Source organism: Sorex fumeus, unplaced genomic scaffold (assembly GCF_029834395.1).
Source record: "Sorex fumeus unplaced genomic scaffold, SorFum_2.1 ptg000013l, whole genome shotgun sequence".
Classification (NCBI taxonomy): Eukaryota; Metazoa; Chordata; class Mammalia; order Eulipotyphla; family Soricidae; genus Sorex; species Sorex fumeus.
Genome location: NW_026606070.1, coordinates 29,649,612 through 29,793,790, shown reverse-complemented (window position 1 = coordinate 29,793,790; position 144,179 = coordinate 29,649,612). Strand labels below are relative to the sequence as shown.

The 144,179-nt window shown below is 45.6% G+C and overlaps 1 protein-coding gene across 2 annotated transcripts; it reads left to right on the top strand.

Moving 5' to 3' along the window:
- The first annotated feature begins 55,244 nt into the window (after positions 1–55,244).
- Positions 55,245–105,521, top strand: PDGFRA (platelet derived growth factor receptor alpha). Of its 2 annotated transcripts, none has more exons than XM_056111332.1 (23): positions 55,245–55,376; positions 66,107–66,166; positions 67,941–68,261; positions 70,394–70,654; positions 71,649–71,779; positions 74,801–74,972; positions 75,064–75,253; positions 77,566–77,681; positions 78,249–78,375; positions 79,574–79,767; positions 80,711–80,805; positions 80,965–81,097; positions 86,453–86,557; positions 86,964–87,074; positions 88,297–88,450; positions 90,239–90,405; positions 92,287–92,402; positions 92,774–92,896; positions 94,628–94,739; positions 96,522–96,621; positions 96,757–96,862; positions 98,516–98,775; positions 102,664–105,521. In XM_056111332.1, the coding sequence occupies exons 2-23, from the start codon at positions 66,118–66,120 to the stop codon at positions 102,809–102,811; spliced, it is 3,291 nt and encodes a 1,096-aa protein (XP_055967307.1). In that variant the 5' UTR covers positions 55,245–55,376; positions 66,107–66,117; the 3' UTR covers positions 102,812–105,521. The 2 variants fall into 2 exon arrangements, with proteins under 2 accessions (XP_055967307.1, XP_055967308.1); XM_056111333.1 differs by lacking the exon at positions 55,245–55,376 and adding an exon at positions 55,823–55,841.
- The last annotated feature ends 38,658 nt before the right edge of the window (positions 105,522–144,179 follow it).

The following is a 144,179-nucleotide window of genomic DNA, read 5'->3' as shown; positions in this document are numbered from 1 at the left end:
GGGCCATCACAGAGAAACAATATTCACAGTGTCTCACAACAGTAAGTCACTTCATTCAGAGTAAGTGAAAGGAGACTGAGCATACAGAGGGGAACAGGCAATCAACCAGGTCTAGACTGAGCTTCCCTTCAAGCTAGGATTGACTTTTTCTGAGGATTGAATGGACCCAGTACTAAATCTGCTGTTCATTTCTGTGTTTATCTTCATTATGGCATGAGTTAGAATTCTTACAAATCCTTAAGAAAGCTGCTCCTTACAATGAGTACACAGTTTAGTACATTATTGTTTAAATGTTGAAAAGGGTTTATTTTTCCCCCTCCCTCATTGCATTTTGGCTTTTCAAAGTGTGCAATTTTGCTGCATTTATAATCATTAGGTACTTTGTTTTGGGAGAATGATTTTGTCATAAAAGCTTTTTATGGGATTGGAGGGAAGATCAGCTTCACCATCTATAATAACCCAGAACAACCTGCTCCTGTCTCCCCCAGGCCCCAAGTATTTAAAATAAGTGACAAAATTCAGATATATGACAATTTTTAAAAAGCAAATGAAACCAATTTGATTCTCCTAATCGAGAAATAATTTGTGCATGACAATATTAGAATACTATAAAAAGGACTCCAAGTATTTTTCTCGCTTTGCTTTTCAGAAAGTTACCATTTAAATCTAGCTTTGTTTGTAATATAATAACAGAGCTTGTGCACAGAGTGAGACAAAACTAAGGCAAAGGCTTAGTTTGAATAGGAAAAAATGAATGTTTTTTTAATTTAAAGGAAACTGTATTTAAAATGCAATTTTTGAAAAATATAATAAAGTCAAATATAAATATTGTGAACAGATGTTTCTTAAGAATTTTCTAAAATGAATAGTCACCATCTGGAACCATTTACAATGAGAAGAAGGTAAGTAGGCACCTGTTTCTTTCTTTAAAAAGATGCAATCTCCGTACCAAATTAAAAACAAGTATGGCAGTTTCTCTAAGAATGCTATATTCAATTTGCCAAACTGTTTTGAAAAATATTGATCATAATGTAGATGGCTTAGCAAAGTGTGTTTCTAAGAGACTTAGTCTGTTTTCAGATTTTTTTTGTTGTTTACTTGTAATTTTTGGTAAAGATAAAACTGTTCAGAGTAAGTGCATGATCTACATGTTAAAAGACATGCACATAGCCTAAATGGGCACTGCCATTGACTGCTGCCACCAACATAACCCAAAAAGCCTATTTGTCATTAGCACATTTTAGATATCCCATCAAATGAAATGAGTCTAGAGTCCCTGCAGATTTGATTGATTGCGTTAGTGGTTCCGGCCAATGGTTTTCCCTTGCAGTGTGATACTGTAGTAACTTCTACCAAGATGTGGAGTCTCTTTCCTTAGCCTTTGTATTGGGGCTAAACTCATTGGGTACTCTCTTTGGTTAACAGAAAGCAGGAGACAGAACCTCGTGCCAGTTTCAAGTCTAGATCTCTGGAAGCTTTGCTCACTGCCGTTCTTTCTCATAGAACTCTTCTCTAATCATATAACTAAGCCTTTGCTAATGGTGCTGGAGGATGAGAGGCCACAGAAAGGAGAACCCACTAAGTTATCCAAGTTTTTCCCTAAAAAAGCTGTCCCAGAGCATCTTGCAGCCAACTATCAGCCTCAATATGTGAGCTAGCCATGATCAATAGTTATCAATAGGCCACAAGTCCTTATTTAAACTTTTGCCTGAAGAAGGAGGATTTTGATTCACTTATGATCAATGATTGGCAGAAGTGATACTACTTCAGATGCAAGCTGCTTAAGAATTTTGTGAACTTCTAGCTGCTATGCTTCTGTCTCCTTAGTATAGTAGAGTGGGTGGTAGGTATTGTTGCAGTTCAGAAGAGTTGATGCTGGGTTTACAGGTAAATCTCTATATGCAGATGGGAGTGAAGTAGAAATAAAGCACCCTGAATGGGCAGTAGTAATACAGTTTTTCATTGGAGAGCATAATCAGTTTTTAATCATTTTAGAACATTCAAAAATATAACTACAAATGAAGCTATTCTCTTTGTTGAAACCAATTATTCCTACAAGTGAATTCCTGTTCTAACAGTTGATTCCACATGCTATACGTTCTTTTTGCACTGTAGCACTGTCTTCCTGTTGTTCATTGATTTGCTCTAGCGGGTACCAGTAATGTCTCCATTGTGAGACTGTTTTTGGCATATCGAGTATGTCACGGTTAGCTTGCCAGGCTTTGCTGAGTGGGCTGAATACTCTTGGCAGCTTGCCGGGCAGTCCAAGAGGGGCGGAGGAATCGAACCTGGGTGGGCCGCATGCAAGGCAAATGCCTTACCTGCTGTGCTATTGCTTCAACCCATACGTTCTTTTTAAAATAATTAATTAATTAATCTATAAAGTAATTCTACTTCCTTCCTGGATAACTATTCTTAAGTAGAATAGTTTTACTGAAATTGAGTTAATTTTATTGTGTTAACTCTATTAGCAGATTTACCTGATCATTATTGAAATTGAATTTTAAAGAATTAAGTAACCTGGGGGCTGGAGCAATAGCACAGTGGGTAAGGCGTTTGCCTTGCCTGTGACCATCCTGGGTTCGATTCCCAGCATCCCATGTGGTTCCCTGAGCACTGCCAGGAGTAATTCCTGAGTGCAGAGCCAGAAGTAACCCCCGTGCATTAACGGGTGTGACCCAAAAAGAAAAAAAAAAGAATTAAGTAATCAAAGCTCATTTTTCCTATTTGTGATGATCTTTTATTTGTTACCTCTTAGTTTCCATCTTCCATATTTTTCTCTCTCCTTTCTCCAAAATTTCTTTCCCCCATTCTTAGTTCTGTGACTTGGTTTAGAATAATCTTACTCCACATTCCAGAAACTGAACTATGGTGGGTTTATGTCCCAGGATTACTATGGAGATTCTGGAGGGACTCAAACACAATAAAACCTATGCCAAGAATGTGTCAGGAGAAACTGAGCTTCTAATACAGACAAATTTGACTGTGCGCATGGTGTGAGATATAGAGTTATGTAAGTCACTTTTCTATAGGAGATATTTTGGTTACCAAAGGGCCACAAAATCAAGTTTAAGGGAGAAGCCACATCTTAGAAAACAGAAAAAAAACAGAGAGGGGTGAAAATTGGATCATTGGAAACATTATTTTAGTGGTTGGATACAAATTCTTTTAAAGTAAAAACAGATCTTATTTGGAGGTGTTTGGGAAAGGGAAGGAGGGAGGGAAAAGACAGAGTAAGATGCTCAAGAGAGAACATGGACTTCTCCAAAGATGGAGAACGCCCCAGCACCCATTCCAAGAGGGGAGGTGTGGGTGACACATGTGCTTAGTCACTTGGGCACACGCAATACATGGGCTTGAGCAGCATTAAAAAATTTTGTTTTAGCCACCGTGATTTACAGTTTTATAATTCTGTCAATGGTAGGTAGTTTTTGTTCTGATTCATTTTTTGTTTTTGGAATACACCCAGTGGTGCTCGAGGCTTACTCCTGGTTCTTGGTTCTTCACTCAGGAACCATTCCTGGCAGTGTCCTGGGAACCATATGGAGAGCTGGGGATCAAACCTGCATCCTCCCTGTGCAAGGCAAGTGCCCTTCCCACATTACTATTGCTCTGGCTCTAAACAACAGGGTTTTATGCACACTATTTTTGGAACACCAGACCTCCACTGTAGTCTGCAGTGCCTGTTTCCCGACCCCATTGCCTCAGGATCTCACCCTCCTCCATCCCCACCCCAATTCCTCAAGTCTCACATATTCTGTTGCCTTGGGCTATTTGTTGTTACCTTACTGTGGGCTTAGAGATCATTCTGTATCAGTGTCTCTGCTTCTGGTTGACTCCAATAAGCATAGTACTCTCTGATTCTATCTATGCAGTAGCAAGTTGCTGATTTCTTTTCTTACAGCTGATGGATACCTGAACTAAACATTGAGTTGCCTCTTCACTTCCAACAGAAAAATCATTAACTGATGCAAGTTTATGTCTCATGTTCTCTTTTGTTGTTGTTTTGGGACCACAACAAAATCTGTGTTCAGGGCTTATTTCTTTGCTCCGAAGTCACTTTTAGTGATGCTTAGGGGGTTATATGTGGTACCAGGGTGGAACCTAGGTCAGCGGCATGCAAGGCAAGTGCCTTACCCCTATATTATCCCTCCTATCCAGTCTTACTTTTTCTGGGTTTGTTTCAAGAATCCTAGTTCAGGACCCCATCCTCTCTCTTCCTTGCACTGATGCAATAGGCTTTTTTTTTTTTAACTGTGGTGTGGTGGGGCACAACCTGTGGTTCTGATACACAACCTGAGCACAGATATTTCTGGCTCTGTGCTCAGGAGTGACCCCAGTCATGCTTGTCGAAGCATATGTGTTGCCAAGGATTCTACTGGGATTGGTCACAAGACAGACAAAAGCTTTACCTCCTCTACTCTCTCAAGTCTTGCAGCAGTCTCTTGACTATACTCCCTATGTTGAGTCTGTTTCCTTCTGATTTATTATGCTATTATGGTGCTAAGACAGCAAACATCTCTAATCATACTCCCTTTCTCTAAAACCTTCAGATGTTTGCCAGTTCCTATTGTATTATGAACAAGCATGTCCCTTTGACATTCCAGTCCAATCTCAGGGTGCCCCAGTGATATCAGGAAGGCTGTCTGGACTTCCATTCTGTTATTGGCAAATACAGAAGATGTTGTCTCTCTTGCTTGACAATTCACTTATGGGTAATGCTGTTGATCATATTCACCTAAGACCTCCTCTTACCTTGTTTCTGGGATCAACATTCATTGTATCAATGAGTTCTCTTTCTACCCATTCTTTAAATGTTGGAATATCTTCAATAATATACTAGGGTTGTAGTTTTTCTTACACCATATATATTTGATTAGATTTAGATGATTAGAGAGATAAAAATCTAAGACTCTTTCTGGCATTTTAAAGAAATTTAAATTAAAGATTTTTATCTCTCTAGTCATTTAAATCTAATCAAATACCAAGTCTTGTTACTCTTGCTTGCTAAATAGCTCTTGATTCTTAGAGAGCTCTTCTGTCCTGATGCCACTATCTAAGACAATCCCAAGTTCCCTATCCCCTACCTCCTATAGTCTCCTATTGGCTTCCCTCATTTCTTCTGCTCTGGTCTTATTTTCTTCTTTCTACTTGAGTATGTAAAAATGAATACTTTTATAAAATATAGTCATGCCACTTTTGCATACAGTCTACCAATGAGAGATCTTTGAATCAAGTGCAAGTTCTTTATTTTATCTTAACTATATTTATTTTTTAGGAATGTATATTGAGACACTGTAATTTATAAAGTTGTTCATAATAGAGTTGTTTCAGGCTTACAACATTCCACTGCCAGTCCTGCTACCAATGTCCCCTTTCCCTCCACCAATATCCCCAGTCCCACTCCTCAGCCCTTGGCAAGGGATAACCCTTGGCAGGAAGATAACAGACTTATTTCATATCACTTGATTCAATAAAACTTAAAGAAACAGCAAATAGAATTATCAGAAAATAAATCAATAAAAGTCTATTTGTGAGGATGAATTTCTATATGTTTTTAACCTTTCTTAACCTAGTAGCATACAATCATATGCACCATTAGTAAGTGCCATACTCAGTGCCACATGGTGAGTAATTTCCCCTGTTCTTTAAAGAAGCTCTTTTAACACTTATTGAAAAATTAGCTTCAAGGCTATGAATTCCCTAAGCTATTAGCTGTTTATGAAGCTCTTTAAATCTGAATGATAATCTAGCTGGATAGAGTATTCTTGGTGAGGTGTTCATTTTGTTGAGTTTTTGTTCTATATCCTTTCATATTCTTCTGGCTCATAGAGTCTCAATTATTAGCAAATGCTATACATCTACTGTACATCTAATGAGCTTTCCGTTGTGTGTAAGTTCCTTTTTGATCTTGCTGCATTCAGTATTCTGTCTCTAGTTTTGGATTTTGTCATTTTGAGTATAACGTGTCTTGAAGTTTTCCTAATTGGGTCTATTTTCACCAGGACCCTTTGGGTCTCTTGAATCTCAGTGCCTGTAATCATATCTGGGAATTTCTTATTGCTGATTTCTTTAGCTATTGTTTCTTTTCCACATTTTCCTTCCTGTTCTTCAGGGACTCTGATTATTCTTACGTTGTTCCTCTTGAACTTGCCCCATAGTTCTCTGATATGCTGTTCATTTCTTTTAAAGCTATTTCACACCTTCATCTGTTTCCTTCAACAGTTTCCTCTTTCTCATCTTGGAACTCCTTGATCTTTTGCTCAGCTTCTGGGATTCTACTTTTCAGAGCTTCTATTGACTTTTTTTTTTTTTTTTTGCTTTTTGGGTCACACCCAGCGATAATGCACAGGGGTTACTCCTGGCTCATGCACTGAGGAATTACTCCTGGTGGTGCTCGGGGGACCATATGGGATGCTGGGAATCGAACCCGGGTCAGCCACGTGCAAGGCAAAAGTTCTACCTGCTACAGCCCCTTGACTTTTTTTTAATATCACTTAGCATGTTCTTCATTTATGTCACTTCTGACTGTAATAGTTCTTTTCATTTTGACTCTCATGCTTTCTTGTGCTTTGCTGACTACCTGTGCTATGATTTTTTTGAAGTCATTGAGCATCCTCATCAAGTGTCACTAAGGACACTAAGGATTTACTGGTGTTTCTTATGTCTTCTGTGATACTGATTTTGCTCATTGAGCTTGGTGGGTTTTATGTGTTTCCCCATTCGTTTCTAGTGTTCTCGTTGTGCTATATATGAGTGCTTGTAGTTAATGCCCTCCACCCACTGCCTCCGATAGTTTCTAAGGGATTGAGCTGGAGATTGCTCTCTGTCTCCTCTCCCTGAATTCACAGAACGACTGGAAAAACAACTGTGAGCAGCTTTTAACTTATTGTATAGCTATGTAGCTTCAGAAACTGTGTTGTGAACCCTTAATATGGCTCAGGTTGAGCGTGGAGACTGCTGGAGAGGTTCTGCCTCCCTTCTGGAAGAGACCCAGTGACAACAACTAGAGGCAAGCATCACCTGGGATGGTGGACCAGCAAACAGAAAGTCAGGTCTTAATTATATCCATTTATTTTAAATCAGAGCCACACCCAGTGGTGCTCATGGTGGTGGGGGTGGGGTAGGGGAGGGGAGATTTGATAGGTCCAGTACTTGATTTGATGGTACCCTGAGGCCACCAGAGTCATACCAGGGGGGATTGAAGGACCATATGGTACAAGGGTTTCACACGTGCTAGCCATGTGATCTACCACTTTCAGCTACAATGTTCACCCTATATTTATTTACATATTATTGAGGTTTACATGTTATTGAGACTTTACAAGCCTCTTGGAGAGCCCGGCAAGCTACTGAGAGTATCCTGCCCACATGGCAGAGCCTGGCAAGCTACCTGTAGCGTATTCAATATGCCAAAAACAGTAACAATAATGGATCTCATTCCCCTAACCCTGAAAGAGCCTCCAATACAGTCATTGGGAAAGATAAGTTAAGGAGAGGCTGCTAAAATCTCAGGGCTGGGATGGATGGAGACGTTTACTGGTGCCCGCTCAAGCAAATCAATGAACAGTGGGATGACAGAGATACAGTGATACAGTGATGTTATTGAGGTAACCTAGGTATAAAAGTATGTAAAGGTTTATATGTTTTAATGCACCATGCCCGCCACCATAATACTAACATCCCTGGACCTCTATGTGTTGAGTCCAGTCCACCCTTTCAGCCTCAGGTGCAAAGTTTTATCCTGGCTGAAGAGGTCCTGATAAACCAGCCCCTGCCTTACCTCTCCCACTTCATCGGGATTGGGGGAGGGTGGTGTGGGGCTTCACTCCTGCTTTTTGCCCTGCTCACCAGCTCATCATGCTTTTCTTTGTTCTTATAGTGCAGAGACTGTTTTCTGTTCTGAGGATTCTCTTTTGTCTCCCCCTAGGTCAAGTGCCCCAGCTTGTTAGCTAAGCTCCACTCACCTCGAACCCCACAACACCTCCCATAGTCTAGTACGCACCACAGTCAATGTCTGCCTCCTCTCTTGCACCTTAAGCCCCAAGAGAATTGGGGTGGCATTTGCCTTGTAACCTTGATCTCTGAATTTTGTTTTCCATTAGAAAAATAATTGGGAGAAAGAAAATGAAATCCAAAAAGCACCTTTTAAAAGGTGCTCACAAAGCCATAAGCATAAGTCATTTATTCTTTTAAATTTAATGTTTACATAAACATAAAGAATTGGAAATAGGTTAAAAAGGAAGGTAAATGTTTTAATTAAAATAAATGTCTTACAATATATTCCCAGCTTGTAAAATAAAGAAGTGTATACAGATGCCCTTTTTAAAAGAATATTTAAAACCCATTATTTAAATAAGTCTCTTACAAGGCAATACATTTGGGAAAGCAAAAGAAGTGAAAACTCCCAAACCTCTCAAATATATTTCTATTTTTGTACCTACCTATTTGTTACAGTGGGAGGAATCGCTGACAAAAAAAAAAAGTTAGATAAGTGGTGTAAATAGAGAGGGAATTGCTCACGACAATGTTACCAGTTACAAATTTGAATTATAAACGTCGACTAATTGTCATTACATGTGGTTTCTTTTGAGAAGATTCTTTTAAATGTAGTCTAAATTTTAGTTTAATGCACTTAAAAATAAAATTTATGCCATTTATCAAAGGAAAATGTGGGCTGATTGTTACTTTAGCTTTTGTATTTGGGGTAAATGAGTCAGAACCTTCCAGCACCTAAGCTTTTCTTAGGTGGCAGCTAAGATTCTTGGAAATCATTATTAACTCTTAATAGCCATGTAAGCGGTGCTCAAAAGTTAGCACTCGAAAACTGTGAGAAGAGAGAAGACAGAGAGGCTCAGAGCACAGCAGACTCCATTCTCCCCGCCCCTCACTGGACAGTGATTGCCCCAGTACATCGCTGATCAGAGCGTTAGGATCTACGTCAAATAGAGAAGATCAGTCGGGGTTTTTGTTTGTTTCTTTCTTTCTGTTTGGGCTGGATGGGCTGGAGTTTCTCGTGGTGTGGTGCTCGGGGTCACTCCAGGTATACTGCTCCGGGGACCATGTGCTGCTGAGGTTTTGGTCTTTGAGCTGTCTCCTCAGTCCAAAAAAAAAGGTTTCTTTGTCTTTGTCTTTTAAATTAGGACCTACAGATGCTTTTAAGACCAAAATTACACTCACAGTGAATCTAGTTTGTTTTTGATTTTTATTTTATTTTGTTTTTTGTTTTTCATTTTTAATCTAAATAATGAGAACTGAGACTATACATTATTCTCATTTAAATCTTTTTTTTTTTTTAAACAGACTTTCTTTATTTATTTATTTGGTTTTTGGGTCACACCCGGCGATGCTCAGGGGTTACTCCTGGCTCATGCACTCAGGAATTGCTCCTGGCGGTGCTCGGGGGACCATATGGGATGCTGGGAATCGAACCTGGGTCGGTCATGTTGACTGCGTGCAAGGCAAACGCCCTACCCGCTGTACTATCGCTCCAGCCCCTCTCATTTAAATCTTAAGATGATAGGTACTATTATTTTCTGGTCTCTACGGAGAAAGCATTTGAGTCTCAGAGAGGTTGAGTAATTCCTTCCTTCCTTCCTTCCTTCCTTCCTTCCTTCCTTCCTTCCTTCCTTCCTTCCTTCCTTCCTTCCTTCCTTCCTTTCTTTCTTTCTCACCTGGCGATGCACAGGAGTACTCCTGACTTTGCACTCAGGAATTACTCCTGGCGGTGCTCGGAGGACCATGTGGAATGCTGGGAACCGAACCGGCTCAGCCGTCCGCAAAAAAAAAAAAAAAAAAAAAAAAAAAAAAAAAAAATCCTACCCGGGGCAGCTCAGATAGAGAAGGAAGCAAATAAAGTGTGTTTGGAGGATCCTCCCAGGAGGGGAGATACATGTTGAAAGTAGACTATGGACTGAACATGATTGCCACTAAATGCCTCTTTTGCAGACCACAACACCCAAAAGGAGAGAGAGAACAAAAGGGAATACCCTGTCACAGAGTCAGGGTGGGATGGGGGGATGGGGGGTGGGAGGGATACTGGGAACATTGGAGGTGGAGAATGGGCACTGGTGGAGGGATAGGTACTCGATCATTGTATAATGGAAACCCAAGCACAAAAATTTGCAAATCTACAACTGTATCTCATGGTGTTTCACTAATAAAAATTTTTAAAAAAATGTCCTACCTGCTGTCCTATCACTCCAGCCCCAAGCAACCATTTTCTTCTCTTTTTCTTTTAAAATGAAAACAAAACAAAGCATTGGGCCACACCCAAAAGTGCTCAGGAGTGATCACCCCTGGTGGTGCTGACAGGGGCTGGGTGGGAGGAGCATAAGCCATGCCAGAAACCCAACCAGGGCCAGCAGATGCCTTAGCTGCCTCACTATCTTTCCAGCTCCAGTCACCATTTTTGGATAATGCAGTCATGAAAAGTGAGAATTGGTACTATAGTCAATATATCTAATTTCCTGCAACAAATCACTTTGACAAACAGCTCAACAAATGAAAACTGTGTCTTCCAATAAAATAAAGGAATGCTGATCTCAGAACAAGCAATGGACATCAACACCAATTTGGCTTTGCAAATCCTTGTATTTTGTAATTATTTAAATTCTGCCCAGGTAGATAAGCAGGGCCTGCAGCCTTAGGAGTCATGAGATAAGATTTCCAGGAAGACAGGACCTCAGTTCCTCTGAGTGAGCAGGATGAAGCACTGTAGAATTTGCCCTCGTAATAAACTTAATAGACTCTTCAACATAAGAAAATTTCTTCCCAAACTAAATGCAGTTCAGCCATAGAACTGGGAAGCCTTGGGGCTGGAGCGACAGTACAGTGGGTAGGGCATTTGCCATGCATGCGGCCGCCCCGGGTTCGATTCCCAGCATCCCATATGGTCCCCAGGGCACTGCCAGGAGTGATTCCTAAGTGCAGAGACAGGACTAACCCCTGAACTTCACTGGGTATGACACAACCACCATTCCCTCCCCCTCCTTCCCCCGGGGGAAAAAAAAAGAATTCGGAAGCCTCAAGTTCATCTCACTGCAATAATTGGGATCGAACCCAGGTCACTCTGTTTATTGTTTTTATCTTTGGGGGTGGGCTGGTTAGGGAGAAGACCACACCTAGTGGTGCTCAGGGCTTACTCCTGGCTCTGTACTCAGGAATCACTTCTAGGTGCTCAGGAACCATGTGTGGCACTATGGGATTGAACTGATGTTGACTGCATGTAAGGCAAGAGCCCAGACTATCTCCTCAGCCTTGGTTTTCATCTTTTTGCTGCTCTCACACATTGTGTGGTAGATGGAGTCTAGGTCACTCTGGAAACCTATGTGAGTCTCCCCTCTTTGCACAAAGATACATCATTCATTTCTAGAGGAGGTGCAAAAGGAAGGGCATTTGTCTTGCATGTGGCCAACCTGGGTTCGATTCCCAGCATCCCTTATGGTCCCCCAGCACCGTCAGGAGTAATTCCTGAGTGTAGAGCCAGGAGTAACCCCTGTGCATTGTCGAATGTGACCCAAAAAACAAAAAAACAAAACAAAAAAGAAAGGAGCGAGACTTGCAATTAATTACTATTATTTCAAAATAATCAGAATGTTACAGATAACTTGCAAACACAATACTTTCTTTTATTCAAATCATTTCAGAGTAAGTGATTGAAGGTGGTAGGAAGTGGTTGATGCCCCAACAACCATTCCAATATTTCAGTGTGTAATTTCCATAAACAAAAACATCTTTCTACATAGACAGAATATGATAGTCAAAAATGATGAAATTAATGTGGACATTACTACTATCTCATCTTCAGATTCCTTTCAAGTTCTGCCACTTTCAAAGGGATTTAATTCTGAATCAGAAACTGCCTTTGTTGTCATGTTTCTTTAATCTTCTCTTCTCTGGAACATTCCTCAGCCTTTGCTGACTTTCTTATATCACCCCTAATACATTTGAAGGTTGTTTGAAGGTTTCAGGTCAGTTATTTTGAAGAATGCTTTGGAGATTCTTGTTTTAAGTTGAGGTCATGTTGATTTACATGACTGAAATTGTTTCAGGGGTACCAATTGGATTTTCCTATTTCCTCATTAGGCTCACACAATGCAGATGTGGCAGAAGTATCACAAAAGTGTTGTGTTGTTCTCACTATATATCTCAGATTGTGCACAATTCAACAGGTCCCAGTCCTGATGATTCTTATTATGATCATGAGATTAGAATGCTGTCTTCCAGGTTCCTCCACTCTTGTTATCTCTTCCCCTTTATGATTAATAGCTGTTCAAATATTTACTCCTCCTCAGACTCTGTTTATTTACACTCTATTTATTTACACTTGTATGTGCTTGTATTTCCTAGTTTACTAAATAGGTTATAGTTTGTGATTATTATGTTCAAATTATTTCCATGTTGGCAAGTGGGAGCTCATTTTGGTTCCTCATTCTTCATTTCATAGACAAGTTTTTCTTCCAAGATTCTCAAATTCTGACTTGTCCACCCACTCCAAGATTTAAAATTCTCTTCTGAAAAGATATTCAACCAGGTCTTTGATGGTTCCTCTCACCTTGCCCTGAGTCTCCTTCTCCAACTGCCAGCTTTGCTTAGTGAGTTCCATGACCTGGCCCATGATTCTTGCCGCAGCTATGGGTACTAGGAAATCCTTGTAGCCCTGAATAAGTCTGCATCACTGCTGAAAAATTTCTTGGTTTCTGCCTCTTCATTTTTGGTTCTTGGTTAAACCTGGTCATGCTCAGGGGTTAATCATCCTGGTGGTGCTCGGGAGACCATATGGAATGCTGGGGAATGAAGTTGGGTTGGCAGCATGCAAGGCAAGCACCTTACCCATGTACTACCTCTCTGGCTTGTCTCTGTGTTTTGTTGGTCCCACTTTACATTAGTCACTTCACCAAAGTCCTCATTCCATTGAGTAAAGAATAGTATTAGAAATTGAGACCTGAGCATGAGCTGTGTTCTTTGTGGTTTGAGACCAGTGCTCCCAGATGACAGAGCTAGAGACTATAGACATATACAGACCACAGTTTTTTTTACCCCCGGAAATATATAATGGAAAATAATGTTTTCCATGAAAACATTTGAACCAACATATTTGTACCAAAACATCTCATTCTAGTTCAGTACAAGAAAGTCTGGGGCTGGATAAGTATCATAGTGGGTAGGGCACTTGCCCTGCACATGGCTGGTCAGATTTGATCCCCTGAACCTCATATTGTCCCCTGAGGCCCACTAGGAGTGATTGCTGAGTGCAGAGCCAGGAGTTCTTAGTAAGAACACTAAGCACAGTTCAGTGTGGATCAAAATCTTAAAAACAAAACAAAACAAAACAAAAAAACCCAAAAAACCATACACAAGAAAATCTATTTCTTAAAAAAAATGCATTTATTATTATTTAAATTTATTTATTCCTTCCGTGATGTATTCGATATGCCAAAAACAGTAACAACAAAGTCTCCAATGGAGATATTACTGGGCCCGCTTGAGCAAATCGATGAACAACGGGAGGACAGTGACAGTGATACAGTGATTTATTCCTTCCATCTGGATTTAATCTCCGGCATCCCAAGTTGTTCCCTGAGCACTGCTAAGAGTAACTCCTGAGTGAAGAGCTAGGAGTAACCCTTAAGTATCTCTGGATGTGGCCCCCCCACCAAAAAAAAAAAAGATTCTGTAATGACTGGAGGTTGCACATGCCACATGCCTGACTTTGTGCTTGCAAGACTTAGCTGTGTGCATTTGGGTCTTTTTTAATTATTACTATTTTGCTTTGTTGGTCACACCCAGTGATGCTCAGGGGTTAACTCCTGGCTCTGCACTCAGGAATCATTCCTGGCGTTGCCCAGGGGACCGACCATATGGGATGCCAGGGATCGAAGCCGGGTCGGCCATTTGCAAAGAAAGCACCCTCCCTGCTGTACTATAGCTCCGGCCCCCATTCTGAGTCTTTTTTGTTGTTTTGATTTGGGGACAAATACCTGGCGGTGCTCAGAGTTTACTCCCTACTCTGTGCTCAGGGACTATTCCTGGTGGTGTTTGGGGCGCCATATGGTAGGGATCAAGCCAGGGTTGGCTGTGTGCAAGACTCCGTAAGCCCTACTATGTTCCAGCCCTGCTGTGTGCATTCGGGAGGCTGTGCATCAGGTTGCTGTGCTTGCACATTTGGCCAAGGTTCTGAGGTTCACTTCCTTTAATAGTGGTACTTGCACATACAGTCTTGCTTTCAGAGGTGAGTCATACAGGTCACAGTTGTGGTGCTCTCTGGAGGTGTCTGTGGTGTTCACTCACATATTCAGATCACACTTCTTGGCAGCTCATCCGTTTTAGTTGTGGTCCTTGTTGGGGGTGAGTTACACCTCTTTTCTTGGTGCTGATAAATGCTTAGCTACTACATGGCTGGGAATCATTTGCAGTTCCAGAATCCACAGGCAGCAATCTGTCAGGGATATGCTCAGGACATGTGGGACACCCAGGATTTGAACATCCTTAGTTTTGTGGGTTCTCTATTTGTTTGTTTGTTTGTGGACCACACCCAGAGTTGCTCAGGCTCACTCCTGGCTGTGCACTTAGGGCTTACTCCTGGGGGCCGCAGGGGACCACATGTGATGCCAGGGATGGAACCCGGGTTCCCTATATGCAAGGCAAGTACCATACCCGTCCTACTATCTCTGAAGAGCATGACACCCAGGATTTAAACTCACAACCATGTGCTTGCAGGACAAGCATCTAAGTCCTTGTGTGTAGTCCAGTGCTCTAGTTTAGTTTTCTACAGAAACATTTTTTGGGGCTTTGGGTGATGTGCAGTGTTGCTTAGGGTTTATGCCTGGCTCTGTGCTCAGGAACCCCTCCTAGCAGGGCTCAGGGAACCACATGTGGTACTGGGGATGGAACCTGGATTGGTCACATGCAAGACAAATGCTCTACCCGGCCCCTTTATAGAAATTTTCTATACAGATCTTTCTATAAAAACCTGGTTCCAAAAGGGAATGCCCTGTCACAGAGGTAAGGTGGGATGGGGGGATAGGGGGTGGGAGGGATACTGGGACTGGTGATGGTGGAGAATGGGCACTGGTGGAGCGATGGGTATTTGATCATTGTATAACTGAAACCCAAGCACAAAATTTTGTAAGTCTACAACTGTATCTCATGGTGTTTCACTAATAAAAATTTAAGGGAAAAAAAAGAAGAAATAAAATTATAGACCTGTAACAAGTAGAAAATAAATCCAATTGTATTAAAAAATCTGCTTCCTATTACACTCATTATATGCATTTTTGACAGTTCTGAGTATGGCTTAATTCACAAATCTTCCACCATTCTTTCGACGCAAGGAGGCCTTCTCCCCAGTTCTGCCCCCAACACCCCCTACTCCTATGAACATTCCCCTGTATGCTCCAGTCACACTCTGCTTTCCCAGCTTGGGCTGTGGAGGTTCCTTCACCCCCTATCATGGAGGTCTATACCATGTTCCAGCCACTTAAACAAGAAGGGGTTAGGAGTTAAAAGTAGAGAGGAGGAAAATGCTGAATAAGAGAAAGAGGGAAGGTAAAAGGGAGAAATGCAAGGGAGAAGTGAGAGATGAAAAGCACTGCTGTCGGGAGAAACTAGCGGGGTCTGACAGATAAAATTCAAAAATAAGGCTGGGGGAACAGAGAGATAGTATAGCAAAGCAGGTCAGGCACTTTCCTTGCATGTGGCTGATCCTTATAATCCTTATAGCATCACATATGACTCCTGAGTCCTTCCAGGAACTATATGTGAGTGCAGAGTGAGGAATAAGCCCCGAGCAACACCAACTTGTCCCCCCAAAACAAATATTAGTGGCCAGGAATGTGGCTGAAGCAACAGAACACAAGTCCCAGGGTCCACCCACCACATCACATTCCCCTACCCCGGTGTCCTCTCAATAGGGACGCCACAATTAACAGAAATAAATATATGATTAATGTTATTACCAGCTTTGTAAATCACAAGGCCTAAATAAATAGTTAAGAGGTGCTAGGGAGAATAAAGAAATCTCATGCGGCAGACCCAGGTTCTATCCCTAGCACCCTCTAGGGTCCCCCAAACTTGCCAAGCGTTGATCCCTGAGCACACAGCCAGAAGTAAGCTCTGAGCAGCACTGTGTATGACCTCCGTTCCCCCCCCCCACCCCCAAACCAAAAACAACAACTACAAAATCACAGATGTTCTGGACTGTGTGAGTCTCGGAAGTGAGGCTTCCAGCTTCCTTTCTGCCTGTGTTCACACCATCCAAACATCTTCCTCCAAACACCTGGACTCCTTGGATTCTGGGGAAGTAGGTTGGCGGCCCACTGCAACCCTTCCATAGGCCAGAGCAGGCTACTGCCCTGTCAAGACAGACATCACAGGAGCAAAACTCTTCTTCATCTTCCCTAGACCAAGCCTGGCCTTTCTGAGTCAGTCGCAGAGCCTGAGCCCAGACCTGCAGGGAGGTCTCCCGATACCTCTAACAGCTCTGCCTTCTGCAAACTCCTGAGCCTGGTCTTGGTCCTCTGTGTGGAGATTCCAGGGTCCCTGAAGTTTCTGGGACCCCAGGAAACAGTCTCTGCGGAGGAGGCCAGACAGGAACATGAAGGATTATTGCAGATTGAAAAACAAAACCCAGCACAATGAAAACAAAACAAGGGTATCGCAATTTTCTCCATTGGCCCACAGGGCACGAGTCAGCAGCTCTCCACCCAGTTCGGCTGTTCAGGTCAACCAGCGAGGGCCCTCTGCGAAGCCTCAGAGGGAACAAAAGCGTTTGTGATTTTTTTTTCTTCCCAGGCGGTCATTTTGGTTTGTGCATGTACCACGGTGCACACCCTCATTCCAGGAACCTCAAAGGCTGTTTCTTTGAGTGTGAATTTCCCAGCAACATATTTACCAGACTTTCTGGTAGCACGTTTAACTTGAAATTTTCCATAATAGTTGCAAGTTAGGGGAAAAAAAAAACTCTTTAATGCAGTCATGTGGAAAATATGACTATTTCCTCTGCCAGAAAGCTTGCAGATTGCATTGTCTTAGACCATAGGTTAATGGTGCTGCTCTGCATGGCGGACAAGCCACCTTGAAAGGTAGTCCTGAGAATTTTCGGAAGGCCAAGAAAAGACCTGGGTACCATTTCCAGGTGGTCTGAGAATATGATGTTCAGAAGTCAATTCTTACCTTTCTTGGTCTGGCAGCGTTTTTCAATCTTTCAGAGCAATGTGACTGGTTCTTCTAGACTGTTTTTCCTTCCAGTGTATGAACTGGGATTTTTGGCTGCACATGCTCATTAAGAAAACCCGTGTCGCTTGTCACAAGCATAAAAATGTTTCAAATGTTCCTGGAACACTTTCAGCTGGATCCTATTCATGCATAGGCTCTCCCTACAGTTTTCCCTATTTTACCGCTTCAACATGTTGTTGAGTGGAATTATTTCTGATGCAGAATGAGTCCAATATTTTAGCCAGGCAGGCTGGCCCAGTGTAGGGAATGGGTGAGGTCATGGATGTGGATGACTTATATTGTAAAGTTTTTTAGAATGGGGCGGAGGTGGGGGGGGGTTCCTGGCCTGAGTTTCTGTTTGTGTGGCCAAGAAATGAAATATATAACCACCATCAAGGATTTAATACCCTTTTGCAGACATGCTCCCAGTAGAGTTTATTAAATACAGAACCTTATTTTAAAGCAAAGAAAAGTGATGGGTATTAAAGTAGAGGGGAGAAATACCTAGTCTTTATTTTCAAACGTTTATTAAGGTCAGGAAGGACTATTTCTAATGAAACTCTATTCAGGTGTAATTTTTCTGGTGCTGTTTGAACGTATTTATTCTAATTTCTACTTACTACAGAAAATGCCTGTTGATATCTTCCCTCATTTGTAGCCAACATGGCTATGAACACCTCTAATTGAGAACTTTGAAGCTATTCCAAGGTCTTCGGGATGTTTTCATCTGTTTCTGTCTTCCTTCTACATCTGTATGGTGAAAGAAACTCACCCTGCTATTCAAGTAAAGGCTCCATGAAATAGTAGTTCTAGAGGCTCAAGGAGTATTAACTTGATTCAAAACAAAATAACTCTTGAGGGAATGATAAGTAAGATAAGCCACACACTGGCAGAATGTTTTGCAAAAACACCCATTTGATCCACTTATATCTGAAGTATACAAAATGCTCCTAAAATTCAGTGGGAGGGGGTAAGGTGCCGCCAGCAGGTCAATCTGTACCTGTGAGGCGGGTGCATCAGCAGCCTGATGGCGCCTCCAGACTTCCAGATACCCCGAAATTGCTGCTGTGCCTTTGGCCAGACCCCAAAAACTTGGGGCCAAGTTTACCAAGAAAGTAAACGAACAAAAGTTAGGTATGTGGGAAACATACCCACAAACCACCTTTGGCTCAGCTATATAATTGGAGGCATGGCCTCTCTGGTTCCTGATCGAACTGCTTAATGGCCATGATCCCAGAGACTCAGAAACAAATCTCAAAACCCAAGGGCTTTTGGCAGAAATGCATCCGGTCCCTGCAGTAGGTTACTGGTGCTAGGCCAACCCAGGTGGGAATAGGTTTTCTGCCTTGGCCTGTTCCCCCTGGCGGCCCAGTGGCCGCCATCCTCCAGAGGCCACTGGACAGTCAGGTTTGGGCCCGCAGTGACGAGACATTTGGGGCCTCACGGGATGGGGGTGGAGCCGGTCCTGTCCTCCCCACCCCAACGAGACCCCAAGTCATCGCCCACGAACGGCCTTTCTGGCTCCTGATCAAGCTGTTTAACAGCCATGATCCCAGAGACTCAGGAGCAAATCTCGGAACCCAGCAGGTTTTGGCAGAAATCCCTCCAGATTTAAATGTTAAAATTTTGGAATTTCAAAATCACACAGCCACTACTGCAGCCACGCGACATCATATGTTATTCATAACCAGCAATAGAACACAAATTGTCTACTGTTGCCTTTTCAGCAGAACTGAGTGTTGGGGTAAAATCTCAAATAATAATGGTGGGTCTGGTGTCAAAATATTGAATGTGATAAAAAAAATAAAATAAAATTCAGTGCGAAAAAACGTCACATGTAAATTTTAAAAAAGTCAATTAAAAATGGGCACCATATCTGAGCAAACACTGTATCAATGAAGCTAGCAGATGGAGTCAGCATATGCTAGGGAGAATGTGGAGCAACAGAAATTGATGTGCATTATTGATGGGGATGCAAAAACAGTAGTCTGTTTTCATCATAAGGAAAATGATGTTTCTACTGCATCCTTCTCTGTATTGAGTCCTTGAGGGTCCTTGTCTATCCTGATCATCTCGGCACATAGTCAGTACTTCCTAAAGACTGCTGAATGAGTATGCTCAAAAATGTTTAGCCAGGGCTGGAGTAATAGCAGAGTGGGTAGGGCATTTGTCTTGCACGTGGCCAACCCGGGTTCGATTTTCAGCATCCCATATGGTCCGCTGGGCACCGCCAGGAGTAATTCCTCAGCGTAGAGCCAGGAGTAACCCCTGTGCATTGCTGGGTGTGACCCAAAAAGCCAAAAAAAAAAAAAATGTTTAGTCAGTAACCCTGCTCTTGGGACTCAGGATAGTGTTCAAAGGGCTAGACTATTGTATGCTTTGCATTCAGGAATCCCTGACACTGCCAGGAGTGACCGCAGAGCAAGGAGTAGCCTCTAAACATTGTTGAGTGGCCAAAAGGCCAAAACACTACACTACCCTGCCCAATTCTACTTTACGTCTTTATGCTCTTTTTTGAATTGATAAGCTTTGATACAGTGCAAACCACTAAAATGGTTTACTCTATTAATATATAGGGAACAGTCAACACATGCAGGCATTTCATAGACTCTTGAAATAGAGTAATTAATTTATTCCTCATAGTGGTAGCACAGCGGTGGGGTGCTTGCCTTGTGCGCAGCCAGCCCGGCTGAGCAGGGTTCGATTCCTCCGCCCCTCTCGGAGAGCCTGGCAAGCTACCGAGAGTATTCAATTGCCAAACACAGTAACAAGAAGTCTCACAATGGAGACGTTACTGGGCCCGCTCGAGCAAATCGATGAACACCGGGAGGACAGTGTGTTTGTTTTGACAGCAAACCTACAAAATAAGTACTTGTCTTTGAGAGTTAAAATAATTTGTCCAAGATTATAGGATCTATAAATATTGGATTTAGGATTTGAACCCAGAGGGGCCAGTTTCAAAAGGCACAGACTTGTGACAATCCGGCTAAAATGGGATCCATGAGACTAGATGTATAACTTCCTTCCTTTAAGATATTTCAATCTATGGGGTCATCTCGGGAGAAAGACAATGCCAGGGAATGACTTCTTTCTTTTCAAGAGTGTACTCGAGGTTAACTCCAACTGGCACAGGAAGGATCAGCACTTGTTCATCTATGGGCTGGGCCTCGTTTTCAATATGGGCACAGTCACAGTCACTAAGAGTTATTGATTCAAGAGTTACTGACATTACTTACTACTTTCTTCACAGACTGCAATCCTCTGCTCTACCAGCTGAGCTATCGAAGGGAGCACTACTTCCTACTTTCTTTCTCTGAGTTTACCTCTTGCAATCATACTCAAAACTTGAAAGAAAAAAATAACTTCTTTTAAGGACCACATTTTATTTTGTTTGAAAGATTTTATTAAAGCACTGTTACTTACAAAGTTACTCAAAGTTGAGTCTTAAGCATACAATGTTCCAGCACCAATCCCACCATCAGTGTCAACTTCCCTCCATCATTGTTTCCAGATTTCCTCCCATACTACCACCACTGCAGTCTGCCATTTTGATACATTTTGATAGTCGCCTTTTTAGGTTCAGTTGTTTAGGCTCATGATTTCATTGTTGTTGACTCTATGCTTAGGATATTTATGTCTGTCATTACTCAACACCACCAATGTTCTTGAATCTCCTTGCTCCCTGCTCCCTGGTTGCTTCTCATCCACCTCCTGTCCCACTTCCTTGAAATAACTTCTTCCTCATCTCTGTCTGAATGGTAGGTGATCACTCCATGTTTTGGAAGGATTAACTGTTGGTAGAATGCCCAATGTGAGAACAAATTTAAATCCAAATTTCAATAAAAATAGAGTTCAAAAGTTCAACACATACCGTACCTATGTGTTGGCTTACTTTTGTAGGGATTTTAAGTAGTAGAGTTTTACTTTGTTTGTATCTAACTAACTGATAGGGTATTTGATATTAACCATATCTCTGATAGTTAATGAGAGGTCAAAGTCCTGGAGTAAACCATTAACATGCCAGGAGTGAGAAGCTCATTTAGATCCCAGTGTTCATAGGTCATGTCCGGTAATGACCGGATCTAGGGAGAGGAATCAGTCATGGAAAAAAAACCAAACTTTTGCTTTTCAGCATCATCTTTTCACTGGTGATGTGACTGGAGCAGATGATTGCCTTTTCTGAGCCTTGTTTTCTTATCCTTTGAATGAAGCTAAATCTACCTGCCCAGCCAACATCACAGGGTTTTTGTATCAACCAAAACTTTGGTGAGTTTGAAATCTTGAGATCAAGGTTTGGTGAGTGATCAAAGTGTTACACAACAAAGGGGTGGAAAAGAACAGTGCTAAAATGTTTTATGATTCATATTATTACATTCTATATAAGAAACAAGTAGATCTGATAAATGCACGCATCCCCCCCGTGAAGGGGGTCAGCGCCCGTCGGCATGTATTAGCTCTAGAACTACCACAGTTATCCACTACTTCCACTACCCAGCCATCGCCACACTCCAGGACGCTTTCCGGACCCGTGCGGCAGCTCCGGCCGAGACCCACGCACGACTGAAGACCCACAGAACAAGATAAGCAGAACTCTCTGAGACCTTGGACTCCAGGCTCGGCGGACCCAGGGACAGAGCTTCTCTGCTTGCTCCCACCACCACAGGTGACAAAGGGATTCTAATCAGGAGCCCCACCCTACCCTGCCCTGTCTGCTTCCATCAACCACCCAAGGATCGAATTGCGCACAGGAGACCCACCCTACCCAGATAAATACCCCACTGGCAGACTTCCACTCTCGACACTACTTCCACTACCCAGCTGTCGCCACACTCCAGGATGCTTTCCGGACCCGCGCGGCTGCAAGCGGCCGCGCGACACATCATAAGACACTAAATACCCATCTTCTGGAATTGTCGTACCATATTTGATAGGGTTCAAATATGGTAACACCTACAAGGGTGATTAGAGGTCACCCCAATAGCCTCTATCCCTCTCGGAAAGACTGGCAAGCTACCGAGAGTATTCCGCCCGCACGGAAGAGCCTGGCAAGCTATCTGCTGCGTATTCGATATGCCAAAACCAGTAACTACAACTGGTCTCATTCACCTGACCCTGAAGGCTTCACTGACATGGCAGCACTGAGAAGGATGAGAAAGGAGAGGCCCACAAAATCTCAAGGCCGACGTAGGCTGCCACAACGAAGGAAGACAAAAATGATCGTCTGTACTTTCAAGCATCAGATGCATCCATCGAGGACCTGATGGTACAAGCGCGAATGATCAAGTACGACATCATTGGTCTGACCGAGACAAGAAGACACGAATCTCACCATGCCGTTTTCGACACTGGAGAAGAATTGTTCCTCAGAACATGAGATAAAAGAGGTGTTGGAGGCGTCAGTGTCCTTGTCAACACAAACTTGGCCAAGAGCATTGATTCATTCGAATACCTAACAACCCGAATCGGACGTTTACATTTGAATAGATGTGACTCACTGCCTGCAGTTTCTATCTTCGTTGTCTACGCACCAACATCTCAGTATGATGAAAGGGAAATCGAGAAGTTATACATGGAGCTAGAGAAGTTCTATAAAGAAGACCACACCTTCTACAAGATCATTGGGTGATTTTAATGCCAAGATAGGACCGAGAAGATCAGCTGAAGAACTTCACATCGGGACCCATGGCCTAGAATGGAACGAACAGGGTGAGAGACTGTCTGAGTTCATCATGTCGACCAAGACCATTCATAGTAACTCACAGTTCCAGAAGGCAGAATCTAAACGATGGACATGGGAGTCTCCCGGTGGACAATTCCACAACGAAATAGACCACATCATATTCAATCCATGGTTTTGCCTGACTGATGTCACTGTTGTCCCAAAATTTCGAACGGGATCAGACCACCGTCTCCTTCGTGCAAAATTCGACCTCACAGAGCGGGGAGAAAGGGCTGCAAAGTTCAAAAAGAGAACTCCCAAAATGACCACCAACTGGGAACTCTTTGGTACTATTGCGGCAACATGGGAAGATGCCATTGTTGACAACATTGACGAGGAATATGATCGACTGGTTCAGCACCTCCATGAATGTGCGAGGAACGCCAAGAGAGAGATAGCCACAAAAAATCGCCTATCTTTGAAAACTCTTGAGCTAATTCGCCAGCGTGGTTTGGCGCATGCCTCAGGCAACCGCAAGCTAACGTCCGAGCTCGCAAAGCAGTGCAGAGATGCAATCAAGGAAGACCTCAAAGAGCGAAGAGCAGAAGCACTGGTAGAAGCGGCAGAAGCCGGGAAAAGTATTTGTAACGCCCGCCTGTCCTTCGCCAACTACAAGACCAAGATGACTGCCCTCCGACGTCCTGATGGATCCATCACATCCTCCAGAATGGCAATGGAGAAGATTATCCATGACTTCTACTCAAATCTCTTCGATAGCCATGTTCACTTGCCGACATACCAAATTCCACAGGATGGATATGTTGTTCCCAACGTTCTCCCTTCCAAAATCTGACACGCCATTTCGTCGGTAAAGAAACAAACAGCACCTGGCCCAGACAAAGTCAGACCTGAACACCTGAAGAACCTGCCGTCAGTACTCATCAATACACTGGCTCGGCTCTTCACTCGCTACCTGTCTGAATGCAAGATTCCGTCCCAATGGAAAACCAGCAGGACCGTACTACTGTTCAAGAAGGGAGACATTCATGACATTGGCAACTATCGCCCGATCTGCCTATTGTCTGTCATCTACAAGTTGTTCACTCGAGTCATCCTAAATAGGATTGGCAGAACACTAGATGAAGGACAACCATGCGAGCAAGCAGGGTTCCGCAAAGGATTCAGCACCATCGACCATATCCACACGATAACCAAGCTCATTGAGGTTTCTCGGGAGTTCAAGATGCCGCTCTGTTTAACACTCATTGATTTAAAGAAGGCCTTTGATTCTGTTGAGACGGAAGCAGTCATTGAAGCCTTAGCCAATCAGGGCATTCAAGCCCAATACATCAGGATCCTCCGTGAGCTGTATTGTGGATTCACTACCAGGATCTCACCATTCTACAAAGAAGTGATCGTTGATGTCAAGAGAGGGGTGCGGCAGGGTGATACCATTTCACCAAAACTCTTCAGTGCCACCCTTGAGAACATCATGCGACAACTGGAATGGGAAGGAATGGGAGTGAAGATAGATGGTCGGCAACTACACCACCTCCGCTTTGCTGATGACATTGTTTTAATAACACCAAACATCAGCCAAGCGGCACAAATGCTGGCCGACTTTGACCGTGAGTGTGGAAAGGTAGGACTACAGCTGAATCTTACGAAGACAATGTTTATGAGAAACAGCCTCGTTCCTGACGCTCCATTCGCTCTCAATGGAACGACCATCTCCGAATGCAACAGCTATGTGTACCTAAGTCGAGAGGTCAACATGACAAATGACCTGGCACCCGAGCTGCGCAGGAGGAAGAGAGCGGCTTGGAACGCCTTCAAGAACGTCGAAGAAATAGCTAAGAGGACGAAGAACCTCCGGCTCTGGGCACATCTCTTTGATTCCACTGTTCTTCCTGCATTAATGCCTCAGAGACCTGGGCCCTACACAAACAAGATGAGAACGCTATTCAGGTCTCCCAAAGAAGAATAGAAAGAGCTATGCTTGGAATATCACGTTTCACTCAAATGAGAGAAAGAATCCGGAGTTCTGACATCCGTCGACGATCAAGAATCAGGGACGCTGTCTCATTTGCCAAGGTGTCAAAAATCAGATGGGCTGGTCACGTAATGAGATTTAAAGATGACTGCTGGACTAGAGCTGTTACCGACTGGATTCCACGGGATGTCAAAAGACCGCATGGCCGCCCGTCTTCCAGATGGTCAGACTTCTTCGTCAAGATCATGAACGATCAGTTTGAGGCCCTTCATGTTCCCGGAGCGAACAGATGCCATTGGGCTACACTAGCACGCGACAGGGACAAATGGAGACATTACTGGCGCCCGCTCGAGCAAATCGACGACTAACAGGAAGTTAAGTGATTAAGTGAAGTGATATAAGAAACACTGGAAACTAAGGCTGCATAAAAACCAATTTTGTTTTGCTGTTTTAGAACATCTAAGATGGGGCCCCAGTGATAATACAGCGGGTAGGGCGTTTGCCTTGCATGAGGCCGACGTGAGTTCCCAGCACCCCATATGATCCTCCAAGCACTGCCATGGGTGATTCCTGAGTGCAGAGCCAGAAGGAACCCCTGAGCATGACAAGGTGTGACCCAAAAAGCCAAAACAAATAAACAAACAAAACAATAGAACATCTAAGAGATTCTAGAACAGGGTTTGTCATCTGGGTCAATCACTGTTAAAGAACACCAAGTGATTAAATGGCTTCTTTTCTTTCTTTGCAACATTTCCTCTAATGTGCTCAGGTAGCCTTATCATTGAACTGTAGTGCATTGCACTACTGTGATGAGAACTGGGGCATGCTGGTAGCTAGCAGAAATTATTGCAATAGCAGGGCTCCTACTGGGAGAAAATATTTAAATTACAGCTGAGCCATCATTCCAACTTTCCTATCCGCTGATCAGTGGCCAAATCAATATCAACCACAAGTAAGTGTTGATGTCACTCACATTCTATTTCATATTTGTTGATGACCCCTTAGAGCCCTTCACAGTCATTGGGAGGTAGCAGAAACAATTACCAGCTTATGCAAAGAGATTTTTTCCATGGAAGCTCAAAGCCTCTCTCAGAATTTTAATGATTTGCCACAATTGCATCACCATTGCCCTCCTACTTTTAGATTCAGAACAAAACTAATAATGAGATGAAATCAGAATCAGTAGAATCAGACTTAGAAACAGATTAAAAGGAAATAGAGAATGCTAGATCTGGGATAAGTCAGGAAGTATGAAAAATGATTGAAGCAAGGAGATGACCTCCCCAACCATGCTGGTCCTCTCAGTAGTACAAAGGCAGTAGGGCAGAAATCCTATTCATTGGTACAACCAGACACTTCTTCTTCCCCCTGCCCCCAAGTTTTTTAGGGGGATAGGAGAGACATTTGGGCCATGCCTGGAAGTGCTCTGGGCTCTCTGTCCAGGGATCACTCCTGGCTGTGCTCTAGAGATCAGGGATCAAACTAGAGTCAGCTGCGTGCAAAGCAAGCACCTTAACCTCTGTCCTATCCTTCCAGCTCTATGACATTCCTTCTTTTCTTGGGAAGTGATGACAAAGAGCAGTCTTGGCAGAAGCAACATAGCGCCAGCAGCACATAGATTGTTGAGAGCCCCAGGCATCTGAAAGACTTGAGACTTTCCTTGACTTTCTCCCTGGGAGGGGGGGCACCAGAGGAGAAGGAAGCTTCCTAATTAGGAGTCATTCCAATAGACTCACTGTCATAGCATATTTTGGAGCTGAGATCAAGGTGGAAATTGACTCTGTGTGTGTGTGTGTGTGTGTGTGTGTGTGTGTGTGTGTGTGTGTGTGTGTGTGGTGTGCGCACGTGCACGCGATCTATGAAAGAGAAATTTCAAAGAAAGACTGAACAATTTCAAGGTGCCCTTTGGTCCCTTGAAGACGGTTTGTTAGAAATAATATCATTGTCTGAGCAAATGGATTCAGAATGAGATATGAGAAGTAGGAAGATAGGAGGTGAGGAGACAATGACTGGGAGGAAGAGTGTGCTCTTGAGATGTTACAACGGCCTGAATCCACACTGACACAGCCTTGGAGGTCATTTGGCAACCAGAACTGTGGGAAAGGAATGCAAGGACAGACAGACAGACAATAAAACAGACAGTACCCAGGTCAGCTGCTGGCAAAGGATGTTATGTCCAGGACCAAATTCCAGGGCTTTCACCCTGATAGAGTATGATGAGAATTGGATCGGCATCTCTTTTTGAGTCTTTGAACTTTCTCTCCTCAGCCTCAGCAGATAGTTGAGGGTGAGGGACAGGGGGCCCTGGGAAGATGTAGGAGACATAGACTATTAGAGAGTAAGTTATTTAATCTCAGCAGGAAGATATAAACAGTAGTACTACTTAATTATGTTGGAGAGAATAGTGGGGAGTGAAACAACTTGTGTAAGACTTCTGGTACCCTGTGTCACATGTAGGAAGAGTTCTAGAACCCTGACTGTCAGTTTCATGCGATACTGACATTAGAGTACTTGCCTATGGACAAGTCACCCCCATTTAATTATAAGTCCCTTGGGGTTAGATGCTGAGTACTTTTATCTTGGCCTTTATTTTAGGACTTGAGAATTCTTTGAAGGTAGGACCCTTTTCTTATTTTTCTAAATCTTTGCTCATAGTCAAGGCCTGACACCTGGCAAACGAAGTAGAAACTGTTGATAGGATATGTGAGCAAATGAATTAATGAATACATGGAAACCACACTAAAGTGAAGAGAATGAAAATCTGAGAACCGAGTGATTCCAAGTGACTGTTATTTCTGCCTGAAATTAATTCTCAGATCTTCTCTGCTGGGATCTTGGCTGACATACATTTGCTGGGGTTGACTGGATTATATAATTGCTGTTTTCTGTCTTGAACGACTGTGATTATGACTCAAGTAGTGGATACATTTATGGTGCTGCATAAATAATAATTATTTTAATTACGGTTTGACCTGTACAAATATATTCTAACAACAGAGCTGACTGTGCGTTTGTGTACATACACCCTCAAGAGTGGTGGAGAAATCTCCTATTATGATGGTACAAAGGAATCTCCCCTCTAAGCATGTGGTAATTTTAGAATTATAACATGGAGAAGTACAATGCCTCTGTAATTATAGCAAGTTTGCAGAAAGAAATGGCTTTGAAATGGTATATAATCTAAGTGTGCTGTATTTAAAGAGTATAAAATTTTATTTTATTGATAATATTTTATTTTGGTGCCAAGAAAAATGGAAAAGGGCAATTTCTCTAAGAAGATGAGTGGCTTATAAATACTAGTGTGATTTAAGCAACATCATTTGCGTTAGCATGTTTAGCCCAGAGCCCAGCATATAGTAGGTGCTCAATAAATAGTAGATATCATTTAACAACATGTATCTAAGCAAATATTCAATGTAAATTATCTGCTATATGTCTTTCTAAATCACCGCCACAAAAAACTCCACCCAAAACCATCAAAGATCCACGTGGTGCCTTAGATCTTTATCAGTTACAGTGAACATTAATTTTTGCATTGAAGATATACAGTGGGTTGCTGGAGAGGTTAAGGTGTCTGCCTTCCATGTGGCTAACCCTATTCAATCCTTGGTACTGCATGTGTTCCCTCAGCCATGGTCAGAAGTGATCCCTGAGTGCAGATCCAGGAGTAACTCCTGAACCTTGTGAGATGTAGACCCACTTCACCCCAAATGCATGGATCATTAATTGGACATAGGAGAGGTGTCTAAGGGTAGTTGAAGGGACCATTTTCAACAATGAAGGGAAATAATGACTGGGACTTCTGGGTAGGACACAGAGATGAATAGCAGCCCTACCCTAAGGAACTTACCCTGAAATGAAAGACCAGACAGTCCAGAAGAGAAAACTCTTTTGAGGACCTGCTGTGGGGCAGGCACTCTTCTGAGTGCTTTACGCATGCTGACCTATTTCATCTTAGCACTGAGGGGAAACTGAAACTGAGGCACAGGGTCGTGTCACAGCTAGTAACAGGCAGTGCCATCCAGAGTCTGAACTCCTGGCCACTATGTTAAATCACCCCCCAACAAAGGAATGTTGATAGTAAGAATATACAACCTGCAAAGGAGTAAGAAAAGTTACCATACAAACATCCCAGCGAAGAAGATGGATATTTGGGGCTGGAAAGGTAGTACAGTGGGTAGAACGCTTGCCTTGCACACTGCTGGCCTGGGTTCATTACCCGGAACCCTGAATGGTCCCTGGAACACCACCAGGAGTTACCCCTGACGCCAGGAGTAAGCCTTGAGCTCCGTTGAGTGTGGCTTAAAAACAAAACAAAAAAAGGTGGATATTTCTAAAACAGATGTGGATGTGAGTTTTGTTTTTGTTTTGGAGGGGGAAGAAAGAGAGGGCCACACCTGGCTCTGCTCAGGGCTCCTCCTGGTTTTGTGCCTAGGTATTACTCCTGAGAGGTATTTGGGGGACCCGAAGTGGTACCAGGCATCAAATCCAGGTTAGTTGTGTGCAGGGCAAGTGCCATAATCCTTGTACTATTCTCTCTGGCCCCTCAGTGGGGGTGAATTTTGAAAGACTGGGGACAAAGCATGTCAATCAAGAGAGAACAGCTGGCTGAAAGATTTAACTACACCCCTACCAACCCCAGCAAGTCTGGGGCAACCCCTCCTCAAGGTGCTAATGTCCCCATAGTTCCCTGTTGTAACCCTTAGTACCTTCCTCCGTATCTGATGATTATCTGTCTTTTTCTGTGACACATACACAAGTTCTGTGATGGCAGAGGCCTCTGGAGAGCCTCTTAAAAACCTGAAAAAACCTGAGCATCATAGAAGACCCTCAAGAGTTTATGGATATGATATACCACCAAACATTTTTCCCTGGGATTAGCTCTTTTATCCCCCAAAAATGACTACATTTAATTTAAAATACCATATGCCCTACAGAAATTCACATTTATACAGTGCTAAGCTATGTTGAACGTGCAGCTCATTATTTGAAACATACTTTTGTGGCGAAATCAGTAGGCATATTGGAGCCAAAGTAAACCTTTTAAATGCATATGCCACAGAGGATGAATGCCTTCCAATTATCTGGAAAGTTAATATGGCATTTTAAATGAAAATGACAATAAATCCTGCTCTTGTTCTCATTTGAATACTCTGTACTTTCCTATTCTGCTCACACACGGAGAACGTTGAGCCTCACTCGTCCAGTAGGAAAGATACAGCAGTGGTTGTCAGCTGGGCGCTATTTGATGGGATAGACAATAGAGGGAAATCAGGTTAGCATAAGAGAGGCTGAACATGTTTCATAAATGTACAAAATTACCAATTTATAATAATTAATGTATTCGCAAAATTCTCCCCAGGAGCGCTGTTTTGCTCACGATCCAGTTCTGTCCCCATTGTTATTGAAATGTTAGACAATTTGAAGCATATTATTTTTCACATAGAAGTTACTCACTTTGGGATCCAAGCCAGCTGATCTGATCCCTAAAGGCTTAAATCACTGGCTAGGAATAATTTAGACCTTAAAAAAGGCATCCTTTCGGGAAGGCATCGGGGTGAGTCCTGGGGGATGTAGAGGATAATTTGTTGTGGTTTTTTTTTTCAGTGTGTGTGTGTGTGTGTATGTGTGTGTGTGTGGGAGGGGGGTGTTGTTTTGTTTCTGGACCATACTGGAAATGCTCAGGGCTTATTCCTGGTTCTACACTCAGGAATTACTCTTGGTGGTGCCCAGGGAATCATATGATATACTGGGCACCAAAAGGTAAAAGCCCTACCCACTGGCCTGTCGCTCTGGTATGAAGGAAGGAGGGAAGGAAGGAAGGAAGGAAGCAAGGGAGGGAGGGAGGGAGGGAGGGAGGAAGGAAGGAAGGAAGGAAAGGAGGAAGGAAGGAAGGAAGGAAGGAAGGAAGGAAGGAAGGAAGGAAGGAAGGAAGGAAGGAAGACCCGGAATACACAAACTCTCCCCTCAGGGACATTGTCACTCTCCCTATTTTATTTATGGGTCACACCCAGTGGTGCTTAGGGCCTACTCCCAGTAGTATTTCTGAGAGGCGGGGGCTGTGTTCCTGCCTGGGAATGGAACCCAGGACTTCTGCATGCAAAGCCTGTGCTCAGTGGATCAAGCTATCTCTCTGGCAGTCTAAGGATTTATTCCAATTCTGTTTTTTCCTTCTTTTTTTTTGGAGGGGTGGTGGTGCTTAAAACTATCTCCTGCCTCCATACTCAGCATGGAAACCTGGTGGTTCTCAGGGAACCATGTGTGTGCCACGGATTAAAGCTGGGTTTGCATGTGCCAGGCCACACCCATGTGCAAGCACATACTGTGCTAGGTCTGCGATCCCACTCTTTCTCCTTGGAGCCTCCTCACTCACGGATAAGCTCTGAGTTGCGTGTCTGAGTGCCGCCACTACAGACTCCAGGGTCATTCCATGGCCACACTGGACCCTGTTTTATCCATGCAGCCAGTTAAAGGCGCCTTCCTTCAATGACCAAAACTCCGCACTCACAGAACATAGCCAACCTATTTTGTTTGTCTGATATAGAACGATCCCTTCCTGCTTCACTCCACACATCTGATGAGCAAGCAAGCTCAATCATCCGTGAATCGGGGCTGGAATGGTTCAGGAAGCAGCCAGGCCTCCTGTCTTTAAGGATTTTACACCTAAGCAGGGGCAGCGGGTTAAAGAGAGCAGGAAAGGGAGCACCAGCAGTGACACAGGTTCTAGGACTAGTTTGGTGAAGAGAGGAACAGAAGTGGGTGGTCAGGGGACTCCACAACATCACATTTTAAATTAGTTCTTAATTAACAGCACCCACTGTGCTCAGAGGCAGTTCCTAGCTCTGTGTTCAGTCCCTGGCGTGCTCTGTGGCCCGCAGGTGGTATAGGCGGGGCATTTGCTCCAGGTTTGGTGAGATGCAAGGCAAGTACTTGACCCCTGTGCTATTTCTCTGGCCCCTAAACACAGACTTCAGAAAGAAAATTTTGGGGGGAGGGGGATAAGAAACAGGATTTACTTGGGTGGGATTGGATGAGGCAGGGTGTGTGGGGAGCGGACACTCGGGAAAGCAGCTCTGAGTGTCTCAGGGAAGCAGTGCCCGCAGGTGGCAGAGGTCCAGGTGAGCTGTGGGTCTCATCTGCCGCAGTCTCTCCTAACCCAGCTGCATCTTTCTTTTTTTTAATTGAATCACTGTGAGATACAGTTTCAAAACTTTTATGTTTGAGTTTCAGTCATACAGCGATCAAACACCCATCCCTCTACCAGTGCACATTCTCCACCACCAATGTCCCCAGTATCCCTTCCACTTTTCAACCCTCCCCCTGCCTCTATGGCAGACAATTTCCCCCATACTCTCACTCTACTTTTGGGTATTATGGTTTGCCAGCTGCATCTTTTTTTTTTTACTTAAAAAAATTTTATTTTATAAGGTAGTTCACAATATTTGATTACATTTAATATTCAAACACCAATCCCACCACCATTACGCCTTCTCACTGCCATATTTGGGATGTTTCCAACCCAGGTCCCAATCTCTGTCGCAAAGCATAACCGAAATAATGTATTTTGTATTGTTCATTAAGAAAAAATGCTAAGGGGGCTGGAGAGATAGCACAGCGGGTAGGGCGTTTGCCTTGCACGCAGTCGACCTGGATTCGATTCCCAGCATCCCATATGGTTCCCTGAGCACTGCCAGGAGTAATTCCTGAGTGCATGAGCCAGGAGTAACCCCTGTGCATCTCCGGGTGTGACCCAAAAACCAAAAAATAAATAAAGGAAAAAGAAAAAAAAAGAAAAACTTCTGAAAACGCTACCAAAAAGTATCCACAGAGGAAATAGTGTGGAGATTGTTCTATTTTGGCATTGGCCATTAAGACATTCGTTAGGATATCACAAACGTGTTGTTAAAGGTTGAGTGATGTGAACTTTCATATATATATATCTGAAAAAAATATATGCGTATATATATACACACATATTTCCCCCTATGACTGGTTGCTTACTTTGAACCCCATCAAATGAGGTGTGGTACTCTTCAACAATGGGTAGGTAGTGTCTTATGATGTGTATTCATGGACGCATGGTCCAGGAATACGTTCACTAGTGCATGTGTGTAGCGGCCTTCGGTATGGTAGCGGTTGCATAGTCGATTTTCGGCTGCTGGGTCTGGGTCCCTTGGGGTGGGGAGTGCTCTAACCCACCCCCCTCTGGGGCACCCCAGGTGAAATAGCCTGGCGTGGAGTCTGGTTGCATGACTATGGCAGGCATCATGTTGCTCCCTTCCAGAAGAGAGCGCTGTACCAGCTGCATCTTAAAGGCAGATTCCCAGGATGGGAGAAGCATGCTGAAAGTAGACTATAGACCAAACATGATTGCCACTCAGTGCCTCTTTTGCAAACCACAGCACCCAAAAGGAGAGAGAGAACAAAAGGGAATGCCCTGCCACAGAGGCAGGGTGGGATGGGGGGTGGGGGGATGGGGGAATGGGGGTGGGAGGAATACTGGGACCCGTGGTGGTGGAAAATGGGCACTGGCGGAGGGATGGGTATTTGATCATTGTACAACAGAAACCCAAGCACAAAAATTTGTAAGTCCACAACTCTACCTCATGGTGTTTCACTAAAAGGCCCTCCCGTTGATCATCGATTTGCTCGAGCGGGCCCAGTAACGTCTCCATCATGAGACTTGTTGTTACTGTGTTTGGCATATCGAATACGTCACAGGGAGCTTGCCAGGCCCTGCCGTGCGGGCGAGATACTCTCGGTAGCTTGCTGGGCTCTCTGAGAGGGGCGGAGGAATCGAACTCGGGTCGGCCATGTTGGCTGTGTGCAAGGCAAACGCCCTACCGCTGTGCTATCGCTCCAGCCAAAAAAAAGGGGAGGGGCAGACTTTAAAAGCCCGGAAATGGACAGTGGCTGAGCTCCAACCTAGCATGCACCCGGCCTGGTTCAATTCCTAGCACCCCGTGGTCTACCAAACATTGCCAGGTATAGCCCTTGGTGGTCCCCAAGCACTTTCAGGGCGGCCCAGGTGCTCACCACACTGAAGGGTCTACACAGCATTGTTCTTCAGGCTTCAGGGCCTTGTGCTGAACTGCCCATAGGCTGACTGAGAACTGCTGGTGGGGCCCAGGACCTCCTGACATCCCCACTCCCTCCCCCCCCCCCCCCCCACACACACCATATTTGATTCCCTAAGCACTGCCAGGAGTGATTGCTGAGCACAGGGCCAGGAGTAAGTCCTGAGTAAGCACTGCTGGGTATGGCCCCCAAAGCATAAGCAAAAGACAGATAAACACTGAGGGAAGAAGGAACCCTCTTCCACACCAGACATGGAGATCCCCAGAAAGGGCTCAAGAGTGGGGAGTTGGCAGCACCACCCCAGTGTGTGTGCCCCTGGCCCACCACCCCATGAGAAAACACCAAAGAATGGAGACTTGAGACTGGAGGCTGGGGAGAGAGATCAGGGGTCAAGAAGGAGATGCCTGGCACACGCAGGGGTGCAAGTCTGATCCCTGACACCGTGTGACCCCTGGCAGGTTTGCCCCATACAACACTGCATTGTGCAGTGTGTGCCTGCAAACAGCCCGTGTGGCCTCGGTGACCCCAGCCCCGAGGGGTCTGAGCATTAAACCATCTGGCCCCACTGGCCGAGTATCACAGATATGGGCTCGTGAGCACTGTTTGGGAGCCCTCCCCTGCCCTGCAAGAGGGGAGAGTGAAAAGAAGGCTCATCTCAGTATCTGTATTGCAAACCGTAACATCCAAAAGTAGAGAGAGAGTATGGGGGAAATTGTCTGCCATAAAGGCAGGGAGAGGGGCAGAATAGGGGTGAGGGGTACCGGGGGTACTGGTGGTAGAAAATGTGCATTGGTGCAGGGATGGGTGTTCGATCGTTGTATGACTGAAACCCAAACATGAAAGCTTTGTAACTGTATCTCATGGTGATTCAATTAAAAAAAAAGAAAAGCTGGTGAAGAATGTGGGATGCAGTGGGGAGCAGTTTGCCTGCCCAGAGTGGAAGAGCCTGAGGGACTTGAAGGAGGAAAAGGTTTCGGGTGGGAGACAGAGGGTGATGTGGGGGGGCGGAAGGACTCTCAGTGCCCCTGAGGGCAAACTCAGGTTTATATTTTCAGTTCTGTGAGAAGCCAGGCCTGGCGCTTAAATCTGATTAGATTTCTGCAAAAGCTGTTGCCCAGTCGATTGGCTTCCCTTTGTAAGAGAGGTAAGCAGGGCTGGAGAGAACATATAGTGGGGAGGGCACTTACCCTGCACACAGGCCGATTTGGGTTTGATCTGGGCATCGTATTTGGTTCCCTAAGCACTGCCAGGAGTGATTGCTGAGCACAGGGCCAGGAGTAAGTCCTGAGTAAGGACTGCTGGGTATGGCCCCCAAAGCAAAAACAAAAGACAGATAAACACGGAAGGAAGAAGGAACCCTCTTCCACACCAGACATGGAGATCCCCAGACAGGGCTCAGGGGTGGGGAGCTGGGAGTACCACCCAGTGTGTGTACCCAAGGCCCACACTTCCACCCCTACCTACCACAAACGCAGGCGTGGGCAACAAAGGCAGGTATGAGACTGTTCATGGTGGCATACTCTATTCTCCCCAGCTTTATTAAGAAATAATCAAGATGCATCATTATATATTTTACTTATTTATTGCATTTTTTTTTGTTTTGGGGCCACACCCACCTGTGCTCTGGGCTTTATCCTGATTCAGTGCTCAGGGATTACTCCTGGTAGGTTTCAGACCAAATGGGGAGCTAGACCAGGTGGATGGAACCTGGGTCAGCCACATGCAAGGTAAGTGCTTCACCTGCTGTGCTATCTCTGTGGGCTCCCTGGTATAAGCTTAAGGCCTGGTTTTATTTCCAAACGTTGCCTTGTGAAACCAGTTAGTATTAATCTCAAGAGCTAAAAACTGGACACCACTCAAGTATTTCCAAAAGAGAGATTGAGTAAATACATTGTGTCAACTTCTTACAATGGACTACTTCCCAGAAATGAGGATAAACAAACTGTAACTGTAAGCAAGAGCCTGGGTGAATTTAATTAACAAAATGTGAAGTGAAAGAGCCCGGATACAGAAGGGCCTGAATTGTAAACTTCATTTATATGAAGTTTGAACTCAGGCACAGCTTGAGAAGTTACGGTCCTGAGTATCCTTGCAAGCTTCTAGATACTGCTCAGTTACTGATGGGGAGTGTCTTCATGTTACCCAAATCATACAGTGCCCTGCAGCCAGGCACCACAAGCAGCTCACATCAATGCATGCTTCATCTGCGTGGAACTTGGGTTGGATCCTTGTTAAGACTCTGAACAGTACTGCCAAGTGGGATCACGGTGCCCCACTGTCTGGGACTCCAGCAAGGAAACAAGTTGGAGCTCACGATAGCTCAGCCATAGAGTGCCTGCTTACAAAGGTGAAGTCAGTGGTCAGCTAGTTCCATCCCCAACGCTGCCAGGTATAAACTAGCAGCTCTGTTGTTCAGGATTTCAGGGGCAAGAGCAGTGTGTGGTCTCAGGCACACGATCCCCAGAGTGTAGGAACAGTGACGAAAGGAGGCACCTAGGAAAGAACTGCTCTGGTTTCTTTTTATTTTTTATTTATTTTATTTATTTATTTATTTTGCTCTTTGGGTCGCACAGCAGTAGGGCGTTTGCCTTGCACTCAGCCAACATGGTCGACCCGAGTTCGATTCCTCCCCCCTCTCGGAGAGCCTGGCAAGCTACCGAGAGTATCTCGCCCGCATGGCAGAGCCTGGCAAGCTCCCCGTGACATATTCGATATGCCAGACACAGTAACAACAAAGTCTCCAATGGAGACGTTACTGGGCCTGTTGGAGCAAATCGATGATCAACGGGAGGACAGTGTGTGACAGTGTGGGTCACATCCGGCATTGCACAGGGGTTACTCCTGGCTTTGCACTCAGGAATTACTCCTGGTGGTGCTCAGGGGACCATACAGGATGCTGAGAATCAAATCCAGGTCGGCCACATGCAAGGCAAACGCCTACCTGTTGTGCTATTGCTCCAGCTATTGCTCCAGCCCCAAGATTCTGGTTTCTGAAAGAGATGCCTATTGGATGTGGCATGGGCTCATGGAAAGTGTGGAAGTGGAGGAAGAAGCAGCTGGTAGGTGACTCTCACTGAGAGACTCCTCCTGGGACTGCGCAGATGAGGAGAGAACGAGAGAGGATTGCTTCCAGGTACTCTGGGCAGGTAAAATCATTACAGCCCGCCCTCCCCCTCCCCACCCCTGCATAGAGAGAAACCTTTTCCTACAAGGAAAAACAAGAACAAACTTCCAGGACTGGGGCTTGGCTGAAGGAGGGGCAGGACCAGGTCTGGGTGATCAGCTAGTTTGAGATTCAAGATTTTCCACCAGAAAATATAGTGCAGGGGTTAAGGCTCTTGCTTTGCAGGCAACTGTGCCCAGTTCCATCCAAGACCCACAAACAGTTCCCTGAGCATCTCTGGGACAGCCCCTTCCCCAAATAAACAGACCTCCCCCCGCCCCAGCTCTGTTGCCTGATCTCTGGGGGACCTGCAGGAAGTTCCAGTGACCCCAGGAAGGCTTTAGCCTGACCAGTCCAAAAATGGACCTTCTGAAAAGAAGAAGGGAGAACAGCCTTCAGAATCGAAACCTTAGTCTCTGGGTTCCATAGTCTTGCCTCTAACTCCTCGCTCTCCTTAACTAACTATTGAACCTCACTCCTCATCCCCTCAGAGGAGACAAGCAATCCTGCCCTTACCTCTCCTTTAGCTGGAGAGCAGAAACTTCCATCTCCTTGGCGACAGATAGCTGCAAAGAGAAAATAAGGGTTGATTTGTTAGGGGGCCCCGTCCAGTAGTGATGGGTCTGATAGAGGAAAGGATAAAACCCAGGATGTCCCACATGCAAAGCCTGGGTTGCAGTCCTAGAACCGTCTCCCCAATCTCTGAGAGAAGAACTTTGTGGTGGACCCCAGTTCTATTCCCAGCACCTCGTGTGGTCCCCCAAGCACTGCCAGGAGTGGTTTCTGAGCCCAGAGTCAGGAATGAGCTCTGAGCATTGCTGGAATGGCCGCAAACTGCCTTCCCCTATAAAGGGACTTTTACTGGGAGAATAAGCAAGCCAAATACCAGTGCAAGGATGCAGGGGAAAAGGACAAGGCCGAGCGCTTTCCAGGTTGTTGGGTTCTTAGCAGATAACATGGTGCTGTGAGTGTGACACAGCAGGCTGGGGTCGGCAGGGGTCAAGGGTAAGTCCAGGGACTGGAGACACAGAAAAGAGAACAAAGAACTTGCTTTGCACGCATCGGACCCAAGTTTAATTCCCAGCACCCCACAGAGCCCCCAAGTCCCTTACCAGGAATGATCCCTGAGCACTGAGCCAGGAGTAAGCCCTGAGCACTGTCGTGTGTGGCCCAAAAACCAAAGGTTAAAAAAAGAGTGGAGTCAATGGAGTACTATGTAGCTGTTAGAAAAGATGAAGTCACGAGATTTACATACAAGTGGTACTACATGGAAAGTATCATGTTAAGCAAAATGACTCAGAAAGAAAGGGATAGGCATAGAAAGATTGCATTCATCTGGGGAACATAAAGTAACAAAATAGGAAACTAACATCCAAGAATGGCCGAGACTAGTACCAGGAATTTTACTCCATGACTTGGAGGCCAGACGCACATGCTAGAGGAAAAGGCAGCTCAGATAGAGAAGGGAGCACCAAATAAAGGGTGTTGGGAGGATCCTCCCAGGATGGAAGAAGCATGCTGAAAGTAGACTATAGACCAAACATGATTGCCACCCATTGCCTCTTTTGCAAACCACAACACCCAAAAGGAGAGAGAGAACAGAGGGGAATGCCCTGCCACAGAGGCAGGGTGGGAAGCGGGGGATGGGGGGGTGGGAGGGATACTGGGCTCCGTGGTGGTGGGAAATGGGTACCCGTGGAGGGATGGGTATTTGATCATTGTATAATTGAAAGCCAAGCACAAAAATGTGTAAGTCGGCAACTGTACCTCATGATGTCTCACTATTAAAATTTTTTTTAATAAAAAAAATTTAAAAAAAAAGAGTGGAGTCAAGATTAGAGAAAAGGGAGGATTCCTGGTGGAGGGCTTTGGGCAGTGACTAAGGTTCCAGAATGTGACCTTATTGTCACTGGGCACTGTATGGACTTCTGAGACCACAGTGAGATCTGCACAGCGGGTAGGGCATCTGCCTTGCACGCAGCCAACATGGCCGACCTGAGTTCGATTCCTCCGCCCCTCTCGGAGAGCCCGGCAAGCTACCGAGAGTATTCGATATGCCAGACACAGTAACAACAAAGTCTCCAATGGAGACGTTACTGGGCCCGCTCGAGCATATCGATGATCAACGGGAGGGCCTACATACTTTTTTATGGGGTTATGAACAGCTCAGCCTGTGGGCTCCCGCCTCCAGTGCAGGGAAGGCGCATGTGACATGGGCTGGAGCTCTGGCCTTGCAATGCTCTTTGTGTGCTTTCTCTCTCCTGTTACAGCCTGGGCCCCGAGCTGCATGTTACACGGATCCCTCTGACCTTGTATAGGAGGAGAAGATAAGATGATGGGAAGGCTAAGTGTTGAGAGAAGCAACTGGGAGGCTGGGATTGCAGGAGTCTGGAGGAGAGCTGGTCAGTATTTGGAGACGGGAAGGAAGGAAAGGAAGAAATGGTGTAAAGGATTTGGGAGGAAAGAAATTAAAATTAAATTTAAAAAAAACTCAGAAAACTCAATACAGCTAGAAATGGAAGAGATAATGCAGAGGGCTGGAGCTTAGGGTTTGCATGCTGGAGCCCTGGGATTTGAGCATCAGCAGATGTGGCCCCCAAAGAGAAAAAAGTCAGGAGATTTGAGGGAGGTAAATTTGAGGTCTTGGAGACTGAAGAGATTCAGATGTTCAAGTGGAGGGAATGATGGGTAATGCCTTGGGAGTGGCGAGGACCTTAGACTTTTGGGAAAACAATGAGAGAACATAGAAGAGACTCTAGAGAAGTCTCCAGAATTGGTTCAGTTGAGTTCTGGTCTGTCTGGTAAGAATACAAATCCAGGGGACTGGAGCAATAGTCCTGTGGGTGGGGCATTTGTCTTGTACATGGCTGACCCAGCATCCTATATGGGTCTCAGAGCATCACCAGGAGTAATTCCTGAGTTGCAGAGCCAGGAGTATTCTCTGAGCAGCACTGGGTGTGACCCAAACAAAATGCAAAAAAATAAACAAAACACCCCCCCCCAAATCCAAAGCAATAGTACAGTGGTTTGATGCTTGCCTTGCGTGCGACCAACCCAGGTTTGATCCCCAGAACCCCATATGGTCCCCTGAGCTTGGAAGTGATCCCTGAGAGCAGAGCCAGTGGTTATGCCCTGCTACACAGCCCTTGCTCCATTCAGTAAGCTCTCCCACTGGCCCCGTGGGTCACGTATTGTTGTGGGGGTCATACCAGAGGTGCTGGTGAGGAAGGGACGGACTGGGGAGATGCGGAGCTGGGGATCGAACCCGGGTCCTTATGCATGCAAGGTGTGTGTTCTCCCCATTAAGTCACACCCCCGGCTGGGACTCCTTTTGAACTTTAGGGAAAGAGGTTTTGATTTTCTATAAAGTTCACAGTATTGGGGCCGGAGCCATAGTACAGTGGAGAGGGCCTTTACCTTGCACGCGGCTGACCTGGGTTCAATTCCCGGCATCCCATATGGTCCCTGAGCACCATCAGGAGTAATTCCTGAGTAAAGAGCCTGGAGTAACCTCTGAGCCTCACGGGGTGTGAATCCAAAACAGCAAAATAAATAAACATTAAAAAAAATAAAGTTCACAGTATTTCTCCTTGGGGGTTAGAAGTCAGCCTGGCAGAGAGGTACCAAGTATGAATTTGGTGAATCTAGTATCATTTGTATAGTGTGAACCACAATGATAGGAAAAAAAGGCACAAGGACACAAAAACCTACCCACCCTGATCAGAAGAGGAAAATGCATTTTACTTCTGAATGTTTTGATTTGCTTTGTTTTGCGGGGAGGGTGTTACCCCAACCAGTGGCAATCAGGGGCACTCTGGATGGTGTGGGCTGGACTTGCTCCTGGCGCTGTCCAGGGAACCTTGCATCCAGGGATCTAACCTTGGACCCCCAAGCGTTGCATGTGCTCCATCCATTGAGCTGCCTCTCTGGCCCCTTCTCAGTATCTTGGTGAGCAACTCTTCTCCCTTTCTGGCCACATCAACTATCCTTAACTGCAAAAAGCATAATAAGGGCTTTGGGGAGATCCTTGCTGGAGGCCAAGAGATCCACTGACTGTTTCCCCCAAGTCTGGCAGCAGGGTCAGCCCACAGTCACTTCCTTTCAGGACCTCAGGAACTGCACCTCCAAATACATACCTGTCACTGTCACTGTCACTGTCCTCCCATTGTTCATTGATTTGCTCGAGCAGGCCCAGTAACATTGTGAGACTTGTTACTGTGATTGGCATATTAAATACGTCACGGGTAGCTTGCCAGGCTTTGCCATGAGCATGAGATACTCTCCGTAGCTTTGTCGGGCTCTCAGAGAGGGACGGAGGAATCAAACTCGGGTCGGTCATGTTGGCTGCGTGCAAGGAAAATGCCCTACCCACTGTGCTATTGCTCCAGCCCAAATATATATCTACATAGAATATATAGAATAAATCCAAGGCAGTGTAGATCGATTGTATTCTGTTCTTTTTTTGGGGGGGGTCACAGTCAGCGATGCAAGGGGTTACTCCTGGCTCTGCACTCAGGAATCACTCCTGGCGGTGCTCAGGGGACCATATGGGATGCTGGGAATTGAAGTCGGGTCAGCTGTGTGCAAGGAAAACACCCTACCCATTGTGCTATCGCGTCAGCCTCTGTATTCTGTTAAGTTAATTTTATTGTAATTTTTGATCACAGAAATGTTAACTTTTATGGTTTTGATGAACAGAGAGTCACTGCCCATCCTCAGATCCCCCAGTCCTGTCCTCATGTCACCTCTGATCTACTCCTCCACCCCTGCTGCCCTCCCCCCCCATCTGCTGTTTTGTAATCTCAGTTTTGCTATCAAAGGTCAAGTGTTTGGGGACCAGAGAGATAGTAGAGCTGGCAGGGTGCTTGCCTTGCATGCAAGTGAGCTGGGATTGATTCCTGGCACCCCATATGGTTCCCTTAGTCCCCAGGAGTGATCCCTGGGCACAGAGCCAGGAGTAAGCCCTAAGCACTGCTGCATTGGCTTAAAACAAACAAACAAACAAAAAAGGTCAAGGTTTTTGTCCACATTTCATTGTGTCCATTCCCTTGGTTTTGTTGCTCTTTATACTACAAATGAGTGAAATAATTGGAATTAATTCTTTTCCCTCTGACTTATTTCATAATGACCTCCAGTTCTATCCACATTGCCCTTCCTTCCATCCATGTTGCAGCAAGATCTAGCTTTTCTTACGGCTGCATACTATTCCAATATGAATAAATGCCACGATTTCTTTATCCCTCTGTCATTGGGCATTGGGTTATTTCCATATACTGGCTATTGTACAAAGGACTGCCATGAAGATAGATGTGCAAATATCTTTTCAAATTGCTGTTTTTGTGTTCTTGGGATAGATGCCAGGAAGTAGAATTGCAGAAGCTTTAATCTCCATTATAAAAGAAGTCTCTCCACTGTTTTGCATTAGGATGAAGACTGTGACTTTTATCCAGTCAAGGTGCCATGTCATCCTGTTAGGGTGCTTAAAGGCCAGGACAAAGCAGCAGATAGCCAACCTGTCAGGTGTTCCAGTTGGGGTGGGGCAGGGAGCTCTGAAGTAGGTAATTTCACTTTCCCAGGTTTGACTTGGGCTGTCAGGAAGGCAAACAGCCCAGGCAGATAAGATAAGGCTACCTGAGTTTGCAGTTTTCAAAGGTCTTGTGTTTGCAAATACAATGTCACTTGAAAGCCAGGACACAAGCTGAAATCTTAAAACAAATAGTCACAGACCATTCATTTCTAAAATGTGCAGAATGAATGAATACATGGTAATGGACTTCTAGCCATAACAACAGATTACTTCCATGCTTCATACCTCACAGGTTTTAGGTTAAACCATGTGACTTGGTGATAGTTGCTGTCTTGCTCAGAGAGATAGTACTGAGAGAAGGGTACATCTGTGGCATGCAACTGACTATGGTTCTATCCCTGGCACCCCATATGGTCTCCTGAGCACTGCTTAAGTGATCCTTATGCACAGACTCAGGAGTATCCCTGAGCACACTGAGTTTGGGCCTAACCTCATTTGTCCCCCCCTCATTCAAATAGGCTGTTCTCTAGATCTGTCAGACTGAATTCAGAGTCTGTCACTGGAAAAGTCAGGGGCCCACAAAAAGCGTTGTCATTCCTCTTTGCTTGTGTGATAATAGGATGTGTCTTTAACGAGCTCAAGGAAATTGAAACAGATTTCAAATTTATTCTTATGCATTTATTTTTACAAATAAAGTCATACCACTGCACCTTTAGGGACTGAGCTTGGAGTAGAGACTTGGATGCGAAGTATAGAATTAAATGCAAAATGGAGTAGAGAATTAAATTAAATTCGAGGTCCATTCAACCCCTGAATTGGACCAGAATGGAAAGCGAGTGTAGAAGAGAGCAATGAAGAAATATGCAGGTGTCTAGCAAGTATGACTTATCTTTTGGCTTTTTGGGTCACATCTAGCAATGTTCACAGGTCACTCCAGGCTCTGCACTCAGGAATTACTCCTAGTGGTGCTCTGAGGACCATACGGGATGCCAGGGATGGAGAGCCCGAGTCGGCTGTGTGCAAGGCACGTGCCCTTCCCTCTGCACTATCACTCTGGTCCCCAACAAGTGTTATCTGTACCTGAAGTAACAGACTTAATAAAAGAAACACCAGTCTTCTATTTGGATAAATCAATCCGGTGCAATTAGTCTTAATGGGACCAAGTGGGCACAGTGGTGCTACCCCACAGTTGTAAGGTCAGGTTTAAGGTCAGGTTACTACACAGCTGTCATGAAAAATTATTTGATATGAGTTATTTACCACTTTGGGGGAAGGGAGCATACCTAGAAGTCCTAAGGCCATACTCCTAGCTTGGTGCTCAGGGGTCCCTCCTGGTATGCTGGGGGTACTATATATATGTAGTGCTGAGAGTTGATTCAGGATTGTCACATACAAACAAATGCCTCACCGCCTGCAGTATTTCTCTGGTCCCTGTTGGCTTCAGAATACTATTTTCAATACTATTTTCATGGGAGAAACTCAGAAAACCTTTTAGCTCCACCCTCCAGGGTAATCTGTCAAAAACACTGTTTTGATGGTAATAAACACAGACCTACTGTGATGGTCCTTATCAGCAACTGTGATTGTGATTTCTTTCTTCTTTTTCTTCTTTCTTTTTAGTTTAAACATCTGAGAATTCCAACAACCACAAGAACAGAACACAAGGACCTGCTGGGATTTGTAACAGGAGCCGATTTTACCCTGATCACTTTCATCTGAGCGGAATTTAAGTTCAGGCCCTGAGTTGGCACTTTGAAGTCCCTGGGGAGTCTGAACCCAGTTGGGTCTGACACCCCAAACTTGGGCTCTTACTGCTTCTATCTCTGCTTCCACGCTATCACCAACCTTTGGAAGCTGAAATTACCTATCCAGAGTTGCAGAGATAGGGCAGTGGGTTGAGCCTTTGCCTTGCAAGGGGCAGACCTCAGAATCCCATTCTCAGAACTATGGTCCCTGCAGTTCCGCCGGAGTGGTTCCTGAGCACAGAACCAGGAGTTAACCGTGAGCACTGCTGGGTGTGGCCCCAAAGAAAAGAAAACAACGAATAAAACCCAGAAAGGATGCTGGGAGGGTGGGAGAAGAGGGGCGAGGAGGGAAGAGAGAGAGACAGACACAGACAGACGCACAGACACACTGACATAAAGACAGAGACACAGAGAGTCTACCTGGAGGGTGGACACTGGCCGAATGACTGAATGACACCAGGCTCCCACCCCGCCCCCACCCGGCGCACAGACTTCTGCAGACGAGTTCCAGCTGGCTCAGCCTTTCAAGTGCATCGTCAATGTTCTGAGGCCCGGGCTGGAAAGGACCCAGATTTTTAGGGGTGACTGCGAGTCTCCGGGAAGGGAGATGCCCCGCGCTGGTACCTCTCCAGGACTTTGGGGAACCCTTAGCTTGGTTTCCGGAGCTGCCCGGTGAATTTGGCGGGCGGGCGTGGGCTCTGGTCCTGAGCTGGCCTCGCGCGCCCTCTAGTGGCGCGCGGCCAGAGCGGACGGGGTCGGAAACAGACTGGACTAGGTTCCTGAGGAGGAATTAAATCAGCCCCACCAAGCTCACCAGTGAAAACGCTTACAGAACAAAAGCATCATGGGCTGGGGCGATAGCACAGCGGGTAGGGTGTTAGCCCTGCTCTCGACGACGCGATTTCGATCGCCAGCATTTTATACGGTCCCCGGAACCCCGCCAGGAATAATTCCTGAGTGCAGAGCCAGGAATAAGCAATCCCTGAGCATCGCCGGGTGTAGCCCCCCAACAAACAGAAAACACAATAAAATATCTATCGTGAACAAAATGAACAGGCAAGAGGAGCGTGGAGTATCGCGTGGGATCCTCGAAAGGGGTCTTTATTTTGTGGGGCAAATCTCATAGATTGTCCCTAGTGAATAATTGAAAATGTTCCTTCTGGGCTGGAGCGATAGCACAGCAGGCGGGGTGTTTGCCTTGCACACAGCCGACCCAGGTTCGATTCCCAGCATCCCATATGGTCCCCTGAGCACCGCCAGGAGTCATTCCTGAGTGCAGAGCCAGGACTAAGCCCTGTGCAATGCTGGGTGTGACCCAAAAAAGAAAAAAAAAAAGAAAGAAAGAAAATGTTCCTTCATCACAGGCAATCCATCTTCCTCCATCAAACTCTTGAAATATTGACTCGGGGAGCCAGACCACTGTGCTCCAGACTGGAGGATGTCCCATGTTCCTTACAAAGTTCTTGCTAGTTGCTAATAGTGGCCCCACCTCCGCCAATCGTGTTCCTTAGTTGAATGAGCCATCATTTTGTGATTCAATTTTAAAACATCACATTTCCTGGGGGGGGGGGGGGGCGTTGCTGCAAATTCTCATTTCCACATACACAGGGAAGTGCCCAGTTCTTCTACTCACATCCAGCAATGCTCAGGGATCATTCATGGTAGTGCTGGGGGGACCTTTCGCTGTCCTGGGAATAGAATCACGATCAGCCATGTACAAGGCAAATGCCTTAATTTCTATATTATCTCTCTAGAGGGTCTCAGTACTAACTGCTCCAAACACATACTTGTTGCAGGAACTAACTCTGAGTGACTTCAAAATGCTTAGCTGAAGTTGGCTCTTTAAACCTCCCCTCCTGGGGTGACACCATGCTAGCAGCTCTTCCTGGAGGCACAGGAATGCTGGACTTCCCTCAGAAAGCCCCTCTTGCAGTCAGCAGAATCCCAATCCTGCTCTTGCTAGCTTTTCATTGCTTTCATCTAGTCTGTTTCCTTCTGTCACTGGCACTGCAGCCAAGGCCCACAGTCCAGAGCCCTGGATGGCTTCTTGTCTACAGTCCTCAGGTCCAGCACAGCGCCCACGGGGCAAGTGCAGGGCAAACAGGATGCAGAGGAAAGCTGGTTCTGTTTGTTTTTCGGAGGGCGGGGCAGTGTGTGTGTGGGGGCAATGCTAGGGTTGAACCCAAGGTACTCCCCATGCAAGGCAAGTGCCCTGCTACTGAACTACATTCTCTGTTCTTTGGTTCTGAACTTCGGGCAGGGAGGAAACTCGTCCTTCAAAGTCTAAGGACAGAGAACGTGGTTGAGTGGCCTTGCAGCCTGGAGGTCTTAAATTTGTTTTTGCTATGGTCGTGTGTATGTGTGTGTGTGTGTGTGTGTGTCTGTCTGTCTGTCTGTCTGTCATTGTGTGTGTGTCTGGTCTGTGTCTCTGTGTGTGAAGGGGGGGGGTAATCCAGTTGTCCTCAGGGCTCTGAACTCAGAGATTACCCCTGGCAGGGCTTGGGGGACCATATGTGGTGCCCTAGATCTAACCCAAGTTGGCCGCATGCAAGGCAAATGCTCTACCTGCTTTACTGTCTCTCCAATCCAAGCCCTCAAGTTTGATCCCCATCACCAATCCCGTGCCAAGTCTGATCGTAAGGCATGTGCCCTACCACTTGAGATGCATCCCCCAGATCCTACATGTATTTCGGTTTGGGTGCTGGAGATTGAATTCAAGGCCTTCCATATGCAAAGCATGTACTTTGCCGCTGAGTCAAAGCTCTAACTTTGAAGATGTGGTGGTGTATTTTTTCCTTTTCTTTGGGGTCACACCTGGCAGTGGCCAGAGGCTAATCTGGCTCAGTACTTGGGGGTTGCTACCGGGGGTGCTCAGGGAGAGCAAGGCTCTGCTTTTATTAATTTTTTAATTTTTTTTTTTTTTTGCTTTTGAGTCATACCCGGAGATGCTCAGGGGTTACTCCTGGTTCATGCACTCAGGAACTACTCCTGGCTGTGCTCAGGAGACCATATGGGATGCTGGGGATCGAACCCGGGCCGGGCCGCATGCAAGGCAAACACCCTACCTGCTGTGCTATCACTCCAGCCCCAACACTCTGCTTTTAACTGGATTTGGGTCTTAGGGTAGAATTCAAAAATGTCATATAATAATGAAGGCCCCCAGGCTTTCATAAAATGCCCATAATCTACTCATAAATACAAAATAACAGCTAGGGCAGGCCACACTGCATAACACTGAATTTAGGTGGTTAAGGTTTAAACTCAAACCACAGCTGAATATTCAGGAGATAAAAATTCTGGGCAGTCCTTTCTCAGCATCTACTTACTTGACCCACTGATAAATGCTGGAATGACGCAAGATTATGCTCTGGATTTTCTAGTCTGGTTAATCTCTCCCTGGCCTGACCTTTTTCAAATGTATCACATTTTAAAGTGGACTCAGCATGTTTCTTCCCAAACCCATCACCCTCTCTCACTGAGTAAATGACACCTTCTAGGCACTCAGCTCACTTTTAATCAGAGCGCTGTCTCCTTCCGGGGTCTCCAACCACTTTCTGGGAAGTCCCGGGGCTATCAGCCTGGGGCCAGGGAAGCATCCTCTCCATCCCCCACTCTCACCCCCTTGCCTGACACAGAAAAGGCTCTAGGCCTCCCAGCAGGCTAATCTTGCTTACATTCAACTCAGCAGTCCAGTCCCTCCTTAAACCCAACCCTTTACTTCCCTAGAATTAATTCTGGTTCTTTATCTGGCCAGAATCTCTCCTCCCTCCAGCCTGTTTCTCCTCCTTCTTCCCTCCTTCCAACATCTCACAGTTCCTGCTTTCTCTTTTGACCTTGCACTGTCTCCTATTTAGGATCCCAGGGATTTAAGAGTTCCTCCCTCCCCCCCCCCCCCCCCCCCAGGCTCACATTTCTCTCAGCAGAGATGACCCCTTCCTTCTAAGGAGACCCCAAAGTGTGAGGCTCCTTCTTGGCCCCAACACACGACTGCACGCCTGCATCATGGCACTGCTCGTGTTTGCTTGTAGAAACGTGAGGACTCATTGTTTGCTCCTCTAACCTATGTCCTCCAAGCAGGCAACCTTCAACCTGGCATTGGGCATCCTCCCTGCCCACACCTGGAGGTTCCTGTTGGACACACGGGGGTGGGGGAAGTGGGTATTTTTGTCATCTAGGATCCATAACATTGCCCGGGCTGCCTAACCATCGTCTTCATCACAGTATCACAGGCAAATGACGGGGCTTGTTCTGGGCATAGTCACTGGGCAGCAACAACACCACGGTGGACACCCTGTTGGCTAGAGGAGAGAGAATTCTGGCACTTTCTCCAAAGGCAAGGACCCTATGTGCTGGACTGACCTCCATATCCCTGACACTCACACTACCCAGTCAGATGTGAGGCAGATGTGCAGTGACTATTCCTTGCAGTGATGAATCAACTCCCTAAGAGCGAGAAAGTACTCTGATTGGCAGGCACCCCTCATTGCTGATGACACAGTAAAGTGGGCGCTGACTCGGTGGGAGGGGACTTGCTGCCCCTGTGGGAGGCCCAGGGTGGTGGTGGTGGTGGGGTCTGCTGAGGAAAGGTGACTGTGTGAGATGAGGAGACAACCCCCCTTCTCTCCCCCAGTACATCTCACCAAGTTAGCACATCTGGGGCACAGCAGGCGGTTTCTTCCTTGAGCCTCTGCCCAGTTCCCAGAAGGCCTGGGGAGGGCTCATGCTGCTTACAGACCCTTTGCTCAGTGGGGCCAGCTCATCTTCAGTCCGGTGGGTTTGCTGGTCTTCCCTGCTGTGTTCATATGTTGAGAGGCTGTGAGACACAGGGGAGTAGTAAGATATCCCTACCTAACACCACTTTAATTGAGTGTATGAAATAGGAAGTTAGGCTTAGGAGAGGGGCTGCAGGAGAGGCAGGACAGCAGGTAAGGCACTTGTCTTGCTCGTGGCTGTCCTGGGTTTGATCCCCAGCACTCCATTTGGTCTTCCAGGCTTTTCTAGAGTGATCCCTGAACTCAGCACCAAGAGTAAGCCCTGAGCACAGCCAGCCATGGTCCCCCAAACTAATAATAATAAGAAGAGGAAGAAGAAGGAGGAGGAGGAGGAAGGAAGAGGAGGAAGGAGGAGGAGGAAGAAGGAAGAGGAGGAAGGAGGAGGAGGAAGAAGGAAGAGGAGGAAGGAGGAGGAGGAGGAAGAGGAGGAGGAAGAGGAGGAGAAGGAGAAGGAGGAGGAGGAAAAGAAAGGGAAGATGAAGAAGGAGAAGAGGAAGAAGCAGGAGGAGGAGGAGGAGAAGGGGAAGAGGAAGGAGGAGGAGGAGGAGGAGGAGGAGAAGGAAAAGGAGAGGGAGAAGGAGAAGAAGGAGGAGGAGGAGGAGGAGCAGGAGAAGGGGAAGAGGAAGAAGGAGGAAGAGGAAAAGGAGAAGGAGAAGGAAAAGGAGAGGGAGAAGGAGGAGGAGGAGCAGGAGAAGAAGGAGAAGGAGAAGGAGAAGAAATATTAAGAAAGAAAAAAATTAAAAAAAGAAACTCAGCCCGGGACTGCACTGAGCAGCAAGATGTCTGCCTTGCACGTGTGAAGTCCTGGGTTCAGTTTCTGGCTCTGACCTCTAGAACAAGAAAGAAACAGAACACCAGAGCAGCTCTCTCCTGTTCCCGAGGCTGAGCCATGGCAGGGAGTTGGACACCAGTGTGAGTGACTATTGTACAAGATATTTGCATATAAAACGCACATGCTTGAGTATCATTATTGTCCAGTCCAGGTAGTGGGTTTCGGACACTTGCACACCATATCACTCTTCTTGTCTCCTGTCTCTCGCCATCTGGCCTGGTTCACCCCTACGTCTTTCTCTGTCCAGTGCACATGTTCCTGATCAGGAGCCCGTCACATGTGGCCTCTGGCTGGAACTTGTTGCTGTGTACCTGTCACCAGAACTGGCCCCTCGTGACAGTCATCTGGCTTTTCTTGGTCTCCAGGCACATGTATGTGACTATCCTGCCATCTGTCTGGGCTCATGTGAACCGGCAAAGAGCCCTCCCATTGCCTGGGGGAGGGGGGGGCTTCCTTTTATCTGCCACTATCCCCACCCCACCCCCATCTCATCATCTACCCTGGGGTGGTTGATTTAAAATGACCCATTGGATTAACTAGTTCACCTAGAGCTCCACCCTTCCTCTCCCATTCTTATCAACTGTGAAAAAGCCCAAAGAACAAAGAGCTAGATTATTTGGGGGACCACATCCAGTGGGGGTGAGGGGGCTGCTTCGGACTCAGAGCACGGTGTGGGGTGTGACCTCAGTGGTGCTTGGGGGACCCTACCAGCCTTCCTGCACCCCAAGCAAGCTCTCTACACAGGTTAGTTGCTGATAAACAGGGCTTTTAGCCACCTCCCAGTCCCTTAAGATACAACTGATTCACTAATAAAAATTTAAGGAAAAAAAATTCTTTTCACATGCCCTGGCAAAAGTCGGGGATCTGTCTGAGATGTCCACAATTACAGCTAAATAAACTAATCTGAAAAAAAAATACAATTGATTCAGCCTGTTCTCCAAGGTTTGCACATGGCATCTCTTATCATTTTCACCCCTGAGCAGGGGCACCAGGCAGGCTAAGAGGCTGAAGCTCTGGGATCCCTTCACACACAGGGACACCAAGACAGGTCAGGCAGAGCCCCAGGGCACAGCCCCTAGGGATGTCTCGGAGGTTACATAAGATCTGAAGAAGCAGACTCCTATTCTAACTCTAAGGGTTGCAGTTGTTTTTGTTGTCATTGCAATCCAAGTTACCACAGCTTTCCACATCAGGATAGCTCAGTTGGAAGTTGTTGTTGATGGATTTTTTTTTTTTTAACATCATAGGGCCTGCTGTCCTCCTGGGCTCAGAGGGCCAGGCTCTTTCTTCTGTCAGGCTGACCTAAACAGAGCCAGCCCCAAGCCACAGCTGTGCGCTGGAAAGCTGGCCAGGGTAGGCCCCTAATAAAGAGCAGACCTCCCAATCTCCCCGGCCCCCACCCCTGCCCTTCCTAGGACTTTCAAATTAAAAGTCACCCAACTCCCGAACACTAAGCCCCCAAGACAAGACCAGGGAGGAGGCAGCACAAAAATATCCGTCGATTGAGGAAGTGGGGCTTTCTGCAGAGGGAAAAGGGGGCCCACAAGACACAGCTCTGAAGAGTCTAAACCCGCCTGGGCCGGCCACGAAAGTGGGGGGTAGGTCAGGGGAGGAGGGCCTAGATGGGGGCCTGAGCCTCAAGAAGGAGCCACGGAGAAGCCACTGGTACCCAGACAGCGGGAGGAGGCCAGCAGGATTCTCCGCTGGGACAATCCGCAGCGAGAGTCCCAAGAAGAGCAGAAGAGCCCAATTCCCAAACAGCCTGCGTTCCAAGGGGCGTACCAGCTCGTTTGCACCACCGCCCCCAAGCCACGCAATCTGGACCCTTTGGGGAGACTCTCCCCAGCAGATGGGACTGAGGTTCAACCAGGCCTGTGAGCACCCGCAGTGCGCGCGAGGTTTGTGGCGGCCGCATCAGCGCACACCTCCACAAGTCTTCTCCCAGGACCCCCGCGGACGGAGTTCCGGGGCGGTGCTCAAAGTACGGGAGGGGTGCTGGGAGCGAAGCGCCCCCCCCCCAACCCAACTACAAACAAGCCTTCAAGAAGCTGCAAGAGTGCTGCCCTCTAACAAGCCTTTAAAAAAAATTTTTTTTTAATTGCAAGTGTTTTTCTGTGACTCCCCACAACCAAAGGCTCGGAAAGGCCAGGTAAGTCGTTCTAAGGCAAAGGGACCTTTTCCATGAACATGTAGAGCAAAACACCCCACAAAAGTCAATTCAGCGGGAAGCGCCCACACAGGCCCTGATGGGACCCGAAAGAGGGGGGCAGGGGGCGGGCCCGGGGCAGGGAAGTTGGGAGGTGACTATTTTGATTTGGTTCGGAGAAATCTGCGCGCCCTCGTTGGACAAGGGGTCCTCCTACACCCTGCAGATGCTTGTGGCTAATCTCCTGTCGCCTCCGGGCCCAGATGTTGGATGAGGCGCTGGAGCCCCCCCGCGGCTCGCCGGTCTCCCCATCTTTTCCCCAATCGTCTAGGGCCCAGACGCGCGAGGGAGCCAGGGACTCCCCGGGCGCAGTCGCTCACCCTCCCGGCTTGGGGAAGCCAATTCTCATTCTTCGCCTCAGGATGATTCCTCGAGGCCAAAACACAAGAGGCTGCAGATCAGACTCGAGTGCGGGCGGGGACTTGGACCCGGCGCTGCCCAAGGCCCGCAAAGATCACGCCTTGCCAGGGGCGCATGGGACCGCCTGCAGGAGCCGAGGCGTAGAGAGGTTCCCGGTCCTCCAGGGCCCCGCCGTAGGTGCTCTGGCTCTGAGAAGGCCGTAGGACTACCCGGGACCCCTGAGCGTCGGGGGCGGGAAGCCACCCTGGAAGGGCCTTACATAGAATGAGGGAGTCCGCTGCGACTCGTCCTTCCTCCCTCCAAGCCAACGACCCGCGGCTGGGGGCGGACCACGGGATTCGAACCCGCCTCGTTGCTGCGGACCCTGCCAGGGCTTAAGTTTCCCAATGGCTTTTTAAATTTTTTTTTTTCCCAGGGTCGCCAACGCCGAGGTGGTTCCTGGTTTATTTTGCTTTTGCAGGCGAGGCAGATGCTGACCTCTTTCCATCTTAGCTGGGCCCAGACACGGCAAAAGCTCAGCCCCCCCCCCCCCCCCCCCCCGCAACCATTTGCTTCCCAAGCGCCACCCCCCACCGACGCGCTGTCCTGGGAGTCAGCTCCCCAGGCCTTTAAACCTTCTGGAATGTCACACATGGAAACCTTTAGCAAAAGTTTGTTAATGATCATAACAAAGGCATCATTCAAATTAGGCAGGTAATTACTACCAGAAGGACAACGGGGGCTCATCCATTCTCTGGGCTGTTTTAAACTCACGTGGCAGGGCGACCCTAGCCGCCCCCACCCCAGCCTACTTTTCGGGCCCCTTTAAGCCTCCCGAAACGAGCTGTGAAGTTACCATTTGTGGGCGGGGAGCGCTGGGGCCCAGCCTTCGGGAGACCCCGGCGCTCTCCGACGGGTGGTTTCCACGGCTGCCACCCCCTCTAGGCTCTCTGTCTGCCTCACCTCCTGCCCTCTTGGGTACTTGATATTTAAAAAAAAAAATCTAAAATTCAGTTTGTTTTTTATTCCTAGCACGAAAAGTCAGAGTCCGTTATTTCCCTAGGATTCGCACTCGGACTTTCTTTCTCTTCTTTTGCCGGGGTCCGTTTTCTCCAGACATTACGGTATCCTGTTAACATTCCGAACAAGGGGGCTGTTCATCTATTTGCCTTCGATGATTTCCTGAAGGAACATGTGGAAGTAATAGTGCGCCGTGGAGTCACCCCAACTGAAAGATGTCCGAGAGGCGCGCGCGCGGGGCCCCCAGCTCAGCAGCCGCTGGCCGCAACGCCCCCCCCCAACACACACACACACCGCGCCCCCAGTCTTGCGGCCGCCGAGCCGGACTCCAGCACCCCTAAGTCGCACTTCTCGGTTGCTGTCCTGTGCGCCCACCCTTTCCCTACAGAAGCGGGGGGACAGTGACAGCCAGGCAGTGTTCCTGCCAGGTCCAACCTGGCCGTAGGGGGGCTGGGGTGGGGTGAGATCGCGGGGGGAGGTGCAGGACGCGGACGCGGACGCGGTGGGGGATGAGCCCCTCTGAGCGCCCACGGCTGCGGCGGTGCGCGCCTGCCCCTCCCCCGCGCCCGCCGGCCGCCCGGGCGCCGGGACCCCCGTTCCTGGAGCGTCAGCGCCCCCTTGCCCTCGCCCGCGGCATCTCTCCTCTTCGCAGCTTCGGGGCTGGGCTCTCCTGCCTCTGCTCCCCCGGGTAGGGTCCGAGCGAGCGGCGGGATGCGGGGTGGGGTGTCTGTGTTGGTGGGGGGAGGTCTGGACACAGGCGGGTGGGCTTCTCCAGCCCCCCACCCCCACCCCCACCGACGCCGCGGCCAGAACCGTTTTGCGTGCGTGATTAGAAGCCAGGGCCGCCTCGCGCAGATAGCCCGAAAACAAAGACTCGCCGAGATAAGTGAGTCGGAGGGAGGGAAAGGTCGTGGTGTCGAGAACATCCAGCCCCACCATTCTTTGTATCCCGCTTTCCATAAACAAAAAACACACGCACACCCTCATCATCTTCGCCGGGGGCTCAACAGTTTGCCTAATCCTATTAGAGGATTAGCGGCGGCCCCACACTTTCCCGGGCACGACACGAGCCCGCGTCCAAACTCACTCGCCCACTCCGAGACAGCGCTCAGAAGACCCCAGTACTAGCCAGAGCATTTTTTTTTTAAACTTAACAAAAGGACCCTTTTCTCAATTTCACATTATCCACTCTCTCTCGGGGCCTTCACTGCAAAAAAAAAAAAAAAAGTATACACGTTCCTCTCCCTTTCAAAGCCAACACAAAAACAATATATCAGCGTTGGAAAATATCTCCCAAAGGAGAAGTCAAACTCATTCTGGTAATGATGGGCAGTTGGTATTTGCGCGAACCTCCGCGCCCCCCTCGGACAGAACATCAACACGGCCCCGTTCCACCACCCCCACCCCATCTGGTCGGCTTCTCCCCGCCTCAAGCCCCCCCCCCCCCAGTTGTTGTCGAAGTCTGGGGGTTGGGGCTAGACCCCCTGATTGCGTAAGAGCAAAGAGCCAAGGCGCAATCTGGAGGGAGGCGATTGAGAGCATACGGAGTTCGAGGGAAACTTTTATTTTGAAGAGGCCGGGTGGGAGGGGGGGGGGGGGGGCTTCATTTCCTGACAGCTATTTACTTAGAGCAAATGATTAGTTTTAGAAGGATGGACTATAACATTGAATCAATTACAAAACGCGGTTTTTGAGCCCATTACGGTTGGCGCTTGAGGGAGAGAAACAGAGGAGGGGACGACAGGAGAGGACCCGAGGGCAGTGGACAAGCTTTTGACTCCATATGTAGGATCTTCATTGCGAACTCACATAGGAGGAGAAGAAGGTAAGGGGGGGGGGGACATTTGTTTTTGAGCAAAGAAGTCTCTGATCAGGCCTTTTGGACTGGAAGTGAAGTAAATTTCGCCCGAACTTCGGGCAATGAGGAAAAAAAAATACAAAAACAAAACCAAAAAAACCCAACTGGAGTTGTATTCCTGTTGTGTGCCCAGAAGATAATTTATTTTGACTAAATTTCCCTTGAAGGGAAATTCAGAACTTAGATAACTGTCGAGTTCTAAGTCTAGGGTTTAAAAAATTCTTTTTAAAAGGTCTATTTTTAAAAGTAATGTTTTTCCAACAACTCTATGGCCTCCCAAAGAAATGGTTTGGTTTGACATTTTTGAGGTTTCTTTGGGGACTGGTGTGTGTGTGTGTGTGTGTGTGTGGGGGGGTTGCTGTTCTTGCCTACTGGAACAAGCACCCAGCAATGTTGAGAATGGGGACGGAGATGCTTGCCCTCTTCTTGGCGGTGGGTCTAGCAAGGCGACAGGTTTTTAATGAGTATTTTCATTCCGGGCTGGCGGTTTGGCGGGACAGCTCTGCAGCGGGTGTTGAGGGGCGCGGCGGGCGGACCGCGGGAGGTGGGGAGGGCAGGGCGCCGAGTGGGGCGCGCAGTGGGGGGTGCGAGGCTGTGGAGGCGTGAAGGGCTCGGCTGGAGGAGGCCGGACCCTGGATGCCCGCTGGGTGCGCGCGGCGCGGGCGGAGGGCGCGTACTTGCTGGACGGCGCTGCAGCGGGTTGCAAGATCTGGTCCGACCTAACTCCACGGTGGCCGCCACAGCACCCGGCCGGGAGGCGACGCAAGCTGGGACTCGGGTCCGGGTGCTTCTCTGCCTCTGCGTTGCCCTGGAGCTCGGGCGCCAGCCCCGTGGTGCGCTCGGGGTGCGCCCCCTGAGCGCGGGGGCGAAGGCGGCGCAGGCGGGCGGTCTGGAATAATGACAAACACATTTGGGCCCGAGTGAAGAAGTCGTCGTCGCCTCGCATTCCAGTAACTGGGATTTGAGGAATTTCGGGCTGTCCTCCAAGGGGCCCTCATTGTTTTTTTTGGGGGGGTCTCACTCACCCCACCCCACCCCTACTCTTTCTCTGCGCGCCCCCTTTCTCCGTGGAATTGTTTCTGGAACAGCCTCGGGCGGTGCTGCTACAAAGCAGGAAGAGAGTAGTCGCCAGAAAAGTACCAAACTTTTTTGAGGGGTAGTTAGACACGGCTCGGATCCCAAAAACCCGCTGGCAGGTAAGACGGACAGGGAGCCAGCCTCCCTCGCCTCGTTTCCCCTCCCCCCCGCCCCACCTCTCCGGGTCCCCGAGCGCCGAGTTCCGAGGCGAGGATGCGTGGCGCTCGCACAGCGGTTGTTCCGCGCAGGGCCCCGGCGGGCTCCGGATCGGTGGCCTTGCGCCCCTCTTTCCCCCACCGTCTGTCCCCCCACCTGGAAATCGGGTTTTCTACACAGATGAACGACTCTTGAGCGGGGCGGCCGGCGTCCCCTTGGCTCGGACCCCACCCGGTGCACAGCGGTTCTTTTCCGAACGAGTCCTTCGGCCAGCTCGGAGTGTGTCCCGCAGGGCCGGAGCCCGGGCCGCCCGGCCAGGTGTGTGCGCGCCGCTAGCCAGGGGCCTGGGATCCAGACTGGCCGGCGGGCTGGCGGTGGTCCCCCCTCTCCGGCCGCCCGAGAGCGACGTGCACGCTCCCTCGGGCTTTGCCGAGCTGTAGCGTGTGCACACCGAGTGTCCCTAGCATCTCGGGGGGGAGCGACCCACCAGGGCTCTAGAGGGAGCGGGGAGCGCCCGGATCAAGTCCGACTGTCCCCGCTGCCTTGGAAAGTCCGGGCTGAGCGGTGTGGGAAATGGCTTTTTGGCTCCGCGGCGGAGTTGCTCAATACTCTGGATTTACTGGCCTCGTTTTTTTGGCGAGCTGGCTCTGTTATTTTCATTTTACTTTTTATCACCCCCCACGACCACCACCACCCCAAGCTGACCCTCGCGGACCCTGGTGATACCGCTTTGCGTCTCGCTCCTGCCCCGGCTCGTCCTAACCACTCGCCCCAACCCTGGCTGGCTCCTTTGCGCGCTTCTCGAGATAAAAGGGTTTTTTTTTTTCTCTCTCTCTCTCTCTCTCTGGAACTCCCGGACGGGCCCTTTTACGCCGTCACTCCCTGCGTTCGTTTCTGGCTTTTGGTCCGACCCAAGTGTAGCGGGACTCCACGACAGGCCTGGAGTCTCGAGAGCAGAAAGGGGACGGTTGCGAGGGAAGGCACCCCGGGGAGCGCACCCACCGTCCTCGCCTCAACTCTCAAAACTGAGAGTGACCCAGATCCGCGGCCCCGATCCCGGCCCCCGGGTGAATTTTACTCGGGGCCCGGAGCTGGGGAGGGGTGCAGGGGGAGGGGCGTCGGGCCGGGCTTTCCAGCTGCAAACGCGTCTGGCGCCGAGGCGGGCCAGTCCTGTGCCTCCTGGGGACCGGCCGTGGGCGGCGCGCGGGGCCGGGATGCGGCCTGGGGACGTGGTGGCCCGCGCCTTCCTGCTGCTGAACCCAGAGCGTGGGACGCCCCCTCTGGTCTCCGGGGAGCTGGGACAGAGCTCAGCGTCGCGGATGGAAAAGTGGCGAGGATAGGGGAGCGCTTCAAGCCCACAGAGTAACGGAAAAGGTGCGGCGCTCGGCGTCGGCGTCTCCCGCCCGGGGTGGTCGCGCAACAGCACCAACCGTCCGGGATGGAGCGTGGAATGTCTCTCGGGCCCTCCACCCTCTTCTCTGACCCCCCACCCATCCCGGGGCCGGGGGCAAATCGCTCGCACCTCTGCGGCTCCCCGCTTTCTACCGGGCTGTCTTTTGCTTTAGGACTCGGAGGCATGTCCTTTTGTTTTAAACTGGGCTCTGGGTCTAGAGTCTTGCAAACAGTACTGGAAAGGAGGGGGAAAAGGGAACTCGGACGTTTCCTTTCTCTACGCGCTGAGCCACCCTGCAAAAGTGAGGGAGAGGCGCTGGGCCGACGCCGCTAAGGCGAGCTCCAGACTAGGGGTGTTTTGTGTGTGTTGGGGGGGGGGGTTAGGTGGGGAGGAGTGAGGGGAGGTGGGCACCCGCTGGTGGAACTTCTGGTCCTTAAAAAACCGAGGGGGGCGTAGTCTAGACTGGTCCTAGCCTCCTCTTGCAGCCGCTGCCAGCCGTCGTGTGCTTTAGGGCCTGTAGGAGGCGCTGGCGCGCGGTTGTAACCCTAAACCCCATCCCTCTCCACCCCTCCCGGCCCCTCTCCCTCCACCCCGTCCGGCCCCCTCTCAGGTTTTCGGTTGAAAACAATGCAAAACGCCTTGCGTCAGGCTGCGGACGGACTCAGCGGTCCGAGCAGCTCTGAGGTCAAGAGTTCGGCGGCCGGGGCGCGGACCCCCGGAGTGGACCGTCGGAACTACTGGACCCCAGGGCTTCCCGAGCCCCGGGAAGCAGGGGGCGGCTCCCGCCGTGCAGGGGTGTCGGTGGCAGGAGCGTTCCGCGCGCGCGGGGCGGAACTTCGCCTGCAAAGCGGTCGGGACTGCGCTGTCGGGGACCCGCTGCCCGTGCAGAGCTGAGCCAGCGAGAGGGGTAAGATTCGCGGGGCTGCGGCGCCCCCTGGCGGGATTGCGAAGCGGGATCTAGCGGCCCCCTGGACGGGGTTCCATCACCCCCCACCCCTCCCGCCTCCAGCAAAGTCGAGACCCCTGGGGCTCTATAGGAAGACGAGCGCGGGTCTCCGTGGGCGCTTCGCGGGCTCCGTGCAAAGCCGGGCCGGCGAAGGGCGCTCTTGGAGCGGGCGTGCTTGCACACGAAGGTGGGGGCGTCTTTTAGGGTGGGAACTAGCAGAGCCAGGAGGAGGATGGAGGGCCCTGGGCACTCGTAGGTGGGCGGTGTGTGTGTGTGTGTGTGTGTGTGTGTGTGTGTGTGTGTGTGTGTGTAGAAGTCTTCAAGTTTGGTTTTCCTAGCCCTCCCCTCCCCAGTGGCCCGCCGCGCAGGCCGCCTGTTGCTGTTTGTTTGTTTGACGACGCAGACTGATTGTGCAACGGGGAACAGTCTTTTTCAATCAGCCCGCGCGGTTCTGGGGCTGCGCGGTCGTCTCGGGACCCGCCAGGGGTGTTGGTGAGGGGGTGACAGTGGCGCGCGAATAGGTTGCGCATCGCCTGCGCGGACCCCTCCCCGAAGGGGCGGAAACCCTTGAGATGCAAGAATACCAGGCCGCCCGGCCTGCTCCGGAATCGGCTTTGATTGCTGGCTGGGGATGGCCGCGTTTGTTTTCCTCCTTCCCGAGGTCCCCGCCAGCCGGTTGACCCGCTCCTGGGGGTGATGGTGGTGGGTGACCGTCCTTCACCCCCCGCGGAGAGTTAGGCTTGTTCCCTCTTCCTTCGTGGGCGTTGGGCTCAGGTCACCACGGACTCTTAGAAGTGAGATCCAAGGAAGGACCTAGAGATGGGCCGCTCGGATGCGGGACGTTGCAGCGCAGAAGTTGCGGCGGCGCCTGCATCCCCGGGAACCCGGGACGCACGTCCTTGGACCAACACTGCCATCTTCTGGTCAAACTTGAGAACGGCAGGGACCCTCTGCGGGCAATGGGCTGCTTTGCGATTCTAAGCAAATGGAGGCATGCAGAAGGCGCCCCCTTTCCTCCAAACAGAGACAGACACCCTCCACCCCTGAACCGGGGTTTCCATTACCCAAAAAAGCTACAAAAATCTCTTGTGGGGTAAGATAGGCAGGCAGTTGCCTTTCCCTGTATGAGTGAAACCCCAGTAGGGGCGTGTGTGTGTGTGTGTGTGTTTAGGAGTGGGGGTGCTCTGTGCTCTTAAAGCCAAGCAAACTTCTCCATACTACGCCTGACTCTCCCTTTAGGGGTCACCCTGTCACTTTAGTAACAGTTAAGTGGAGGTGTCACCTTTGCAGCCTGTAGATAAATTAACTGATGAGAGGGAGAACAGAAGTTTACAAGCTCTTGTCCTACCAAATGTTCCTGCTTCAAAATTCTCCAGCCTCCACTTATCCCTAGAATGTCTCATGGAAGCCAGGGAGAGCAGGCAAAGTGCAGATCCTGAAAAATGGGTTGTGGGTGAAGTTGCACCCGTGTAGACAGGCGCTTGGATTGCAGGATGTTTGTCCCCCAGGGAAAAGTGGGCTGTGTAATTTTCACGGTTAGAATTAACTCTGGAGAGCTGAAATTAACTGGACCTTGGAAATCTGAGCCTAAAAGTTGTCAGTGGCTTTGGGGACTGTGAGAGTCTCCTGTGGCCTTTAATCCCGCCTGGGTGGGGTGAAATGCAATACCCACAGCTCCAAGCAGAGCAGGACTGGCCGGAGAAGGGCAGTTTGCTCTTGCTCAGTGGGCAGAGCTCCTTTATAACCCCTGCCGGGCTCTGCAGGTTTCCTCCCGTGGAGCACATGGTTTTGAGTCACACCCGAAGGCTTTTCTTCTTCTTTTTTTCACTTCTGTTTTGTTGTTGTTTGTATGTTTGTGTTTGGCGGGAGCTGCCCTGCAAAGGAGAGAGAAGCCACCTGCTAACAGATTTGTGTCTCTGATTATGTGGCCAGATGCATTGGTTTACTAAAATGTCTGTTATTTCTTATGGTTGTGCAGGTGTCACTTCATTTTTTTAATTGAATCACCAGGAGAGACACAGTTACAAAGTTGCTCCTGATCAAATGTCAGTCATACAATGTTGCAACACCCCTCCCTATGTCAAAGCACAGTTCCCACCGTCAGTGTCCCCAGTTTCCCTCCCGCCTGCCTCCCCCACTCAGTTCCTGCAGCCTGCCTTTGTGGCTCTCTCTCTCTCTCTCTCTCTCTCTCTCTCTCTCTCTTCCCCTTTCAGGCACTGTGGTTGACAGTACTGTTCTGAAAGGGTATATCATTCATGTCCCTTTACCTTCTTTCAGCACTCTGTGACCAGAGTGCCCCACTTAGTTTTGTTGTTTTGTGGTTGTGCAGTTGTCACATGTAGTTTTACTTGGGGGTCACCTGGTGTAGGTGAGCGACCCCTGGTCTCACACATGCAGTCCCATCCTGGGCCCCAACATCATCTTGGATAACTTAATGCCCCTTGGGCTGAGCCAGAGTCCAGATTCACTTCCCCAGCAGGCAGGGGCTGCTTTCTCCACCAGAAATAGAGGTAGTTCTTCTGACATCCTCTTCTGACATCTCTCAGAGGCCTGCAGAGTCTCCGGGAGAACCAACTCTATGTGCCAAGCTTGCAGTCTCCAAAGCACCTTCAACGAAGCAGTTAAGTCCTGAAAATTATACTGCCAAGCCAGACAGCAAGGCAGGTGTTAGTACTACAGTTTGCCTGTCTCTCTGTCTGTCTCTTGGTGGGGGACACACCCAGCAATGCTTAGGGGCTCTTCCTGACCTTGTGCTCAGGAGCAACCCCTGGCAGTGCTCAAGGCGCCTTATGGTGTTGGGTGTATGGTGATGGGTTACAGCCAGCGCAGCCGCTTCAAGACAAGCACTCGCCTCATGTCCTATCTTCCAGCCCCAATGAGTTTAGGGTTATGTAAGAAGAGGTGGCGCTTGAGTTTCCAAGGGATGGGCCAACAATCAGATGTAGGGTCAGAGCCTCATTAAGGCAGTGAAGGGATCTTTAGCAAGAGAAGAAAGGAGGACGGAAGAGGATAGGAAAGGAGGCCCCCAGTCCCTTGTCTGACATCTCTTTTCTCCTGATTGTTCCGTGTCTTTATTACTTATGCTTTAGCATTTATTTTTGCTGCTTCAGGGCTGCACCCCAGAGCCCCCACATACACGGTACACTCTCTGTCCTGCCCATCTCTGACCTTGGCTTTTTTGGTTTGTTTTTGGGCTGTACCCAGCGGTGCTCAGGTCTTACTCCTGGCTCCGTACTCCTAATAGTGCTCAAAGAAAGGACCGTATGAGATGCTGGGTAAAGGTTGATGCCTTTAAAACTGGGACTTCACAGAACTGGGACTGCAGGCTGATAATTCAGTGGGTATGAGAGAAATGGTTTGTTTTTAAAAAGAAAAGGTTGGCTGGGGCAATAGTACAGCGGGTAGGGTGTTTGCCTTGCACGCGACCAAACCGGGTTCGATTCCCAGCATCCCATATGGTCCCCTGAGCACCACCAGGGGTGATTCCTGAGTACAGAGTCAGGAGTAACCCCTGTGCATTGCCAGGTGTGACCCAAAAAGCAAAAACAAATAAATAAATAAAAAGAAATAAAAAGAAAAGGTTGAGGAAAATTCCTTGCAAAGCAACGTGTTCTTGCTGGCTTGCCCATGCTGTGTTTCTGATGATTTGTACCTCTGGCTTGGTAAGCTCTGGGGAGAGGTGATTGAATAAGCATGAGGGTCTGGGGGCCAGTCAAATCGCACCCGTCTGGAGCTGCTCCCACCTTCCCTCCCATGATTTTCTATGACCTGGTATCAGGCAGACGCTGTGATCATTAACCACTGCCTAGTCTCAGCTGCAATGAGTGATGCCATGGGGTACCCCAATCAGCCTGGGTATCTAGCCAGCAGCCCTCTTATCAGAGGAGAGAGTTGGAAATCTTGAGCAAACACATGTTGAGTCTCAGCATTCACATCATTATCACTTGCTGTGTGTGTGTGTGTGTGTGCACGCGCGTGTTGTTTTTATTGCCCACTTGGTAGGTTGGTAAATATCCCTTCCTATCTGATCCAGGGAAGGAAATCTGGTGGGGCCCGCTTGCAGCAACAGTGCTCAGAGCCAGCCTGACGCAAGGCGCACCCCCCTCTCCCTGGGTTTGGGAATGCTTTAAAGATCATGGATGGGGGTGCCTGCGCAAGAAAGCTGGGATGTAAGTGTGATAAAACCCAAGATAGAAGCCAGCCTTGGAGGGCGCCTTTGAAGTGCGCTAAGTGGATTATCAGTGGGAGGCTGATATTTCTATGGACAAACACAAAGACCTCCCCTGCTGGTTGTGCTGCATCCGGGCAGCCTGGCTGGGTGCCTGATCATGGCAGGGGGGGCAGAATCTGTGTGCCCGTACAGTACAGGTCAGCATCCCCTGGTCCAGTGCTGTGCAGGCCGCATTGGGAGGTGTGGGGGGGGGGGGGCGACACTGCTTTCTGTCACTGGTTTGCAGAGAAGGTGAGCTGCAGGAGGTGGTAGTTGGGGGACCTGGGCAGGGGAAAAAAGGGGGAGGCACCAAGCTGAGTCGAGTGGCTTGAGAAAGACCCCAGGGTGGATGGATGGATGAGCGCAGGGCTTTTTGTTGTTGTTGCTTTTTGGGTCATACCTGGCGATGCTCAGAGGTTACTCCTGGCTCATGCACTCAGGAATTACTCCTAGCGGTACTTAGGGGACCATATGGGATGCTGGGAATCGAACCTGGGTCTGCTGCATGCAAGGCAAATGCCCTGCCTGCTGTGCTATTGCTCCTGCCCCAAGCCCTGAGCCTGGGGCTTTTGTGTGACCATGACTGCAAGTTAGAATCCTAGCTCTGCTCTACCTACTCTGTGGCTCCTCTCTGAATCTTTACTGACCCTGTTTTCTATGGGGCTGGGGAGGGATTTGTGTTTGCACCACACTTGGTAGTGCTCAGGGCATTTTTTTTTTCTTGACTCTGCCCTCAGGGGTCACCTCTGGTGGAGCTTGGGGGAGCATATGTGGTAGCAAGGAATGAACCTGCATCAGTTGCCTGCCGGGCAAGTCTTCCCCTGCTGTACTATCTCTCCAGCCCAGTGGGTGCTTTTGGGGGGGATTATCTTGGGGTTTGCTCCTATGCCCCTTACTGCTTCTTTTCTGTGAAACTCAGCACTCTTTCCCCTTCGCTTTTGTTGCTGTCATTTCTGTCTTTTCTGGGGTCACACATGTGTTGCTTGAGTGTGTGGGCGCATGCTCTCTCTCTCTCTCTCTCTCTCTCTCTCTCTCTCTCTCTCTCTCTCTCTCTCTCTCTCTCCAGGGCTGTGTGCCTGGGGATGCTGGCAGCAGTACTAGGATTACGCTTGGCATAGGGGCGATGCAGGCCATCAAACTCAAGGCCTCATGTCTGCAGTGAGACACCCCAGAACCGAGCCATATCTATCCCCAGGCCCTTGGCAGGTGTTTCAGTGACTCCAGTAAGACTCCCCCAGTGTTACTGGCCTCATGTGAAAAATGCAGCAGGAGAAAAAAAAAGACGGTGAGCTCATGAGTGGGAGAAAAAAAAGTGCAGAAAAGTACAGCTTGTGGGCTGGAATGATAGCACAGCCCGTAGGGTGTTTGCCTTGCACGCGGCCGACCTCGGTTTGATTTCCAACATCCCATATGGTCCCCTGGGAACTGCCAGGAGTAACCCCAGTGCGTCGCCGGGTGTGACCCAAAAAGCAAAAAAAAAAAAAAAAAAAAAAAAAGAAAAGTGGCTTGTTCAGAGAGATGGCTGGAATAGACTGCTCGGTCTGTTTACTCCGGAGCAGCTTGACTCTGTGTTAATTTCTCTCCTAAATTTCCTTTAATTTCTGACAGTGCTCAGGGGCTCTTCCCTGCATTGGGCTCACAGTGCTCAGGAGATCATGTGGCTCTGCCCAGGGTGCTCCCTCCGGGGCCTTCTGCCTTTGTGGTTCCCCTCCTTGCCGGCTCTGCCGTTGGATGTGGCATTTCATCCTCCTTGCCCACGTCTCCTCATCCTCCGGATGTAGCGAGGGGAGAGCGGGGAGTCGTCGACGGCTTCTGCTGATGCTGTTTCCTTAGCGTGGACACAACCTTTGCTTTCCACTGAGTTTTACGCCACGGTTTCCTGCAACCTCACAAAGGCAGGAATTTCGTGACATCCCCCTTTTCTCTCTCTTTGTTAAAACGAAAGGAAAAAGAAAAATCTGTATTTATTTAGGGCCATTCCTCACAAGCTCAACCTGGCTGTGTACTTGGGGCCCCTTGGACTTTCCCCTGCTGGTGCTCAGGGGGCCAGGTGGTACCGGGGTCTGACTTGGGGGGGTCTCACATCTGCAGCGTGTGCTCCATCACTTGAGCTGTTTCTTGCTCCCCTCTTCCTCACTTTCTTTCGTTTATTTATCTGGTTTTTGGGTTATACCTGGGGTTGCTCAGGTCTTACTCCTGATGTAAATGTAAGTTGGGGGACCACATGGGATGCTGGGAACTGAGTCCTGCCCCGGTTGGCTGTATGCAAGGCAAATGCCCTGCCCACTCTCTTATTTCTCGGGCCTCTTCCTCGCTTTCTGAGCCTCCTCCTGTGTCCATGTCTCAGGTTTACCTCTGTGGATAAGTGGGAGAGCAGAGTGGGTGGGGGACAGCGAGACTGGAGGCTGGTCCCGCTCTCTGTCCAAAGGGACAGTGGTAAGCGGGACACTCCCTAGCTCTGGGGGAGAAAGGCAAGAGCAGATAAAGTTTGTGTGACTTCAGGCGTCTGTCCCGGGAGGAGGGGAATGCCATGGATTTTCTCTGTATTGAGACACAAGCTGGACCTGGACTAGAGGGGAAGTTGAGTAAATACATCAGCTTATTTATTTTTCACATTCTTTGCTTGAATAGTTGAAAAAGGGACAGTTCTCCCATACTCTGGGACACATTCTGAGACAAGAGACGGAGACTTTTCAGAATCTGTAAACTGCATGCGAGAAAAAAAAAAGGTTTGTGTTTTTCCGGGACTGGGCACACTCTGGGTGGCCCTCAGGCCTGCTGGGACCATGAGTCTCAAACAGGGACCTTTGGGATCAAAGGGACACGGTTCTAATTTTTCTCAGCGTCCAGCTCCCGGACAAGGCGGCTCCTGACTATTGGTGTTGACCACGGCGCTTTCTCTCTCCCTCCTCCAGGCTCCTCCAGGATGGGCACTGACCACCGGACTTTCCTGCTTCTAGGCTGTCTCCTCACAGGTAGGGGTCCACATCCCCTCAGAGGGGTTGTCCTGGGGGCAAGGAGGGGTCTTGTTTTTGTTTGTTTGTTCTTTTGCTTTTTGGGTCACACCTGGCAATGCACAGGGGTTACTCCTGGCTCTGCACTCAGGAATTACTCCTGGTGGTGCTCGGGGGAACCATATGGGATGCTGGGAATCGAACCCAGGTTGGCTGCGTGCAAGGCAAACGCCTTCCCTGTTGTGGTATCGCTCTAGCCTTTGTTTTTTAAGCTCTGTCTGCTCTGGGGGTGTTACGCGTGTCCCTTGCACCAGCCTCTGAAATAGTGAAATGGAGATTCTCAGCTGTTACTTCAGACTGCCCGTTGTTCGCTATAAGTGAGTTCTAATTCACAAGGAATGTTCCCTGAGGACAGCTTCAGTATTTATGCCATCCTGGCATGGAAAAAAGTCAGATGCATCATCTCACTAGGGTGGTTCAAGAGGGTGGTTGCTACCCTCTTCCTTTTTCTGATGTGAGTTTTCTCCTGGAGTGGGGAGGCTGGTGATCCCAGAAAGTCAAACCGATGTGAAGGAAATGAATCATGGAATATTCTTGCCAAGGAAATCACACCTGGCTTCAGTCATACCTGTCTGAAGTGGGAGGTGCTGAAACAAACGGCTGCAGAATCTCAGAACCACCTTTAGCTGGGAACGGAATGGTTCATGGGGAATCTCACTAATCCCTTTCCACCAGGGAAGGCTGCGGGGGCCATATGTTGAATTATTTATTGAACTCGTTTAGTTTCCACCCCGATATTTATGAATTGCAGGTGTTTGTCATGAAAAACCAGTATTTTTTTTCCAGGGCAGGGAGTTCACGCAAGTGTATGCGTGCCTCTGATGTGAGCCATGTGCAGAGAGCTTCTAGAAGGGAGCCTGCTTTCGGGGTTCTGTTCTCTTCAAGGGCTCCCCAGCTCTGAGGTCAGGGCTGAGCTGAAGTTCCGGCAATCTGAGTTGAGGCGGGAGGTTGAGGGGTGCGAGGGCTCCCTGGAGCTGGGTCCTGCAGGAGACTGAAGCCCACGCACCCAGAGTTGAGTCCTTAATCGTTCCTCTGTGGGTGTTGTAGACAGAGGGGGTGGGAAGTGGGGGGGACATTTCAGGTGTAACAGTGAGCTCAGCGTTTTCGCTCTCTGCATTTGGAATGAAAGACCCCCCTTGTCCGGCCCGGGCTTCTGGAAGCCATTAGCGAGAAGGCAGGCGGGAGCGTGGCGAGCTGGGCCATGGGGAGAGGCGTCCATCTCCCGCTCAGCTCTGCTGGGTGCTTTGTGTGCCCTCCGCTCCCCACCCCTCTCGCTCCTCTCCCCCTGTCCCCTCGAGGGGCCCCCTCTGCCGGGAGTGTGCGCCCTAAAGAACCCATATGTGCTGGCCTTCATGCCATCTTGGGGATATTTTATGGCCACCCATCAGCGTCTGAAATATGGAATTGGAATCAACACCCTCTCTCTGTTGGAGTGTTTGCAGGGGTGGGTCGGGACGAGGGGGGTGGTGGTGGAGGGTGGGGGTTGCTGGGGGAAGCTTTTGAGGCTCTTGGAGCCTCTGCTGGCCTCGGCAGATGCAGGGGCTGCTATAATGGGGAGCCATTCATGGGCGTCCAGGCTGGCTAACGGATTCGGGAGGAGAAATGGTCATTGTTCCCCCTGCGGTGCGCCTGGTGCTTCTGCCAGGGCTCCAGGGCAGGCGGCGGGGACTGGAAGGGAGGGGGGTGTCCTCTCTGGCCGCGGTCCCTGATTCAGGGCACGTTTTTCCCTCCACAGGCCTGCGCCTCCCCGCCGCTCAGCTGTCCTTCCCCTCCATCCTCCCCAACGAGAACGAGAAGGTGGTGCGGCTGAATTCGTCCTTCTCTCTGCGCTGCCTGGGGGAGAGCGAAGTGAACTGGCTGTACCCGACGGCCGAGGACGAGAACTCCAACGTGGAGATCAGGAACGAGGAGACCAACAGCGGCCTGTTCGTGAAGGTGCTGGAAGTGGCCAACGCCTCGGCCGCCCACACGGGGCTGTACACCTGCTACTACAACCACACGCAGACCTTGGACGAGAGCGACGTCGAAGGCCGCCACATCTACATCTACGTGCCAGGTGAGGCCCGCGGAGGAAGGCGGATGGACCCGGAGAAGATGCGCGAGTCAATGAAGATCTATGGGAACTGCCTGATCAGCAACTAGCAATTGTCCTGCAGGTGGCCTTGCTGGGCACACGGGGACCAACCTTGCCTGTTTTTGGCCCCACCTGAGTTCCCAGCACTGCTGGGTGTGGCAAAAAATGAACCCCAAAAACAATCAAAAAAACAGAAACAAAAATCCCACAAAAGTGATTGCTACTACTACAATTTTGAAATATTTTAAAGTTGAGCTGGAGTGATAGTATAGCGGGGAGGGCGTTTGCCTGGCACAAGGCCGACCCGTGTTTGATTCCTGACATCCCATATGGTCCCCCGAATACCACCACAATAATTCCTGAGTGTAGAGCCAGGAGTAACCCCTGTGCATTGCGGGTGTGACCCAAAAAGCCAAAATAAAAAAAAAGACAAAAAGGGCTGGAGTGATAGCACAGTGAGTAGTGCGTTTGTCTTGCAATCAGCCAACCCGGGTTCAATTCCCAGGATCCCTTATGGTCCCCTGAGCACTGCCAGGAGTAATTCCTGAGTGCAGAACCAGGAGTAATTCCTGAGCATCACTGGGTGTGAGCTAAAAAAAAAAAAGACAAAATTTGAATGCTGATAGTTTAATGTTTTAAAGAGGGCTTTATTATTTTTTTGGCAGGGAGGCACACCCAGCAGTATCCAGAGCTTACTCCTGGTTCTGTGCTCAGGGATCACTTCTGCTGGGCTCGGGGAACCATGTGGGGTGCCAGGGATCAAAGCTGGTTTGGCTGCATGGTAACACAAGCGTCCTACCCACTGTACTGTCGCTCTGGTCCCATGATGCTTGTTTTCAAATTCAGTAAAACCTACATTTACTCTTAAGGATTTGGAGTTGGGGTCCTTCCCACCCACCCCTTCTCTATCACTGAAGTTTTGGAGCTCTTTCCAAACTGGTGATGTTGCCTCCCATCTTGCTAAGCAGATGCCAAGCTGGGAGTAAGAGGGCATTCAGCATGGAGACGTCTGGTTTTGTTTTCCATGGGCCACACCCGGCAGTGCCAGGTCAGAGAGGGGAGAGTGTGCAGTGTAGTGTCAGGGCTGAAACTTAGTCCGACTGAGTTTGACACGTGCCTGTGTTTGATCTCTTCCACTTGGACTATCTCCCTGGCCCCAGATGGGAAGAAGTTTTATTAGGGGGACGGCCCATCGGTGAAGTGGGGGAGAAACCCTTCAGAGGCTGTGGGGGACTTGACCCTGTGCAGGGCGGGTGTGACCCTGAGCCAGGGAGGGAGGGCAGGGAGGTAGCCAACTCAACTTTGGGTAAGGGAGGTCCTGGGTCCTCCCAATTCCACACTGTCATGGCTGGGAAGCTTGCCTGGAGGTGTGCCCTTGGGTTGTGGTGGATTTCTGAGTCCGCTCCCCCTAATGTAGCCCCTTGAATTGGAGTAGGGTGTGTTATTCTCTCTGTGCCCACCCTCGGTCCTGGGCTGCTTTGTGGCCTTGATTAGCCTTTGTTGACCACCCCATATGGTGTTCCCTATGTGCGCCTTTGTGATTCTCTTTTTGTTGTTGTTGTTATTGGTTTCTTTTTATTTGTTTGTTATTTGGGACCACACCCAGTGATGCTCAGGGCTTACTCCTGGCTCTGTCTTTAGGAATCACTCAGGAATCACTCCTGGCAGGCTCAGGGCATTATATGGGATGCCGGGGAGTGAACCCGAGTTAGTTACCTGCTGTCCTATCACTCCAGTTCTCCTTTGCGATTCTTTTTACCATTTATATGGTCCGCATTCCTGATATGCTTTTGTCTATATTTCCCTGCCTAATTCTGTTCATGTCTATACTTATGTCTACAATCCAGATGTAAGTTTGTAGCATTTGGATTGTTGAGGCACTTGCAGACTGTATCTATAGGTGCTCTATTAGTACCTGTAGCTGTACTTCTGTCTTTGGTATCTGTACCTATGCATCTCTGCCTGTATCTGTATAGTATCTAGACCAATCTGTCTATCTGCCTGCCTATCTATCTTTCTCTTACTCTTTTTTAGGGTTGTGTGATTCTTCTGCATAGCTGCAAAAGGTGAAACTAATGCCGTATATGTTTCTCTTTTATTCTTTTAAACCAAAGACCCGGATGTAGCCTTCGTACCACTAGGACTGACAGATTCTTTAGTCATCGTGGATGAAGATGGCACTTCCATCATACCTTGCCGCACAACGGATCCGGACACTCCTGTCACCTTACTCAACAATGAGGGGGTGGTCCCTGCCATCTATGATAGCAGACAAGGCTTTAATGGCACCTTTCCTGGCGGGACCTACGTCTGTGAGGCCACTATCCGAGGCAAGCCCGTCCGGACCCTCTCATTTACTGTTTATGCTTTAAAAGGTACTGGTACTCTCCCTCCCTTGTTTACTTTGATTTTGGGCATGGGGGTCTCCCAAGTTGTGCTCAGGGGGCCCAGCTCTGCCATGTGGTCTGGGTGGTTTATATAGGCTGGCAGTGCTGGGGAGGGGCATACAGTCCCTGGAATCAAATCTGGGACATGAGTTTGCAAGGTAGGGACCCCTGTCCCCGGTGCTGTTGTCCAGTTCACCTGCTCCTCCCTTTGAAGAACTACCAGGTCCCAGCTGACTGATGCTCTGTGGGTGCCTATGCTACATCTTTGGGCCTTAGTTTTCAACCATCCCACTGGGTTGGCCAAGAATATCTGGCACTGGTCCCTGGGTTTGCTGAGCACTGCTTGGGTGTTCCGCTAGTCTGCTGCTAAAAACAGAATTATAGGCAGGATTGGGGAGATAATATCCCTCATTTGTGTGAGTTCTTGGACAGGGGAAAATAATCCTCTGCATGTAGATTTTTAAAAAAATTTGTTTTGGGGGGTTGAAGTAATAGGACAGTGGGTAGGCCATTTGCCTTGCATGTGGCCAACCTGGATTCAATCCCCGGCATCCCATATGGTCCCCATGAGCACTGCCAGGAGTAACTCCTGAGTGAAGAGCCAGGAGCAAGCCCTGTGCATTGCTGGGTGACGCAAAAACATACAAACAAACCATCAGAAACAGAAGCAGAGCAATAGAACAGGGGGTAGGGTCTTGATGGAGGTACAGTCCTTTTGTTTTGTTTTGTTTTGGGGACCACATCCAGTTGTGCTCAGGTCTTACCTCTGGCTCTGCTCAGGAATTGCTCAGGGAACTCTGTGGTTTCAGGATCAAACCAGCGCCAGCGTCAGCTGTCTGGAAAGCAAGTGCCTTAACTCCCGCTCTAGTTCTCTGGCCCCACATTTTTATCTTTAAGGGTTTGAAAAACAAAAAGGTCACTCCAGAATCAATGCGGATTCTGACTGACTATGGAATTAAGTCCCTGTGTTTGTTTTACGTAGCCACACCAGAGCTGGAGCTCGAGATGAAAGCTCTGCAGACGGTCTACAAGGCAGGGGAGACGGTGGAAGTGACCTGCGTCGTCTTTAACAACGAGGTGGTCGACCTGAAGTGGACTTACCCTGGGCAAGTGGTAGGTACCATCCGTGCTCCTGTGGGTGCGGTGTGGGTGGGGCTCACCGAACGTCAAAGCATCCTTAATTGCCACCTCACTGAGCTTCCCACCTGGGTGATGGGCTGGACCAGATAGAGTCCCTGTCAGGAAGCTCTCTGACCCGTGTGCCAGGGAAGGGGCCCCCGAGGGAACTGACTGAGACTTCCTCAATGCCTGAAGACTGCTGGGTGTTTCGTTTACCAGAAGAACATGGGAATGGCCTGTGACTCAGTACAAGACAGTGAATTAAAGAAAAAAAGATTTGAAAACGTGCCTTTTTTTAAAAATTATTTTTTATTGAATATTTGTAATCTTACAAAGCTGTTTATGATGGGGTTTCAGTCATACAATGATCCAACACTTATCCCTTCACTGGTGTCCATTTTCTATCACCAGTGTCCCCCATTTCCCTTCCATCACCCCTCAACACCAGCCTGCCTCTATGGCAGCCACTTTTCTTCTTTTTCCCTCTCCTTTTGTGCATTATGGTTTGCACTGCAGCTACTAAGGGGTTATCGTGTCTGTTCAGGGTGTTCAGTATTTTTATCAGGAAGGTAAGGCTGGGGTAGCTTTTTTAACTGGGTGGCTGCTTTGGGGTGTGGACATGACTGCCAAGGCTTCCAGAAGGATGCCCATGGAGGTGTCAGTGATGTTAATTGCTCATGCCTTCTGCTTTTACTGTGCTACTGCAGCAAAAGGTCACTCTCTGCCTCCTTCCTGCCTGCGCTGGCTCTGCCTGCGCTGGCTCTGCAAGGCTCCCCTTCATTGAAGGCGCATAACTGTAGTCATTCAGACGAGTGAGTCCAAACTCCAATGCCACTGTGTGCACCGAGGTGATCTGCAGAGCTCTGCTGTGTGTGTGATCCCCAGGACGGGGGAAAACCCTCCTCAGAATGACATTTGCTAAATCCAAATGACCTTGCTAGTTTCGTTCATGGAGGATGAGTGGGGTAAGGTTTGGGGAAGGGGAACCAGCATTGGATCTGTTGTCATACACGTGCTAGCATTCCCTGGGGTGTGTGGTGGTCCGTGTGTTGGAGGAGCAAGGGAGGAAGGCTGGGGGCAGGGGAACTCCCTTGCTGCTGGAATGATGAGCCCTGCTCTGTACAGCAGCCTCGGGAGGAACTGCTTGTGTTTCGGCAGGAACAGGAACATACCCTGCGCTCCTGACCTGCAGAGTCAAGCTCCCTACTGTTGCTTGGCACTTAGGAGCTCATCCTTTCCGTCACTACTCTCCCCGCATGCTTCCTTTCTTGCCTCTCACTGAGAGCTGGGCATTTTCTCGGGTCACCTTACCATGAGCCTTTTTCAAACTTGAATCAGTGTCTTCCCTGAAACACTAAACAGCCCAGTGTTATGCTCACGCCTTCAGTTCTTTTTCATTTATTTCAGTTCTTTTCATTTATTTAGTTTTGGTTTGGGGGCCACACCCAGTAGTGCTCAGGGTTTGTTCCTGGCTCTACACTCGAGAATTACTCCTAGAAGGACCAAGGGAATCATACATGGTGATGGGAGTCAACCCAAGTTGGTTGTGTGCAAGGCAAGCTTCCTACCCATTGTTACTATTGCTCTGGCTGGCCCTGGAACTTTTCTTTTTCTGATCTGATAAACCAGTAATGCAGGTTTATTGTTGAAACTTTATAAACTGCAGAGAGACTGCAGCAAAGCCCCTTCCCAGGGCCTCACCTTAATAATTTAAGGAGATAAATCCTTTAAATGGCTTTTGTACATGAGAAATACTTAAAATTATAGGTTTATGCTTTAAGTAGTACTTTGTAATATCCTGTTTGCTTTGACGGTAGAATGCAAATCTACTCATTAAATATCCTTTTAGAACAAGACTTTGTAAATAGCTAACGGATGACTATTTCCGGGAGGTTGGGGGAGTCACACATTGCACAACTCAGGTCTTACTCTTGGCTCTGTGCTCAGGGATCACTCCTAGTGGTGCTGTGGGGAATGAACGGGTGTTGGCAAGGTTCTTAACCTCTGTGTGAACTCTCCAACCCTCAACTACTATTAATCATTAGGACTGGGATTTAGTTCAGTGGTAGAGTGCTTACCCTGCATGGTGAGACCCTGAGTTCAATGCTTGGCACCAGGAGTCTTTTCCTCCCCCACCAACCTATTAGACTTTATCTTTCAGAATAGTTTTAAAGTCACTACAACGGAAAGATCCAGAGGTGTCCCATGAACCCCTTGGCCCCACATGTATGTAGTCACTCCTCCATGATTCACAATCCCACAGAGAGGTATAGGTGTGATGATGGTCAGTGAACTTACACTGATAGGTCAGGCTCACTCGCTGTCCATTGTTTCCAGAGGGGAGTTCCTTTGAGGAGCTATCAGTTTTTTTTTTTTTAATTTTTGTTTTTGTTTTTGGGTCACACCCGGCGATGCACAGGAGCTACTCCTGGCTCATGCACTCAGGAATTACTTCTGGCGGTGCACAGGGGACCACAGGGAATGCTGGGAATTGAATCTGGGTAGGCTGCGTGCAAGTCAAATGCCCTACCCGCTGTGCTATTGCTCCAGCCCCAAGGAGCTATCAGTTTTCTCAGGGGTTGGGGGGACTGGTCAGTGGTTGGAATCAACCACATGTGTGAGGGGGCAGAGGATAGGTTAGATAGAGAAGGGAACAGTATGACAATAATAGCTGGAAATGATCATGTTGAACAAGAACTGAGTGCTAAAATTAGCTGAAGGGATATTCCTGATAACCTTTTAGTATTTGTATTGCAAACCACAAAGAGGGAGGGAGGGAGGGAGAGAGAGAGAGAGAGAGAGAGAGAGAAAAGAAAAGCACCTGCAGGCTGGGGGTGATGGAGAGAAACTGGGGACACTGGTGCTGGGAATTGTACGCTGGTGGAGGGGTGGGTGTTGAAACACAGTATACTGAAACCTAATCATGAACAGGTTTGTAAGAGTCTCACAGTGATTCAATAAAAAAGTGTAAAAAATCATAATAAAAATAAAGTTGGTTTTTCTTCCCTTCTGTAGAAAGGCAAAGGAAACATCATGCTAGAGGAAATCAAATATCCAATCATCAAATTGACGTACACTCTGAAGGTCCAGGAGGCCACGGTGAAAGATAGTGGAGATTATGAATGTGCTGCCGGCCACGCCACCAAGGAAGTCAAAGAAATGAAGAAAGTCACCATTTCTGTCCACGGTACATTCTGCTTTCTAAAAGGTCCCTTCTCCCCGCCATTTGGAAGCCACTTAGGCTAATCAGTCTTTAATGGAAACTGTTCCCTGCACAGAGAAAGGCTTCGTGGAAATCACGCCCAACTTCAGCCAGTTGGAAACTGTCAACTTGCATGAAGTCAAGAATTTTGTGGTGGACGTTGAGGCCTACCCTCCCCCCAGGATCTCCTGGCTCAAAGACAACCTGACTCTGATAGAAAACCTCACGGAGATCACCACAGATGTAGAAAAGATCCAGGAAATAAGGTAAAAATTGACCCCAAGTACATTTTGTTTTGTTTTTATATCTCTTTGCAATATAGGGATTAAACCCAGGTCTCATATATGGAAGGAAAGAATTAATGAATTATTTTTTTTGCTTTTTGAGTCACACCTGGAGACGCACAGGGGTTACTCCTGGCTCTGCACTCAGGAATCACCCCTGGCAGTGCTCAGGGGACCATATGGGATGCTGGGAATCGAACCTGGGTTGGCCGCATGCAAGGCAAACGCCCTACCCGCTGTGCTATTGCTCCAGCCCCAGAATTAATGAATTTTTAAAAATTGAATCACCATGAGATACATAGTTACATAGTTGTTCTTGATTGGGTTTCAGTCATTTAATGTTCCAACACCCATCCCTCTAGCAAGGAAAGTTGTTTTATTCCAAGAGTTCCTCCATCACATAGTGTCCCAGTTCTCAGGAGGGGCCGGGAATTTTATTACTAAGCTCCATTCCCAACCTTCGTTTTATTTCTAGAGAGCCTGAGGTTTGTGTGTACCTTCGAACCCATCAAGAGTCAATCTAGAGAATGCAGCAGCTATCAGAGTTAGTCTACTTTTCATGATAACATTGTAATATGCTTAACATACGTACAGGCTAAGAAAATGAAACTGAATCTCCCACCCATGTTCCCCCAGCAAAGATAAGTTTCCACAACCGATGGAGAAAGGAGCAGAGAAACTAAAATTGGACCCATTTGGATAGAATCTATTCCCTGATGCCCATCACTCATGCCCAAATACACACATACAGTGTATATTCTTTCTACTTGCGAGGCCATTTTTTCAAAAAATTTATATGAGATAAAATAACATTGACTTAATTTAACACATTTGCCCCAGTCCAGGCTTCAACCAGAAGTAAGATAGTGTCTAGTTACATTTGGTTGGAAGAAAAGGTACAAATCAGCCTTCAGCCTCAGTTTCTCCATGCAGACGCAGGGTGATAAAAACCTATATTCTTCAAAGTAGGAGTGGGATCCAGTGATATTTTGAGGTCTCTTGCAGTTTTAAGCTCTGATTAAAAGGTGCGTTCTGAAGGGGTACAGCCAGTTCATCCCTGCAGCCTCTTTCAACACCTGTCCCAAGGAGATGAAAGTTAGTCTTTAATTTCAAGCCTTTAAGTCAGAGGAGAACAGAATCTCTCTTCTCAGTTCTCTCAGCCGCAGGCCTTGCTTTCTTCTTTCTAAGCTGAAACCTGCATGTCATTGAGAAGCAGTATTTGATGGAACTGTCGATTGTGTAGAAGAGTGATCTAGAAAGAGGTGGAATAATACATCTGGACGGCTTTCTGATGACAAGTGAAGGTGCTGAAAGAAAGTGGGCGCACCCAGCTCAGCGAGGATGTGAAGCCAGAGAGAAGTGGGGTCATTTGGGGTACAGCCAACCTCAAAAACTTGTATGAGCACTATCTGCAGAGGTGTCCAAGGCATAGTCAAGATTCAGGACAAGACAAAAGGTCACCAGCAGAGCGGTTCAGAAAAGTTGTCTTATTCCAAGAGTTCCTCACATAGTTTTCCAGTTCTCATGATTGGCTGGGAACTTTGCAAATGAGCTATTTGGCTTTCTGGTGTTTAAAAGTAAGCTTTCTTGGCTGCATGTGTAGAAAAATGAGTACAAGATCACCTGGTAATCTGTAGTGAAGCCTGTCTAAGCAGTTGCAGTCCTGCAGCATGACCAGGAGGGGGCAGCAGGGGTCATCCACCCAGTGCATTCCCAGTGGAGGTCCTAGTGCCTGGCATATGGGTGAGTCTAGGGCATGCAGGGTACTTTTGAGCCTCTGACATGCTTTCACACATAATTTCACTTCATACTCAGAGTGACTATGTATAGTTATCTTAGTATGTCAGGAAACCGAGAATTTCACTTATGCCCAGATTTTCACTCTTTATGATCAGTGCTCTTTCTGGTTGCATTTTCAAAATGTGATGTTTTTATTTTATTTATCTTGAAACTTGGGAGGGGGTTTTTCCTTGTGGTGTTCAGGGGACCATATCATGCCAGGGATCCAACCCAGGGCTCCTGCATGCAAAGCATGTGCTCTATCCCTTCAAGCCCTTGGTTTTGATTCATATCTGGTTGCGCTCAGGGCTTACTCCTGACAGTGCTCCCGGGATCATATTCAGTTCTAGGGATTGAATCGGGTTAGGAATGAAAGACAGTAAAACTTGAACTGTAAAGGTTCAGGATTATCCCCCGTACTCTCTGTAACAAAAGCAAAACAAAGTGTAAGTGGTAATTGCTTAAGTGCTGGGAATGTTATTCCTCTTTGTTCAACAAAGTTCTTTTCTTGGAAGGTATCGAAGCAAATTAAAGCTGATCCGTGCTAAGGAAGAAGACAGTGGCCACTACACGATCATAGTTCAGAATGAAGATGATGTGAAGAGCTATACTTTTGAACTCTTAACTCAAGGTACGTGAGAGTTGAAGTTAGCTTCTGAAAGCTCAGCCAATGAGTGAGGAGTGGGGTCCCGGGGCTGGGCAGGAAAAGTGGCACCAGGTAAAAAGCAGGGTCTCTCCACTAGCTGAGGTTGTAACTCTTGCCTTTGTTCAGGGGCCCAATCTTTGGAGCATGCTCAGCCAGGTTCTCTGGTGGCATCCCGCTCTTCAGAGGATGCTGCTTGGGTTTTTGCTGGCTGATAGTGAGAATTTCTACAACAAGTAAATTCACCAGTTGAACTCCAAACTCTAGTAAAATAATGGTCTGCCCTCTTCGTCTTTGAAGTCTTTGAATAACCAGTTCTTTTTTTTTTTTTTTGACTCTTCCCCCATTCCCAGTACAAAATGTGAACGGGCACAAGTTCCCAAATGCTGGGAATGTGCAAATGCTCTTAAGCCAGTGGGTTGTCCACGCTGGAACTTTATTACAAGTTTAATGTAGTTCAGATTCGAATCCCACATGGACAAGTCCCGAACTCTGAAGACCTTGTGGTGAAAGTTCTCAAGTGATCCATTCCCGATTTCCTTCCACCTCTTGCAGTTCCTGCATCTATTCAGGACCTGGTTGACGACCACCACGGCTCCACAGGGGGACAGACTGTGAGGTGCACAGCCGGAGGGACGCCTCTTCCTGACATTGAGTGGATGATTTGCAAGGATATTAAGAAGTATGGAATCAAGATGTTCCTTTTGAATTTTTCTCCCTTGACTCAAAAGACCACAAACACATTTTATTTTTTTACTGGCCTTCATATTTGTGATACTTACTTTGTCCACATTTCATTAGCTGTGATATAGGAAGATAGATTCAGAACATAGATTGTGTATGTGTGTGTGCATGTATGTATGTGTGTGTTCACATGCATATACATGTATGTGTGTGTGAAGAATTGCAAGAAGCAGGTCTGTAACTTCCATCAGATTCATGAATGGTCTCTCATCTGAAAATTGCTACTCGCAGGATTTTTATCTCCCTGGCACACGTTTTCACTTCTCATTTCTTATCTGGTGGTATTTTTATTTGGTGGCTTGATTTATGTGATTTTTGCAAATGTAGATGAAAATCCTGCCCTGCGGCCACTTTGACTCATTAGCGCACCTGCTGTTCAGGTGAACTCACTGTTCTCTCCTTTGTCCCCCTGCCTCGCAATGGGACATGAATCATAAGAGTCATGCCTACCCAGTGCAGCTGGATGGGTTTGGAATTGATTGCTGGCACTCATAGACCTGCCATCTTCTCAGCTAAGGGACAGGAGTCACCTGTGGCCTGGAGCTGCCCTCTTGGTGTTAGCTCACAGTGGGTTGTTTGGTCTAAGCCTAGTAGTGCACTGTGGGCAGAGAGGAGGGAGAGAGGGTGGCGGGAGATTGGGATGAATATTCTTGCAGTTGACCTGGTCCATTTGCTCCTAGCATCCAGGCTTGGGTTTGCTAATTCTATTGTAAACTAGTTTATTTCTGCCATGCCCTCACAAACAGTTCATTTGCAATGATCCGAATGTGGTTTGTTTATTTATTTTGGGGTATGTGCTAACAAGTTGTAATGTCAGTGTTCATCTGCATGCGAATTAAGAGGATGGGCCTATAGTGGACACATGTGAGCAAGGTCAAAGCGCTTTCGGTCTTGGGTTGCTCTTGTTTTGTTTTTTGAGGGCAATGCTTAGAGGTTATGCCTGCACAGGAATTACTCCTGGCAGCTCTCAGAGGACCATATGAGGATGCTGGGGGTTGAACCCTGGTCGGCTGCATGCAAGGCAAGCGCCCTACCAGCTGTTCTGTCTCTCTAGTCCCTTGGATCATTCTTAGTGCTCTCCTCACCTCCATTTCTTCCAGCCAGTGGGTCTTTATTTATGTCTCTTTCCTCCCCAGATGTAACAACGAGACTTCGTGGACAGTTTTGACCAACAACGTCTCAAACCTCATTATGGAGAGCCAGCCCCGAGACAGGAATACAGTGGAAGGCAGAGTGACTTTTACCAAAGTCGAGGAGACCATCGCTGTGCGCTGCTTGGCTAAAAATCTCCTTGGATCTGAGAACCGAGAGCTGAAGCTGGTGGCTTCCAGTGAGTTGCTTCTCAGTCAGGATAACTCGCGAGCCAAGCCCTTTATCCCTGCTGTGGAACTCTGCATCCCAGATGGGCTCTCAGGAGAATGAAGGTTTCCAGGCAGACATTCAGCTCTGAGTGCCCTTCAAGGGCCTGCTCTGGGCATCCGTCTGGGAGCCCTGCCACACAGATTCACATCCCAAACCCTGTCTTGTGGACGCCACCCTCTCTTGGGCATTTTGCTTGTCAACAGTACAGCTAGCCAATCTCTTGTCTGAGTGTAGAGATGGTGGTTAAGAGAGGATGATTTCTGGCTTTATTGCTGCTTATAGCAGCTAGATAGGTTGAATTCTTTAGAAGGTAAAAACAAAGAGATGGCAGGGATAGCTTAGCAGGTAAGGCACTTACCTTGCACATAGCCACCATGAGTTGCTTCCTGGTACCACATATGGTCCCCTGAGCCCCACTAGGAATGATCCCTGAGCACAGAGCCAGGAGTAAGCTCTGAGCACAGCTGGATGTGGCTCTAAAAATAAAATATAAAAACATACTTATGCGAGTGTGTGTAGATTATATATACATACATATGCAAAAGATGATAGAATCTATTCCTTCAAAATAAACTGAACTTAAATAACCTTAGATCATCTTTATAGTTCCCTTTTTATTGTGTCCTGAAGGTTAACACGGAGCATCTTTGGAGAAAGTCTTGCATTCCCACTGATTGGAATTGATCCCTTTCTCTTCTGAAAAAGAGTTGGGATAACTTCATGAAGAGTTAGTTGTGACGTGGCATTGCCTGGCCCAAACAGGAGACAGGCAGCCCTCATCCTTCCACACCAGCTGTGAAAGATTCTGGGTACAGATAGGGCCATACTGCCTGCCTGCCCTCCCTCATGTTCTTACACACTCTCTGCCTCGCCCCTCTCTCTCATATATACTCTCTCTGTGTGTCATCTAGCGCTGCGTTCCGAACTCACTGTGGCCGCTGCAGTCCTGGTGCTCTTGGTGATTGTGATCATCTCACTTATTGTCCTGGTTGTCATTTGGAAGCAGGTAGGTGTTTTGTATAAGAACTCAGAATCATGGAAGCCAATATGAACTTGAAGAATAATACCCCAGTTCAGAGCAGGAGCTCATGTCTTGCATGAGAACTCTTGACTGGAATTTTATGGACTTGGGTCATTCACCAGTTCCTTTTCCTGTTATTTCTAGAAACCCAGGTATGAGATTCGTTGGCGGGTTATCGAATCTATCAGCCCAGATGGACACGAATATATCTATGTGGACCCAATGCAGCTGCCTTATGACTCGAGATGGGAGTTCCCAAGAGATGGACTGGTTCTTGGTAAGTTCTTCCCGGGTCATTTTTCAAGATTCACATCTATTTTAAATGCATCTTCATTCTTTATGGGCTTGTGGAGAAGGGAGAAATCAAAACTCATTCCTTCTGAGAGCTAAATGATAGAGACTGGATTTTAGAAATATTTTTCTGCCTTGAACACTGTTGTGCCCAAGTTTCAGATGCCCAGTTGTGGAGATACCAAGTCCACACACGATAATGCAAAAGCAAAGGAACTTTATTACTTGCTGTAACAAGAGTCTGGATGCTAGAACAATCTGCAGATAATTTGAAGAGTTTCTTTGTAACAATATAGATTGATCACAGTTTTCTTTCTTAAAACACAACCTCAAACGTACACACACATTTCTTCACATACTCAAGCCTTCTACACATTCCTTTGTGTTCATTCTGTCCTGTTCCTCAAAACCATTTTCGCTTTAACAGGATTCCTTTCCCTTTTTCCACGAATGATATCTCCACCCATCATCCTTTTTACTTAAAATGCACACTTACATTCCCTTCTTATAGTCATATCTCACAGGTTTTAACCTCCTTTTTTTACTGAACTTAACATAGCTTGATTTGCCAAGAAATTCGGAAAGAAATTGCTAATCATGATCTCATTTACCTCTGCAGTCCTCTTTCAGAAGCATTACATCAGTCCTACAGATATTCAAAAGGCTTACAATGCTCACAATTAAAGATCTTATAACATATATCTGCTCGGCAAAATTTTACCTTACATTAGAAACTTTATCCTTAGAATTCCAATTTCTAGGGAAACAGATATAAAAGAGTTAGAACACTCACAGAAAATGGGATAGTTATATCTCATTGCGCGTCACCCCCAGTTGCGAGGGTGACTCAGGGCTTTGTGCCTCATTCATGCACTTTCCCATTTTCAGAAACCACTAAAGCCAAATGGGCTGTCTGTAGCTGCTTGAATTTTTAAAAGTGAACCTTTTTCCTTTCCCCCTCACCCCTTTTTTTCAGTATAAAGAAAGCTGGTTCAAAGCCTCAGTAAGAAAGCCCGATATCTTTAACTTTTATCAAGACACAATTCTGTGGTTTTGGTAGCTCCTGAAATTTAGGTTACCGACAGTCTCAGAAATTAAATAAAACACTGATCTATAACTTTAGAAACTCACCCATTAGTAACCCATTACTCTTTAAACTTGTTTTCATGTTCTACACTAGTTTCAACTCATTCTAATAATCCAGTGCAAATACAAATATATATCAGCATACCAGCATAAGAAAACCCTCAAACCATCAATTTTTATGAACATAGGAAAACCTTCTTTGGCTTAATATTTTTTTCCCCTTTTTGGGTCACATCCAGCTATGCACAGAGGTTACTCCTGACTCTGCACTCAGTAATTACCCCTGGCGGTACTCAGGGAACCATATGGGATGCTGGGAATTGAACCTGGGTCAGCCACGTGCAAAGCAAATGCCCTACCTGCTGTGTTATTGCTCCAGCCCCTCTTTGGCTTAATTTTAAAAGTTCTTAATTATCTCAAATCATAAGATTTTTACTCCAAATACTTGAACATTTTCACAATTCAAACATGCTTTCAGACACAAAAAGAGGACATTGGTATTCACCAAACTTTTAAGTAGCAGTATTAGAAAACAGTTGGACTATTAATGTTTATGAAAGCACTAAAAAACTTGTTTTAATGTATCCTAATTTTATCTTTGCACTGTTTCAAAACACTCTTGTTTTTAACCAGGCAGGTTAAAAACCTCAACCAGTTCCTGCCAGACCAGGATGTAAGGGGTCTGGTCCGGGTGTCCTCCTGGTTCTGGAAAGAAAACTTTAACTTTTCAGAATGGTCCCCAGATCAAAAGTACCTTCTGCTAGCCAGCTAATGTTGAAGGCTGGCCATTCTGCAGAACAAAGAGTTATCAGTTTACCTCTCTTCACCTCTACTGAGAGGTTGCAGCCCGTGGACCTGAAATCACAGAAATGATCAATTACAAGGGAAAGTGCGGTCCACTGATTCAGACCCATGACTAGATGGTGAATTAGGGGGCAAAAGACATACAGACTCACTAGAAACAGGACAAATGACAGAACAAGAATATGACAACAGACATACAACGACTGTAAAAGATGTTGCAACAATCACGCCCAACCAGATTCTGACACCCTGAAAGTTTCCATACCGAACGGCATCCACCATTCTCAGGGTGTCCCAGAAGTAGTGGGGACGTCTCCCACACTATCAACCAGCGACCCTCCGGCTCATTCGCCTAGTTCTTCCCAGATCGGCCCCTTCTGCTAGTCCCCCTGACAAGCGTCCTGCCAGGCCAGTTTTCTACGCAAGAAAGAGCCGGCACAGTCTGGTTTTTCTAAACTTGGCAAACCCCGGTCCGGTCCTTCTACAGAAGAAAGATCCTGCTTGGTCCGGTTTTTCTAGACCAGCAAAACCTGAATAAAGTTCCTATATTGTATGTGGAGGGATCTCAACCACTAGGCTTCCAGGCCCATGCACCAGATGTTGTGCCCAAGTTTCAGATCCCCAATTGCGGAGAGACCAAGTCCACACACGATAATGCAAAAGCAAAGGAACTTTATTAATACCCCGAGCCAGCGCGAGTTCGAGTTAGGGTCCAAGTCTCATCCAACACAGTGGAGTCTTGACAGGGACCCCGACTCCAAATCACCAGCAGTTTATATAGGGTTCAGAGTTAAGAAGCAATTTATATACTGGTCTATTTTTAGCATTGGCCCTATTACAATGGTGGTCAGCAAGTAGGCAATGGTTAGCAACAGTTTCTAAGGAGGGTACAGTGACCCTTCATGACCAGCCAGACCCAATGCCCAATTTCTTATCTTGGCAAATTCCTCAACTAGGAGTTTACCAGAAACTGCAAGTCCTGCTCCAGGGAAACAGAAACTGAGGCCTAGTTGAGACTTAATGTTGGCTGTGGCTTGTCATGGCTGCTGAGGAGTCTGCTTTTGGGCCTCACAAAAATAAGTTAATTGGATCACTGCAATGATTTTATTTCAATATCTTGTTCCATCACAAATTATGGTTACAGAAATTTTACAAAGGGAGAAGAGAATATGAAGAACTCTGCCAAAGATACCCATCAAAATGGCATTGCTTTGGAAATGACACAAATTGGAAATGAGATGAATTTCTGTGACTAAAAAGGAACAGATGAGGAAGGAATGAAGACAAACACAAACTATATTTTGATCCAGTATATTCTGAGGATGCATTAAATACTTCGTTAGAATACAAAATGTAAAAATACATTTTGAAGGCAAATGTAAACATAATCAAGTCAATATATTCCAACCTTTTCAAATACTTATTTCTAGGACTGAAACCAAGTGTATAGAAACTTAAGTCCAAAATATTAAAAAAAGATTTTTTTGAAGTGCCTGCTATAGAGGCTGGGGGTTGAGGAGCGGGAGGGAAACTGGGGACATTGGTGGTGGGAAATGTACACTGGTGAAGTGACGGGTGCTGGAACATGACTGAAACTGAGTCTTGAACAACTTTGTAACTGTGTATCTCACTGTGATTCAATAAATAAATATATAAATAACCCTCAAAAAATAAATAAAATACTAAAAACCAAAACAAAACAACTAAGCCATATCAACCTGAATGCGTCCGATCTCATCTAAAAAATTAAAAAAAAATTCTTTGGAATGAACAAAAACAGGACAAAGACAAATGAAAGTTAGAGCTAGAAGTTGTGTCACCATAAATATTCTAATGGTGTATACTTCAGAAGAGACCCAAGGCAGATTTTAATTATTCTCCTATTTCATTTCAAAGTAATGCAAATTTAAGTCTTTAGAGGGGAATTTTATTTATCAATTTATTTGGGATTTTGTGTCACATAGGGCAGTGCTCAGCCACCACTCCCAGCTCAGTGCTTAGGTTTGCTTTAAACGATTTTTGTGTAACCATGCATTGAGACTGGGTTGGACATGAGGCTCCTGCAGGCAGAGTATGGGCTCCAGCCCTTTGACGCATCCACATCCCCTAGAGCAGCGTTCTTCAACCTTATTGCATCTGTACATCAACTGGTCCATGGGTTGGTAGTTAGAACCAAGATGGTAGACCAGTTGTTTTCAACTTGCTGTACCTGCCAACTGGAAGTGGTTGAAGACCTTGTCTTAAAGATTATTTACACTGAAAGCAGCAAACGAAAAAATACAGCCTAGCTGTTCTCAGTTTCAGATACTGCTGCTTCTTTTTTTCCCTTATGCGTTGCTTCTCTTTTTTCTTTATTCTTTTGGCTTATGGGCCCCCACCTTGCAATGTTCAGGGTGTTACTTCTGAGCTCTGAGCTCAGGGATCACTCCTGGTGGAGCATGGGAGATCTTATGGGGTGCTGGAGATTGAACCTGGGTTGACAGGGTTCAAGGCAAGCATCCTACCTGCTGTACTCTCTCTCTAGCCCCCTAAATGCTTCTACTTGGGACCTAAATTTTCTTTATACCTTCCCCTGTTTTACAAAAGAAGGGACAAGGACCTCAGAAATTTAAAAGAAATAAACCATGGTGGTGGGGGGAAGAGCAATAGCCCTGATGGGCCCAGAGGCATTGCTGTATCTTTCTGCTCTGGTATATTCCCATGTTGCCAGGGAAGCCATCTCTTTACAATCATCATTTCCAACCAGGCCCCGCAGGCTGTCAACAGCAGTGCTTTTCTGTTTGTGTCTTTTGAGCAAGTTTTTTTTTCTGGCTTTGTTTGGTGGAATTGACTATTCAAGGAAGTGTCCCTGGTAAACCGTGAGGTCTGGGAGAGCAAAGCTCATGGCTTCCTTTTCTTTGTCCTGTGCTCCTGGGACATGTTAGCTATTCCCTTTCTTCCTTAGAATCAGGCAGCCCGGAGAGCTTGCCATGCCATCCGCTCTAAGTTGACTTCCTCACTCCTTGGAACCAGCGTTCTCTTGAATATGGAAGGATTTCCAGTGGGAAGGGATTTATTGTTGCAAAATATGTCCCTGTTTGCAAGTGGAAAACAGAAGGGCAGAGAACCAGAGGGCTTGGGCTCCAGTCAAAGAAAGCAAGTGCCATGGTTCCTCCAACTCTGCGCATGAGCTGGTAGACGGAGCACTCGTCCCGGGAGGCCTTCTCCCTCCCTTCTCCTGGCTGTGTTTTCCTTCCTTTGCAAATGTTATTTGACAAAAGCAATTATACTAATTTCCTTCCCTGTGGGCTCAAGTCTGGTTTTGACACCATGTCTTAGAGGAATCATTATGCTTATTCCCTACAGGAGAAACACCACCCAGCTGTGCACAGCTGAGTGCTGGCCCTAGTAAGTAAAGAGGAGGGAAGGCTGGCCTCTGTGTGCCCTAATGGCTGATTCTGGTTGCCTGCAGGTCGGATCCTGGGATCTGGTGCCTTTGGAAAAGTGGTTGAAGGAACTGCCTATGGATTAAGCCGGTCCCAGCCTGTCATGAAAGTAGCAGTGAAGATGCTAAAACGTAAGTGCCTTTCCTGAGGAATTTTTTTTTTATTTGCACATGGAGATATTATGACTTGCTTAAAAATCACACAACCAGTAAATGCCAACTATGGGACTAGATCTTGAGATCTTGGGTCTTTCTACTTGAGGCTTTGTTGTATAAGATGCTCTTCTAGTTCTTAGATATATTTTTAAGCTGTTCTTGTCTCGAGTTCTCTCTAGTGGCCTCTTTTATTGCCTTAAAGTCAAGGATTCTGTATTCGTAGATGGTGTAGATTGGTGTAAAATAAAAACAGATTAGACTGTTTTTATTTTAGACTCTTTGTAAATAGCATGATATCCAGTTACGGAGTTAGGCACATTCTTGGCTTTCTCTTGGAAGTAGGTATCTCCCAGTTGAACTGATATGGAACTTATTTCAACAGCCACAGCCAGATCCAGTGAAAAGCAAGCTCTCATGTCAGAATTGAAAATAATGACTCACTTGGGACCACACTTAAATATTGTCAACTTGCTGGGAGCCTGTACCAAGTCAGGTAGGTGTATTCGCCTGGGAAGGAAGGCTTACATGGAATATCTATGGGGTGAGGACTGTAGGGTTCTCTGAAATTTTTTTGGAGGGGTGGGGCTCCTGCAATGCTTAGGAGACCCAGCCGCCTGTTCCCCTATAATGCCCAACCTCTTAGTAATTCTAGTCAACCAGACCAGTGGTTCAATGCAAGGGCCTAAGGATGTGGTGCTCCTTGGGCCCTGAGGTGCTTGGGAGGTCCCCGGGCCAGCCTGGTGGTACACCGGAATGATCTGGCACAGGGAGTCAAAGCAAGCATGTGCCCTAAACACTGTACTATTTCCTGGCCCCATGCAGCCTTTTAGCATCATTTCTGCACTCCAAATGTGGAAGCAAATGTGAGTTCCTTGATGGAGTTGATGTGATTGAATTGACAGAAGCTCACTGTTTTTTGAACACCACCTCCAGCCAGTACAAACTTAGAGATTCATACCTTTTCTGGCTTTTATTTTTGTTTTTGGGGGGCCACACTCCCAAACAGCAATAACAACAAGAAACAAAAATGGCTCTGCTCAGGGCTTACTCCTGGCTCGCTCTGTGCTTGGGGATCACTCCCAGTGGTCTCAGGGTGCTGGGGTTGAACCTGGTTGACTGCTTGAAAGCAAGCACCATACTCACTACACGGTCTCTACAGCTCCATTTTTCTGGCATTTCCTGTCTTAAAACAACTTTAAAAATGATATAGACAGTGATTTACAGTATTGTTCATAATAACATTTCCTGGATACATTTTTCCAATATCGTTCATGAGAGTGTCCACTTTCCCCCTACTTTGATCAGTGTCTCCTCTGTATATTCCTTTCCTTTCCCTCCCCCTGGGAAAGCTCAGTTCTATAGAACTACTGCTGAGTTCATAGTTTCTACTGCCACATATGAAAGAGATTATTCTGTAACTGACCCACTCCCTCTGGCTCCGCGTGATACCCCAAGTTCCATCCATGCAGTGGTAAAACTCCATGATTTTATCTTTTCTTATAGTTAAGTAGTATTTTATTGTGTGTTAACCACAATTTCTTTATCCACTTCTCTGTTCTTGGGCACTCAGGTTGTTTCCAGATTTGCCTGTGAGTTAGGCTGCAATGAATAAACATAGGAGCACAGATGTCTTTTTGAAGTAGTGTTTTTGGATCCTTGGAGCAATTGCTCAAAAGTGGAAGGTTGGCCCTCCTAACTAGTTTTGCTTCCCACAGGCCCCATTTACATCATTACTGAGTACTGCTTCTATGGGGATCTGGTCAACTATTTGCATAAGAATAGGGACAGCTTCCTCAGCCGCCACCCAGAGAAGCCAAAGAAAGAGCTGGACATCTTTGGATTAAACCCTGCTGATGAAAGCACACGAAGGTGGGTGTAAAGAGAGGCATTGCTATGAATCTTTGTCTTGGGGATCTCACAGGGGAAGAGAACCTCGGTCCTGATAGGGCTCGCCGCTTTTAGTGCTAGAAGGTAATAATGACATAAGAATCCAACTACCCGGCTCCACTAGCTCGTGATGAGGTGCCAGCAGATATGTGATGTTTGTAAGGGTTTCTTTTGTTTGGGAGGCAATGTCCTGACTCTGTGCTTAGGGGTCAGTCCTGGCAGAACTTGGGTCTACATGGGTTGCTGGGGATTGAACCAGGGTTGGGTGTGTGCAAGGCAAGTTTCCTACCCATGATATTGTCTCTCTGGTCCTCCAGTTCCCTATATGTTGTTGTTGGGTTTTTTTTATTTTAATTTTTATTTATTTATTTATTTAATTTTATTTGCCTTTTGGGTCACACCTGGCGATGCACAGGGGTTAGTCCTGGCTCTGCACTCAGGAGTTACTCCTGGTGGTTCTCAGGGGACCATATGGGATGCTGGGAATCGAACCCAGGTTTGCCGAGTGCAAGGCAAACGCCCTACCTGCTGTGCTATCTCTTCAGCCCCTGTTGTTGTTTTTAACTGGGGTAATATGTGGGGAGACCTTGCCAGTAGGTTTCTGTGAGAGTGAGTTGAAAACGTTCTGCTATTTATGTCTGGTTTCCTTAGCACCTATAAAATGCAATGTAGAGGTTACAGAGATAGTAAGGAGGTTAAAGCACTTCCCTAGCACCCCATACGGTCTCCTAAGCACTGCCGGGGTCACTCCTGACCACAGAGCCAGGAATAGAGCCCCTGAGCACCGCTGGGTGTGCCCTGCCCTTTCCCCCATAGATGCAACTTGGTGCTAATCTCTGCTGAGTAAATGAGGCTCACCAAGCTCGAGATACTGTTCCTTACAGAGCCCGAGCTGAAATCAAGCCAGTAATAGTGAGTCCCATTGCAGAAACCTCCAGGTGGCTACAGAGACCTCTGGAGGTGTGACATTCTGTCCAGTCAGCTAAAGTCACGTTAATTGGCTTCATATTTTCAATGGCCAGCGGACATTTGGCCATTTTTGAGTAGCAAGAATTGTTCGCCCCAGTCACAGGGTCCCATGGTCCTGGTTCACGGTCTGGTCTGATAAGCATAGGAAGAAAGAAAGTAGATCTAAGGTGATGGCTAATACCAACTTTAAAAGCAATCATCTTACACTGTGTTATAAGTTTGTGAGGACTTTCAGATCCCCAGTATTTTGGATGTGTCTTAGATGTTTTCTTTTTGGGGGGTAGGAGGCACACCTAGTGATGCTCAGGAGTTACCCCTGACCCTATACCCATGGATCACTCATTGGTGGGATTAGGGGACCATATGGGATGCTGGGGATCGAACCTGGGTCAGCCGCATGCAAGGCAAGTGCCCTGCCTGCTGTACTATTTTTCTGGCTCCTCCTCTATTGTGTTTTCTGCACTTGTCAATAGCCCTCATTCTGAATCTTCAGAGAAAGATGTCCTTGGGTCTAGGGGGTCCAGAGTGAGTCCTTGAGCCCATAGGCTATCCACCCACTCCTCATTCTCAGGAGTTAAGAAGCTCTGTGTGTTGGTGTGGTTACTGATGTGGTTACTGAGGTTACTCATCACCTCTTCCTAACCAGACCACCCATGAGACCGGTGTGAATTGGTTCCACAGTTTACTCACCCTCCCACCCTCTTGCCCACACCCCCATGCCCCCTGGAGTTCCCTGATCACCTGCTGAGTGACCCATCCAGAGGGACACACCGGGTAAGGTCACCTTTTCTGTTTTGACAGTTACGTCATTTTATCTTTTGAAAACAACGGTGACTACATGGACATGAAGCAGGCAGACACCACGCAGTATGTGCCCATGCTGGAGAGGAAGGAGGTGTCTAAGTACTCGGACATTCAGAGATCCCTGTATGACCGCCCGGCCTCCTACAAGAAGAAGTCTATGTTAGGTAAAAGCGCCTGTGGTCACTCTCTCTTTCTCTCTCTGGGGTTGGGATCTCCCCGTGGTTTCACATGAAACTCAAAATGCCCAGAAGGAGATGGGCTAGCCTGGTTCAATAGACCTGTGAGGTCGTGCTGTGCCTTAAAGGCCAAAATGCTATTAGGTTCATGACCTGTTTTCACAGGGTCATGACCTGTGAATTGAGAAGACAGACAAAGAATCAGCTTCATGTAATGCATTTTTCAGGCTCTAAATGGAATCACTTCAAAGTGCTTCTTCGTCGGATACAAAAGTCTCCTTTTGTTGGTGTTAACATCCCCTTTTGTTTTTATTTTTTACTTTATTTTTTTGGTTTTGGTTTTGGGTCACAGCCAGCAATGCACAGGGGTTACTCCTGACTTTGCACTCAGGAATTACTCTTGGCAGTGCTTGGGGGACCAAATGGGATGCTAGGAATCGAACCCGGGTTGGCCTCGTGCAAGGAAAATGCCCTACCTTCTGTGCTATCGCTCCAGTCCAACCCTCTTTTATTTTTAAAGAATATCTGGTGAGGATGCTGTTTTCTTTCCAGGTCCTTACCTGAGAGCATTAAAAGTTGAGAGTGGAGAGGAGACCTTCTCAGACCAGGGTGTTGGGTGTTTCATTTCATGTTGTTTTAAGGAGGAACTGCCCGTTTTCAAAGCAGATGAGCACATGTCAGGGCTGAGTTGATTGATGGAGCCAGGGAGCCGGGCTGATCACTGCACCACATGGACCACCCCACATCTGCTTCGGGGTGGTGTCTCCAGGGCTCTGCTTTAATCACAGGCATGTGGGGGCTGGGGGTGCACAGAAGGGGGGCTGCTCATACTAGGTCTGCTGTATACTAACTAGTCCTGTGATCTTGTATTTTGGGGTCTGGGCCCTTCAGTGTAAAAGTGCGAGTGGGCTGCATTTTAAATTTAGTTCTGGGTTCTGAATGCTTTGAGAGTTTGTCAGAGAAAGGTAAGATCCGTTAAAAGGAGAGAGGGGAAAAAAGGCTTGTTTTGCAGAGTTTTTAGTACACAATAATATTTTCCACTGCCTGTAATTCCAAGTTCCCTTTACTTCTCATTGCCAAATGGGTAAACTTCCAAGCTTGTTCTCAAAGACTCACCAGTGAGAGTTGCCAGGATCAGTACTTCCTCTCCTGTCTTGGATTGTTAAAAATAGTTTACATTGCTTCCCAGGCTGGACCTGGCTCCTCAGGCTGGACCTGGCTCCACATGTCTGAGAACCTGATTCATGCTCAGCCCAGGCCCTGTTGGCAGGGAAACCACTCTTGGCCTTCTCCTTGCCGGCTGGAAAAATATGAATGGCTACAGCTACTCTTCCCTTGCTTGATCATTTTCGAAAAAGAACAGAGAACTGTTGGCCTGGGTTGACTCCTTCCTCGAAAACCAAAGATCTTCCCAAAGAGGTCCGAGCAAAGCAGGCCTATTCTAGACATCGAGGACTAAATGCCCCATCTTCAAGGTTGCCACCTTTCTCTAGTCTGACTGATGGTTGCTTGTATTCATAAAAGAATCCCAGTGCCATGATGGTAGTTTTAAAAAGAAAAAAACAACATCCCCTGAAATAATCTATTCAAAGTATCTTCATGCATATTTATCATGGGAAAAATGTGTATGTATGTGTGTATGAATCTCTATATTTATATTTAAACATGTTTATGCAGATACATTTCTTTTTTAAGAAAGAACTTTGCATAGTTGAGAAACCCACCTGTGAGGTCTGGAAATGCTCTAAGAAAGTGATTGTAGATGATGTTTCTGGATGAACCTCCCCAGCCTAACAGGGAGTGGCACCCCAGTGGGGGCTGTTTCGGGCGGTCTCACAGCACTGATGCATGATCCTTCTTTTCCTGCAGACTCAGAAGTCAAAAACCTCCTTTCGGATGATAATTCAGAAGGCCTCACTCTGTTGGATTTGTTGAGCTTTACCTATCAAGTTGCCCGAGGAATGGAATTTTTGGCCTCAAAAAACGTAAGTGTTCTTGGGGAGCAGAGACTTAGTTAGGTCCAGGCTATGGGTCTCAGAGTGAGGGGAGGTGGAAGCGAGATCTTGGAGGGGCCTGTGGCAATAGCTCCTGCTCAATTCCTTTTCCCCAGAGTATAGGAGGGAGTCTGCCATTAGCAGCTGATTCCTCTCTTTCAGCACTTTCTCTCTCTTGGTGGTCTTTGAGTGCAGTGGAGGTGAGCTCTTAAGGTCAGGACAGTGTGTTGAGATATGCCTCCATGACATGGCTAGTCGTGCCACTGAGGTGATGATGTCAGCAGCACGCACACACACACACACACACACACACACACACACACGGATTCTGATGACTTTGTTTCTTCCCTTTTTTCCCTTAGTGTGTCCACCGGGACTTGGCTGCTCGCAACGTTCTCCTTGCTCAAGGGAAAATTGTAAAGATCTGTGACTTTGGCCTGGCCAGAGACATCATGCATGATTCAAACTACGTGTCAAAAGGCAGTGTATGTGCTCATTTGGCACACTTTCCCTTCCTCACTTGAACCTCTTAAATCAGGGGTTGCTTCTAACTGGAATCCATGAGATTCATAAATGGGCCCACGGGGCTCAGTGTGAGAGACACAGGTTCTGCGTCCTCTCTACTTGTGTGTGAGTCTAGGTGCTTACTAGCATGGGCATTGGGGTCACTTACTTGACCATGTACTTCTGTTCCCTTGTCTTTAACAGGAAGTGATCATAATGCCTAACTCCTGGGGTAACAGGGAGGATTAAATCAGTGAATACATATAAAATGCTTAGGATAATGTCCTGTGTATAGAACACCTAAAAGGTGTTCAACATGTTTTTTTTTAATTAATTACACATTATTATGTAAGTTGTGTGCACATTCATGCCTTTCCAAGAAAAGTCTTTCTTTTTTTTATCAAATTTTCAGAAGCCATCTCTAACCTAAAATGTTAAAACTATTTTAGTGAGGGCTTGGGAGATGGCTTAAAGGGCTGGAACGCATGTTTTGCATGGAGGAAGTGTGGGTTCAGTCCTTGACCCTATGTGGTTACCTCCCACCCAGTATCACCAGGAGCTACCCTTGAATATTGAGCTGGAACTAGCCCCTGAGTACCCCTGAGTATGACCCCCAAACTCCCCTAAATAACCCAAAAGCATTTGGAATAAATATATGTTAGTGGCATAGTTCCTTAAAAAGTTATTCTATCGGGCCGGAGCGGTAGTATAGCAGGTAGGGCATTTGCCTTGCACGCCGCCGGTCGGGGTTCAATCTCCAGCATCCCATATGGTCCCTGAAGCACTACCAGGACTAATTCCTGAGTGCAGAGCCAGGAGGAACCCCTGAGCATCACTGGGTGTGACCCAAAAAGAAAAAAAAAGTTATTCAGTCTTATACTTAAACCTTTTTCTCCACACTTTCTACCTCTAAGCAGATAAAGTAGTTTGAGGTACTTCTGCCCCTTGTAGGTATGATTGCAAATCACCCCACCACACTGATTGGGGGAGAACTCTCCTGGGTGATTGCACCCACTTAAAGAACTCTGACCCTTGTCCAGACTTTGTGAAACCCTGGTTGCATCAGTGGATTTGGTGCATCCAGTTTCTCTCATGCATACAGGTTATGAATCTGGTTTAGCCCAGCAACCTTAGTGGGCAGGAGAGAGGGTGGTGTGGTTAGTTTATGTGTTCACTTCAGCTCAGTGTTTTTTTGTGAGGTTTGGACCAACTTCACAAAAGAGGCCACCCAGACCCTTTGGAGTGGTAGGAAAAGGCAGGGGCAGGGTATGGCCCTGCCCCACATCCACACTTGCTGATAATTCAAAAACATTCCTGGTTCACAGATGACTCCATCTGTTCTTCATTTTTGTTTCCAGGAACACCTGGAAATAGAGGAAAGGTCCAGTCAGGGCTTACACTTTAGGGTCAAAGTTCAGAAGTAAATATTTTGGGAGTATAACTCAATGAGAGGACACGAGACCAACACAGACTGTTCCCTGTTCATCTGATATACATCAAGCACCTCCTAGGCGCCGGGTGCTCTTCTGCAAGCTGCAAGGATTGCAGCAGGGGAAAAAAAAGCACATCAGAACTAGAGCTGTGTGGTCTTAGGCGGGGCTAGGGCAGTAGTGCAAGTTCTTACCAGGTGCAGAATATCCCGTTCTGTTTGTGCCTCTCTGGACCCCCGGTGTGTGTGCTGAGTTTCATTGCCTACCTCCTCTCTCCCGCAGACCTTTCTCCCTGTGAAGTGGATGGCTCCAGAGAGCATCTTTGACAACCTCTACACCACGCTGAGCGATGTCTGGTCTTACGGCATTCTGCTGTGGGAGATCTTTTCTCTCGGTATGGCTCTGCCCCACATCCACACTTGCTGAGGGCGGGAAGGGCGAGGGGCTGTTTTTTCCATCTCCCCATGTATCCTGTTAAGAGACCTGGTGTGACCCAGCATACAGGATCCACAGCACACATCTGCACTCACTGTGAACTGTGTGTATGTGTGCGGGCTAAGGAAGGGAGTGTCTGGGCTGGGTTCACCAAATACGCATTTTTCCACCTCACTCACCTTAGGGTGAGTGGTGCTTAGGTGAAAGGCAGGTGTGTGTGTGTGTGTGTGTGTGTGTGTGTGTGTGTGTGTGTGTGAAGGGTGTGACTACCCTGCCTTCTGGTCACCATTTTAGAGAAAACCTCCAGGTTATTTGGTTGGTCACAGGTCCTGAGACACACAGGTCTCTGAGGAGCCTAAGAGAGGCAGGAGGCATGACTTGGTCTTCCAGTCAGTTTATGTGGGAGAAGACTTCCACTCTCAGTGAAAAGATCTTTGGCAGGGGTTTAAGAATAACAGGAGTCAATGGGGCTGGACAGATGGTAAAGAGGGTAGGACATTTGCCTTACAAGTCACAAACTGGGCTCAACCATTGGCACTTCATATGCTTTCCTGAGCCCCCACCAGGACTGATCCCTGAGCACAGAATCAGGAGTAAACCCCGAGTCCCACCAAGTGAGGTTCCACCAATACTTTCCATAAAACAAAAACAAAATAAAAAACCTAACAGAAGCCTAGAGGAAGGAGGAGTTCCAGAGATGTTGGGGAAGTCCTTGGAAAGGAAACTAAGTTTGTTGTTACTTTGGCTTGTCAAGACATAAAATGTTTCATGAACTTATCCTTCTTTTTCTCAGAAAATGTGTTTTTTTTTTTGTCTCCATCTCCTATTTGTCATTTAGGTATTGTGTTTTACAGTACAGTTCAGGCATATAGCACTCCAACCCCCACCCTTCCCATCAATGTTGATCAATGTTGGCATCCCTCCATCAGTGTCTCCAGGTCCCACCTCATTTCTACCCTGCCTCTTTAGAAAATTTATTTTTAAATTAATTATAATACTTTGGGCTACGTACTTATAGTAGTATAGGTTATAGGTTTATCTAACTTCTTTATCCCAATGTGTGCAAGAAAGTTCAGGGTTCTGTATTTTCTCTCTCTCTCTCTCTCTCTCAAAAACAGAGAGAGAGAGAGAGAGAGAGAGAGAGAGAGAGAGAGAGAGAGAATCACTCTTGGCGGTGACAAGAATGCCAGGTTTCCAAGAAAGTTCAGGGTTATGTATTTTCTATGAGGAGAGAGACAGAGAGAGAGAGAGAGAAAGAGAGAGAGAATCACTCCTGGTGGTGATAAGAATGTCAGGGGTCTTCCTGGGACTTGTAGATGCAAGGCAAACACTTTAGCACTGTTCTATTCTCTAATCTTCTGTTCTCTTTCTCTTTCATTTTCTGTTCTAATTTTCTTCCCATGGAAATTACTGTGGATCATCTCAGTGTGTGGCTAATGGGTCCTATCCTCCACTAAAGGCAGAGACTCTGTTTTCTAGAACTTTCCAGCCCTCTTGAAAAAATATTTCCATGATCTTTCTAAAGTTGGAGAATTTCTATCTAGCTTGTCTGGACTTTACCCACCCAAAAGTTCTGTTTAAGTTTTTGAGGCCAAGGCTATAATGATCTTTAGTTTCCTTGAGAAAACCAGGACTTCAAAATATGGACTCCTAAGTGTTTTCTCTCGGTGCTCTGTTGCTGCAGGTAGACTAGAAGTAAGCTGCCCATTGGTTAACCCTGTGATTTTCTTGGGCTTTGCAGGTGGCACACCCTACCCTGGCATGATGGTGGATTCTACTTTCTACAATAAGATCAAGAGTGGCTACCGGATGGCCAAGCCTGACCATGCCACCAGTGAAGTGTGAGTCACCTCCCCTTCCCTCCCCTCCCCTCCCCTCCCCTCCCCTGGGCCCATGTCCACCCCAGTGAGGCTCTGGGGAGTGGGGACATCCCAACATGCCTCCCTGTGCCCACTCTGAGTTCTCTGCTTCTCCAGCTATGAGATAATGGTGAAGTGCTGGAACAGTGAGCCAGAGAAGAGACCCTCCTTCTACCACCTCAGTGAGATTGTGGAGAATCTGCTGCCTGGGCATTATAAAAAGGTGGGTCTGGGCCTTTCAAGAGGAGGGACGGAATGACATGGGGGCGGGGGGGGGGGGGGGGAGACAGAAGTACCAGGTAGGGCAGGAAATACATCTATTCCATTTTTTTTTAATTTTTGAAAGTTTTGAGTTTGGGGCCACACCTGGCTAAGCTCAGGGCTTGCTCCTGACTCTGTGCTCAGGAGTCATTCCTGGTGGTTCTCGGGGGACTTTATGGGATGCTGGGGATTGAACCTGGGTCATTCGTGTGCAAGATGAGGTCCTACCTACTAGCGCAGCAGTCCCTACACTGTTAAAGGAATATTTTCAAAGGAGGAAAGATGTGGGTCATCCTGTGTCAGGGGCTTTAGGGACTGTTTCCTGGGCCCCTAAACACAACGATGAATGGACATCCTTTGCTTCCCACACAGCCTCCCTTTCATCTTAAGTGTGCAACACCTGTAAGCACTTTAGTTGCCAGATGTTTGAGTATCCACAACTACTGTGCAGTCAGAAGTCTCAGGGCACCCACAGTCATTAAGTAGCTAATTTGAATGCACTTTAATCCAGGCGAAATTGGCTTTTACCAGCTGACTGGAAGGAACAACCTCAGCTGTTATCTGTGGTTCCAGCTGGTTTTTTTTTTTTTTTTTTTTTTTTTTTTGTGGAATAGGAAGCATTGTTCAAAGGAACAAATGTAATTTCACGGAACCAAGCAGGATATGTTAATGAATGAAACAAACTTTCTGCTGAGATGCTAAGGAGACCCAGACATACTTGTACAGGAAACTCAATTTCTTAGATTCAGATTTCTCACTCTGTGGACTTTTCATACTTAAGTCTTCCCATCCCTCCCCGCAAGGACCGGCAGTCCGAGAAGGCTGCTTAGCAACCTGGAAATGAAATGTTTCTATTTACTATTTTGTGCCCATTATAACTCCCCTAAGAGAGACAATGAGGTGGAGGAGAGGCAGGAACCACAAGTCAATGGTTTGTTGATGTAAAGGGTTTTGAGAAGGGACTGGAACTTTGGCTGAGAATAGTTTTTTGTTTGTTTTTTTTTTTTTTTAGATCAGAGATTCCCAGGTCTTCTTATTTCATTTTTTGTTTTTGTTTCTGGGTCACACTCAGTGGTGCTCAGGGCTTGCTCCTGGTTCTGCACTCAGAGATCATTCCTGGTGGGGCTCAGAAGGCCAGAAGTGGGGCTGGAAATCGAACCTGGCTTGGCCCTACCCACTGTAATACCGATGTTACTTAATTTTGAGTTAGGTTTTTCCATTGTTTAGGATTAGGAAACTTCAGGTAATGGTGTCTCCTGGGGTGTGTGGGTGGGGTGAGGGTAAGGGGTGGGGGAGGGAAGTTCTTGTCATTTCTTATTGGCAACCCACTGGAGGGTCCGTGGGAGTCTCAGAAAAAAGGGATGTCTGTTTATGGGGCACCGCCTGTTGACTCAGAGATGGAGCACTTTGTATCTTAAGACCATCAGAATGGGCCATTCACCACCAGGCCCTCTTTCTGTGTGTCTGACATCTCTGGGGACAGTTGACCTCTAGCTGACCCTCAGGTGTCTGAATCTGGGAGGAAGTTTAGACACAATCAGTTCTATGCATGTTTTCTCTTTGGAAGTGGGCTCAGTGATCCCTGATTAACCATGTGCAATAAAAATGTTTGTAGAGCTACGAAAAGATTCATCTCGACTTCCTCAAGAGCGACCATCCTGCCGTGGCGCGCATGCGTGCGGACTCGGACCATGCCTACATCGGCGTCCCCTACAAGAACGAGGAAGACAAGCTGAAAGACTGGGAGGGCGGGCTGGATGAGCAGCGGCTGAGCGCCGACAGTGGCTACATCATCCCGCTGCCAGACATCGACCCTGTTCCTGAGGAGGAGGAGGAAGAGGAGGAGGAGGACCTAGGCAAGAGGAACAGACACAGGTAGGCTGGGGCACCTGTTTTGCTCTTCACACCTGACGGGGAGGGGCCCTAGGGAGAGTGAGACGCACTCTTCTGTTCAAGAGGGTCTGGGTCGCACGAATCCCCTAGGGCTTAGTTTCAAAGCATTTTTAAAATTCAGTTAGACACTAATTTTTAAAAAATGATTGCTCTGGGGCCAGAGCGAAAGTACAGTGGGGAGGGCGTTTGCCTTGTACTCGCAGATCTGTGTTCTATCCCGGGCATCCCATATGGTCCCCCAAGGACCGCCAGGAGTCCTGAGTGCGGAGTAACTCAGTAATCCCTGAGAATCGCTGAGTGTGACCCTCCCCCTCCCAAATGATTGCATTGATTTACAAAAGGGTAAGTGTTAACAACGCTTTAGGGGTACAATCATCATACCATGACCATCACCACTGTGCCTTTATTCCTCCCTCCAGCCTACTAAGCCCTTTCAAACCAATCCCTGAAACTGTCTCCTGCAGAAACTCAGTTCTGTGGTCAGAAGCTAGAGGTCTTTTTTTCTCGAATGTTTGTTGTTCCCAGGGGTCACTTTTTCTTTTGGTTGTATACACTGTGGTATTCAGGGCTTACTCCTGGCTGTGTGTTCAGGGGTTACTTTGGGTGTTGCTCAAGGGACCATGCCTGGTACTGGGCATTGCACCAGTGTTGGCAATGGGCAGTGCCAGTGCCTTAACTTACCCTGCATTGTCTCTCTGGCTCCCCATAGGGTCACTTTTGAAAACACTTTGTAAATGATTCTAATATGAACTTTGCCCACCCCCCATGGTTAGGAGAACAGTGTGTGACCCTGCATGTACAGAGACCTTTATCACATGGATACAGTGACTATTGGGCTATGATAAGCCTCACTTGCTGTTTTCTTAGTTGTGAAATGGAAAAGAAAGATGAGAGACCAAACTGGGCTCTTTGATACTCCATCAGCTGCAAGTTGGAATAATGATGGAAATACAGATATGCAAGCATCATCCAGATTTATGAATTAGAATCTTAGTGGTGGAGCCATTGCAATTCCTTGCTGATTAAAAATAAATCTTATATTATTATGGAACTAGTATGTGCAAACAGTATAGTTTATATATAGACTAGTATATACATTAATATACTATCTAGTATATATTAAACAGTGTAATGAACTGTCAGGTATTTATCACTCAGCTTCAGTATTTTTGTTTGCTTTTGTTTCTGGACCACACCTGGCAATGTTCAGGAATTATTCCTGGTTCTGCACTCAGGAATCACTATTGGTGGTGCTCAGAATAGTATATGGGATGCCAGGGATTGAACTAGGGTTGGCTACCTCTCCGTCCCTGCAACTTCAGCAATTTTGAACTCCTACCCAATCCACATGAACAGCCATATTTTATACCCCCATATCAACTCTTAATCAAATCCTAGACCTCTTATAATTTCAATAATAAATATTCTAGTATATATCTCTTCAAAGATAAGGACTCTATTTAATAAAAGAACCACAGTTATTAAAAATAGCTACAATAGGGCTAGAGTGATAGTACAGTGGGGTAGGGCTCTTGCCTTGCATGTGGCAAACCTGGTTCGATTCCCCAGCATTGTACACAGTTCCCCAATCTTGTCAGAAGTAATCCTTGAGCTCACAGCCAGTAGTAAACCCTGAGCTCCACTGCTGGGTGTGACCCAAAAAACCCACACAAAACCACCCATACCAAACAAACCCCCAAACAAAACTCTAATACTGTTATCTCATCTCTACTTCCAATAGAACACAGATAGATCAGTAAGAGCTTGAGATATGTTGTTAGTGTTCAGATTACTTTGGTTCTTTTACGTATACCCAGTCACAAATTGCAGTCGACTGATAAATATTTCCATTTGTCTTGCCTTCTGCTTCTGTGCATATTAGTTAATTAAATTACTTTATTTGGGGGGATGTTTAGGCCACACCTAGATGTCCTCAGGGTTTACTCCTGAGCAGCTAGACTAAGCCACGGTTACATCATTAATGTGAAAGGGTCTGGGAAGGCAGGAATCAGCCTGGTAGATCCCTGGGACATTTTTCTTAGGCTCAGGTAGATTGGTGTGGTGAGGGGCACTATGTTCACAGGACCTTGACTGGAAGGTGCTCAAGCAAAATACATTGGGGTCCAATATACTGGAGTTCCTCATGGGCTTCTTCCCAACCTGGCTCACTATTCTGCTAGGAAATGGACTTGAGGAGGAAGGGAGAGAGACTGAGGAATCTGGCTGGGCTGAGAGGCTGGAAGCAGCCTGGAGAGTTGAGAGCTCCTGACCTGTGGGGAGGGGGGAGAAGGAGTTCAGGGAGGGAATGTGTGTGTGTGTGTGTGTGTGTGTGTGTGTGTGTGTGTGTGTGTGTTTGTGGCGGGGGGAGGGGAGAGGGGGCTAACTGTATGGAGTGAAATGGTGCAGCTGAACAATGAGGAGAAATCATGGCCATTTGGGGGCAAAAAGATAGAGCTAAAAATATCACAATACAAGGCAGGAAGTTAATGAGTTCAATGAAGGGAAGGAAGACAGGAATTATCATAATCTGGGGACTTAGCAAGATTCTTTTCTCAAGTAGTCAAAAAAATTGAGAGCAAATCATATGTACCAGTTAGATTTATCCACTAACATAGCATATTTGCTTTATGCAGCTTTATGTACATAATTGATGTAAGTGTCAAACACACACACACACACACACACACACACACACACATGCACATAATTTCTTTTTTTTGGGTAAATCTTGATACCTGGTAAATTCCAGGAGACTTAACCCCTAACTTACCAGCACAAAGCCATCTAAGGACGTAGATATTTTCCTCCATAGCCATAATAGCATCATATACCTCAAACAATTAATAACACATAATTCAGTGTCTTTTATTGCATAATTCCCTATCACATATTCCTAGCATCACAAAATTTGGGCCCTGAGGTAAGAGTTTTATTAATATTAATAATAATAATAAATAAAAGCTAACATGTTCTAGGTGTTGGGCTTGGGACTTTATTAAACATTTACCATAACACGTAAGGATATGTTTGGACTGTCATCCTTCCACTTTATAGGCCAAAACCTAAGTGCAGGGAATGTGTTTTGTAATTCGGGGATCTTGCCACACAACTATGACCTTATAATTCTGAAACTACCCATCCACCCATAGAAAGAGCCTTTATCTGCTCTTGAAAACTCACAGTAGGAGAAGATGGAAAGGAAGTGGGGGAGGTACTTTTCTGGGAGCTTCGGGAAGGGAATCCTGAGAATGCAGTAGAGGTCCTCGTGGTGGTGAGGGGATGGGGGGGCGCGTGGAGAGGGGTTTGGGAGAGAAATGGCCACTGGCTGGGGCACACGAGATTTGATCTCTCTGTTTATCATCCCCTGCTGCCTTTTGATCAGGCATTGCTTACATTCTCTTCCATCAGGAATGAGTCAGGAGAGCAGACATCATTCAGGCCCACCAATAACTTTGATGAAAGATTTGGTAGGAAAGAAACTGAAATGTGGGACTGGAGAGGTAGGACAGTATGTTGCTGACCCCAATTCGATCCCTGACACTACAGAGTCCCCTGAGCACAGAGGCAGGGGAGACTCCTGAGCACCACTGGGGTGTGACTCCCCCCCCCCCCCCCCGAACCAAAACCAAGCCAAAATATAGTCCCAAAACAAAGCCTAAAAAAGTAGAGTATGAAGATGGTCTGTGAATGTGGTTTCCGTCATGGTTGCCTATTGCAGCATGATGGGGGTTGAGTCTTGCTAGAGGGACAAGTGGTTGAACAACAAAAGCTCTTACAGGAAGATGGCTTTTGTCTTTGGAGGTGGTCCTGCAGACAGTAGAAAGACCTGGCCTGTGGCCTCTAACCTTTCCCCTTATCTCCTTCCTCCAGCTCACAGACCTCTGAGGAGAGTGCCATTGAGACGGGCTCTAGCAGTTCTACATTCATCAAGAGGGAGGATGAGACCATTGAAGACATTGACATGATGGACGACATTGGCATAGACTCCTCGGACCTGGTGGAGGACAGCTTCCTGTAACACCTTACGCCTCCAGAGCCCCCTGGGATCCCTGCAAGAAAACCACTTTATTGCAATGCAAAGTTTGGGAGGAGGACTTGGATGATGTGTCAAGAGAAGTTCCCCACCAAGGACCTCAGGGAGCTTTCTAAATATGAATGAGTGGCATATTTTGAACTTAACTTTTCCGGCATTGCCTCTTGCAATGCTTCAGTAGCATCTCAGTGGAGTGTCAAGTTTGGAGGTAGATGGACGAAGAACTAATGGCCACAGAAGACAAACTTTGGGTTTCAAGGGCATTGGTGAGAATCCAACTTAATGCGATTTTTACTACAACAAAACTCTAGCATTGTAATTATGTAAATAACTCTAACCAAGGATGTGTTTAGATTTGTATTCACTGTCTTCTCTGGACTTGTTAAGAGACCACTCAATTCATCCATGTACTTCCTGCTTGAAACTTGGTATCAGCTGCTGTTGAATTTTAAGAAGTACATGCAAAACCACTTTTGAACCTTAAAAGGTACTGGTACTATAGTATTTTAACTTTTGTTTTTTAGTGTAAAAGAGATTAAAAAAAATAATTAACCAACCAACCTTGTTTAATAGATTTGGGTTATTTAGAGACCCAACAACCCATTTTCATATTGTAATCTATGTTTATAATAATACTACTGTAATCAGTAATGCTAAATGCGTAATATCTAACACGTTTTCCCTACAGAGAAAGCACAATTAGAAAAAAAATCCTTACTAAGTAGGTGACAATTTTGACAGTTCTTGACACTTATATTAAATAACATATGTTTCTCTATAAAATATGGTAATAGTTTTAGTGGATTAAATTTAGTTGAACATAGAGAAGAGTAAAAGTAGTGTCTTCCAGGAAGTCAAAGTTTTTAACGGTGCCCTAATGTTGAAAACAATATGTACAATGAAATTCCCTCTGAAATAATGGGATTTGAAGCAAACAAAACTCCTGAATCCCAAATTGTCTCAATAAAGGCATCATAAGCCTATACCTGATATTATTTCTCACATTATTACCCAATGATAAAAATTATTAGCAAAAATGCTGGTGGACCCTAACATACAGATATATCTTAATTCTACAAACCCTGACCTCAAAGAGTCAGTAGGATTCCCAAAGATTCTGAATGATTAAATCAGAGATAGAAGATGGAAGGAACAGGAATCTGTATTTTTGTAAACTCCCTGATCAGGTGTGAAGTACTAGCATAGGTGACAGGAAGTGGCTTTGGAAAACAGAAAGATAATTTGAAGTTTGGTACTGGGTAAGAAGCCAACTATGCAGAAAGCTGTTTTAACCCCAGGCTTAAGATCAGTGACCTTTAATGCCATCTGTCTAAGCAATAGCTTCTCTTCATTGAACTGCCCAGTCTTAGCTGAGGCCCTGAAAGTGAAGTCTTGCTTTGGCAGTGGACTGTCCTGGACTGGGGAAACCAAATTTCCTTTCTTCAAGCGAAGTTGGGAGCTGAAACGATGTCATCCAGTTCTGTATTGTCAACTCAACATTCTGATAAAAAGTGAGGAGTGAGATATAGAACACACAGCCACATCCACCCAGACCATCAGACCAGTTGATGAAAGCTCATTGGCATTCTGTGCAGTTCTGTTTTGTTGCTGGCGACTGATGAATGAAACATGTGCTGTGATTTTTGCAATCATGGTGCATGCTCCTGGCAGGTGAGGCTTTGGAAGATAGAGAAGCAATAACAAGGTACTTGACTGCCTACTGGTGTCGTCTCAATGCAAGGCCCAATATTCCTATCTACCTTTTCATAGTAAGTGTGAAGACTGAGCCAGATTGGCCAATTAAAAAAGAAAACCTGACTAGGTTCTGTAGAACCAATTAGACTTGAAATACATTTGTGTTTCTGGAATCATAGCTCAAGCATTCTGTTTATCGCTCGCTCTCTCTCTCTCTCTCTCTCTCTCTCTCTCTCTCTCTCTCTCTCTCTCTCTCTCTCTCTCTCATACAGCCTTCTTTTTGTGAGTGCTTAGCATTTTTGATGTTCCTTTCAGTCTGGCATGACATTAGGAGACTGGATGAGAATTCTCAGGCCTGCCAGTCTTTACAAACATTCCCACCTGTTTGTATGTGATTGCAAAATTTTTTTCAAATGATGTTTTCAGGGTATCACAGATTTGTTTCCTCTTGTGCAAAGTTCCCAGATGAAAATTTCCCAGTCTTTCCTGCTTTGAATTTCCATAAAGACAATCAAAGCTGGCCCGAGAAAGATAATTTCTAACTTGCTAAAGGATCAATGATGTGCTTAAAATGTGGTCTGCCAATCTGTACAAAATGGTCCTATTTTTGTGAAGAGGGACGGAAGAGAAAATGATGTTATACATCAATATGTATATATGTATTTCTATATAGACTTGGAGAATACTGCCAAAACATTTATGACAAGCTGTATCACTGCCTTTGTTTATATTTTTTTAACTGTGATATTCCCCACAGGCACATTAACTGTTGCACTTTTGAATGTCCAAAATTTATATTTTAGAAATAATAAAGAGAAAAAAACACATTGTGTTCCCAAAACAATGGTGTGGTGAATGTGTGAGAAGAAGTAAACTTCATAGGACGGTTCTACCAATTTGAAATGTATTACAAATGCCCCTGTTCTTGTTTTTGTTTTAAAATGTGTAAATGAAAATCTTTATATTTCAATAAATGATATATATATATAATTTAAAGTTATGCTAAGTCCCAGAATTTTTGTTTTTAGTCTAATAATCTAAATTGAAGCCATTCTGCTAAATTTACTGTCTTAGTTTCTCAGCAACTTTTTTTTCTTTTTTTAAAAAAATGTGCTTATTTGACTCCATGATTTACAAAGTTGTTTAGAACAGGGTTTCAGACATACAATATTCTCATTTCCAATTCTACCATCTTATGATACTGTTCCTCCACCAATGACCCCCAGATTCCCTCTCACCCGCAACCTTACTCCTTGACAAATTCATTTTTAAGTTTAACTTGTAGTTTGCGTCTCGTGGCTTCAATAGTGTCGGATCTAGTGGTTTAGACATATAAAAACCTTACCTCTACAGATCATAGAAAAACAATAGTCCTGCTGGCTAAACAGTAACTGCCTGATCTAGCATCAATAGGGCACCAGTCCCATGCAGAGGTCTTTTTATTCTCCTTTAAAATGTATAATACTAGGTTTTAAAACAAGCAGACAGTTCTGCCCTACTTTATCAGTTATGATCATTAAAAATGGCTATTGGAGGGTATTAAAACATTTTCTAAGATCGTTTTCACATTCAGCTCTTTTGAAACCTACCATAGTATTTTGATGGCAAGGAAGATATTTTATAGGATAGGAAGTCAAGTGACTCCTTCAAATCATACAAGCGACATATAGAAGTACCAGGACTGAAAATGCTCCAATTCCAGTGTTGTCTTTACTACAGCACACCACAGCAAGGAGAGAGATGTTGGGACATAACAGTGTTGAGAAGTCTGTTGTTTTGTTGCTTGCAATGTTTCAAAGGACATGTAATAGAGTAGTTTGTCTGCATAACAATTTTAGGTTATAAGAATGTTATTTTTTCCAGGCTGCACTGCAACCATTCTAATAATGAATTGTTACAATTTTAATTGCTCTGTTTCACAAAAAGCAGCTCAGGAAAATGGCGAAGATCTGAATCCATCATAAACTAGACCATTTTCCCTGGGCTAACAGAACGATAGAAATGCTTCATTATTTATGACTCAAAATACACATAAAGATGAAATCTAACCACATTGTTAAGGCAAAATTAATACATCGCAAAATTAATATATCGCAGATATCACTTTTCTTCCCACACAATACATGTGGAAGTATATAGGTGTTCCTGGTGATTTTTCATTTTGTTCCACCCGGTTATGTAAATAGTACCCATGTCCTAAAGAATAAGGAATGCATTCTCCAGAATGTATTCAGACGTGACTAATGTTCCTTTCCATCACTCACAGTCGAGTCTATATACAAAGCAATGGAGACATCATGGACACATGGTCTCACATGGCAGGGAGAGCATATTTGCTCCCTGTCTCTGGTTTATAGGCTAATTGGAATTTTAAAAAGATTTGCCACATTATCCTGGCAGATGGTATTTTGCTTTATCATTATTCATGGGTATTAATGACTTCCCTCTGGAGCATGTGTATCCTGTCTATTTTGAATTTCATTACATTTCATGCTGACTGCTCCAAACAGAATCAGATCCAGGATTTTCTATGTGGGGTTGGAGCTGCAGCTCATTGGAATGGTCAAAGTTTTAGACCTCACCAGAAATGAAGTGATTCTTTGAAACGATGAAAGCCTTCTTTTCTTTTCTATCTTGAGTCTTTCTCTAATTAGCATAGTCTTTCTCTTCCACGGTTATAACAAAGACCTTTTCTTCAGACCTTTCCCTAGCCTCTGATTGTTAGATCTTCTGTCTCAAACCTCAGAAAGATTGGGGTTTGTCTTCATAAATGGAGAAAATACATGAGAGGTTGAGATGATGTGACTACAGAAAGTAATTTTTAATTTTATTTATTGCTTTTAATCAGTGCCCAAAATAGTAACAACACATCTCACAATGGAGACATTACTGGTGCCTACTCGAGCAAATCAATGAACAACGGGAGGACAGTGCTACAGTGCTTTATTGCTTTTAAGAATTTATTTTGCATAGTTTAGGTGGTGTTCACATTTATTGTAAATGTGCAAAGTTACTGCACCCCACCATTCTCAAAGCGTCTGTGACCCTCCACCACGGCCCTTATGTCATTTTTAAAATGAATTCCTTCCACAAATATTTATGAGCTCTCAGTCTCTTCTTTGTTTAGTTGCTCTTTGGAATACTTCAGCCCAAATGAGGCAGCTGGCCTACTTAATTCCAAATGGCTAATTACCTGAGGGGGACATTACACCACAGAGCATATCCCCACAAACCACAAGGCTGTGGTAGGTGGAGGCCATTGTCCTTAAGGAGGAGGAACCCAAAACCAACGAACAGGATCTAGACATTAACTTACTAGAGACTTTTGATCACACAAAAGGGTTTCTGCAACTGGAGCTCAAGGGAAACATTGAGAAAGGGGATCTAGGGTTAGGGAAGTCAGTTCTGGCAGCCTTGTTTCTCACAGCCCATGTTGCTTGATTTCAGTTTTCCACGACCAGTTTCACATCCATCGTCCCCAACTTTTTTGTTTATTTAGTTTTTGGGCCACACGTGGTAGAGCTCTGGAGCTATTCCTGACTCTGTGCTCAGGGGATCATATGGACTGGGGTGAGCTGTATGCAGACAAATGGTCTTTCTCCTTGCACCATTTCTCTGGACCCTGCAATTATTAAATACTGTCTCTGTGCTGTGATGTGATTGAGATAGACACTTTGCATCTTGGGGATTCAGAATGAATACAACAGACAAGGTCTCTGGGACATGGAACACAGAGATAGTCTTTGCAGCGGAGAGCAGTGTGACTTGATAGTTTTGGGACAAAGGTCAATCAGGTTTGCTTGCAGCCTAACATAAAAGAATGGTGTCTGATAAAAAATTAAAAAAGAAAAAAAAAAGAATGGTGTCCCCTAAGTTTAGGGCTCTTCAGCTCTGACACAGAATCGTGTATGGATGGCATATATACTCTGACCCATTTGCCTTGACCCCATAATCTTGTGACTCAGGAAGAATTGAAGTAAACACAATGTTAATGTTTTTTTTGCTATACCAGGAGAAAGCAAATGCTTTTGCTTTTGAGCAAGGAGTCATGTCTGCTGGCAGCATCATGAAGTGAGAAAGAGTAAGAAAGAATAACTTTCATCAGAGAAATAGGATAACTCAAGGGCTGAGAGATAGCACAGGTTAGATAGAGCACAGGTTAGTTAGATTGGACCATAGATGGCAGAGCCCTGGATCAAAGGGTAGCCACATTGCATTGCATGTGGCTGCCCTTGGCTCTCTGGCATCCCATATGGTCCCCTGAGCACCACTAGGAGTGATCCCTGAGCACAGAGCCAGGAGTAAGACCTGAATACTTCTGGGTGTGGCTCCCTCCCATGAAACCAATCAAATAATCAATCAATAGCTCTCCAGACTCTTCACAGATTTTGATACTGACTCAACATAGATCAAGTTACATTGTCAAATAAGATCTCACTTATCTCTGTATTCCCCAGATGATAACCTCTTCAACCTTACGGGGATCAGAGGCATAGAGTGAGTGGGGAAGAAATGAAAACTTCAACTTGGGGCAAATAGAGGAGAAATGGTAATATTCATCTTTCTTTGTAGTTCTTCCTTTCTCAGTAGGTCCAAAGTAGGGAAAGAGAAATGGAAACTACAAATACTGAATCATTTTTATGCTGCGGGTCTGAAACTAATCTCATGTCCTATGTCAGTTATGTTTCAGGAAGAAACTGTTGTTTATGAGGGGGGCACCAACTCGAGTGTCAGAAGTTTGAAAGCAGTGAGATTGGAATTAGGTAACTGGGGTTTCAGGGCTGGTCTTGGAGGAGTCTACTGTGGTGGGGACTTTCTTCAAAAGAAATAGGTTTCCAGGAAAATGACAGAAGTCAGAGGTAAAGGATGGGTTTTAAACCATATTAATAAGCATATGGATGGTAGATAAACATATAAATGACATTTCTGAAGAAATAGGGTCATCTATTTCATTTGGAGATCAAGATCCTGCATAGTGAATGAAAGGGACCAAAAAAGAAAACCACACATTAAGTTTAAAGTTTGTGATTACTATACTGGAAGAAGTAGGAACTATTTTATTATCTAAGCATGATAGGGAACATTAATTGATTTATTTTAAAGTTTTTTTTTCCAAATTTAATTTTAGGTGCTGTGATTTACAAGAAATCTGTACTGTGCAAGAACTCCTGCCACTGTAAATCACAATATTTCTTGCATAAAATATTCCAGCACACACCATCCACCAGTGTCTGCTTCCCTTCACTATTGTCCCAGTACCCTGCCCCAATCTTATCTCTCACCACCCATGAGAAGCTACCTCCGAAGGCTAATTCTCAGTGTTTGTTGCCTGTGGACATTTCTTATTTCTTTACTACACATGGTAAAGTTTATTCTAAAATTTATCCAAAGTACCAGAAGGAAAAAGACTACATCAATGAGTAAGTTATGGGACAACATTTTAAGTGATCTTAACTGTTGCACACGTTCATCCCAAACATTTCTACCTCAACACTCCAGAACACAGGAAGAAAAACATGACAATTATCCTCTCTTGGCATTGATCTTTTGGAGTATTTTTAGTGTTTTGATGCGGCCATCTAGCTCCCAGCATAACTTTCTTGTGCACAGAGCAAGACTGCTGATGGTAGCATCTCAGGAATGTAGACAGAGACGTGATAGGGTAAGGTTGTGGCATTCCCTTTATGGCTTTGGAAATAAGAATCCTTCCAAACTGAAACACAAAGTGATATTTTTGGCATACTATTTAAAAAGGTCTGAAAAAGTCATTATTTAATGACCATTTCCCATGCAGTAATGTCAATTCCAGGATACCACTGCTACTAATGGCCAGTGAACATTGCTGCAAATCAAATTCTACTTTAGTATTTTATTTCTTCCCTTTACCTTTAGGGGAGAAGTAGATATCTCAGGAAGTTGCACTTGACCATGTGATTCTTCACTTTGCAGGATAATAATAGACATTTTACAACAGACGCTCAAAATTTGCTTGTGTTTCAGGCCTTATGTTCTTAACTTAACCTGAGTCTTTTAGTACAAGAACAAAGTATGGCTTTATATTATTTACTTAGGTCTTCTGCATTTTAGCTCAGAAATACTTAACTTTTTTTGTGTGTACTTAAACATATTTTGTCAACTTATTTATGACTTATTAAAATCACTTTATTAAAAGTAACTGGAATTTTGGGATAGAGAAGGGACCACCAAGTAAATGATGCTTAGAGGGCTCGTTCGGGATTTGAGATGTGTGCTGAAAGTAGACTATGGACTGAACATGATGGCCACTTAGTAACTGTATTGCAAAACCTTAACACCAAAAAGGAGAGAGAGAGAGAGACTGAAAGGGAATGTGCCTGCCACAGAGGCAGGGGGAGAGATGGGGGCAGGCGGGGGTGGCGGGAGGGATACTGGGAACACTGGTGGTGGAGAACGGGCACTGGTGGAGGGATGGGTACTTGATCATTGTATGATTGAAATGTAATCACAAAAGTTTTTAAGTTGGAAAAAATTAAAAAATTATTTTAAAAAAATAGCTGGAATTTTACATACATATAGATTTGGTTTTTGGACAACGTCTGGTGGTGCACAGGGCTCTTTCACGACTGTGCTCAGCGACTGCTCCTGGCAGGACTCAGGGTGTATGTGGTGCTGGGGATCAAACCTGGGTTGGTATAAGCAAGGCAAGTGCCCTACCCTCTGTACTAACTCTCGAACAGTCTTGTTTATTATATATATATATTTTTTTTTCTAATACGTAGAAATGCGATTGCAGGCAGAGAGATAGTGCAGGACTTAGGGTGCTTGAATATGGCTGACTTTGGTTCAACCCCCAGCAGCACTGCAAGGAGTGACCCCTGAACATAGTGCCAGGAATAGCCCCCGAGAAATGCCAAGTGTAGTCCAAAGGCACCCCCTTCTCCCTGAAGAGTAATTGACTTTGTAGTCTGCCATCTTTTAGAATTCAAGTATTTTTTTTGTCCCCACAGAGAGCGATATTACCTAAAAGTAAAGACAATTTTACTTCTTTCAGGGAGCACCAAATAAAGGGTGTTGGGAGGATCCTCCCAAGATGGGAGAAGCATGCTGAAAGTAGACTACAGACCGAACATGATTGCCACTCAATGCCTCTTTTGCAAACCACAACACACAAAAGGAGAGAGAGAGAACAAAAGGGAATGCCCTGCCACAGAGGCAGGGTAGAATGGGGGGGGGGGGATGAGGGTGGGTGGGAGGGATACTGGAATCAGTGGTGGTGGAAAATGAGCACTGGTGGAGGGATGGGTACTCAGTCATTGTATAACTGAAACCCAAGCACAAAAATTTGTAAGTCTACAACTGTACCTCATGGTGTTTCACTAATAAAAATTAAAAAAAATTTACTTCTCTCCTCCTACCTGCTGTGACAAACCCAGTTTGGATGCCTTTTATTTCTTATTGCACTGACAAAAAGATTTTCAGTACAAAGGTGAATGTAAATGGTGAAAGCCGCATTCTTATTTTGTTTCTTATCTAAGAGGGAAAGTAGTTTAGCTTTCTATTAATTATGATGTGAGCTGTATGTTTTTTAATAGACACACGTTTATTTTTTATGCCACACCCAGAAATGTTCAGGAGTTACTCCTAGTTCTGCACTCAGAAATTACTCCTGGCAGTGCTTTGGGCCATATGGGATGCTGGGGAATGGAACCTGGGTTGATCGCCTGACCCACTGTCGTATTGCTCTGGCCTCAAAAGACACTCTTTGTCAGGTAAAGAAAGGGCTATAGCTTGTTGAGGTTTATGTATTTATTTTTAATCTAAAAATGGATGTTGGGTTTGTGAAAGACTTCTGTATCTGTTGAGATTATTACATAGTTCTGTGATTTCCCACTTGCTTATTATGGTCATTGTATGTTTATTTTTTTAAGGCTAAGGATCTTGCATTTATGCTTATGATTTAGCATATATCTTATTCATTGCTAGAGCTGACTTATTTACGGTTTGTTAAAGATTTTAAAATCTATGATTTTAGTGGATATCGAGCAACAAGTTGTTATACGTTTGCCTTTGTCTAGTATCAAGGTAACAATGGGTTAGGAGATGTTTCTTCTTCTATTTACTGGAAAAGATTTGTGTAGAATAGGTATTATTTCTTTCTTAAATGTTTCCTCATGAAAGCCACCTGGGTTTGAAATTTTTTTGTTGTTGGGAGGTTAAAAATAACAAAATTATTTATAGTACTCTTCATGTTACTCTCTTCTCCCTCCCTATCCTTTCCTCCTGCTCCTTCTCCTTCCCCGTTTTCTTCTCCTCCTCTTCTTCCTCTTCCTCTCCCCTTCCCCTCCCCCCCTGCCCCCTCCCTCTTCCTTCCCCTTCCCCTCCCCTCCCCTCCCCTCCTTCCTCCTCGGTCCTCCTCCTCGTTGTTCCTCCTCCTCCTCCTCTTCCTCCCTCCTCCTCTCTCCTCCTCCTTCCTCTTCTCTCCTCCTCCCTCCTCCTCTCTCCTCCTCCCTCCTCCTCCTCCTCCTCCTCCTCCTCTTCCTCCTCTTCCTCCTCTTCCTCCTCCTCCTCCTCCCTCCTCCTCCCTCCTCCTCTTCCTCCTCCTCCTCCTCCTCCTCCTCCTCCTCCTCTTCCTGTTCCTCCCAATCAGTAGTTAGGGAACCCAATGGCCTCTTCTGCCAACTGTCTGCTTGTTTCAATGTTTGCATCTGAGGATATGCAGCTGCTCAGTCCTGTAATGTTAGGGACCATTAGGGATACTCCAACAGTGATCTTGGGGGGTCACTAGAATGACACCCTTGGCAGGGCCACACCCTGAGATACTGGATTGAGGCGGCCTTGTGGTTTGGGCTTTTAAACTTGTGTCTGGACACATGATCACCAAACTATCACCTGGGTTCTTACTTGCTTATTCTTTAGGAAGTTCAAAATTCTTATTTTGAAAGCATTTGTTTATATCACTTATGAATTTATTAACATGAAGCTTTTTAAAATAACATTCATTGTTCTTTAATATTATTAGATCTGTAATATTATCTTCTAATTCATACTATTGATAATTTTTGTGGTCTTTCTTTTTTATATTAACTAAAGGCTGACCAATTTTAGTGATAGTTTCAAAGAAACAAATTTTGGTTTCATTGTTTTCCTATTTTCAATTGCTTGAGCAATTTCAGTAGTTTCTCCTCTTTATTACTTCTTTCCTTCTATTTACTGTTTATTTATTTATTTAAATTGAATCACCATGAGCTACAGTCACAAAGCTTTCATGTTTGAGTTTTAGTTATACAATGATTGAACACTTATCCCTCTTCCAGTGCTCATTTTCTACTACCAATGTCCCCAGTATCCTTCCCCTTCCCAAACCGTCCCACCCCTCCCCCTGCCTCTATGGCAGACAATTTCTCTCATACTCTCTTTCTACTTTGGGGCATCATTATTTATTTTGTTCTTATTTTCTGAGTATTTTGGGGGCCACATCCAGCAGTGCTCAGGGCTTACTCTTGGCTTTACACTTGGATTACTCCTGGTGGTGCTCAGGGAACCATTTGGAATGCTGGGGATTGAACCTGGGTCAGCAGTATGTAAGACAAGTGCCCTCCCTGCTGTGCTATTGCTCTGCCCATACCCATTACATTCTAATTTCTTAAGATAGAGTCTTAGACAACTTATTTGAAATATTCTTCCTTTTCTTCTTTTAGTGTGTTTGTTTTGGAGCCATACCCAGCAGTGCTCAGGGCTTACTCCTACATCTGCACTCAGGGATCACTCCTGGAGCACTCAAGGGACCATATGAGATGCTAGGGATTGAACCAAGATTGGCCACATATGAGGCAGACACTCTACTCCCTGTACTCTTGCCCCTGCCCCTCAAATATTATACATAATGCTTTCTAATATAAGGATTTAATGCTATGTCCCTCCTACAGATTCTGATAAAATGTAATGTGACACATAAAGTTTTATCACAGTAACAGAGGAGTTTTTGATTAGTCTAGGAAACGTTGAAGAGAAGCATTTGACGTAGGCTTTGAAAGCTTTTCTTTCATTAAAAGAGTGGTTCCTTCTAAAGTCAAAGACAATAAACATGACCCTCCACCAAAGTGCCCAAGTCCCTTTACCAGTGTCTTTATGATATGCTGGTTCAGAAAAGGTCTTGGGCACTTTGGTGATGGTAGGTGAGGTAACTGTATTCACCATAACTATGATGTTGATCAATATACCTTGGGGCACAGGCTGCAGAGGAGGGTGAGCATCACATCAGAGTGACATCAGGGGAGTGGTGGAGGGTCATGAGCTCTTTGGTGGTGGCAGTGTAACTATGAACATCAATATTAAAAATGCAAACACTATTATAGTCAAATTAACAAACTATAATAACATTTGAAATAAGATAATAAACCAGGATTTATGAATTTACTTTTTCTTCATAAAGATCAAAAACATTTTATATCAATAGTTTACAAATTGAATGCGTCTTTGGGTATATCATTCTCTCGAACCAAAGCGATGATGGGGTTTAAAGTTTGGCTTTTAAGTCATTCATAACTTATACAGTTAGAAATAAGTGATATTTTGCACAAGGACCTTGTGAAATCCTTAGTCGTTGATCAGAAAAATATTAAAACAAAGTTGAAATGGAAACAATAAAGAACTGATCTTGTTACAACTCATAGACATGGTCACATGTTATTAAGATACATTTATTTATGATAAAGAAATGACCTCTAATAAGTAAGCAATCTTTTGCAAACCACAGCACCCAAAAGGAGAGAGAGAACAAAACGGAGTGCCCTGCCACAGAGGCAGGGTGGGATGGGGGGGATGGGGGGGTGGGAGGGATACTGGGATCAGTGGTGGTGGAGAATGGGCACTGGTGGAGGGATGGGTACTTGATCATTGTATAACTGAAACCCAAGCACAAAAATTTGTAAGTCTACAACTGTACCTCATGGTGTTTCACTAATTAAAAAAAAATGCAAAAAAAAAAAAAAAGAAACTTCTCTCCTCAAAAAAAAAAAAAAGTAGGCAAGAAAGATCCAACATCTCATCTACTGCCGAAGCCATGAAATCTGTATCTCTGCATAATTCTTTTTTGTTTGTTTTTCTTTTCTGGTTTTAGACCATATCAGAGTCTCCTGCCCCCGCGCCTGGCTGTCCTTGCCAGGGCCCCTTGGAGGGGAGTGGGTTGAGTTTCCCTCCCCGCCCTGACCAGGGCTCCAGCAGCCGAAGACCTCCAGAACCAGCCACCACCATGCTGAGATCACTCTCCACATGCATGAAGGTACCAGGAGAGGAACAAAGGCATGCAGGTCCCGGGCCTGAGATCTCCAAGCCTGCTCAGATCAGGGCTGAGCATCCTCCACCCAGATCCTCCATATTCCAGTAGGCAGGGGTCACCAACTGCCCCCTGGCGCCATGTAATCCCATCAATGGCCAAGACCCAGAGACTATAAAACCCAACTCCCAGAAGCTTTTTATTATCTTATTATCTCATTCCTACTTTGGACAAAATGGCAGGCTACCGAATGTAACCTGCCCACACGGCAGAGTCTGGCAAACTCCCCGTGGTGTACCCAATATGCCAAATACCAGTAACAATGTTGGGTCTTATTCTCCTAACCCTGGAAGAGCCTTGAATATGGCACTTTTTAAAAAAATCTCAGGGCTAGAATGAAGGAGACGTTACTGGGGCCTGCTCAAGGCAATCGACGAACAACAGGATGGTCGTGGTGCATAATTCTTTTTTTGTTTGTTTTTCTTCTCTGGTTTTAGGCCACATCTGGCAGTGTTTAGGACTTATTCCTGGTTCTGTGCTCAGAGATCTCTCCTGGTGGTGGGTGGTGCTTGGGGAACCACATGGGGTTCTGGAGATTGGCCATGTGCAAGGCAAGTACCCTACCTGCTGTGTTACCATTCTGACTCCTCTGAATGATTTTTTTTTAATCCTTTGTAACATATTATTAACGGGCCCACTCAATAACTCTTCTCAGCATGGTCTTATTGCCTTTGTTTCTAATATGAATTCGGAAACTAAATATTCAAATTCCCTTGGAATTTATACTAAAAGAAAAATGTCTTCTATTCTCCCCTTTGTTTCTTCCTTACAGCCTCATTGACCTCACTGCTGTTTCTAGAACACAATCAGGACACATTATGTTATGGCCTTTGAATCGACTGTTCCCTTTGTTTGTTATGCTTTTCTTCAGGCTTTGTTTAGATAATTCCCTTATTTCCTTCACATGGCTGCTTAATTTCACCTTTTCCACGAGGTGGACTCTAACTGCCCTCTTTAATGTAGATATTGGCTTCATTCACCATTCACCCTCACTGCCCTCTGCTCCTAGTATTTCTGATTCCACTCACCCTGCTCTACTTTCTCTCTTTTTCCCTTCCCTTCCCTTCCCTTCCCTTCCCTTCCCTTCCCTTCCCTTCCCTTCCCTTCCCTTCCCAACCCATCCCATCCCATTATAACTTCCTAATTATTGTATCATCTGTTCGTAAGTGTGCTTATCGTTATTTTCTGTCTCATCTGCTAGAATGTAAACTACATGATGATAGAATTTGTGTTTATTTCCTTCACTACTATATTTCCCAAAATGCCTGTTCTAGATTATGTGTGTGTGTTGCAGAATTGAATAAATCACATACCCACAGAAGGAGAGTTATAGGAGCTTCTACTTGAGGAAAAAAAAAAAAAAACCAAAGCAACACTAAAGTCTAGCAACTCTAGAAGGAGGTCCTGCTCAGTGCTGAACCTAATTCCCACCCATCTGCATCAGTCTGAAACAAAGTGTGATGCAATGTATAAGGTATCGTGACTATTTTCTTCTCTAGGAACAAAAGGGACAAAAACCATAATAGTGAATGCATGAGAGCTTTTCTTTTCAAGCAGGAATAAATCTGAAAATTGCTGATGGTGTTACACAGAGCTTCTCTTGATTTCAGAAAAATCAAAAACTCTGTTGAATGCAGTCATTTACCATCATAACACCTCTTTCAGACTTACGGAAGAGTTACGTTCCTTATTTTAAATAAAACTCAGAGTCTAGCTGGCAATCCATTAATGCCTGAAGTAAGGCAAAAGGAAGACAAGCCAGGGGCATAGGAAATTTTTTACCCTGAGCTCTGTTGAATCAAGAAGCTGGGTGGTCTTGGGTGGTGTCTATTTTTATAAGAAATACACATGTGTATTTGTTGAACTTTGGGCAAATTTCTCATAAACATTGATTTTACCTCATTGAGATAGAGAATTTATTCCACTTCTGGTATGAATAAGCCAACATTGTTTAGTCTCAATTCCTCTTCAAATTCAGAACTCTGGTTAGGTTCGGATGGGGCTACTTGGCAAGAGCCCAGCCCATCAGCAGAAGCATGCTCCAGCATGGAGTACGGCCTACAATAGCCCACATTATGATTATGCTACAGCTGAGGGCTCGCCACTTAATAGAGCTCCTCTGTGTTAGCGACACTGAAACGGAAGCCTTTATGCTTATGGCTGTACTGTAGGGTGAGGATCAGGGGGACACTCACAGAGACAGGGATCCAAGTGCCTTTTAAAATTTTGTGTCCAAGGCATCTCATTGGCTTCACCCTGTTTGTGGTCCTGCTATAATCTGTTCTCAGGCTGAACCAAATGGAGTTAACATTAAATGCTCCAGGAAATCTAGAATGTTCTTTGAAATAGAGTCGCCATTCTGATTCCGTTACTCTGACTGGTCTCAGACAATCCTTTCTTTGTTAGTATCTTGAAATCATGGAAGGCTCTCTGTGGAAACGGTTATTAGAATAGCAATATGATTTTGCTGCTGGACAAGTTCAATTTCTTTCTATCTTCCTTTCTATCCCCCATCACAAGTTATATTTTTTTTCTTCCCCTCTCCCTCACTGCCAAATAATTTTGTATAGAATTGCACTAATTAAGAATCTGGTTGGAAGTTTTTTTTATTTTTTGCAAACTATCAATTGGATTTCTTTTGCTTTGTTTTTGTTTTGTTTTATTTTTGAGCCACACCCAAATCAAACATTGCTCAGGGCTTACTCCTGGCTCTGCCCTCAACAGTCTCTCTTAGAGGGCTTGGAGACCATGTGTGGTGCCAGGGACCAAACCCTGACTGGCTGCATGCAAGGCTAATGCTTTACCGCCTGTACTACTGCTCTGACCCCTAACTGGATTTAAACAAAGTTTAATGGCCACGTTCTATAGAACCTACAGAACAAGTTCTCATAACCAGTAATGGCTACTACTTTTATCAAAGTATGCGAGATCCTTGTGTTAGGACAGGGTTATGCACATCCAAGGTATGATTTTGTTTCTTCACCCCAGGGGCCAGGGATAATGGATCAGATTCTCATAGTTCAAATTTTTTACAGCGGGATCTGATCTACAGGTGCTGGACTGCAGTCTATTTTAAGTACCACAAGGGGTTGCTAGAGAGCAACAGAAATTCTAAAGAAACATCTTTGAAGTTTCTCCTTGCGGCCATGTTTCTCATTTTCTAAGTCTTGTGGGAAGAAAGGCAGGTTCTAGTTGGGGTGACATTTATGAGTGGGCATGACTACCTTGGGTTTCCCATATTTGTCTACCTGTAATCGTTTTCTTCCTATCAATCTTTTCTTCAACTGACTTTTCTACTTTTTGGAGGAGCTCCTTGTATGTTTTCCTATTCCTCATCTTCTTGAATGCAACAGAAATCCTTGCAGTTTTCAGAAGAAAAGAATACGTTGCTTCCTGCATTCAGAGAACCAGCTAACACATCAAGTATATTTGTGTCTGTTGGCTGGAGCGATAGCACAGCGGGTAGAGCATTTACCTTGCACGTGGCCGACCCTGGTTTGATTCCTCCGTCCGTCTTGGAGAGCCCAGCAAGCTACCGAGAGTATCTCGCCCTCATGGCAAAGCCTGGCAAGCTACCGTGATATATTCAATAAGCCCGAAACAGCAACAACAAGTCTCACAATGGAGATGTTACTGGGCTCACTCGAGCAAATCGATGAACAACGGGAGGACAGTGCAGTGCAGACAATGCTAAAGGAAGCTGTTTACAGGTGAACAGATCACGAGGACTGTTGCTACTTAAAGGCTGACTTGGCCTGATCCCAGGGAAATTTTGGGACGCTGGATCTCTCAAGTGGGACTGGTAAGGCAACTTGGAACAAAATTACAGAAGAATTATATATTTGGACACCATTATATATTTGTATATATGCACACATGTATATAAATATATCTTTTATTTGAAGTTTTCTAAGGGAACTCTGTATAGAATAAGCATTCATCTGCCTTCAGCCTAGATGTTTGAGCTTTCTAAAGTGTTTGAAATACTTTAAACTTCGCAATTATTCAATTATAGTTGTTAGATTTTAATCACAATGAACACTATTTTTGTATTTCTTTTCAGTACATGGAATTAACATTCCCTTGTGATTCAAAGATGCTCAATTACTGATAGACTCCCAAGGGGGAAGTATTTGAAATGATCTACTTTGGTTGTTACATTGCCAGTTCAAGACATTGCAGGAAATGAGGAAAATTTCCCTGATAATATTGGAAAGAGCGTTATTTTCCTTTATGCACCAGCCTAACCTGCTTTATTATTTCCTGAGCAATCCTGGAAAAGAAACATAGTCTCTTTTTGAATTCATTGTCTTATATGATTAGCACATGAATGATCCATCAATCAGATTATATTTGAGTGCATAAAATAAAGTACATGTATCAGTAGATTATATAATACAGAAGTTTATTATTTTTTAGTCCATATCAAGGACATCTGGAAATCACTGTGATAGGCTAATAGTCACCAGAACCCAGAAATTACCTTTTTTTTTTTTTTACCATTTCCACCTTTATATGTGGCTACTATCTTCATTGTTTAGATAGCCACTGGAGTCCCAGCCATCAGGCTCAAGTTCCTGGTAAGAAAATAAGAAAAGAGCACATGACTCTTTGCTGAGTTAGTGAGTTAGTTTTTTTTTTTTTTAGAAAAAAAAATTTTTTTGAGAAGTCTTATTCAAGAACTTCCATTTGCATCCCATCAGCCAGTTCTTTCTGCAAAGGATACTGGGAAATGTAGTTTTTTGGGAGAAAAGGGTTCACCAAGACCTTCGTCAATATTATGTCGCTCATTAATGAAGGTAGAAAAATGGCTGGGGATAGATAACTAGCTGCCTCTACCACATATAAGAATTCAGTTCTTGGAGCCTCAGGGACTAGAGAAATTAGAAAACAAAATGCAAGAGTAGTTTTCATAGAGTGCGTTGTCTCTTTCGTCTTCATATGGTTGCTGAATGCCTTTCTGTTGCTGTTACGTGACCTGGCTCCTCTTTTCAGAACTGTTCTAGCCTCACATCTGTATGCTTTTCATTTCTAGTGATGTCCTCTCTTCTGGGCTTCAGACTTATGAAGGCAATTAACCATTTGACAGTTTCTCAGAGAGGACAGAGAGGACCCTCAGATTGAAGAGGTCCCCAAATGAACCCACTCATTTTCTAATGGCACTCACCAGCTGTTCTAGTCTCTGTCCTGGAATCCATCCCTGCCACCTTCTCTTAGCTCCACACTTCTGTTGTGGGTTTTTTTTTTTTAATGTAAGAAAAAAACCACAACTGTTGGTACAATTCTAGATTCGAAACTGATTAAATGACAGTTGCAATATTAAAATAGACTAGAAAATCAGTTTATGTGAACCTTGTTATATCTGATTGAAGGGCTGTTAAGTCCTTGTCGAAGAATTTATTAAGCTATTTGTTGCATGAGGAGGCATTGCATGGCTGCATAAGTGGCTGCATGGTTCAGAGACTTTAGAATCTATGGTCTGGGCTGTCTATGACGGCAGCTGTCCACACTTCTGGTTTTGATTCTAAAGTCACATCTGAATCTTCTTCCCTCACACCATCTGCATGAGCATCAGTAAGTTCAAGCTCACATTGCTTTCACTCCTTCATCTAGCTTCGTCCACTTTTCCTTCCCCCCAATCCCAGACCACACTGCAGTTAAAGAAATTGGTGTTCAAAAGGCCACAAACCTCATTCTATCACTCCACAGCTTCATACTAACTGAAGGCTTTTAATTGCCATGAGGGAAAAGTCCAACTCAATCATAGAGACTGGAAGGTCTTGTGTGATCTGGCCCCTGTCCACATAATTTTGCATCACTCTCCTCTTCACTCTGGACCAACCAAAATGGTCTCACTAATGAGCCAAGGCTTTCCTTTCTTTCCTTTCTTAACCCTTAGCATCCTAAAGCCTATTGTTTGTGTCCCTTGAAGCATTCATCGTCAACCTTAAAATAACTTGCTCATAGGTAAGTTCCTTGAAGACAAACTCCTTTCTCTCCTTTTCATCCCTGTACTCTCTGCTAGCTCTTAGCACAAAACCATTCTCTGAAACAATCCTTTATTCATTGACTCCTGAACATTGTCCTATGTGTTCTGGTGGATGGTTCCGGGTTGGGGGATAGGGTAGGGAGACAATATAATTAATACCTGAATAGTAGCTTTATACGAGTTCTGATGGTTATTGTGAGTAGAAAGAGAGAGCTCTCTGTGTGTGAAAGAGGGTTCTGACCTTTTCCTGGAAGCTCAAGGGGGAAGATGGAAGGTTGACTTCTTTTAAGGATATACAAGCAGTGGTTTTGCTATGTCAACTCTAATCTCATCTTCATCCCCACTCCCCACCCCCCAGCCTTACAGTGGGTCAGAAAATAAACTGAGTAGGAAATAAGTTTAATTCCTTTTTTAGGAGGTTGGGGGGACAATACATGGCTGTGCTCAGGGCTTAGTTCTGGCTCTGTGCTCAGGAATCATTCCTAACAAGCTCAGTGGACAAAATGGGGTGCTGGGGATTGAACTGAAATCAGTTGTGTTCAAGGTAAGCACCCTACCTGCTATACTATCTCTCAGTCCTCATACGTTTATGACCTTGGTGCCCTTGAGTCATATGTCCCTTGGGATCTCTGACGTCAAGCAAACAATCTAGAAATTGCCTGCAGATTATTTTTGCCCTCTGCTAGGTTCTCTCTGCTAACTTAGGTTGCTTTTGCCCTTGCTGGACCTCTTGGAACAAGTAGATCATGCCCACCACCCTGCTGTGTCCAGTTCCTCAGTTTCCTATACTAGATCCTCATGGCCAAATGAGGCTGTGGTTCTTTTGAGCTTGTTATCTGTGCTGGTCCAGGAGCACGAGCGAGGTCTTAGAGAGAGGGCAGGAGAACCGGCAGGGGGTCCAAGGAGATGTATTTACAAGCTCCCTTTGCTTGCCAAGATAAATAAAAACAGCAGTTTCCTAGAATGTTTTCATTCAAGTCTATATAAAATTGCAGGGTTATGCAAGTTCCCCTCACTTCTGAAATTAGAGTCCCTATGAAACCTTTCATAAGCTGCATGATTTCATTAAGCAAAGAACAGTTCCCATTAATTGATATGGAAAAATCTGGAGCTTTCCTAGTCCACTTAAATTATCTACAAGATCATACAAAACACTTAAAACCTACAATGGCATGGACATGCCACCTAAGCATGCCTGCTCTGATCAATTTCCATCCTGGCTACAGTCCATCCTGGGGAAGGAGCTTGCCCTGGGAACTTGAACTACTCTGATATGAAACACTGCTCACCAGTGCTGCTTTTTGACTGTTGTCACAAAAGTAAAAATCCTCTTTGGGTATTTGTCAGTTAGCAGAGGCAGTTACTAATGTTGGTCTTTCATAAATGCCAAGGGCATCTTTTGAAAAGCAGGGGTTACCTGCATAGATAAAGACACACCGTAGATAAGAGTTTGGGGGGTGATGAAGATTAGGTTCGTTAAAGAAGCTCTCTGGCTATCCTTCACTATCAGCTGCTGTTTACAGCCTGCAGATACCCTCAAGAGGCACAGAGGCTTGGTGGCGACTGGAAGCCCTGATACACATTCAGGGATGAGCTTGGGAGGTCAGACACTCTATGTTGAGGGGGGTTTTAATTCTTTGGACATGTGTAGATTTCTTTGGATTTCCTGTGGGTAAACCTCCGCCTTCCTGATTTCATGTGAAATCTTTGAGCCAACCCAGGCCCAGGCCCAGACCTCTGACCTCTCCAAGTTAGATGGCAAGGGAGAATTTGGGAGGATCCTGGACTTCTGTCCAAAGCAGCACGTTGGCCACAAGGGGGAAGCATCACACAGAGTTAGTGCTCTGGGCCAACCTGCTCTTTGTTTGGGATTTCCTATTGTCAGCCACAAAGGGAAGGCAGGTGAGACCCCGGCTGGTGGTTGCTGTTCCGTGGTGACCACACAAGTCTGTAGCCTTGAACATGCTGGGCGGTCAATGAACACTCAGTGAAGAGTAGTTGATTCTCATGAATATTCAGGAGCTAACTTATGAATAAAATGAAGCAGACCACTAAGAAGGACACCCCTAAGTCTGGATAGCAAATTCTTATTAGTTATCAGAAAACCTGGTTGACACGCTGGGCCAGCAGTGAGCTCACTCGCTGTGTTCTTTTGAGAATGTCTTTTAGCCTCATCATTCAACAGGGCCCCAATAGGCCCTTCCTGACTGCGTGATAAGGCAGGCGTGAGGCGTGAGGATAAAGCAAGAGCATGCAGAAGTGCTTGGAAAAATTGTCAAGTAGGATCGGAATTTATAAGCACTACCATTTAGGTGAGCAAAGAAAATTCAGCCCATTGTTTCCTTTATACTGATGATCTTTATGAAGTAGATGTGTGTGTGTGTGTGTGTGTGTGTGTGTGTGTGTGTGTGTGTGTTACTATTTAACTACTGGAATTCTCTGCTAGTCAGAGTACCAACAGTACTGGTTTGTCAGGGCTGGGTTGGGCAGAGCACAGGCCTACAACCTGCAAATCCCCATATTCCATCTCTAGCAGTGCATGGCCCCCCTAAGCACTGCCCTGGTATTGCACCTATGAAAACAAACAAACAAACAAACAAACAAAAAACAAAAAATAAAACAAACCCAGAGGCCAGAGACAGCAGTTAAGGTGCATATCTTGTACGTGGCCAGCACCAGTTTGATCCCCAGTACCACGTTTGGTTCCCCAAACATCACCTGGCTCTAAGTGCAGAGGCAGGAGTAAGCCCTGAGCACCACCAGGTGTGGCTCAAAATCCCAAGCACTTACCTCTCCAAAACCCCCCAAAATACCCCAAGTCCAGTACCAGGGCCTCTCTCTCAGGCCCTTTTGGACACTTGTTCAGGCTTTCCAACTCCCCTCCCCCCCCCAATACCCTTTTCTTCTTCAAGAAAGTACCCATGAAATGGAAGAAGTTTACTTGGCTCACAGGGGTGAAGATTTTTTTTTTTAATTTTTATTAGTGAAACACCATGAGGTACAATTGTAGATCCACCAATTTTTGTGCTTGGGTTTCTATTATACAATGACCAAATACCCATCCCTCCATCAGTGCCCATTTTCCACCACCATGGATAATATCCCTCCCACCCCCGCCCCCCCATCCCACCATGCCTCTGTGGCAGGGCATTCCCTTTTGTTCTCTCTCTCCTTTTGGGTGTTGTGGTCTGCAACAGAGGCATTGAGTGGCAATCATGTTCAGTCCATAGTCTACTTTCGACATGCATCTCCCCTCCTGGGAGGATCCTCCAAACACCCTTTATTTGGTGCTCCCTTCTCTATCTAAGCTGCCTTTCCCCTAGAATGCCTGGCTGGGTTCTAAGCTATGGAGTAATTCTCCTGGTACTGATCTTAGCCATTCTTGGGTATTAACCTTCACCTGGGAAACCTCTGCATCCTGATTGCCTCTGTTAAGGCTAGTATTGTTACAGTGGAAGCGAAGAGCAGGTAGGGGTGCCAGGTAACCTGCTTCACTTAATTGATCCTTTCAAATCTTGCCCGTGCTGAAAAGGTAGTCAGTCAAAATAGACAATGGGATAGCTGGGGATGAGAATTAGTAAGAGATAAAGCTTTTTGGGTCACACCTGGCGATGCACAGCGGTTACTCCTGGCTCTGCACTCAGGAGTTACTCCTGGCGGTGCTCAGGGGACCACATGGGATGCTGGAAATTGAACCCGGGTCAGCTGCGTGCAAGGCAAATGGCCTACCCGCTGTGCTATCTCTCCAGCCCCTGATAGCACAGCAGTAGGGCATTTGCCTTACAAGCGGCCAAAATGGTCGACCCGAGTTCGATTCCTCCGCCCCTCTCGGAGAGCCTGGCAAGCTACCGAGACTATCTCGCCCGCACGCCAAAGCCTGGCAAGCTCCTTGTGACGTATTTGATATGCCAAACACACTAACAAATGTCAGAATGGAGACGTTACTGGGCCCGCTCGAACAAATCGATGAACAATGGGAGGACCGTGACCATGACCGTGAAAGGGTATTAGCAGGGATAGAGCGATAATACAACAGGTTTGGGTTTATCTTGCATGCAGATGACCGGGGTTCAATTCCTGGCACCCCATATGTTTCCCCGAGCACTGACAGGAATGATCTCTGAGTGTAGAGCCAAAAGTAAGCACTGAGCACTACTGGGTGTAGCCCAAAATTTTTTTCAAAAAGTGTGTGTGGGGTACTACAGCACAGCGGGTAGGGCATTTGCCTTCCACGCGGCCGACCTGAGTTCGATTCCTCCGCCCCTCTCTGAGAGCCCGGCAAGAGACCGAAAGTATCTCGCCCGCACGGCAAAGCCTGGCAAGCTCCCCGTGACGTATTTGATATGCCAAAAACAGTAACAACAAATCTCACAATGAAGACGTTACTGGGCCCGTTGGAGCAAAATCGATGAATGATGGGAGGACAGTGCTACAGTGCTAAAATGTGTGGGGAGGGGGGAGTCAGGTGTATGAGCAGCAAGCAGAGGAAGTGGAAGCACCCTTGAGAAGCATGTCAGCACCACAGTGAACCCCGATGAACATCAAAACCATAACTTGTGTGTCTCAACAAAGACTGACTCTAGCAAGAAAGACCCCTTGACTGCAACTAAAGGAGGGCAAACGTCAGGGAGCTCAGGGACTGAGTGTGTAAGCACTGCAGCTGGATAGGCAAGGTCTAGTGCGCACCACAGCTAAAAGTGTGCAAGCACCACAGCCTGATGTGTGTTCCCTGGACCCTGCAAACACAACATAAACAATGAAGGGATGTGTGGAGGGAATGAATGCCTTTCCCACCAACCTTAGCATAGGCGCTGCTGTGAAGGGATTTTGCAGGTCAGAAGAGACGTAAACCACCTCTCTCTTGGGCCAGATTTAATTATAGAGTCCTTTAATTGGACCTGGGGATCTGACATGAAGAAGTCAGAAAGATTAGGTGGGTGATAGAGGAGATAATGGCTAGAAGCTCAGGGCAGGCTCTAGGGGCTGAGAGACATGCTTGGGTAAGACAGCAGGATCATACTCCTGGGATTGCCAGGGAAGGAACTGTTTTGACAACTGGAATGAGTTTATTAAAAATTTTAATTTGCTTTAGTTTGGGAGGTGGGGCACACCTGGTGGAGCTCACGAACCACGAGCTGCCGGAGACTGAGTCTGGGTTCCCACAGGCAAAGCCGGTATTCCAGCGTATGAGTCAGCTCAGGCCAGTTAAAGTTAGATTTTTTCTCCTCCAGAAAGCCAGTCCTCTGGCATGACTGCTCTGTGGGGAAAATGATCTCCTTTAGCGATTCTGAGGAAATCCACAATCGTAAACCTTTACGAAAGAACTCCTACTGCGGATGGTCTAGAAAGACCAGGAACTGGAGGCAAAAGAGCAGTTTCCCATTCCCCCAACGCTATCTCCATTATATGCTACAAAAATGCATATAATGATTATTACAAATGCTAAAAAGCTACCGTTTTCTTTAAATAATGAACAAAATGATTCTGATTCCTGCCGTTACCGACTAAATCTTCATCGTGGCTCATTCTTTATGTTCTTTTTCAAGTCAACTTATTTCACAAATATAGTTTAGTCTCCCCGATAAGGTCAGCACTGTGGTGGCTTGAAATATCTGTTGGCAATATAGACCCAATCAGCACCAGTACCACGTGGCACTCAACGATTGTTAGGGTTTATTAGAAGTCACAGAACTAGAAGAGTACTTTATTTTTTAAAATTAATTTTTTTTTTTTTTTTTGCTTTTTGGGTCATACCCAGTGATGGTTGAATGCAAGGCAAATGTCCTACTTGCTGTGCTATCGCTCCAGCCCCTAGAATAGTACTTTAGATTGAGGGTCAATTTTCTTTAGAGGTTCGGAGAATACACTGGGTCCTTTTGACTCTAATACTCATTTATAATATTTAAAAGAAACAGGGAGAGAAAAAAAAGAAACAGGGAAGAGAACCGGAACATTGCATAAATCTTCCAGATGAAAACAAGTGTTCTCAAAGAATTTACAGGCTGTGACGCAGAATTGGGGCCATGTGGGCATTCTATTCCACTACTGGCAACTCGCAGGGAGATGTTTTAGATGCTTATTTCCCAACTCTATGGAGAGAGTGGAAAGAGGAGAAAGAAGGAGTAGGAGGTGTGAGTTTAAGGAAAGAATGAAGGTTTGGTAGTGGTGGGAGGCTGTGAAGGACTCTATTGATGGAGATGCACAGGGGACCCAGGTTGGTTAAGTTAAAGTCATAGAATCACAGAATGTCTGAATAGAAAGTCTCAGCTTCCAACCTTTATAAGATGGGTTATATTACCCAAATGAATTTTTGGGCATGCATTACTTCTAAATGTTCAACCAGAGCCACATTCTCTCAAAGAGGTTCAGGAGTTTTATGGTTGGATGCAAAAAGAAATAAGGAATAAAGTTGAGATTCAGAAGTCCAAAATAGACTCTCAAAGCTCATTTCAGCCACAGTAGTTGGGAAGTCACATATTAAATTGCAAGACATGGGCACTTGAGAGAAAAAATAAAAATTCTCAAGTTTCAAAAGATTTTCTTTTAATATTCAGTTCCAGGGCTTAGAGAACCAAACATTAATTTTTTCCCTATAAACTAGTTAGAAAATATAGGATATGACAAATTGAATTTCCTGCCAACAAAGGAAGGCAATTTCAAACTTTCTTTATTATTAAGAAGAATTGGAAGGAGAAAGAGAACAAGATAAAGCAAAGAACCTTGGGAGTTCTTGGCCAATAGACATTCTATATACAGATTTGTGTGTGAAACAGAAGAGAGAAAATGCCTGTCATGTCTAGTGAAGAGAAAGCACACCAAACACTCTAGGCCATGCAATTCTGTGACATATTCCAGGCCTCAAAGTTTATTATTTTACGTCTTCCTCTGTCATTGGGTGGATATTTAAAAAAATCCAGATGATTGGAATGGAAAGATAGTATAGGGGTTAAGGTTCTTTCTTTGTAAGTGGCTGACCCTTGTTTGATTCCTGAAACTGCCTAGTCCCCCAAGCACCTCTGGGAGCAACCTCTGAGTATAGAGCCAGAAATAGGTTCTGAGCACTTACAGGTAAGGCTCAAATCCTCCTTTCTCAAAAATCTACGTCATCATTCTTACTGTCATTGTCTGAGTTTCAGTGTTGATTGAAACTGATTGTGAAATGTCGCCATATTGAGAAAGGTGTGAGGGAAGGATCAGGTTTCCTCTGCTAGAAGCTCCCTTTCTTCCCCACTGTAATTGTCAACTTCAGAAGATGACCTCGTTGGGCCGCCATGACAGCTCTAAGTCTCATGCACTTGAATTTTCTTCTGATAGCACAGAGGGTAGGGCATTTGCCTTGCACACGGCCAACCTGGGGTTTTATTCCTCTGTCCCTCTCGGAGAGCCCAGCAAGCTACAGACAGTATCCCGCCCACATGACAGATCCTGGCAAGCTCCCTGTGGGGTATTTGATATGCCAAAAACAGTAACAACAAGTCTCACAATGGAGACATTACTGGTGCCTGCTCAAGCAAATTGATGAACAATGGGAGGACAGTGCTACACTTAAATAATAATTATAGGAAACAAATAAACAACAACAACAAAACACCAAACCCAATGGTGAGTGAAAAAGTATTTAGACCTACAGGAACTGTTGATCAACCCAACTTAAGTGTCACTTAAAAGAGAAAATTCTTTTGAGAAAATTTGCATTCCATGCAATATACCTATGTAAAATGTGTGCTTCGGTGGTTGTCGGTATACTCATAGAGCTGTGAAGTCACCATCAGAGTCCATTTTAGGGTATTTTTATCACCTTCAAAAGAAACTCCATATTATCATCCCCTTTCCTGTCTAGAGCCCTCCTTATTCAATCTTGGAAACAACTTACCTTTTTATATTTATGGAAATATAAGAGCATATGGTCCTTCATAACTGTCTTCTTTCACTTATAATTTTTTATATTGACCATGCTCGGGGATCTTGAGGGTCTGAGGTCACTCCCAGTGATACTTGACTTGGTGATACTTGGGGGTCAACATGGCGGTGCTTAGGTTTATGCTTTAAAGATTTACTCATATTGTGGCATGTATCAGAGCATCATTACTTTTTAAGACCAAATATTTTACTGCACACATAGGTCACATCTTATTCATCTATCTTTAATGTAATGGATACTAAAAAATCTTTCACTTTTACTTCATTGTGTGTCTTGAAGTATTCAAGATGCTACTTCTGGATACCTAACACCAATTCCTACTTCCTTGTTCTGAAAACACAGGAGAATCAAGAAAACTAGCCTACCTAAGATGCAGACAAATCAATTTCTACAAGGAGAGGCCATCACAGTGATTCAATTAAAAAGTTTTAAAAAATAAATAAAATAAAAGAAGAGGTCGTTGTCTTGGAAAAGACCTTACTGTGGTATGCTGAGATGTTATCTGGTGTTTTGGGGGGTAAAAATCCTAGAGTGCCTGCCTAAGCATTCATGTATTCCCACGTTCAGTTCTAGTAGCACATGCTCAACTGAGCGCTACCAGGTGTATTCCTAGGCTAGGCTAAATATCCTCACCAAGAGTGGTTCCTGGGCTCCTGATAAGACGTTCAGGGTATCTTAAGTTCCTTTAAAGTTGATCAGGTCCAGGAGACATGATACATTTATCCAACTTCTGAAAGCCACAGAACTGCCTGAGACAGCCAAGAAGTCAGGAAGCTGATTTGACAATGTGGACAAATAGACTTGGACTCAGACAGAAGTAGGCTGGTTGTATATGATGTCTCCATAGGAGCTTTGAGTCCTATACCTGTCAAAAGTTGCCTTGTGCAATGATTTTAGGGAATTAATATTTAAGCTGAACACACTTTGAAAAATGTTCAACAAGCACCCTTTGGTTCTGTTTCTCAACACTGCTGAATAAACACTAAGTCACACTTATTATTCTCACCCTTCTATTCTCATTCCAAGCTGACCCCTGGCTTTTTATGTTCTCTGAGATTTTGTAATGCGATTATTTAGAACAATAATATCAAGTCTTCTTAAAATGGAGTATCCCATATTATAAAATTTTGATCCATTAACCCATGTTTGACTAAAATATTTCATTTTGTTTTTAGACCACACCTGGCAGCACTCAGAGATGCCAGGGATCAAACCCGGATCAGCTGCATGCAAGGTGAGCACCGTACTACCTCTACTATCTATCTGACCCAAAGACTCAAATCTTTTAAGGGAGCTAATGTTCAGCCTTCTGGCTTCTTTGAGAAGACACTGGTAAGGGAAGACTTACCAGGTCAACTCTGGGAGATGAGAGGGAGAGTTTGTGCAAAGGAGAGAATCACACCTAGCAAAGTTGTAGAGTAAGACACAAAGGTGATGAAATTGTAATCGAATTTTGGAATTTGCACAAATCAAACTGGCAGTGCAGCTCATGACCTATGACTTTTAGGACCATACACAGTAGTGTGTGTGGGGTGGTGGAGGGTGGGGAAAGATGGAGCAAGGTGGTGGGACGTGAAGTGCTGGGGATCTCATTCAGGGCCTTGTGTGTGCCAGGCCTGTGCTCCAGTCCTTAGAGCTATCTCCTCAGACCAAGAACGTGGTTTTTTTTTTTTTTTTTTTTTTTTTTTTTTTTTTTTTTTTTTTTACTTCAGCCAATTCTAATTTGTAGTCAAGTGGAACTAGTGAACTAGAGGGAACTAGTGGACTAAATGACAGTAGAATGAAGTAACATAAGGAAGTTACAGGAGGAAGAGAAGGGACATAGAAAATCTAAGTAGACATTGAAGATGAATCTGTAGGGTTCTCATAGATTTCAAAGAATGACAGAGTGAAGAAAGGTGGGGACTGCTCCAGCACCCTGGGCATCTGACCTTGGAAATGGTCTATGGAGGCCTCTCTTTGGAGAATGCCATTGGCCTTGGTTATAATAGTAACTTGTCATAAGCCATGAAAGGTTTCTGTCAATGACAGATGAGGTCTATGTTTGTGACACCTATACGTATTTTCTATTATTTATAGTAATATATATATACATCGGAGAGTCCGGCAAGCTACCGAGACTATTCGATATGCCAGACACAGTAACAACAAAGTCTCCAATGGAGACGTACTGGGCCCGCTCGAGCAAATCGACGATCAACGGGAGGGCCTTTACCTTTATATATACATATGTCTATATCTATCTATCTATCTATCTATCTATCTATCTATATTAGTTTGGGCACCAAACCTAGCTGTGCTCAGGGCTCTCAGGGCTTACTCCTGGCTCTGCACTTAGGTATTACTTCTGTCAGGCTCTGGGTAACATATAGGTGCCAGGGATGGAACCTGGGCTGGTCACATGTAAGACAAATGCCGTTCTTTAGCCCTGGTGGTGCTGGTATTTAGCCTAGGTGCGCAGTAGGCTATCTCTACTAGGTTTCTGAAATTATTCTGGAAGACAAAGGCCCAAACACAAAATTAAAACTTCTCAGAATTCTGGTAGCTAAGTGCTGCCTGACAGTACTTCAGAACAACCTATGAGCAACATACGGGAAGCAGATGCTGTCTTGTGGTAATCCTTCTCAGATCCTTTTTCTTCTCACTACACCCTGGGCCTTTTGGCATTTCCTTCTCTTCTGCCAATCTCAGGCACTGGACTCAAGGAACTTGACAGATTTCACTGAACTGGATGTATCTGGAGGAAACTGAGCTGAAGTCTGTAGGTAGGCATGATTACAAAGAGCCCAAGGGATTGTTCTTAGACAGAATCTCCACCTTCTTCAGAATGTTCTCCGTGCCCGCCAGACTTGGGTAGTCCCACCAGTTCCAACACCAGCGCTTTAGTTGAGAGGATGCTCTGAGCCCTTTGCCAAGAGACACGTTGGTTTCCCTTTTGTGAACTTTGCATCCCAACGCATCTGGCCACGAAATTCTTCCCTTCCGCTGCGCACATGCAAGTCTTGCCTCTTTCTCATGACACACTTTTGGGAAACTGCCCCAGAATCTACAATCTGTGACTTCATTCACAAAGGACAAAGCAGGCAGCTGCATCCTGCACACATGAAACAGGGTGAGAACCCTATTTGGGTCCCGGCTGCTCACTGTCATCGCACTCTTTTGGCATGCCCCCCCCCCCCCACCCTCTCTACCGTTACCAGGGCAACGGCCCTGGAGAATTAGGACCAGACCTATTTCTTTCCTCTCCCCTCTGCTACCCACTTTTGTGTCTAGATGAGTGCTGAGTCCGCAGTAGGTGATTGGGAACATTGATTGATTGAGAGTTTGGAGGCTTTCATTTGGGCCATCTGCAGGTGGGCTGGGTGGGGGGACAGTGCCCCGTGGTTTGCTGCTGTGTTTCTGGCGAGAAGTGGCATACAAGAGGGTGGGAGAGTGCAGTTCTGGGAGCTCACACTGCCTTGACATTGTTTTGCTTGTTTTTAATTTTTGTGCTATGATCACAAATATTCTATAAATTAGAGATGGTGAAAGGCACATTCTACACCCCACTCCCCAGCCCCAAGGAAACATTTTGATTTCTTGGTATGTTGGTTCAGGGGTTAATTTTTCTTTCAGTAAACTTTCTGGTCATGTTACTTGCTGTGGTGCTGTTTTTGCTATCAATAGTTTTCTTTTAAAGTTTGAGATGAAAAGCCTTTTCTGCTTCCTCCTGTTTCTAACTGGTGACCCGAACTTGGAGATTTTAACCTGCATCAGGGCCTGACTGGGTACAGAAATAAGGGGTTTGATGGGGCAGAGTATATGAAACAAAAGTGGACAACCCAGAAAATCTGTCCTCCTGGCTGCCAGGCTGAGACGTGCCACGTGTGGTGTCTAAATGCCACTCAGTGAGGACAATTTGGGTAGGTACTGGTCAAACTTGTGTACTTCTATATTTTCTAAATTGATATCCATATTAAAACAATGAAATTATTGCTGCAAAGTCAAGAGTCGCCTTCCCAGAGCAAAAACAGAAATTCTATTGAGCGACTGAGTGCATGAAAGGCCTGCTTATTTCCACGCTGTTCTGCTCCTCAGCTCCGGCCGGGGTCCCTGAATGAAAGGTTTGTGGGCATCTGTTTGATGCAACACAAGTGGCTGGGAAATCCTCACACTGCTGGTTCTGTCTCCTGGCCGGCTGAGGAGGCTTCCCAGGGTCTGAAAGTCTCAATTCTTAAGGCATGAGGGCTGGTGGAGGATTATAATTTAAACCAACGGCTTCTTATTTTCTTAAGTGTGAAAAAAGGCGGGTAACTAGGAGTGTGTGTGTGTGTGTGTGTTTGCACACGCACGTGTGTGCATGTGATGTGCTAACAGTTCATTTGTGAAGGATCTGTTATGTGCTGAGAAGTCTATGTAGCTATAATAAATTTATATCTAAAAATGTTTATTTTACATATCCAATATATATCATCTATAAATGCTTAGATATATAGCTTCAGATATATATCTGATAAATATCAATATAAACCAATATTGACTTCAATATGTCTCATTATATATCTATCTTATCTATCTCTAAGTATTTTTTAATTTTTCAGTTTTTATGTGCTTTTTAATTTTAAAATTTCGAGCAAATTGATGAACAACAGGAGGGCCTTTACCTTACCTTATTTATACTCAAGTAATATTGCAAGAGTGTAAATGTTTATGTATTTTGCAATGTTATTATACCAAATCACCACTAAAATGCCAATATCCCTCTACCAAAGTTATTGGATCCTTTGAGAAAACTCTAAGCCTCCATGGTAACCAAAATTCTGTAATCTGATCCTAAGGTTTTGTTTTCTTTCCACATTATCTATTCCTTTGCTTTGTTTCTTTATAGTCGACATGAGTGAAATCATTGGGAATTTATCTTTGTTAGCATGACTCCCTCCGTTTCTGTCCATATTGTAGCCAAAGACAGGCTTCGTCCTTTCTTAGAGCTGAATAGTATTTCATTGTGTATATATACCACAGCTTCTTTATCCACTCATCTGTCATTGGACACTTGGATTATTTCTAGATTTTAACTACTGTCAATAGTGCTGCAAAGAACATAGGGGTGCACACATTCCACCAGAAATTATTGATTCTGGTCTTATATAACTTTTTTTTTTGCAACTTTGCTTTAATAGTGATAAGGAGAAAATGATATGGAAGCCACAGATGGCAAATAAAAACATTTTCTAGCAGTGGGTCCTAATTGCCAGCTCAGATTTTTTAGATCCAGTAGTGCTCTCTCCACTGTCTCCTATTGTCAATTATATCAACCATTAGAATTGCCTGAGAATCATGGATGAAGCCAGGAGTCGATGGATAATTCCCACGTGAAATTCAGCCTAAAACCCCACTTTCTGCCACAATCTCTCTCCCTCTCCTGACTTTTTCAGGCTGTGTGCATGAAAGCTGATCTTTGACATCAGTTCTGCTCTCCCTCCTTGACCCCTCTCCTTTCCCACAGTTCCCCCCATCTTCTCTGGTTCCATCTTTTCAGCCTTTGTCATGTAAATACAAGTTCTTCATTCTCTTCTCCTCCCAAGATCCCTTCCCTCTTCCTCCCTATAATTCTGAATAAACCCTACCTCAATCACCAGCCTTCTCTGTGCTTGCTCCCAAACTATTGAGGGATTCGAGGAAAAAATTTCATCGTGTCATATTAAATCCATTCATATCAGTGGTGTTCAACAATATCTAGCCTTCCAGGCAATCTTACTGTGTCTTTTGAATCAGACCATGATTTCTCATTGCACTCATTTCTCATTTCTCAATGGGAACTCTTGCTTCCCCATTCATCCATTCCCCTTCACTCTGGGCTAACAATCTGTTTAAGTATCAAAGGACATAGATACTGAGAAAAACACCACCCTCTTCCCTACAACCACCGTATCTGCATGCCTCCCCATATCAACACTTTCCCCATCCTTTTCCTCTGCTTGGTACATTACTGCTGTCAAATGCCCCAGGGTGAGAATGGGATTGGGAGGCTCAATTCTTCTTCACAGGAACATCTCCATATTTCTGGAACTCCAAGGAAGCTCTCAAGGGAGAAGGCTAATTGGAAGCTTTATTACTTTGTGTAACCTGCTTCAGAAGTCACACAGCACTTTTCTTATTTCCTACGTAATCAGAAAGACCAGGTCTTTATCTGCAAAAGATGGTGATAGCATTTGATAGAGGAATGGCAGTACATGCATTTACCATCCCTTTCCAGGGATATATTTGGAAAATAGTCTATTGTGATTTCTTATTAGTCATCTTATTAGTCATCTTTTAGGGCTTCATATATTCTCTTATTCCACAAGATTAGGGTCCCACATTACCAACCAGGGGACTTCCTCCTTTGTCTTTGGTGACTCTTGTTGTAGTTTTACTTTATGTGACGATTTCTGTGGCTTTGCATATTTTTTATTGTCATTCTTCTGTAGATCGATCACAAACTGCTGCAAGATGGGACAAAACATTTCCTATCCACCACTGTTCTGCAGCATCCCTCTCACTACCTGGCAGGTAGCAGATGATAAACACTCACCAAATGAATAATCTAATAGAGGTTGAATATAATTTGCCAAATTCCCACCCCCACATCCTCTACTCCCAAATATGGATTTTATTTGAGCCATAAGTTCATCTGTTGTTTTTTGTTTTTTATGTTATAACCAATGGTACTCAGGGGTTATTCCTCAATTCTGGTGGTGCTGGGAGCTTAGATGGAGTTTAGCTGGGGGTTGAACTTAGATTAGTTGTGTGCAATGCAAAACCCTTATCTGCAGAGTTACCTCCCCATCCTGTGAGCTCATCTTCAATTTATGCCATTAAATGTTTATAAATGGAAAGGAATGACTATACACACTGAACTTTGTGGCATTGAGTTCATGGCTATTGGTAGAGATTCAGCATAGAAAACCACAGCCTTAGGGAGACATTTCTTCAGAGAAGGCTCTTTTTTTCACTTAAGGAAGTTTGTTTTGAAAAGTCATTGGCCCCTAGAAATTGTTGATTACTCAGAGTACTGATGTAGAAACTGTTCACCCAAGGGATTTGATGATATCATGAAAAGATTCCTTCTCACTGATTTCTTAAACTGTCCATCACCTTCAACTAGAGTTGAGCATCGGATAAATAATAGTATTCACCATTCAAATGAAGAATTGTCGACTGTTAGAGAAACAATTGGTACAGGTTTTTTTTTGAGCATGAGATGGGTGGGATTAAGGGTGATGGATTAGTATTAATTAAGGATAAACTTCTTGTCTCTTTCCTTACATACTATCATTTCCTCAAAATCCTACCACTGTCCTATGAGGTAGGATAGTGGCGTCTCATGTGAAAGATGAAGAGAACTGAAAACCTTGGCCAAGATGACATAGCTCATAAGTGTTGGGGTTTCTTTTCCTGCTCAGAGTGGCCCCCAGGTTTTCATATTATCAATTGTACAAAACATGTAGTTAAATCAGGAATTGATAGTGAACTTTCACTGTGAGATCTCAAGCTAAGTACTGAGTGAATGAATGGGAGACCACCTATATATTTTTTTAAATTGTTGATATGACTGTGTATGATACTGGCTCTCCCAAATCTTTAAAAAAATTTTTTTAAAAAATCGAATCACCACGAATTAAAGAATTACAAAGGTATTCATGATTGAGTTTCAGGTGTTCAATGTTCTAACACCTATCCCTTTACCAATGTCCCTGGTTTCCCTCCCACCCCCATCCTGCCACTATGATAGCCACTTTTTACCCCCTTTTTTCTTTTTCTTTTTCACCAGGAAAGAATTCAGAGGTGCCAATGGCAGAATAAATTAAAGTAGTGTTTTTGATGTCACTTTTCCAAAATGTAGCAAAAGCCTCAGAAGTCTTCTTATCCTATGACTCTACAGCTCCAAGGACATCAGTGATGATCAGAACTATGCATGAGGAATCATTATTAGTTAACTGCTAGTAGTCATGGGAGTGGAGGAAAGAAAGGAAGGGAAGGTAGAAAGAAAAAAGAAAGAAAGAAAGAAAGAAGGAAGAAAAGAAAGAAGGAAAGAAAGAAAGAAAGGAGGAGTAGACATAAAAGAAGAAAGGGAGAACTAATAAAATAAAACTCAACTAAGGATATGTAAAGCTGTGATGTTTATTTACAAAGGAATGTTTTGAAGCTCTTTACTAATGACCCTGGAAAAATAGACAATGATAAGAAAATGCAAAAGGTGAATGTGTAAAACACACACACACACACACACACACACACACTCACACACAAGCATGTACTCTTATTCAAGCTTCAGATAATATTTATATATTATCTGTCCCTTGCTACCCCACAATGAAGGTAAGATATTTGACTGTAGTATTTGACTAGACCTTTTACAGGTTTAGAGAAAACAAGAGAGTGAAGTGGAGAGTAAAAGAAATCAAATCATTCAGCCTGTGAATTACAGCTTTTCATATTTATCCGTGACTCCATTAGGAAATGCCTTTTTCTCTAACTTTTGTCATAAGCAAGCAGAATATTGGGGTTGCATCTTCACAAATAAAATGAAGGCTATCCTGCCTCCCCAGGGCCCACATTCTAAGCGTTATCTTCTTGTCTGTCTACCTACCTCCTCCTATGTTACAATCTAGGAAGCACACCCATTCCAGAAAAGACTACAGATAGATTGAAGCTGTCAAGAGAAAAATCACTATCAAAATAGGCTCAGGAAGTAAAGGCTGCTTTTTAATGGAACAACATAAAAATTCTTATTCCCCCCCACTAAGGTCATTGGGAGGAAGCATCAAATCATACAAATTAAGACTGTAATATGAAAGGCTGGGAGCCTTGAATTGTGTTGATTTCTAAAAGAATGGCTTGTTAGCTCAAAGTAATGAATAATTAATGAAATTTCACTGTCCTCTCTCAAGAGTCTAGGCTAACACTGCTCAATAGAAATATAATGAGAGTCACAAATGTTGGCCACATGTGTAATTAAAAATTTTCTAGTAGTCAACGAAGAAACAGGTGAAAAAAATTGTAACAACAGAAATTATTTAATTTGGGGTACTACATCTTAATATATATCAACTGTAAAAAATAGTGAGATATCTTACATTCTTTTGGTGGGGGCGGAACTCTGATGTTGATCTTATACTTACATTTCTCAGTTCTGAGAAGCCATGTTTCAGGTATTTAATTACCCCATGTGGCTAGTGGCTACATAGTGGGCAGCAGGTCCAGACCCTTGAGTAAACCTGACAAGCATTTGTATGGGTGAAAAAATGGAGGCCATTTATGTACTTGACAGTTACTGGTTGTTTAAATAAACAATAGTCCTCTGTACAATGAAATCTGATGAAGTCATTAGTATAATGCTAAAGGAATATTAATTTATGCAAATTATACAGGAAGTATATTACTGAGAAAAGTGGGCTAACAGTAATATTTTATACTATTTTTTCTTGATTGCTTATGTGTGTACAAGTAGATATGTATGTATTTTAATCGACCTCATTTCTCCCTTATTATTCTCTATTTTCTTGTTTTTTAATAGCTTAAATTATATGATATATAACTTGATAGATTTACCCAATCATTTCTATAATTTCTATCTTCTCCCAGAAAACAGAAAACCTATTGTGTGTAAAGCATTATTCTAGGCCCTGGGTATAAAACACTGAACCAAAATATAAAATATGTCTCTGTCGACCTGAGGCTTAATTTCTTTTTGGTGAAAGAAGATTGAAAATAAACAAATGAATGATCTGTCATATCATATATTAAATCCTTTCGTATTCCATCATTTTATGAATCATTTAATGAGAAAAATAGAATTCTGAAAAACAGAGCAGGAAGTACTAAAGAATAGGAGATGGGGGTGTTTCCTATTTCAAGTAGGAAACTGAGGAGGGATTTTATGTTGATGCTTGAACTGAGATTTGGGTGAAGAAGTGAGCCACACAGGTATAGGGAGAATTTTGGGCAGAGGAAACTGTGACTGTGGGGTCGGTCACTTTCTGAAATGGTGGAGTATTTAGAAATGACCAAACACTGAATTATTTCAAGTGCAAGATATTTTCTTGATTTCAACTACATTAAGATTTGTTTAGATGAAATCATGCAATTTGCTGCAACCTGATTGGAACTAGGTCTCATTCACCTGACCCTGAAGGCTTCACCGACATGGCAGCACTGAGAAGGATGAGAAAGGAGAGGCCGACAAAATCTCAAGGCCGACCTTGGCTGCCACAACGAAGGAAGACAAAAATGATCGTCTGTACTTTCAATGCACGTACGCTAGCATCAGATGCATCCATAGAGGACCTGATGGTACAAGCGTGAATGATCAAGTACGACATCATTGGTCTGACCGAGACAAGAAGGCACGAATCTCACCATGCAGTTTTCGACACTGGAGAAGAATTGTTCCTCGGAACATGTGATAAAAGAGGTGTTGGAGGCGTCGGTGTCCTTGTCAACACAAACTTGGCCAAGAGCATTGATTCATTCGAATGCCTGACAACCCGAATCGGACGTTTACATTTGAATAGATGTGGCTCACTGCCTGCAGTTTCTATCTTCGTTGTCTACGCACCAACATCTCATTATGATGAAAGAGAAATCGAGAAGTTCTACATGGAGCTAGAGAAGTTCTATAAAGAAGACCACACCTTCTACAAGATCATTGTGGGTGATTTTAATGCAAAGATAGGACCGAGAAGATCAGCTGAAGAACTTCACATCGGGACCCATGGCCTAGAATGGAACGAACAGGGTGAGAGACTGTCTGAGTTCATCATGTCGACCAAGACCATTCATGGTAACTCACAGTTCCAGAAGGCAGAATCTAAACGTTGGACATGGGAGTCTCCCGGTGGACGATTCCACAACGAAATAGACCACATCATATTCAATCGACGGTTTTGCCTGACTGATATTGCTGTTGTCCCAAAATTTCGAACGGGATCGGACCACCATCTCCTTCGTGCAAAATTCTACTTCACAGAGCAGGGAGAAAGGGCTGCAAAGTTCAAAAAGAGAACTCCCAGAATGACCACCAACTGGGAACTCTTTGGTACTATTGCGGCAACATGGGAAGATGCCATTGTTGACAACATTGACGAGGAATACGATCGACTGGTTCAGCACCTCCATGAATGTGCGAGGAACGCCAAGAGAGAGATAGCCATAAAAAATCGCCTATCTTCAAAAACTCTTGAGCTAATTCGCCAGCATGGTTTGGCGCATGCCTCAGGCAACTGCAAGCTAACGTCCGAGCTCGCAAAGCAGTGCAGAGACAAGATCAAGGAAGACCTCAAAGAGAGAAGAGCAGAAGTACTGGTAGGTGCGGCAGAAGCCGGGAAAAGTATTCGTAATGCCCGCCTGTCCTTCGCCAACTACAAGACCAAGATGACTGCCCTCCAACATCCTGATGGATCCATCACATCCTCCAGAACGGCAATGGAGAAGATTATCCATGACTTCTACTCAAATCTCTTCGATAGCCATGTCCACTTGCCGACATACCAAATTACACAGGATGGATATGTCGTTCCCAATGCTCTCCCTTCTGAAATCCGACATGCTATTTCGTCGGTAAAGAAACAAACAGCACCCGGCCCAGACAAGGTCAGACCTGAACACCTGAAGAACCTGCCGTCAGTACTCATCAATACACTGGCTCGGCTCTTCACTCGCTACCTGTCTGAATGCAAGGTTCCATCCCAATGAAAAACCAGCAGGACCGTACTACTGTTCAAGAAGGGAGACATCCATGACATTGGCAACTATCGCCTGATCTGCCTATTGTCTGTCATCTACAAGTTGTTCACTCGAGTCATCCTAAATAGGATTGGCAGAACACTAGATGAAGGACAACCATGCGAGCAAGCAGGGTTCCGCAAAGGATTCAGCACCATCGACCATATCCACACGATAACCAAGCTCATTGAGGTTTCTTGGGAGTTCAAGATGCCGCTCTGTTTAACGCTCATTGATTTAAAGAAGGCCTTTGATTCTGTTGAGACGGAAGCGATCATTGAAGCCTTAGCCAATCAGGGCATTCAAGTCCAATACATCAGGATCCTCCGTGAGCTGTATTGCGGATTCACTACCAGGATCTCACCATTCTACAAAGAAGTGATCGTTGATGTCAAGAGAGGGGTGCGGCAGGGTGATACCATTTCACCGAAACTCTTCAGTGCCACTCTCGAGAACATCATGCGACGACTGGAATGGGAAGGAATGGGAATGAAGATGGATGGTCGGCAACTATACCACCTCTGCTTTGCTGATGACATTGTTTTAATAACACCAAACATCAGCCAAGTGGCACAAATGCTGGCCGACTTTGACCATGAGTGTCGAAAGGTAGGACTATAGCTGAATCTTACGAAGACAATGTTTATGAGAAACAGCCTCGTTCCTGATGCCCCATTCGCTCTCAACGGAACGACCATCTCCGAATGCAACAGCTATGTGTACCTAGGTCAAGAGGTCAACATGACAAATGACCTGGCACCCGAGCTGCGCAGGAGGAAGAGAGCGGCTTGGAACGCCTTCAAGAACGTCTAAGAAATAGCTAAGAGGACGAAGAACCTCCGGCTCCGGGCACATCTCTTTGAGTCCACTGTTCCTCCTGCATTAACATATGCCTCAGAGACCTGGGCCCTACGCAAACAGGATGAGAACACTATTCAGATCTCCCAAAGAAGAATAGAAAGAGCTATGCTTGGAATATCACGTTTCACTCAAATGAGAGAAAGAATTCGGAGTTCTGACATCCGTAGACGATCAAGAATCAGGGAAGCTATCTCAGTTGCTAAGGTGTCGAAAATCAGATGGGCTGGTCACGTAATGAGATTTAAAGACGACCGCTGGACTAGAGCTGTTACCGACTGGATTCCACGGGATGTCAAAAGACCGCGTGGCCGCCCACCTACCAGATGGTCAGACTTCTTCGTCAAGATCATGAACGATCGGTTTGAGGCTCTTCATGTTCCCGGAGTGAACAGATGCCATTGGGCTACACTAGCATGCGACAGGGACAAATGGAGACGTTACTGGCGCCCGTTCGAGCAAATCGGCGACTAACGGGAAGTTAAGTGATTAAGTGAAGTGATTGGAACTAGAAGATTCCATATTGAGTGAAGTAAGCCAGAAGAAAGACAAACATAGGATGGTCTCACTTATCTGTGATATAGAGAATACTAGATGAGGAAATGATCATCCTTGACCCCAGTGGCTATAGAGGAGAAAGACAGAGAAGGAAAGAAACCAAGGTGGGGAGAAGAGAATGGAAAGTAGTGAATAGGCACGAGGGCTTCAGTTATACTGATAATATGAGTGAGTGGTAGGGCTATATCTCCTAAACACAGACTCAACAACACTGAAAAAAGTGAAATCTTAACTGCAACCACTGGAACTTTGTAATGTGCCTGTGAAGTTGACAAACCGGGGTAGGAAGGTGGGGTGGACGTTGGGAGTGGGAAGAGAATATGGAACAGTGGTGGAGGGAAGTTAACACTAGTGTTGAAATGCTATATACTTAAAACTCAACTCTCAATAATTTTGTAAATCACAGTTCTTTAATTGTAAAATTAAAGTGAATAAAAGATTTGTTGAAACACCGACATAGCATTGATAATAAAACAATTTCAGCTGGTGTGCAACAAACACTGGTCAATCAGAAAGGTTTCTTTACTATTTCAAGCAGATGTGACATACAGATATATGTCGCTGAGATGCTAAGGACACAGAGAAGATAAAATATGTGACCACAGATGAGAAGTTGATAGATTTGATAGGGGCCAATAGTGGAAGTTCTTATTTTTCCAACTATTCAGTGGATACAAGCGCAAGAACATTCCAACTGGAAGATTCTAACCACTTCTAACCATTTAATAACATTCTAACCATTTCAAGACATGTTCCCATTAAATGGAATTTCAGGCATTTTAAATTGTCTTTGATTTGCTTTTTCCCAACAGGTAGATATGTTATTCATTAATAAAATATATTTGTCCCTTCGGAAGTGTCCTCTCCAAGTATCCTCCTTTTCTGCCCCATCTCCCCAACCACAGCACTGCCAAGTGTGGTCTCAGGGACCCTAATATCTCTAGGCCTGAGCACTAAAGTATTCTCACTGCAGAATCAAACAATGTATCACCAGGAGTGGCTCCTGGTCCCCCTGAGAACTACCAGGCAAGGTGCCCACTACACACTGAAAAACAATAAAGATGTTCTACTTTGCATAAATGTTACTGCACACTTAATAGATGATGGTGTAGTGTAAATTTCCATGAGCACTGGGAAACTCAAAGATTTGCAACTGGTTTTATCGTGACACTTGCTTTATTGCTGTAGTGTGGAACTGAACTCTCACTGTCTCTGAGGCCTGTCCTCTTATGATTCAGAGAGTGAGACATGCTTTTATCAGATTTCTGATTAA

Coding starts and splice junctions, on each gene's coding strand:
- PDGFRA (XM_056111332.1), top strand. CDS start 66,118: ATGGGCACTGACCACCGGACTTTCCTGCTTCTAGGCTGTCTCCTCACA. Junction 66,167..67,940: donor TCTAGGCTGTCTCCTCACAG/GTAGGGGTCCAC, acceptor TTCCCTCCACAG/GCCTGCGCCTCCCCGCCGCT. Junction 86,558..86,963: donor AGCAGTGAAGATGCTAAAAC/GTAAGTGCCTTT, acceptor TTATTTCAACAG/CCACAGCCAGATCCAGTGAA.